We start from the raw sequence: 144,179 nt of genomic DNA on the forward strand, positions 1-144,179 counted from the left end.
TAAATAATATTACTATGTTTGATATATAGGTATATAAACTATTAATATAATTGTAGTATATGTAATAAGTATATTTTAGGTACAAAATATTTATATGAAAAAAAAAATGATAGTTTGGATAATAATGATTTACTAATAATAATAACTTCCTTGACAATGATAATAATAATAATAATAATAATAATAATAATAATAATAATATTTTTAAAAATGGTACTTATGTTTATAATAATAATAATAATAATAATAATAATAATAATAATAATAATAATAATAATAATAATAATAATAATAATAATAATAATTACGACAATGATATTAATACTAATATTAGTGAAAATAATAACATCTTGTATTATTTTTATAATAAAATTAATAATAATAATCCTAATCATAATCATAATAATAATAATAATAATAATAATAATAATAATAGTGTTAGAATGATAAATTAGTACTCATAATAATAATAATATTATTCATAATTGTAACTATAATCATAATACTAATAATAAATGATAATCTTAATAATAATAATAATAATTTTAATACTTCATGATAATAATAATAATAATAACAATAATGATAAGTGTAATAATAACAATAATAATAATAATCATAATAACAATACTAATAATAATAATAATAATAATAATAATAATGATAATAATAATAATAATAAAAATAATAACAATAATAACAATAATTAAAGAAAATATGCTACCTTATCAAAGGAGGTTTTAAAAAATTAAACGACCCAGCCCGGGCTCGAACCCGCGATCTCCCGCTCACCCGTAAACCTCCTTAACCACAGCACTGCCCTCGATATTTCTGTTTTAATCCCATTCGTAAATTATATAACCCGTATACTATTTTGATCCTATATCTCCTTCTTCCTCGAACTTCAATTCGACAGAGATTTTAATTAACAATAATCATGAATTACTTGTTGTGTTTGGGTCCTTAAATAAGAACAGATACTACCTGATTAAGTGTTGTTTGGAAAAAAAAAGATTATCAAAACAGTCGTTGTACAAAAACGAAGAACATAAATTCAAACTTTGAGATTTAGATGTTTTTGTATCACGATTTATACATGAATTAGTTTCTAAATCATTCATGTAAACTTTACAAATCCTCAATTTGACTTGAAACATAACAGAAATTTCGAATTCGATTGAAGAACAACTGTTGACTTTTTTTCTTAAAAACTTTGACTCAAAAATTCGAATTCGTTTTGATGAATTGGAATTTGACACTTTACAGAAAGATTACATGAAAGATTTCTAACACTTCTACATTTATACATTTTGAAAATTTATTCGAATCTGAGGTTTTCAAAAAAAATGAACACGAACAGAGAATGAGTTGTGTTCTTCATTTCTTTTTTTTCTTTTTGTTTTTCCTCATCGAATTGCAGTGTGGATATTATATATAACATGATTGAATACTTGTTGTGACGGTTAAGATTGGCTCTAATCGATTCCTGAAACAGACTGGTAATAATATTAAGACAGAAGACAAAAAATTAAAGTTTGATTGTGATTTAATTAGAATTTAATTTGTACTGCAAAGAGATTCGATGAATCAATTAACAGACAAGTTGAATAGATCAGATAACGAGTTGTAACCAATTTTGTAGTTATCTGATTTTAATTTTGTACTTAATAAATATTAATAATAAATATATTAATATAAATAAAAATAATATTAATAATAATAACTATATTCATAAAAAAATGATAATAATATTTCATAATAATAATAATAATAATAATAATAATAATAATAATAATAATAATAATAATAATAATAATAATAATAATAATAATAATAATAATTAATGATAATGATAATAATAATATCTAATAATAGTACTAATATTAATAAAAAAATTATAATTTTATTACTAATTATAATAATAATATTAGCTATAATATTAATAATAACATGACCATTCAAATGTGTCACGACCCTACTTTTTCCGTTATCTTTTTCGGTTAATTATTTAACGACCGTTAACTGTTAGTGTGCCACGTCATTTCTATGACCAATATTATTATTTTTGTAATAATATATATATATTAATTATTATGTGTTATGTGAATATTTGTATTCATATTTTAAATTTATACGTTTCTACGTCTCGCGGATTTCCATCCGGCGAATCTTTTTGGTTTTCAAACCAACGGTCAAGTTTTTGGGACATTTAAATCCTAAATATTTTAAATATGATATTTTAAGATCATATTATTATATTGTGTATTTATATTTATTTTTCGTCGCGCGTTTGTTATCTTTCCGGATTTTTAATCGCGTAAGCGCGTTTTCGCGTTTCGGGACTCGTTCGGGCTTTCGGGCCATTAGGAAATTACATTTGAGTGAGATGGACCAAGTGGGGCCCACCCCAGTAATATTTTTGGCCGAACCAAAGGGGTAAACCCCTTTCCACTTTGCATTTTGTTTCGCATTTTTCCATTTACAATTTTTGTTTCATTTTATCAAAACCTAAAGATTTATTTTGTGATCTCCCTTCTCCCTTCCCCTTGTGCCTTCGCCAACCATCACCTTCATCACCACCATTTCACAAAATTTAAAGCTTGGATCAAGGATTGATTAGTATAAACGCGTTCCTCGTTCCGTTCTCTACGCGATAACATTAATCGTTTCTCGATTAGGGTATAAACCCTAACCCTAGAACTTTCAATTTTTCATTTATTTTCTGTATTTTGATGATTATTTAGTAGTATGATATTTGTGGATTATTGTAATGGTGTTTGTATGCATAGATGTACTCAAAATCACATGTTTTCGGTTTGTAAAATTCTGGACAGCAGCTAATTCGTGTATTCTGAGTTTGTGACTGAAATAAATGTTAAAATAAACTATTTATATGAGTTCCTCTCATCAAGACATTAATTTTAGACTCCGGATTCATGTCGTTTCGATTCCCGGAGCCCTTGTTATGATCGAATTAGTATTTTGTTAAAATTGAAATGTGGATTGACATGAAACCAGGTTTGGTCCGACTTTTTGATCTTCCTTGGAGTCTTTAGGGTGTGTTAGTGTGTTAGGACTGATGGTGGGACGAACTTTCATGTTCGGGTCACCCAAATCCGAGCCACGGTTCACCCGGTATGACTAAAACACGGTTTTGAGTAAATTGAAGGTCCAAGTGGAGTCATGGCTGATTACCACGATTTGTGGACTGTTCTTGGTGTGTTCTTGAGTGCACCATTGTGTCGGGTGGTTTTAATAGGCGGAGATGCATATAAGGCTCGCCAGAAATCGACACCCGGGGCTCAAGATACGACCCGATGAACTTTTGAATTAAAACTTATGATTAATTCTAAAACTTATGATAAAAATAATGAATTTCATTATTAATTAATTACTTATGATAAAAGAAGTAATTATTATTATTTAAGACTTATGATATAAATATTTATTATATCATTTAATTATTATTTATGATTTAATTAACATTTTAATTTAACTTACGATTAATAATACTTTTATTATTATTGGAAAATACTTATGATAAGTATTAAATTTATTTTATGAGAATATTATTATAAGACTTATAATAAAGATTAAATAATTATTTAATTATTATAAGACTTAATTATTATTTAATTACGATTTAATTATTAAATACTTATGATTTAATAATTATAATTAGAAACTTATGATATGGTTAATAATTCATTATTAATTAATAATACTTATGATATGATTTAAAAATTTATTATTAATTAATAATACTTATATTATGATTAATATTTAATTAATTAATTAAATACTTATGATATATTAATTATATCACTTCAACTTATATTAACTTTAGTAATTCATTTTATTTAATTAAACTTATGTTATGACTTAATTATACACTTTTAACTTTAATAAACATTATAACTTATGTTATTATTATAATTTACACTTTTCAAATTAATGTTGACTATGTTTGACCAAGGTTGACTTTTGAGTTGACTTTCAGTTGACTTTGACTTTCAGTTGACTTTTGTTGACTTTCTAAATAAAGAAACTTTCCTAACTTAAAAACTTTCCAAAAATAGAAACTTTCCAAAATTAGAAACTTTCCAAAAATAGAAACTTTCCAAAAATAGAAACTTTCCAAAAATGGAAACCTGCTAAAAATAGAAACTTTCTAAAAATAGAAAGTATGTGTCCGTACGCTGTTCCAGTCAAACCGATGCTTACCGAGTATTGTTCTATGTCTACTTGCAACATGTACAATAGCTATCATACTAAGACTTGACCTAAGTTAGTTATTTATGTCGACCTGCTTTATTTATAGGTCGGCGTTGTGATCATTCCTGATCACTTTACTCTATTTGCTGTTCGCTTGTTTGTGTGGTTTCTTCAGTTGCTTTTAAGGTGAGTTATAGTCCCGTTTTTACATACTTTTCAAAGTATATTTTTGGGATGTAATTACATGCATTTTTATTTACGTTTAGACACAAGTAACAGTTAAATTTAATTATTCATTGTGAGTTGGACAAAAATATTCCCTAGTCTGGTAACTGTAATCATTGGTTTCTACCGGTGAACGCGAATCCTATGGATAGATCTATCGGGTTTGACAACCCCATTTTGAGCTAGTCGCGCTAGCAATTTATAATCGGAATGTTTAGTACTTCGTAATTTGTTGTAGATACACTGTCCAAGTGTATATTTTTATTGTGTTTGGCAAGGGTAAATAAAGGGTTAAGTGGTTACCAGGTGGCTCATTGATAATGGAATAATGTTTAAAGTTTTCTAACATTTTTAAATCTTGTGGTCTAAAGTTTACTTATTTATTTAAACCTATAATTCACTCAACCTTTGTGTTGACAGTTTACTTGCATGTTTTCACAGGTACTTGAGTTGTGTGATGCTTTCGCTGTGTTTAGAAGAGTCTGCATGCATTTGGGCAGATTTTATGAAACAATTTATGAAACTTAAGCTTGCATTCTATTTTTGGATAATTTAAACTTGTGGGTTTATTGGCAAGGTTTTGTGTCAACTTTTGGTTTATTACTATGGTTGGTTGTTTAAAACTACATATTTTGGCTTGTTTCCTTTTTGGAAAACTTTTGGGATAAAAGAATGCAACTTTGTTTATTTAATTCATTTAAGTCCGATCAAGCTGTGGGACCAACTGACGGATCCGTTAAGTGTTTTAACGGGGTCATCACATGTGGTATCAGAGCGTTGGTTGTAGGGAACTAGGCGGTCTTAATGTGGTCAACCCGTGGTTATTAGGGTGCATTAGAGTCTAGTCTACAGCCCGACCTTTTTGCTATAGCATTATTATGCATTTTATTTCGTATAAGTTATATTATTAGCTTTCATATCTTTTTGGTATGTGGTTTATGGTTTTGCTGTTTGCAGATGTCGAATTCGAGCGATAACTCTGTTGCTGCTCCTGCTCCACCGTCTCCTGCTAGACATCGTGTTAATCAACCAGAGATCGATGATCCTGTTCATTACTATTTTTCTACCATTACTCATATGAACCGGGCTTATAATGAGGTGACACGTATTAACGCCCTTAGTGATTGTTTGCGCACTTTGCCACATAATGAAGTTATGGACGAGATCTGTGCCGACATGGGTAACTTTATCACTTTCAAGCATAGGGTTGAGGATGCGAACCGTAAGCGTGATCGAGAAGTTAATGCTAAGTTCGAGGCTCTCGAGAGCACTGTTCGTGTGTTGAAGGAAGAGTTGGATGTTGTGAAAGGGAAGTTGCGTAAGTATGAGGATCCTGCTGAGACTCATGCTGGACCAGCTTATCACACCCGCTCTAATCGAATGTGATGTGATTATTCATATTGATTATCTATTTCATAAGACTTAATGTCCTTTTTATACATACATTTTGGGTTATGTACGGCGTTTTGCCGAGGATTTTATTAAGATTTTGTTATGGGATATTTTTCATTATGTATGGATGGTTATTTTTATGACATCTATTATCATTATCATGTTTTATTTCTGATGTTGTGGCTCTTGGCATGTTATATTATGCGTAATATATGTTCATGTATGTTAGGTGCTATGTATGTTGTATGATGTTATCATAAGATATGTATGCATGTGATGGTTATTTCTATAACAATCATAACTGTCATGTTATTACTCATAGTGTTAGTTGACTAATATCTTAATGGTTAGTCTTTTCGTGTTTTGATCTATTCCTTTATGACACTAGTATTATTCTTGGTACTAACGGATGTGTTATTCTATTTTGAAGATCATGCCTCCAAGAGAGTCCACTGAAGCGCGTATGCAACGCCTGATCAATGAAGGAATTGCTGCTGCTATGGCAGCAAATGCTAATGTTAACGCCAATGTGAACAACAACCAGGTGGGATGCTCCCACAAGACTTTTATGGCTGGTCGACCCAAAGAATTCAGTGGTACGGAAGGACCAATAGGGCTTACTCGTTGGTTCGAGAAGATCGAATCTATTTTCAGGGTCAGTCGGGTCCGTGAAGAGGACAAAGTTAGTTTCGCTAGTTGCACTCTCAAGGATAGTGCCTTGACATGGTGGAACAATCTGGTTAGTAGTTTGGGAAGCGATGTAGCTTATGGTTTGGCCTGGAATGATTTTAAGGAAAGATTGATCACCCGCTATAGACCTCGGGGTGAGCTTAAGAAGCTAGAGGTTGAGCTCAAGAATTTGAAAATGCATGGCACCGAGTTAGATGCCTATGAACGAAGGTTTTTCGAGTTAACTTTGCTGTATCCTAGGGTTTATGCGGATGAGGACCGCAAAATTGAGGCTTACATTGATGGTTTGTCCGAGAAGATTGAACACGGGGTTGAGTCTAGTGAACCCCAGACTATTGACGCGGCTATGTCTATGGCCCACAAACTTAATGACAAGGTGTTGAGAAGAAGCAAGACTACAGTTACTGAAACTAGTGAGGAGGTTGTCAAGAAGGCTGATAATGGGAAACGAAAGTGGGATAACAACCGCAATCAAAACCAAAATCAGCAGAAGAAACAGGATACCTCAGGTGCTAACAACAGAAATCAGCGTGTGTGTCCTCGTTGTTATAAAGCTCATGATGGTTACTGCACAGTTACTTGTAAGAGGTGCTCCAAGCAAGGGCACATTGCTAAAGATTGTACAGTACTTTTGCCGGGTTCTGCTACTCCCGCGGCTGGTGGTAGTAATAATAATGTTGGTAATAGAGGTGGTAACGGTAGTGGTAATGGGAAATCGAATAATGGAGGTAATCAAAGGGTTTGTTATGAGTGTGGGAAGCCGGGGCATTTCCGAGATGCTTGTCCCAACAAGAAGACTGCTGAAACTGCACGCGGCCGAGCGTTCAACATTAATGCTAAGGATGCGGAGGAAGATCCTAAGCTTGTTACTGGTACGTTCTCAGTCAATGATTTATCAGTTTATGTACTATTTGATTCAGGGGCTGATTTAAGTTTCGTGTCGAGTAAATTAAGTCCGAGAATCAAAACGCCGTTAACTCCCTTAGACAATACTTATGTTGTTGAAGTAGCTAATGGTAAAGAACTTACTGCTAAGACTGTACATCGTAAATGTAACAATAATCTGGGTGGTAGGGATTTTGAGATAGACTTGATACCGATTGAACTTGGTAGTTTTGATATTGTTATTGGTATGGATTGGTTATCTGCGAACCGTACTGAGATCGTGTGTTATGATAAGGCTATTCGTATTACTGATGTGATTGGAGAGCCACTGATGGTCTTTGGAGATAAGAAATGCACACAGTTAAATCTTATTAGCTGTATGAAAGTTCGTAAACATCTCCGCAAAGGCTGTCATGCTATTCTTGCTCATGTTGTTGATCCTAGTAAGGAAGTGAAGAACGTTGATGACGTTCACATTGTTAGGGATTTTCCCGAGGTGTTTCCCGATGACTTACATGGCCTTCTGCCGCAACGCGTGGTAGAATTTCAAATTGATCTTGTTCCCGGCGCTGCTCCTGTAGCACGTGCTCCTTATCGTCTTGCGCCTTATGAACTTCAAGAATTGTCGAGTCAACTTCGTGAGTTGTTAGACAAAGGTTTTATTCGTCCTAGTTCGTCCCCTTGGGGAACTCCCGTTCTGTTTGTTAAGAAGAAAGATGGTTCTTTTCGTTTATGCATTGATTATCGTGAACTGAATAAGCTCACTGTTAAAAATCGTTATCCTCTACCGAGAATTGATGATCTGTTTGATCAGCTTCAGGGTTCTTCTGTTTATTCAAAAATTGATCTTCGTTCTGGCTATCATCAGTTGCGTGTTAAAGAATCTGATGTTTCAAAAACTGCTTTTCGCACCCGTTACAGTCACTTTGAATTTCTTGTTATGCCGTTCGGATTGACAAATGCACCTGCTGTGTTCATGGACCTCATGAACCGTGTGTGTAGACCCTATCTGGACAAGTTCGTTATTGTTTTCATCGACGACATCCTTATCTATTCTAAGAGTGATGAAGAGCACGAAGAACACTTGAGGTTAGTGCTTGATTTGTTAAAGAAAGAAGAGTTGTACGCTAAGTTCTCTAAGTGTGCTTTTTGGTTAAGAGAAGTTCGATTCCTTGGTCATATTGTTAATAAATAGGGAATACAAGTTGATCCTGCTAAAATTGAGGCGATTGAAAAGTGGAAAACCCCGAAAACTCCTACTCAGATTCGTCAGTTCTTAGGGTTGGCAGGTTACTATCGAAGGTTCATTCAGGATTTCTCTCGTATTGCGAAACCTATGACTGCTTTAACGCATAAGGGGAAGAAGTATGAGTGGAAGGATGAACAAGAGAATGCTTTTCAGAGTTTGAAGAAGAAGTTGACTACCGCTCCGATTTTGTCACTACCGGAGGGTAATGACGATTTTGTTGTTTATTGTGATGCATCGCAACAAGGCTATGGTTGCGTTTTGATGCAACGAAAGAAGGTTATTGCGTATGCGTCACGACAGTTGAAGATTCACGAACAGAACTATACAACTCATGATTTAGAGTTGGGGGCTGTTGTTTTTGCGCTTAAAATATGGAGACACTATCTTTATGGTGTTAAGAGTACTGTATACACCGATCACAAGAGTCTTCAACATATCCTCGATCAGAAACAGTTGAACATGAGACAACGAAGATGGATTGAGACGTTGAATGATTATAATTGTGACCTTTTGTATCACCCGGGTAAGTCCAATGTTGTGGCTGATGCATTGAGTCGTAAAGAAAGGACTGAACCTCACAGGGTTAGGGCCTTGAATATGACAGTTAGATCAAACCTCGTTAGGCAGATTCTTGAGGCACAACAAGAAGCCTTAAAGGAGGAGAATTTCGTGAAGGAGAATGTAGAAAATGTAGCTAAGAAGTTTGAAGTACGAGCTGATGGTACTAGGTATTTTGCGGGACGTCTTTGGGTTCCGAAATTTGGAGGTCTTCGACAACTTGTTTTGGATGAGGCTCATAAGTCTAGATACTCTATTCATCCTGGTTCAGGAAAGATGTATCAGGATCTTAAGGAGCTGTATTGGTGGCATAATTTGAAAGGTGATGTAGCTAAGTATGTGACTAAGTGTTTGACCTGTGCTAAGGTCAAAGCTGAACATCAAAAACCTTCTGGACTTTTGGTGCAACCAGAGATTCCCGAGTGGAAGTGGGAAGGTATCACTATGGATTTTATTACTAAGTTACCAAGAGTTTCGGGTGGCTATGATGCGATTTGGGTGATTGTAGATCGACTCACTAAGTCGGCTCACTTTTTGCTGATTAGGGAAACCGACTCGATGGAGAAACTCACTCGTTTGTTTTTGAAAGAGATTGTTTCTAGGCATGGTGTCCCCGTGTCCATTATTTCCGACCGAGACAGTCGATTTGTGTCGAGGTTTTGGCGATCTTTACAGGAAGCCTTGGGTACTAGGTTGGATATGAGCACCGCTTATCATCCTCAAACGGATGGTCAAAGTGAAAGGACCATTCAGACATTAGAAGATATGTTGCGAGCGTGCGTCATTCATTTTGGAAATGGGTGGGATAAATATTTGCCGCTAACTGAGTTTTCTTATAACAACAGTTACCACACAAGTATTAAAGTCGCACCGTTTGAAGCTTTGTACGGTAGGAAATGTACGTCTCCTATTTGTTGGAATGAGGTTGGGGATGCTCAACTTACAGGTCCAGAGATTATTCACGAGACTACTGAGAAGATTGTACAAATTAAATAAAGGGTGAGAACTGCAAGAAGTCGGCAAAAGAGTTATGCCGATAAGGGAAAGAAAGATGTTGAATTTTAAGTTGGTGATCGTGTTATGTTAAAGGTTTAACCTTGGAAGGGCGTAATTGAAATGTCCCGTTCTTATTGATTAAAAACGTTCCATATTAATTGATTTCGTTGCGAGGTTTTGACCTCTATATGAGACGTTTTTCAAAGACTGCATTCATTTTTAAACAAACCATAACCTTTATTTCATCAATAAAGGTTTAAAAAGCTTTACGTAGATTATCAAATAATGATAATCTAAAATATCCTGTTTACACACGACCATTACATAATGGTTTACAATACAAATATGTTACAACAAAATAAGTTTCTTGAATGCAGTTTTTACACAATATCATACAAGCATGGACTCCAAATCTTGTCCTTATTTAAGTATGCGACAGCGGAAGCTCTTAATAATCACCTGAGAATAAACATGCTTAAAACGTCAACAAAAATGTTGGTGAGTTATAGGTTTAACCTATATATATCAAATCGTAACAATAGACCACAAGATTTCATATTTCAATACACATCCCATACATAGAGATAAAAATCATTCATATGGTGAACACCTGGTAACCGACAATAACAAGATGCATATATAAGAATATCCCCATCATTCCGGGACACCCTTCGGATATGATATAAATTTCGAAGTACTAAAGCATCCGGTACTTTGGATGGGGTTTGTTAGGCCCAATAGATCTATCTTTAGGATTCGCGTCAATTAGGGTGTCTGTTCCCTAATTCTTAGATTACCAGACTTAATAAAAAGGGGCATATTCGATTTCGATAATTCAACCATAGAATGTAGTTTCACGTACTTGTGTCTATTTTGTAAATCATTTATAAAACCTGCATGTATTCTCATCCCAAAAATATTAGATTTTAAAAGTGGGACTATAACTCACTTTCACAGATTTTTACTTCGTCGGGAAGTAAGACTTGGCCACTGGTTGATTCACGAACCTATAACAATATATACATATATATCAAAGTATGTTCAAAATATATTTACAACACTTTTAATATATTTTGATGTTTTAAGTTTATTAAGTCAGCTGTCCTCGTTAGTAACCTACAACTAGTTGTCCACAGTTAGATGTACAGAAATAAATCGATAAATATTATCTTGAATCAATCCACGACCCAATGTATACGTATCTCAGTATTGATCACAACTCAAACTATATATATTTTGGAATCAACCTCAACCCTGTATAGCTAACTCCAACATTCACATATAGAGTGTCTATGGTTGTTCCGAAATATATATAGATGTGTCGACATGATAGGTCGAAACATTGTATACGTGTCTATGGTATCTCAAGATTACATAATATATAATACAAGTTGATTAAGTTATGGTTGGAATAGATTTGTTACCAATTTTCACGTAGCTAAAATGAGAAAAATTATCCAATCTTGTTTTACCCATAACTTCTTCATTTTAAATCCGTTTTGAGTGAATCAAATTGCTATGGTTTCATATTGAACTCTATTTTACGAATCTAAACAAAAAAAGTATAGGTTTCTAGTCGGAAAAATAAGTTACAAGTCGTTTTTGTAAAGGTAGTCATTTCAGTCGAAAGAACGACGTCTAGATGACCATTTTAGAAAACATACTTCCACTTTGAGTTTAACCATAATTTTTGGATATAGTTTCATGTTCATAATAAAAATCATTTTCTCAGAATAACAACTTTTAAATCAAAGTTTATCATAGTTTTTAATTAACTAACCCAAAACAGCCCGCGGTGTTACTACGACGGCGTAAATCCGGTTTTACGGTGTTTTTCGTGTTTCCAGGTTTTAAATAATTAAGTTAGCATATCATATAGATATAGAACATGTGTTTAGTTGATTTTAAAAGTCAAGTTAGAAGGATTAACTTTTCTTTGCGAACAAGTTTAGAATTAACTAAACTATGTTCTAGTGATTACAAGTTTAAACCTTCGAATAAGATAGCTTTATATGTATGAATCGAATGATGTTATGAACATCATTACTACCTTAAGTTCCTTGGATGAACCTACTGTAAAAGAGAGAAATGGATCTAGCTTCAATGGATCCTTGGATGGCTCAAAGTTCTTGAAGCAAAATCATGACACGAAAACAAGTTCAAGTAAGATCATCACTTGAAATAAGATTGTTATAGTTATAGAAATTGAACCAAAGTTTGAATATGATTATTACCTTGTATTAGAATGATAACCTACTGTAAGAAACAAAGATTTCTTGAGGTTGGATGATCACCTTACAAGATTGGAAGTGAGCTAGCAAACTTGAAAGTATTCTTGATTTTATGAAACTAGAACTTTTGGAATTTATGAAGAACACTTAGAACTTGAAGATAGAACTTGAGAGAGTTCAATTAGATGAAGAAAATTGAAGAATGAAAGTGTTTGTAGGTGTTTTTGGTCGTTGGTGTATGGATTAGATATAAAGGATATGTAATTTTGTTTTCATGTAAATAAGTCATGAATGATTACTCATATTTTTGTAATCTTATGAGATATTTCATGCTAGTTGCCAAATGATGGTTCCCACATGTGTTAGGTGACTCACATGGGCTGCTAAGAGCTGATCATTGGAGTGTATATACCAATAGTACATACATCTAAAAGCTGTGTATTGTACGAGTACGAATACGGGTGCATACGAGTAGAATTGTTGATGAAACTGAACGAGAATGTAATTGTAAGCATTTTTGTTAAGTAGAAGTATTTTGATAAGTGTATTGAAGTATTTCAAAAGTGTATAAATACATATTAAAACACTACATGTATATACATTTTAACTGAGTCGTTAAGTCATCGTTAGTCGTTACATGTAAGTGTTGTTTTGAAACCTTTAGGTTAACGATCTTGTTAAATGTTGTTAACCCAATGTTTATAATATCAAAAGAGATTTTAAATTATTATATTATCATGATATTATGATGTACGAATATCTCTTAATATGATATATATACATTAAATGTCGTTACAACGATAAACGTTACATATATGTCTCGTTTCAAAATCATTAAGTTAGTAGTCTTGTTTTTACATATGTAGTTCATTGTTAATATAATTAATGATATGTTTACTTATCATAATATCATGTTAACTATATATATAACCATATATATGTCATCATATAGTTTTTTTTACAAGTTTTAACGTTCGTGAATCACCGGTCAACTTGGGTAGTCAATTGTCTATATGAAACCTATTTCAATTAATCAAGTCTTAACAAGTTTGATTGCTTAATATGTTGGAAACATTTAATCATGTAAATATCAATCTCAATTAATATATATAAACATGGAAAAGTTCGGGTCACTACAGTACCTACCCGTTAAATAAATTTCGTCCCGAAATTTTAAGCTGTTGAAGGTGTTGACGAATCTTCTAGAAATAGATGCGGGTATTTCTTCTTCATCTGATCTTCACGCTCCCAGGTGAACTCGGGTCCTCTACGAGCATTCCATCGAACCTTAACAATTGGTATCTTGTTTTGCTTAAGTCTTTTAACCTCACGATCCATTATTTCGACGGGTTCTTCGATGAATTGAAGTTTTTCGTTGATTTGGATTTCATCTAACGGAATAGTGAGATCTTCTTTAGCAAAACATTTCTTCAAATTCGAGACGTGGAAAGTGTTATGTACAGCCGCGAGTTGTTGAGGTAACTCAAGTCGGTAAGCTACTGGTCCGACACGATCAATAATCTTGAATGGTCCAATATACCTTGGATTTAATTTCCCTCGTTTACCAAATCGAACAACGCCTTTCCAAGGTGCAACTTTAAGCATGACCATCTCTCCAATTTCAAATTCTATATCTTTTCTTTTAATGTCAGCGTAGCTCTTTTGTCGACTTTGGGCGGTTTTCAACCGTTGTTGAATTTGGATGATCTTCTCGGTAGTTTCTTGTATAATCTCCGGACCCGTAATCTGTCTATCCCCCACTTCACTCCAACAAATTGGAGACCTGCACTTTCTACCATAAAGTGCTTCAAACGGCGCCATCTCAATGCTTGAATGGTAGCTGTTGTTGTAGGAAAATTCTGCTAATGGTAGATGTCGATCCCAACTGTTTCCGAAATCAATAACACATGCTCGTAGCATGTCTTCAAGTGTTTGTATCGTCCTTTCGCTCTGCCCATCAGTTTGTGGATGATAGGCAGTACTCATGTCTAGACGAGTTCCTAATGCTTGCTGTAATGTCTGCCAGAATCTTGAAATAAATCTGCCATCCCTATCAGAGATAATAGAGATTGGTATTCCATGTCTGGAGATGACTTCCTTCAAATACAGTCGTGCTAACTTCTCTATCTTGTCATCTTCTCTTATTGGCAAGAAGTGTGCTGATTTGGTGAGACGATCAACTATTACCCAAATAGTATCAAAACCACTTGCAGTCCTTGGCAATTTAGTGATGAAATCCATGGTAATGTTTTCCCATTTCCATTCCGGGATTTCAGGTTGTTGAAGTAGACCTGATGGTTTCTGATGCTCAGCTTTGACCTTAGAACACGTCAAACATTCTCCTACGTATTTAGCAACATCGGCTTTCATACCCGGCCACCAAAAATGTTTCTTGAGATCCTTGTACATCTTCCCCGTTCCAGGATGTATTGAGTATCTGGTTTTATGAGCTTCTCTAAGTACCATTTCTCTCATATCTCCAAATTTTGGTACCCAAATCCTTTCAGCCCTATACCGGGTTCTGTCTTCCCGAATATTAAGATGCTTCTCCGATCCTTTGGGTATTTCATCCTTTAAATTTCCCTCTTTTAAAACTCCTTGTTGCGCCTCCTTTATTTGAGTAGTAATATTATTATGAATCATTATATTCATAGATTTTACTCGAATGGGTTCTCTATCCTTCCTGCTCAAGGCATCGGCTACCACATTTGCCTTCCCCGGGTGGTAACGAATCTCAAAATCGTAATCATTCAATAATTCAATCCACCTACGCTGCCTCATATTCAGTTGTTTCTGATTAAATATGTGTTGAAGACTTTTGTGGTCGGTATATATAATACTTTTGACCCCATATAAGTAGTGCCTCCAAGTCTTTAATGCAAAAACAACCGCGCCTAATTCCAAATCATGCGTCGTATAATTTTGTTCGTGAATCTTCAATTGTCTAGACGCATAAGCAATCACCTTCGTTCGTTGCATTAATACACAACCGAGACCTTGCTTTGATGCATCACAATAAATCACAAAATCATCATTCCCTTCAGGCAATGACAATATAGGTGCCGTAGTTAGTTTTTTCTTCAATAACTGAAACGCTTTCTCTTGTTCATCATTCCATTCTAATTTCTTCCCTTTATGCGTTAATGCAGTCAAGGGTTTTGCTATTCTGGAAAAGTCTTGGATGAACCTTCTGTAGTAACCAGCTAGTCCTAAAAACTGGCGTATGTGTTTCGGAGTTTTCGGGGTTTCCCACTTTTCAACAGTTTCTATCTTTGCCGGATCCACCTTAATACCTTCTTTGTTCACTATGTGACCGAGGAATTAAACTTCTTCCAACCAAAATGCACACTTTGAAAACTTAGCGTACAATTCTTCCTTCCTCAATACTTCTAACACCTTTCTCAAATGTTCACCGTGTTCTTGGTCATTCTTTGAGTAAATAAGTATGTCATCAATGAAAACAATGACAAACTTGTCAAGGTATGGTCCACACACTCGGTTCATAAGGTCCATGAACACAGCTGGTGCATTAGTTAAACCAAACGGCATGACCATAAACTCGTAATGACCGTAACGTGTTCTGAAAGCAGTCTTTGGAATATCATCTTCTTTCACCCGCATTTGATGATACCCGGAATGTAAGTCAATCTTTGAATAAACAGACGAGCCTTGTAGTTGATCAAATAAGTCGTCGATTCTCGGTAGTGGGTAGCGGTTCTTGATGGTAAGTTTGTTCAACTCTCGGTAGTCGATACACAACCTGAATGTACCATCTTTCTTCTTGACAAACAAAACAGGAGCTCCCCACGGTGATGTGCTTGGTCGAATGAAACCACGCTCTAAAAGTTCTTGTAATTGGCTTTGCAGTTCTTTCATCTCGCTGGGTGCGAGTCTGTAAGGAGCACGAGCTATTGGTGCAGCTCCTGGTACAAGATCTATTTGAAATTCAACGGATCGATGTGGGGGTAATCCCGGTAATTCTTTCGGAAATACATCGGGAAATTCTTTTGCAATGGGAACATCATTGATGCTCTTTTCTTCAGTTTGTACTTTCTCGACGTGTGCTAGAACAGCATAGCAACCTTTTCTTATTAGTTTTTGTGCCTTCAAATTACTAATAAGATGTAGCTTCGTGTTGCCCTTTTCTCCGTACACCATTAAGGGTTTTCCTTTTTCTCGTATAATGCGAATTGCATTTTTGTAACAAACGATCTCCGCTTTCACTTCTTTCAACCAGTCCATACCGATTATCACATCAAAACTCCCTAACTCTACTGGTATCAAATCAATCTTAAATGTTTCGCTAACCAGTTTAATTTCTCGATTCCGACATATATTATCTGCTGAAATTAATTTACCATTTGCTAATTCGAGTAAAAATTTACTATCCAAAGGCGTCAATGGACAACTTAGTTTAGCACAAAAATCTCTACTCATATAGCTTCTATCCGCACCCGAATCAAATAAAACGTAAGCAGATTTATTGTCAATAAGAAACGTACCCGTAACAAGCTCCGGGTCTTCCTGTGCCTCTACCGCATTAATATTGAAAACTCTTCCACGGCCTTGTCCATTCGTGTTCTCCTGGTTCGGGCAATTTCTAATAATGTGGCCTGGTTTTCCACATTTATAACAAACTACATTGGCATAACTTGCTCCGACACTACTTGCTCCGCCATTACTCGTTCCGACACCATTTGTTCCTTTCGTTCTATTAACCCCTGGTCCGTAGACCTCACACTTCGCCGCGCTATGACCATTTCTTTTACACTTGTTGCAAAATTTGGTGCAGAACCCCGAGTGATTCTTTTCACACCTTTGGCATAGTTGCTTCTGATTGTTGTTGTTGTTGCGGTTATTATTGTTGTTGGGATGATTGTTGTAGTTGCTGTTGTTGTTGTTGTTGTTGTTGGGCCGTTTGTTGTAGTTGCGATTGATGTTGCGATTGTTGGGATAATTGTTGCGATTATTGTTGTAATTGCTGTTGTTGTTGTATTGGTGATTCTTATCACCGTTTTCCTCCCACTTTCTTTTGACTTGCTTCACATTGGCCTCTTCAGCAGTCTGTTCTTTAATTCTTTCTTCAATCTGGTTCACTAGTTTGTGAGCCATTCTACATGCCTGTTGTATGGAGGCGGGCTCGTGTGAACTTATATCTTCTTGGATTCTTTCCGGTAATCCTTTCACAAACGCGTCGATCTTCTCTTCCTCATCTTCGAATGCTCCCGGACACAATAGGCACAATTCTGTGAATCGTCTTTCGTACGTGGTAATATCAAATCCTTGGGTTCGTAACCCTCTAAGTTCTGTCTTGAGCTTATTGACCTCGGTTCTGGGACGGTACTTCTCGTTCATCAAGTGCTTGAATGCTGACCACGGTAGTGCGTACGCATCATCTTGTCCCACTTGCTCTAGATAGGTATTCCACCATGTTAACGCAGAACCTGTGAAGGTATGCGTAGCGTACTTCACTTTGTCCTCTTCAGTACACTTACTTATGGCAAACACCGATTCAACCTTCTCGGTCCACCGTTTCAATCCGATCGGTCCTTCGGTTCCATCAAATTCCAAAGGTTTGCAGGCAGTGAATTCTTTGTAGGTGCATCCTACACGATTTCCTGTACTGCTAGATCCAAGGTTATTGTTGGTATGTAGCGCAGCCTGTACTGCGGCTATGTTTGAAGCTAGAAAAGTACGGAATTCCTCTTCATTCATATTCACGGTGTGTCGAGTAGTCGGTGCCATTTCCTTCAAAATAGTTAAATGGAACAAGTTAATCATACAGAATATTAAGAGTAGTTAATAGTATTTCGTAGCATAATATGAACTCATTTATAAAAGCTTTTTCTTCATATTAGCGTTTTATAAGTTTAAATTCGGGTAGTACCTACCCGTTAAGTTCATACTTAGTAGCTAATATACAATTCAACTACTACAATTCTATATGAAAAACTGATTATAATAATATTTCGCGTTCAAACTTTTATACAATATTTTACAAACTTACAATACCGCTTATTTTACATAAAGCATGAAATATAGCACACAATAACTTTGATACAAGATAGTTGTGAAGACAATTCTAGCTAGTACACAAGTCGTTCAGCAAAGGCAATAAAGACACGTAATTCATACGACCAGAAACAAGTCATGCATTCTGGTTTTACTAGGACTACTTCCCATCCTTGGTCTTGTGCAACATAACCGTTATGGCCGTTGATAAGACAGCGTGTTGTAACGTCATCAAAGGGACGAGGGTTACGTAATGTCCAACAGTCCCGTAATAATCTAAAAACCTCATTTCTTACCCCAATTACCGACTCCGTCACTTGTGGAAACGTTTTGTTTAATAGTTGTAGCCCGATGTTCTTGTTCTCACTTTGGTGAGAAGCGAACATTACTAATCCGTAAGCATAACATGCTTCTTTATGTTGCATGTTAGCCGCTTTTTCTAAATCACGAAGTCCAATATTCGGATATATTGAGTCAAAATAATTTCTTAACCCGTTGCGTAAAATAGCATTTGGGTTCCCCGCAATATATGCGTCAAAGTAAACACATCGTAACTTATGGGTTTCCCAATGTGATATCCCCCATCTTTCAAACGAAAGTCTCTTATAAACCAAGACATTCTTGGAACGTTCTTCGAATGTCTTACAAACTGATCTCGCCTTAAATAGTTGTGCCGAAGAATTCTGGCCGACTCTAGACAAGATTTCATCAATCATGTCTCCGGGTAGGTCTCTTAAAATATTGGGTTGTCTATCCATTTTGTGTTTTTAAACTGTAAAATAGACAAGAGTTAGATTCATAAAAAAAAATACTTATTAATACAAGCAATTTTTACATATATCATAAAGCATAAGAACACTATATTCCATATATTACACCACACGAATACAACTATCTTATTCCGACTCGCTCGTTTCTTCTTCTTCGGTTTTGGTTCGTTTTGCCAAGTTTCTAGGGATATATGATGTTCCCCTAATACGAGCCGTCGTTGTCCACATTGGTTTAGAAAAACCTGGTGGTTTAGAGGTTCCTGGGTCATTGTTACAACTTAAGGACTTCGGGGGTTGACGATACATATAAAGTTCATCGGGGTTGGAATTAGATTTCTCTATTTTTATGCCCTTTCCCTTATTATTTTCTTTTGCCTTTTTAAATTCAGTTGGGGTAATTTCTATAACATCATCGGAATTCTCGTCGGAATCCGATTCATCGGAGAATTGGTAATCCTCCCAATATTTTGCTTCCTTGGCGGAAACACCATTGACCATAATTAACTTTGGTCGGTTGGTTGAGGATTTTCTTTTACTTAACCGTTTTATTATTTCCCCCACCGGTTCTATTTCTTCATCCGGTTCCGATTCTTCTTCCGGTTCCGATTCTTCTTCCGGTTCCGACTCTTCTTCCGGTTCCTCTTCGGGAACTTGTGAATCAGTCCACAAATCATTCCAATTTACATTTGACTCTTCATTATTATTAGGTGAGTCAATGGGACTTGTTCTAGAGGTAGACATCTATCACATAATATCAAACACGTTAAGAGATTAATATATCACATAATATTCATATGTTAAAAATATATAGTTTCCAACAAAAATGTTAAGCAATCATTTTTAAAGAAAACACGGTCGAAGTCCAGACTCACTAATGCATCCTAACAAACTCGATAAGACACACTAATGCAAATTTTCTGGTTCTCTAAGACCAACGCTCGGATACCAACTGAAATGTCCCGTTCTTATTGATTAAAAACGTTCCATATTAATTGATTTCGTTGCGAGGTTTTGACCTCTATATGAGACGTTTTTCAAAGACTACATTCATTTTTAAACAAACCATAACCTTTATTTCATCAATAAAGGTTTAAAAAGCTTTACGTAGATTATCAAATAATGATAATCTAAAATATCCTGTTTACACACGACCATTACATAATGGTTTACAATACAAATATGTTACAACAAAATAAGTTTCTTGAATGCAGTTTTTACACAATATCATACAAGCATGGACTCCAAATCTTGTCCTTATTTAAGTATGCGACAGCGGAAGCTCTTAATAATCACCTGAGAATAAACATGCTTAAAACGTCAACAAAAATGTTGGTGAGTTATAGGTTTAACCTATATATATCAAATCGTAACAATAGACCACAAGATTTCATATTTCAATACACATCCCATACATAGAGATAAAAATCATTCATATGGTGAACACCTGGTAACCGACAATAACAAGATGCATATATAAGAATATCCCCATCATTCCGGGACACCCTTCGGATATGATATAAATTTCGAAGTACTAAAGCATCCGGTACTTTGGATGGGGTTTGTTAGGCCCAATAGATCTATCTTTAGGATTCGCGTCAATTAGGGTGTCTGTTCCCTAATTCTTAGATTACCAGACTTAATAAAAAGGGGCATATTCGATTTCGATAATTCAACCATAGAATGTAGTTTCACGTACTTGTGTCTATTTTGTAAATCATTTATAAAACCTGCATGTATTCTCATCCCAAAAATATTAGATTTTAAAAGTGGGACTATAACTCACTTTCACAGATTTTTACTTCGTCGGGAAGTAAGACTTGGCCACTGGTTGATTCACGAACCTATAACAATATATACATATATATCAAAGTATGTTCAAAATATATTTACAACACTTTTAATATATTTTGATGTTTTAAGTTTATTAAGTCAGCTGTCCTCGTTAGTAACCTACAACTAGTTGTCCACAGTTAGATGTACAGAAATAAATCGATAAATATTATCTTGAATCAATTCACGACCCAATGTATACGTATCTCAGTATTGATCACAACTCAAACTATATATATTTTGGAATCAACCTCAACCCTGTATAGCTAACTCCAACATTCACATATAGAGTGTCTATGGTTGTTCCGAAATATATATAGATGTGTCGACATGATAGGTCGAAACATTGTATACGTGTCTATGGTATCTCAAGATTACATAATATATAATACAAGTTGATTAAGTTATGGTTGGAATAGATTTGTTACCAATTTTCACGTAGCTAAAATGAGAAAAATTATCCAATCTTGTTTTACCCATAACTTCTTCATTTTAAATCCGTTTTGAGTGAATCAAATTGCTATGGTTTCATATTGAACTCTATTTTACGAATCTAAACAAAAAAAGTATAGGTTTCTAGTCGGAAAAATAAGTTACAAGTCGTTTTTGTAAAGGTAGTCATTTCAGTCGAAAGAACGACGTCTAGATGACCATTTTAGAAAACATACTTCCACTTTGAGTTTAACCATAATTTTTGGATATAGTTTCATGTTCATAATAAAAATCATTTTCTCAGAATAACAACTTTTAAATCAAAGTTTATCATAGTTTTTAATTAACTAACCCAAAACAGCCCGCGGTGTTACTACGACGGCGTAAATCCGGTTTTACGGTGTTTTTCGTGTTTCCAGGTTTTAAATAATTAAGTTAGCATATCATATAGATATAGAACATGTGTTTAGTTGATTTTAAAAGTCAAGTTAGAAGGATTAACTTTTCTTTGCGAACAAGTTTAGAATTAACTAAACTATGTTCTAGTGATTACAAGTTTAAACCTTCGAATAAGATAGCTTTATATGTATGAATCGAATGATGTTATGAACATCATTACTACCTTAAGTTCCTTGGATGAACCTACTGTAAAAGAGAGAAATGGATTGTAACGACCCGCACTTTTTCGATCATTCTATACTTATAAGATTAATATTTACATAAATTAAACCTTGCCAACATGATAAGCAATCCAAATTGTCGAGACTGATATTTCCGAAAAGAGTTTTACACAACGTTTGACCGTCTAGTTTGACCGATGATATCACGAACCATACAATATATGATAATTATACGTTTGTGTATATATATGTATATATACATATTTAACATGATTAAGGAATGTTTTAATACCTCATTTTATATTAATAACAACAAGTTATATGTGTATTTTGAAACTACTAACTTAAGTTTTCAAAACGATAACTATACGTAACGTTATTTGACATAAATACTTAAGACATATAATGTTTATACATATATTGTATAAGTAATGTATTTAATCACTTTTAAGAACTTAAATACATAAAATCATATAAGTGTATTCACAAAAGATAGCTATATTTGAATCCTCATTTCATTTTTCACAAAATTTCTATACGTATACCTAGAGTATTTGTACTCGTATCATACCTAGCTCCTATACGTATTTACTAATAGTAAATACACATCAAAATCACCACCTAACCAGCCATTATTCATGCCCTTAGAGCTAGGTAATTACTTTTGGATGATTACTTGACTAATTACAAAAATACAAACTAAAATTTTGTCATGTTATCCTTAAAGATCACATTTTTAGGAGTATATATGTATCATCATTTTTGATTCATTTTTACTTCAATCTCTTAACTAAAAACACACACTCTTTCTTACTCTCTAAACTCCATAACAATCCAGCAAAGTTCCATAAAGATCTAGCTTCAAAAACCATACTAAAACACCATAAGAAAACCATACAAAAACACTTCAAGAAAACCCTCCAAGAACACCAACTTACTTCCAATCTTTCATCCACTTCTATCACCCTTTTGATTCTAGCTTCTTACTCCTCTTTTACAGCAAACTTATCCAAGGAACTTGAGGTAGAATCTATGTTCATAACCTTATTCGATTCATATATATATAGCTATCTTATTTTGTGGTACAAAAGTTTAACAACAAGAACATAGTTTGAATGTTTTCAAACTTGTTTGCAAACTAAATAGATCCTTCTAACTTAACTTTTAAAATACTTCAAGACCTGTAATATAACTTATGTATATGCTAATTTAACAAGGTAAAACTTGGTTTTTCAAAGTATAAGTATTTTTAGAAAAATGGTCATTAAATGATTTTGTTGTAACAAAAATGTTTAACTTCATATGTTTCACTAATGTTTCACTTATGCCGTATGATTTTGAATACAAACCAAGGTATTTACAGTTCATAGTCTTAAAGAAGAACTCGATCCAAGAAGATGGCAATTTGAATCAACGAAAACGGATTTGTAACGAAGAAACTATGACCGAAACAAAATTGGTTATCCTAGATCATTTCAACTACGGGATCAATTGGAAAAAAATGATATAAATCACATATTTCTAAGATAACATGATATTTTATATATATGTACTTATAATTCAATTTTATATGGTTCAGGATCACCCGTAAACAACACGAGAAGATTAATCATAAGATCCCATGATTGTATGCAACACGTCATTTGACAACACCGGTACTTTATGTACGCAACACGTCATTTGACAACACCGGTACCATGGGTCAAGATTAATCTCGACCAATACATATACGATGGGGTTTTATTTATTTCGTTGGGGGTTTTGTTTATTGCGGGTATATTAAACATCTAAAAATGAACCATTAAAAATTGAATTACTAACATCGGAATGCTAACTACGGACTAAGGAAATATCCAAAATATTAAAAGTATAACAAGTATATATATATATAACGTTTGTTTTAAAATGAAAACATATTGATATATTATATATGGATAGGTTCGTGATATCAACCGGAGACCAAGTCAAATTATATATATCTTCAAGACAACAGTGAGTATATAGTCCCACTTTTAAACTCTAAATATTTCGGGATGAGAATACATGTATTTTATGTTTTACGATATGGACACAAGTAACTGAAAAATATATTCTACGTTGAGTTGTACCACTGGCATACTTCCCTGTAGCTTGGTAACTGTTATTTACAGCGGTATTGTAAACGCGAATCCTGTTGATAGATCTATCGGGCCTGACAACCCCAACCGGACTGGACGACCAGTATTCAACGGTTGCACAGTACTTCGTTTCGTGACTACACTTGGTACGGTGTAGTAAGATTTCATAATAAAGGGAATATGCGACGTGATTAAATGTTAAGTATGGTTACCAAGTGCTCAACCACTTAGAATATTTTTATTAAAATGTTTATATATGAAATCTTGTGGTCTATATTTATATCGCTGCCGGCATTAAACCTATATCTCACCAACTTTATGTTGACGTTTTAAACATGTCTATTCTCAGGTGATAATTAGAAGCTTCCGCTGCATCATGTTGAATCTAAGCAGGATCTTGCGTACGCATATTTGTGTCAAAAATAAGACTGCATATCCAAGAACTTGTGTTGTAAAATATGCTAGAAATCGGGTTGTTATTATCATTTGTAAAGTTTGTAAGTCGAAGATTATCGCTAAACGATAATCATCTTTATTTTGTCCAAAGCTTGTATCAAAAATAAGGATCATGGTTTGTAATGTATAATATATGCAGTTTTTCTTTAAAAAAATGTCGCATATAGAGGTCAATACCTCGCAATGAAATCATACGTTATCTAACACGTTCTTATGGTTAAGGACGGGTTATGACATGTGGTATCAGAGCGTTGGTCTTAGCGAACCAGGTCTGCATTAGTGTGTCTAACCGAGAAGCCGTTAGGATACATTAGTAAGTCTGGACTTTGACCGGGTTTGATTTAAAAACCATTGCTTATCATTGTTGGTTAAAATTTATATGTAAATATTATGTAGTACTAATGGGTTAGTTGTTGTGTGATAGATGTCGGGCTCAAAACTTATCATCACGTTCAGCGACTCCGAACCAGAATCTTCAGATGGTGTTCCAGTCATTAACCTATCCGATGACGAAAATAATATCTTTGGGGAAGACTCACAAATTCCGGATGAACCGACTATAGAGAACCCGGAAAGTGAACCCGAGGAGGAAAGTGAACCCGAGGAGGAAAGTGAACCCGAGGAAGAAATACAGGAAATTACAAAAGACGAGTTCGAACTAGGAAAGAAACGAAAGGCTAATGAATTAGAAAATTCAAATCCCGAGTTTAGTAAGGATGATGTGGAACCAACTCCACTAGACACTACCACCCCTATTCCCGCTATTCCTATTCGTTCTATCCCGGCATCCAGGTCTTTAGTCCCACAGCCAAAATATAGGCAGACAGCCAGGATAAGCGTTAAGCGATTCTTTGAACCTAAACGTCCTAGAAAATAGACCAAACGATGCGCTACCGTATTAAACCATGGGATCATATAATGTTTTGTATAATATTATTAGTGTGGTTTGCTTAATGTTCGATGTAAGATAAGCATATGTAAAATAGTGAAGTGTGAAATGCAATAATTTTCCATGGTTAAGTATTATTTAGATGGTAGTAATTGATTCTGTACTAAGCTATTAAGTATGGACATTAACGGGTAGGTACTACCCTAGATATAATTATAAAACGCTAATAAGAAGAAAAGGCTTTTATAATAATACCTGGTTCATATTATTAATAAGCTATAATGTACTGTAAATATACACTACATCTATAATATTCCATGTGAATAATTATTTTCTTTTCATTCTTATAGAAGAATATGGCGCGATTGAACCGAATGACGGAACAAGAAATCCAGGAACTCATCAATCAACGAGTGAACGACAGAATGTTATGGGTCGAGGCTGCAAGAGGTGCTGCAGTTAACCCAAATTCTCGTGTGGGGTGCACTTACAAAACTTTTCAAGCTTGCAAGCCCTCATCATTCAGTGGAATAGAAGGACCGATCGGTTTAACCCGGTGGATAGAAAAGATGGAGACTGTGTTTAAAATCAGTGGTTGTGTTGAAAAGGACATGACCAAGTATGCATCGTGCACTTTACAAGATAGTGCACTCACGTGGTGGAAAAATTATGTGAAGGCTGTAGGAGGAGATGTAGCTTATGATACTCCGTGGGAAGAATTTAAAACAATGTTAATCAACGAATATTGTCCAAGGAACGAGGTTAGGAAGTTGGAAGATGAGTTACGAAGTCTGAAGGTTATTGGTACTGAAATCACCAACTACAATCAGCGATTCATGGAATTAGTTTTGCTATGTCCTGAATTGGTTCCAACCGAAGAACGGAAGATTGAAATGTACAAAGATGGTTTGCCCAAAAAGGTCAAGGCAAATGTTACAGCATCGAAACCTAAGAAAATTCATGAAGCTATAACCATGGCAAACGAGCTAATGGATCAGGTCATCATGGATAAGAAAGTATCCAATACTGATGTGAAGGTATCAGGTAACAAAAGAAAGTGGAATGGAAATTATGATCGAGGTAACCAACAACAATCTTTTAAGAAACAAGAAAACACGCAAGGTGCGGGTAGTGGTTTAAGCTTTGGTTATAAAGGACAAAATCCTTTATGCAACCGATGCCACAAACATCACTCTGGTTACTGTAATGTGGTATGCAACAAATGTAATCGAAAGGGTCATCTTGCTGAAGATTGTAGGGCTCTCGTTACAAATACAAATGGTACCAAGACTCCTGCCACCAATGCAAATAGAACTGCTTTGGCTACCATTACTTGTTTTGGGTGTGGAAAACAAGGTCACTATAAGAGCCAGTGCCCGAATCCAGAGAAGAATATCGGACCTGCACGTGGGAGAGCGTTTGTTATTAATGCTAGAGAGGCACGTGAAGACCCGGAGCTTGTTACGGGTACGTTTACCATCAATAACTTATCAGCATCTATTTTATTTGATACTGGCGCCGATAGAAGTTACGTGTGTATAAATTTTTACACTAAATTGAATTGTTCATCATTACCTCTAGATGCTAAGTACTTGATTGAGTTAGCTAATGGTAAACTAATCAAAGCCGATAAAATTTGTCGTGATTGTGAAATAAATCTAGCCGGAGAAACGTTTAAAATCGACTTAATACCCGTAGAATTAGGAAGTTTTGATGTAATAGTCGGCATGGACTGGATGTCCAAAGTAGGAGCGGAAGTTGCTTGTGCCAAGAAGGCAATTCGTATTCCTGGTAAGGATAAAATACCGGTGATGATTTATGGAGAGAAGGGTAATTCAAAGCTAAAACTCATTAGCTGTTTGAAAGCCAAGAAGTGTTTAGAAAAGGGATGTTACGCTATTTTAGCACATGTTAATAAAGTCGAAAAGAAAGAAAAGTGCATCAACGACGTGCCTGTGGCAAGAGATTTTCCTGAAGTTTTTCCGGAAGAATTGCCGGGATTACCTCCATTTAGATCGGTAGAATTTCAAATAGATCTTGTACCAAGAGCTGCACCGGTTGCCCGTGCTCCATATAGACTTGCACCGTCCGAGTTAAAAGAACTTCAGAGTCAGTTAAAAGAATTACTGGATCGTGGATTCATACGACCAAGTACTTCACCGTGGGGAGCTCCAATTTTATTCGTCAAGAAGAAAGACGGATCTTTCCGAATGTGTATAGATTATCGTGAATTAAATAAGTTAACTATCAAGAATCGGTATCCACTACCGAGAATTGACGACTTATTTGATCAACTCCAAGGATCATGTGTGTACTCGAAAATTGACCTAAGATCGGGCTATCATCAATTACGTGTCAAAGAAGAAGATATACCGAAAACTGCTTTTCGGACACGCTACGGTCATTACGAATTTTTGGTCATGCCGTTTGGATTGACGAATGCGCCAGCTGTATTCATGGACCTCATGAATCGAGTTTGTAGTCCATATTTAGATAAGTTTGTTATCGTTTTCATTGATGATATTCTTATCTATTCCAAGAGTGAGCAAGAGCATGAGCAGCATTTAAGGTTGATATTAGAGTTGTTGAGAAAAGAACAGCTATATGCTAAATTTTCTAAATGTGCTTTCTGGTTGAAAGAAGTGCAATTTCTTGGCCACGTTGTTAGTAGCAAAGGAATTCAGGTTGATCCAGCAAAAATTGAAGCCATTGAAAAATGGGAGACTCCTAAGACACCAATGCAGATACGCCAATTTTTGGGTTTAGCCGGTTATTATAGAAGGTTTATTCAAGATTTTTCCCGAATAGCTAAGCCGTTGACAGCATTAACGCAAAAAGGGAAGAAATATGAATGGACCTCGGAGCAGGAGAACGCATTTCAAATACTGAAGAAGAAGTTAACTACGGCGCCTATTTTATCGTTACCAGAAGGGAACGATGATTTTGAAATATATTGTGACGCTTCGCGACAAGGTTTTGGTTGTGTTCTTATGCAACGGAAGAAAGTTATTGCATTCGCATCCCGACAATTGAAGATTCACGAGCGAAATTATACGACGCATGATCTAGAATTGGGAGCAGTCGTGTTTGCATTGAAGATGTGGAGACACTACTTGTATGGGGTTAAATTCACTGTGTTTACTGATCATAAAAGCCTTCAACATATTTTTGATCAGAAACAATTGAACATGAGGCAACGTAGGTGGGTCGAGTTAATAAACGACTATGATTGTGAAATTCGTTATCATCCCGGGAAGGCAAACGTGGTGGCTGATGCTTTAAGCAGAAAAGAACGAGAACCAATTCGAGTTCGAGCAATGAATATAAAAATTCGCATGAACCTCAACTCACAAATCAAAGAAGTTCAACGAGAAGCACTTACTAAAGAAAACATAAGAAATGAAATAATGAAGAAGTATGAGAAGCAACTCGTTATACGGGAAGACGGAATTCGATATTTTGCAAACCGTATTTGGGTACCGAAGTTGGGTGGATTAAGGAAGTTGATATTGAATGAGGCACATAAGACAAGATACTCGATACATCCTGGAGTTGGAAAGATGTATCAAGATCTTAAGACGCATTATTGGTGGCCTAATTTAAAGACAGACGTTGCAACATATGTTGGGGAGTGTTTAACTTGTTCCAAAGTCAAAGCAGAACACCAAAAGCCGTCAGGATTACTTCAACAACCAGAAATCCCAGAATGGAAATGGGACGGTATTACCATGGATTTCATCACGAAGTTACCAAAGACTGCCTGGGGATACGACACTATTTGGGTAATTGTTGATCGTCTTACCAAATCTACACATTTCTTGCCTATAAAGGAAACGGATAGAATGGAGAAATTATTACGATTATATATAAAGGAAATAGTTTCAAGGCATGGAATACCTATTTCCATTATATCTGATCGTGATAGTAGATTTACCTCAAAGTTCTGGCAATCACTACAGGAGGCACTAGGAACTCGTTTGGATATGAGTACCGCAAACCGACGGGCAGAGTGAAAGAACAATTCAGACTCTTGAAGACATGCTCAGGGCATGTGTGATCGATTTTGGAAACGGATGGGATAAATATCTACCGTTAGCAGAATTCTCGTATAATAATAGTTATCATGCGAGCATTGGAGCTGCGCCATTCGAAGCATTGTATGGAAGGAAGTGTAGATCTCCTATCTGTTGGAATGAAGTAGGATATCGACAATTAACGGGTCCCGAGATCATACACGAAACGACTGAGAAGATTGTACAAATCAAGGAGAGATTGAAAACAGCCTGTAGTCGCCAAAAGAGCTACGCCGATGTTCGAAGGAAACCATTAGAGTTTCAGATCGGTGACATGGTTATGTTAAAAGTGTCACCATGGAAAGGTGTAATACGTTTCGGCAAAAGGGGTAAACTAAACCCAAGATATGTAGGCCCGTTTAAGATCATCGAACGCATTGGACCGGTAGCTTATCGACTCGAGTTACCGCAACAACTCGCCGGAGTACATAATACCTTTCACGTCTCAAACCTTAAGAAGTGTCTTGCAAAGGAAGATCTCACTATTCCTCTTGAAGAAATCCATGTCGACGAGAAACTACAATTCGTCGAAGAACCAATTGAAATCATGGACCGTGAAGTTAAACAGCTCAAACAGAGCAATATACCGATTGTTAAGGTTCGTTGGAATGCTAGAAGAGGTCCCGAGTTTACTTGGGAACGAGAGGATCAGATGAAACGAAAGTATCCGCATTTGTTTCTCGATGACGCAAAATAGGTACAATTTTAAAATTTCGGGACGAAATTTATTTAACGGGGAGGTAATGTAACGACCCGCACTTTTTCGATCATTCTATACTTATAAGATTAATATTTACATAAATTAAACCTTGCCAACATGATAAGCAATCCAAATTGTCGAGACTGATATTTCCGAAAAGAGTTTTACACAACGTTTGACCGTCTAGTTTGACCGATGATATCACGAACCATACAATATATGATAATTATACGTTTGTGTATATATATGTATATATACATATTTAACATGATTAAGGAATGTTTTAATACCTCATTTTATATTAATAACAACAAGTTATATGTGTATTTTGAAACTACTAACTTAAGTTTTCAAAACGATAACTATACGTAACGTTATTTGACATAAATACTTAAGACATATAATGTTTATACATATATTGTATAAGTAATGTATTTAATCACTTTTAAGAACTTAAATACATAAAATCATATAAGTGTATTCACAAAAGATAGCTATATTTGAATCCTCATTTCATTTTTCACAAAATTTCTATACGTATACCTAGAGTATTTGTACTCGTATCATACCTAGCTCCTATACGTATTTACTAATAGTAAATACACATCAAAATCACCACCTAACCAGCCATTATTCATGCCCTTAGAGCTAGGTAATTACTTTTGGATGATTACTTGACTAATTACAAAAATACAAACTAAAATTTTGTCATGTTATCCTTAAAGATCACATTTTTAGGAGTATATATGTATCATCATTTTTGATTCATTTTTACTTCAATCTCTTAACTAAAAACACACACTCTTTCTTACTCTCTAAACTCCATAACAATCCAGCAAAGTTCCATAAAGATCTAGCTTCAAAAACCATACTAAAACACCATAAGAAAACCATACAAAAACACTTCAAGAAAACCCTCCAAGAACACCAACTTACTTCCAATCTTTCATCCACTTCTATCACCCTTTTGATTCTAGCTTCTTACTCCTCTTTTACAGCAAACTTATCCAAGGAACTTGAGGTAGAATCTATGTTCATAACCTTATTCGATTCATATATATATAGCTATCTTATTTTGTGGTACAAAAGTTTAACAACAAGAACATAGTTTGAATGTTTTCAAACTTGTTTGCAAACTAAATAGATCCTTCTAACTTAACTTTTAAAATACTTCAAGACCTGTAATATAACTTATGTATATGCTAATTTAACAAGGTAAAACTTGGTTTTTCAAAGTATAAGTATTTTTAGAAAAATGGTCATTAAATGATTTTGTTGTAACAAAAATGTTTAACTTCATATGTTTCACTAATGTTTCACTTATGCCGTATGATTTTGAATACAAACCAAGGTATTTACAGTTCATAGTCTTAAAGAAGAACTCGATCCAAGAAGATGGCAATTTGAATCAACGAAAACGGATTTGTAACGAAGAAACTATGACCGAAACAAAATTGGTTATCCTAGATCATTTCAACTACGGGATCAATTGGAAAAAAATGATATAAATCACATATTTCTAAGATAACATGATATTTTATATATATGTACTTATAATTCAATTTTATATGGTTCAGGATCACCCGTAAACAACACGAGAAGATTAATCATAAGATCCCATGATTGTACGCAACACGTCATTTGACAACACCGGTACTTTATGTACGCAACACGTCATTTGACAACACCGGTACCATGGGTCAAGATTAATCTCGACCAATACATATACGATGGGGTTTTATTTATTTCGTTGGGGGTTTTGTTTATTGCGGGTATATTAAACATCTAAAAATGAACCATTAAAAATTGAATTACTAACATCGGAATGCTAACTACGGACTAAGGAAATATCCAAAATATTAAAAGTATAACAAGTATATATATATATAACGTTTGTTTTAAAATGAAAACATATTGATATATTATATATGGATAGGTTCGTGATATCAACCGGAGACCAAGTCAAATTATATATATCTTCAAGACAACAGTGAGTATATAGTCCCACTTTTAAACTCTAAATATTTCGGGATGAGAATACATGTATTTTATGTTTTACGATATGGACACAAGTAACTGAAAAATATATTCTACGTTGAGTTGTACCACTGGCATACTTCCCTGTAGCTTGGTAACTGTTATTTACAGCGGTATTGTAAACGCGAATCCTGTTGATAGATCTATCGGGCCTGACAACCCCAACCGGACTGGACGACCAGTATTCAACGGTTGCACAGTACTTCGTTTCGTGACTACACTTGGTACGGTGTAGTAAGATTTCATAATAAAGGGAATATGCGACGTGATTAAATGTTAAGTATGGTTACCAAGTGCTCAACCACTTAGAATATTTTTATTAAAATGTTTATATATGAAATCTTGTGGTCTATATTTATATCGCTGCCGGCATTAAACCTATATCTCACCAACTTTATGTTGACGTTTTAAACATGTCTATTCTCAGGTGATAATTAGAAGCTTCCGCTGCATCATGTTGAATCTAAGCAGGATCTTGCGTACGCATATTTGTGTCAAAAATAAGACTGCATATCCAAGAACTTGTGTTGTAAAATATGCTAGAAATCGGGTTGTTATTATCATTTGTAAAGTTTGTAAGTCGAAGATTATCGCTAAATGATAATCATCTTTATTTTGTCCAAAGCTTGTATCAAAAATAAGGATCATGGTTTGTAATGTATAATATATGCAGTTTTTCTTTAAAAAAATGTCGCATATAGAGGTCAATACCTCGCAATGAAATCATACGTTATCTAACACGTTCTTATGGTTAAGGACGGGTTATGACATGGATCTAGCTTCAATGGATCCTTGGATGGCTCAAAGTTCTTGAAGCAAAATCATGACACGAAAACAAGTTCAAGTAAGATCATCACTTGAAATAAGATTGTTATAGTTATAGAAATTGAACCAAAGTTTGAATATGATTATTACCTTGTATTAGAATGATAACCTACTGTAAGAAACAAAGATTTCTTGAGGTTGGATGATCACCTTACAAGATTGGAAGTGAGCTAGCAAACTTGAAAGTATTCTTGATTTTATGAAACTAGAACTTTTGGAATTTATGAAGAACACTTAGAACTTGAAGATAGAACTTGAGAGAGTTCAATTAGATGAAGAAAATTGAAGAATGAAAGTGTTTGTAGGTGTTTTTGGTCGTTGGTGTATGGATTAGATATAAAGGATATGTAATTTTGTTTTCATGTAAATAAGTCATGAATGATTACTCATATTTTTGTAATCTTATGAGATATTTCATGCTAGTTGCCAAATGATGGTTCCCACATGTGTTAGGTGACTCACATGGGCTGCTAAGAGCTGATCATTGGAGTGTATATACCAATAGTACATACATCTAAAAGCTGTGTATTGTACGAGTACGAATACGGGTGCATACGAGTAGAATTGTTGATGAAACTGAACGAGAATGTAATTGTAAGCATTTTTGTTAAGTAGAAGTATTTTGATAAGTGTATTGAAGTATTTCAAAAGTGTATAAATACATATTAAAACACTACATGTATATACATTTTAACTGAGTCGTTAAGTCATCGTTAGTCGTTACATGTAAGTGTTGTTTTGAAACCTTTAGGTTAACGATCTTGTTAAATGTTGTTAACCCAATGTTTATAATATCAAAAGAGATTTTAAATTATTATATTATCATGATATTATGATGTACGAATATCTCTTAATATGATATATATACATTAAATGTCGTTACAACGATAAACGTTACATATATGTCTCGTTTCAAAATCATTAAGTTAGTAGTCTTGTTTTTACATATGTAGTTCATTGTTAATATAATTAATGATATGTTTACTTATCATAATATCATGTTAACTATATATATAACCATATATATGTCATCATATAGTTTTTTTTACAAGTTTTAACGTTCGTGAATCACCGGTCAACTTGGGTAGTCAATTGTCTATATGAAACCTATTTCAATTAATCAAGTCTTAACAAGTTTGATTGCTTAATATGTTGGAAACATTTAATCATGTAAATATCAATCTCAATTAATATATATAAACATGGAAAAGTTCGGGTCACTACAGTAATCCGTTTTGGTAAAAGGGGAAAGTTAAGTCCTCGTTTCGTGGGACATTTTGAGATCATTGAAAGAGTTGGACCAGTGGCTTATCGTTTGAAATTGCCACAAGAACTCAGTGCTGTTCACGATGTTTTCCATATTTCGAATTTAAAGAAGTGCTTGGCTGAATTTGATCAGACTATTCCTTTGGAGGAACTTCAAGTTGATAAGCAATTGCATTTTATTGAGGAGCCTGTTGAAATCATGGACCGAGAGGTTAAGACTCTTAAACAGAGCAGAATTCCTATTGTTCGGGTCAGATGGAACGCTAGACGCGGTCCCGAGTTCACTTGGGAGCGTGAAGACCAGATGAAGCAGAAATACCCGCATTCGTTCTCAGATGCCGAGTCAACCCCTGCGCCTGCTTAAATTTCGGGACGAAATTTCCGTAACGGGAAGGTACTGTCACGACCCTACTTTTTCCGTTATCTTTTTCGGTTAATTATTTAACGGCCGTTAACTGTTAGTGTGCCATGTCATTTCTATGACCTATATTATTATTTTTGTAATAATATATATATATTAATTATTATGTGTTATGTGAATATTTGTATTCATATTTTAAATTTATACGTTTCTACGTCTCGCGGATTTCTATCCGGCGAATCTTTTTGGTTTTCAAACCAACGGTCGAGTTTTTGGGACATTTAAATCCTAAATATTTTAAATATGATATTTTAAGATCATATTATTATATAGTGTATTTATATTTATTTTTCGTCGCGCGTTTGTTATCTTTCCGGATTTTTAATCGCGTAAGTGCGTTTTCGCGTTTCGGGACTCGTTCGGGCTTTCGGGCCATCAGGAAATTACATTTGAGTGAGATGGACCAAGTGGGCCCACCCCACTAATGTTTTCGACCGAACCAAAGGGGTAAACCCCTTTCCACTTTGCATTTTGTTTCCCATTTTTCCATTTACAATTTTTGTTTCATTTTATCAAAACCTAAAGATTTATTGTGTGATCTCCCTTCTCCCTTCCCCTTGTGCTGTCGCCAACCATCACCTTCATCACCACCATTTCACAAAATTTAAAGCTTGGATCAAGGATTGATTAGTATAAACGCGTTCCTCGTTCCGTTCTCTACGCGATAACATTAATCGTTTCTCGATTAGGGTATAAACCCTAACCCTAGAACTTTCAATTTTTCATTTATTTTCTGTATTTTGATGATTATTTAGTAGTATGATATTTGTGGATTATTGTAATGGTGTTTGTATGCATAGATGTACTCAAAATCACATGTTTTCGGTTTGTAAAATTCTGGACAGCAGCTAATTCGTGTATTCTGAGTTTGTGACTGATATAAATGTTAAAATAAACTATTTAGATGAGTTCCTCTCATCAAGACATTAATTTTAGACTCCGGATTCATGTCGTTTCGATTCCCGGAGCCCTTGTTATGATCGAATTAGTATTTTGTTAAAATTGAAATGTGGATTGACATGAAACCAGGTTTGGTCCGACTTTGTGACCTTCCTTGGAGTCTTTAGGGTGTGTTAGTGTGTTAGGACTGATTGTGAGACAAACTTTCATGTTCGGGTCACCTAAATCCGAGCCACGGTTCACCCGGTATGACTAAAACACGGTTTTGAGTAAATTGAAGGTCCAAGTGGTGTCATGGCTGATTACCACGATTTGTGGACTGTTCTTGGTGTGTTCTTGAGTGCAACATTGTGTCGGGTGGTTTAAATAGGCGGATATGCATATAAGGATCGCCAGAAATCGACACCCGGGGCTCAAGATACGACCCGATGAACTTTTGAATTAAAACTTATGATTAATTCTAAAACTTATGATAAAAATAATGAATTTCATTATTAATTAATTACTTATGATAAAGGAAGTAATTATTATTATTTAAGACTTATGATATAAATATTTATTATATCATTTAATTATTATTTATGATTTAATTAACATTTTAATTTAACTTACGATTAATAATACTTTTATTATTATTGGAAAATACTTATGATAAGTATTAAATTTATTTTATGAGAATATTATTATAAGACTTATAATAAAGATTAAATAATTATTTAATTATTATAAGACTTCATTATTATTTAATTACGATTTAATTATTAAATACTTATGATTTAATAATTATAATTAGAAACTTATGATATGGTTAATAATTCATTATTAATTAATAATACTTATGATATGATTTAAAAATTTATTATTAATTAATAAACTTATATTATGATTAATATTTAATTAATTAATTAAATACTTATGATATATTAATTATATCACTTCAACTTATATTAACTTTAATAATTCATTTTATTTAATTAAACTTATGTTATGACTTAATTATACACTTTTAACTTTAATAAACATTATAACTTATGTTATTATTATAATTTACACTTTTCAAATTAATGTTGACTATGTTTGACCAAGGTTGACTTTTGAGTTGACTTTCAGTTGACTTTGACTTTCAGTTGACTTTTGTTGACTTTCTAAATAAGGAAACTTTCCTAACTTAAAAACTTTCCAAAAATAAAAACTTTTCAAAAATAGAAACTTTCCAAAAATAGAAACTTTCCAAAAATGGAAACCTGCTAAAAATAGAAACTTTCTAAAAATAGAAAGTATGTGTCCGTACGCTGTTCCAGTCAAACCGATGCTTGCCGAGTATTGTTCTATGTCTACTTGCAACATGTACAATAGCTATCATACTAAGACTTGACCTAAGTTAGTTATTTATATCGACCTGCTTTATTTATAGGTCGGCGTTGTGATCATTCCTGATCACTTTACTCTATTTGCTGTTCGCTTGTTTGTGTGGTTTCTTCAGTTGCTTTTAAGGTGAGTTATAGTCCCGTTTTTACATACTTTTCAAAGTATATTTTTGGGATGTGATTACATGCATTTTTATTTACGTTTAGACACAAGTAACAGTTAAATTTAATTATTCATTGTGAGTTGGACAAAAATATTCCCTAGTCTGGTAACTGTAATCATTGGTTTCTACCGGTGAACGCGAATCCTATGGATAGATCTATCGGGTTTGACAACCCCATTTCGAGCTAGTCGCGCTAGCAATTTATAATCGGAATGTTTAGTACTTCGTAATTTGTTGTAGATACACTGTCCAAGTGTATATTTTTATTGTGTTTGGCAAGGGTAAATAAAGGGTTAAGTGGTTACCATGTGGCTCATTGATAATGGAATAATGTTTAATGTTTTCTAACATTTTTAAATCTTGTGGTCTAAAGTTTACTTATTTATTTAAACCTATAATTCACTCAACCTTTGTGTTGACAGTTTACTTGCATGTTTTCACAGATACTTGAGTTGTGTGATGCTTTCGCTGTGTTTAGAAGAGTCTACATGCATTTGGACAGATTTTATGAAATAATTTATGAAACTTAAGCTTGCATTCTATTTTTGGATAATTTAAACTTGTGGGTTTGTTGGCAAGATTTTGTGTCAACTTTTGGTTTATTACTATGGTTGGTTGTTTAAAACTACATATTTTGGTTTGTTTTCTTTTTGGGAAACTTTTGGGATAAAAGAATGCAATTTTGTTTATTTAATTCATTTAAGTCCGATCAAGCTGTGGGACCAACTGACGGATCCGTTAAGTGTTTTGACGGGGTCGTCACAAAATGTATCAAATTTCATAAAAAATTAATAATATTAATAGTACTGATATTAATATTAATAGTAGTATTATAATTAAATTTGTAATTACATTTTATATATTAATATTACGATTTATTAATTTTGTAATATCTAATAATCATATTATATATTATATGAATACCTATGTTGAATATTTAATATTTTTATATTTTATAAATGTTACAATATAATAGAATTCGTTAATACATATATATATATATATATATATGTATATATATGTATATATATATATATATATATATATATATATATATATATATATATATATATATATATATATATATATATATATATTCATTTTAATAATAACTTAATTACTTTGTATATTTCTTTTCATTTTCAATTCAAATGATTAAATTGTATTTTATTAATTCACATTATCATATACACTTTTATTTATATTTATATATATATACACATAATTATTAACAACAATTTGTTCATGAATCGTCGGTAATGGTCGAAGGTTAAAATAAATACATGGATAAAGTTCAAAATTTTAAGATTCAACTATACAGACTATGCTTATCGTGACGAAATCATGTAAGAATTTAGTTTAAATTTGGTCGGAAATTTTCGGTCGTTACAGTACCTACCCGTTAAAGAAATTTTATCCTGAAATTTGATTGGAATCGTCATGGCTGACAATACATGTGTTTTCATGACTCATACGAGTTGGAAATTAGAGTTTTATCGTCATTGAGTAATATGGATCAAACAATTAGATTATGTGAAGAGTACTAGTGAAGTTATCGCAAAAGAGTGAAATGAGTAAATGTAGATTCGTCATATCTTTTGACGTACACGGGATTGATTTCCAGAGTTCAAGGAATTTGGAGAAAATCTTTGTAATAAGATTTGATTCTCCGGTAATTAAGAAATTAGGATCCTCTTCGGTTAAATGCGATGATCTGTCTCAATTGATCTGTCTGATATCTTACTATAAAACTACCCTCTTCGTTTCCTTACAACTCACACCTTCTATTCTTTCTCCCTTAATTCATACCTTATAGCATTCGTCAATATGCTCAATCCGGTTCTAATCCTTGATATACTCCTAACTCTTTTATCCGTCATTCTTCTTTTTCATCTGCCGCCGGAAGAATCTATTTACTTCTACTATACTTTTGGTTTTATAGCGTTTTTAGTTCTCCCGTGTCTTTATATTGCTATATGCATCGATATATACGGTCTGTAATTTCTGAGTTGTTATTGGGCTTTATATCTTCCTTTATATTTCAGAGTCCCTACTTCTGTCTTCTATAATCATTGTCATCCATAGTTAATGTTCTCTCCTATTTGCTGCGATTTATACCCCCATTTCTATTTCGGAGCTACATGCTTTTGTTCTCTCTTCGCAAGTAATGGTCAGAATTCGTAGGTATGGAGTTTCGAATGAATATCATGTTCTAAACAAGAAAGAACGTATTAGCACTATTTGATTTGTCAAATTACCAGAATCACTGAGAATATAACTATCAATAATATCCTTTCTTGATATGTTCAGAAGTTAAGCAGAATGAAAGAGTTATGTAACATGGCATGTGATGACATTATAGTCTGTGAATCATCACGTCCCATTAGAAACTCAGCATGACTTACTGTAATATAATCACGTTGATCAAGTGTCATTATATTATACTAACTCATGCTTCAGTTCCCAACACTACTTTAATAACATTCATATTTTAGATTCGAATTTTTTCAGAATTTAGAAACTAAAACAATTTTCTTTCTGATGTATTACTGATATCGCGAAGAGATAAATGATTTCAGATAAGAATAGTTATGAAAATATCTTCAGAAATATTGAGGATATTTATAATGAAAGATACGATGATATCTTAGAATTTCTAAGATCGAAGGATGATGGAGAAGATTTGTTCGTAAAAGTGTATGGTCAGGAGCAAGGTATTCATTAATGACTTCAGCAGATACTGAATCATTTGGATTCTTTGAAAACAGGTTTAGTCTTTGTGATTTGTCCACAGTCTCCTTCATAGTTTCGCATAATCCACTATTCGGTACTAAATTTTCTATTGAGCGTTTCCAACAATCCATTCTTTATCATCAAACTTTTGACTGTTAAAGTCATCTATAGTTTTTGCTGCTTTATCAGTTCTTTTGATACTCAGAGAATTGATTCGCAGACTGGTTGTTTTTCATAAATTCAGAATTGAAGGTCATAATTCTAAGAGATAAATGTTATACATATTCATATAACTGTTGATGTAGCAATGCTGTGAGATTCAAAATACTGATTACTGATTCTCGGTAATTGATATGGAAATTCTCGTTACAAGATGCTGATGAGTATATGATAGGGTTTTAATGAATGAATATAATGGTTCTTCGGAGTGACTTATGTTAATGAGTAATGAAGTTGCAGGTAAGTTTACTGCTAATGTGGAGGGATATGAACGGTTCCCTGATAATGATGACGAAAGGCAAACTAATATATCGAGGTTATAATAAGGCTAATTCGAATGAAAAGTCGAAGTTGACTTGCTGGAGCTGTGACAAAATTGGCTACTTTGGAAAAGAGTTGAAATGTTATTTTCGGTAATAACAATGACAAAGGAGCTAGTACAGACACGTGTTAAACGTTTACACAGGTTCTGAGTGTTTTCAGGTGCATAACTATATGCATCAATCTCTTCTTTCGTAGATGAAGTGCGGTTGGTTCATCCTATCGATTGAAATGTTTTCAAGAATTATGAAAGGTTTAAATCGCAGATTGCAATCGTCAAGATACAAATGAGGTTTAAGATGAAATCAAGTGGCAAACTTGAAGAATTTGTTTAGTTTCATATGTTATAATCAATATTTTAATTCATTTTAATTGTCCAATGTTGGCAGTCCACAGTTAGCAGTCCACAATTAGTAATCCAATAATTCATATATAGTTTAATATATAATATTCGAATTAATTAATACGTATTCGTGACCCATTATATACATGTCTTAGACTCGATCACAATTCAAAGTATATATATTATTGTAGAATTAACCTCAACCCTGTATAGCTAACTCGAACATTACTGCATATATAGTGTCTATGGTTATTCCAAATAATATATATAGATGCGTCGATATGATATGTCAAAAACTTGTATACGTGTCCCGATATTTAAAGTGCGTAAAATAAATAACAGAAATTAAATGATAATAAATAAAATTGCGAGAATTTAAATTGCGATAAATAAATTGCGATAATTAAATTACGATAAATAAATGTAATAAGGAATTAACAGTTAGCTAGGAACAGTTAGCTAGGATTTTGTCAGCGTGGATTCTTAACAAAATTTCTCATAGTTAATTTGCTTGTTTATAACAAATTTTATTTTGTTCAATGTTTTCTTCATTATGCCACTTGTTGGATTTTGATAAGTCAAAATCCAAATATGAAATTGAACGAAACTGGTTATTTCGTGGTGAACGGATTCGTATATCTGTGGATGTAAGTAGGATAATAAATGACCGTTGAATCAGATTCGAAGAATGCACAGTGTAAATTATTAATGTGAAATCTAAATATTCCTCGGGTATTACCTACCCGTTAAAATATTTTCACCATTAACAGTTTGTACGAAAGAATTTTTAATTACAATCTCTATGAAAACATATATACATATATATTTTTTTCAGATGTAATCATGGATTCAAATGAGTTAATATGATATTAATCTCATTTGATTTATCGTTAGATCTAGAATACATAATTTCTAAAACATTAGGGATTACATAATCGCCATGAAGAACGAATGTATTTGATGTAGAACGATACGTAGAACGATGATTATACTCGAGGTACAGAATGAAATGTTGAGGTGTGTGATGTTGAAACTTGGGTTGTTGGTGGTACTTGTATTGATGTTGGTGGTACTGTTGGTGCCGGTGATGTTGATGAAGCTGGTACGTTTTGCACCATATTTTCCAAGGCTACAACTCGGGCGCGAAGCTCGTTGACTTATTAATAAAAAAAAATTATAATTTTATTAATAATAATAATAATAATATTAGCTATAATATTAATAATAACATGACCATTCAAATGTATCAAATTTCATAAAAAAATTTAATAATATTAATAGTACTGATATTAATATTAATAGTAGTATTATAATTAAATTTGTAATTACATTTTATATATTAATATTACAAATTATTAATTTTGTAATATCTAATAATCATATTATATATTATATGAATACATATATTGAATATTGAATATTTTTATATTTTATAAATGTTACAATATAATAGAATTCGTTAATACATATATATATATCCATATAGATTCATATTTATATATATTCATTTTAATTATAACTTAATTACTTTGTATATTTCTTTTCATTTCCAATTCAAATGATTAAATTGTATTTTATTAATTCACATTATCATATACACTTTTATTTATATTTATATATATATACACATATTTATTAACAACATTTTGTTCGTGAATCGTCGGTAATGGTCGAAGGTTAAAATAAATACATGGACAAAGTTCAAAATTTTAAGATTCAACTATACAGACTATGCTTATCGTGTCGAAATCATGTAAGAATTTAGTTTAAATTTGGTCAGAAATTTTCGGGTCGTCACAATGTGCTCACTCATTGGAGGTTTCCTCGCTAATAAAAAAACAATGTTTATAAGAGCTCATTTTATATCTTTGAACGAAAACTTATAAATTAATATAACAGCCCATTTTTGTATCTTTAACAAAAACTTATAAACTAATAAAACTACATTGAAATCAATTAATATTTATTTATATATATACTAATATACAAAACACTGTTTCACTATTCATCAATAGTAACCAGGGGTATTTTCGTCATCTCACCTTCTTCTTTTTTTGGTCCCCAACGATAAAATAAGCTACTTTCGTAAAAGAACAAACCCTTCAATGTTACCAAAAGATGTCGAAAAAAATTCTTTTTTACAAAAAAATCAACTAACTAACTTTTTTTTTCTCTCTCTTTTCTTCCTCAACGATAAAACATGCAACTTTCATAAAATGAAAAACCCTTTAATGATACCAAAACATATCGAAAAACATTCTTTTTTACAAAATAGATCAACTAATAAAAGAAGCAACTTTCACAAAAGGAACAACCCTTCAATGTTAGATGTCGAAATTTTTTTTTTACAAAATAGATCAAGACTTTTTTTTTAACTCGCATTCGAAACGGAGCTCCCGGCGCGAAGCGAGGACTCCACAACTAGTTAATACTAATATTAATATTAATATTAATATTAATAATATTAATATTAATATTAATATTTAATGTAATAATATAAATAAATAAAGACAACACGTTATCTTGGTGTATATTGAATTTATTGGCGGAAAATGGGACCGCCAATCTATCCATCTACGATCTATCCATCCATTACCCATCACGACCGCATGTGACTTCATCCTCATTATTAAAATTATTATAATTATAATTTATAATTAATTAATAATTGATGAAAAATGTAGAGTAATTATATAATTATATTCTTTAAATAATAATAATTGAAAAAAATAATTCGATCATTTAATTAGGTTTCCTGAAATAGATTATGATGTGAGAAAGAGGAAAAACTCAATATAACTTAAAACTGAACATTGAATATTATCACAAAAAATTGAAATTGGTTTTTCTTAATAAATGTTATTCACAAATTAAATTTTATCTTAGCAAATGTTAATTATAACTACAATATCTAAGAACGCGTGTTTCACTATTCACCAATAGTAATCAGGGGTATTTTATTCATTTCACCTTTTTTAGTCCCAACGATAAACTAAGCTACTTTTGTAAAAGAACCAACTCTTCAATTTACCAAAAGATGTCAAAAAAAATTCTTTTTTACAAAAAAATCAACTAACTAACTTCTTTTTTTCTCTCTTTTATTCCTCAACGATAAAACAGGCAACTTTCATAAAATGAACAACCCTTTAATGCTACCAAAAGATGTCGAAAAACATTCTTTTTTTACAAAATAGATCAACTAATAAAAGAATCAACTTTCACAAAAGGAACAACTCTTCAATGTTAGATGTCGAAAAAAAAATTTTTTTTTACAAAATAGATCAAGACTTTTTTTTAACTCGCATTCAAAACGGAGTTCCCGGCGCGAAGCGAGAGCTCCACAACTAGTTAATACTAATATTAATATTAATATTAATATTAATATTTAATGTAATAATATAAATAACTAAAGACAACACGTTATCTTGGTGTATCGAATTTATTGGCGGAAAATGGGACCGCCCATACCTATCCATCTACGATCTAGCCATCCATTACCCATCACGACCGTATGTGACTCCATCCTCATTATTAAAATTATTATAATTTATAATTAATAATTGATTGATGAAAAATGTAGAGTAATTATATAATTATATTCTTTAAATAATAATAATTGGAAAAAATAATTCGATCAGTTAATTAGGTTTCCTGAAATAGATTATGATGTGAGAAAGAGGAAAAACTCAATATAAATTAAACTGAACATTGAAAATTATCACAAAAAATTGAAATTGGTTTTTTTTAATATACGTTATTCACAAATTAAATTTTATCTTTTAGCAAATGTTAATTATAACTACAATATCTAAGAACGTGTAAAATTACGGGGTTTAATGAAATTTTTAACTTACAATTGTTATTAAAACAACATTTGCCTCTTTTATAAATGCAGTTTATCGTTTATATATGTAAATTGAAAAAGAAACACAAGTTTGAAAATTATTAAATTGTCTATTTAACGAGAAAAATTAGACAAATAGCCTATAGAAAAGAACAATAAGATTATGACAAGTAATAATAGCATAAAGTGGTCTCAAGTGACACACTGGGGTCATGGGTCATGATAGAGCTCTCATAATGTAACCAGCGATAGATTAGTAAAGTTCTTCTGTTCATGAACCTTTTTCTTTAGTCTATGATTCTATAGAAAATAAAGCGGTTGGGTGAGAACAAGATGGGGTCGTCGTCCGTCTTATTCTATTATGAGAGAAAAAGTGTTAATGTAATACTGATATTACGATCTCTACAATCCCTAGAGAAAATGATATCATTGTTGAAAGTTGTCGTAATTGACGTCTTAAATGCATACTATAATAAATTTAAAAAAAAAGAGTTATTCAATTCCATTAAATTGGATTAAAAAATATTATATTACTATTACTCTAAATTATATTATCTATATATATAATAGACAAAACTCTGTAGCACTATTCATCAATAGTAACCAGGAGTATTTTCGTCGGTTCACCTTTTTTTTGTCCAACGATAAAAGGAGCAACTTTCGTAAAAGAACCAACCCTTCAATGTTAACAAAAGATGTCAAAAAAAAATTATTTTTTACAAAAAACAACTAACTTTTTTTTCCTCAACGATAAAAGAGGCAACTTTCATAAAGGGAACAACCCTTCAATGCTACCAAAAGATGTCGAAAAACATTCTTTTTTACAAAATAGATCAAAACCCCTGTAGCACTATTCATCAATAGTAATCAGGGGTATTTTCGTCATTTCACCTTTTTATTGTCTCCAACGATAAAAGGAGCAACTTTCGTAAAAGAACCAACCCTTCAATGTTACTAAAAGATGTCGAAAAAAAAAAATTTTACAAAAAAATTAACTATGTTATAATTCAGTAGGCTTATAACTACCTTTAGTGGTTCTTGACTGTAGAAGGTATATAGAGATAGAGATACTGTAAAACGGAGAAAACAAAGGTTGAACAAAAAGTATGAGTAATTGGTTTTTTATTTATAGAAAAATGTACAATGAGAGTTTGGTGGCATTTGGAATCTAGAGAGAGAGAGTGTTTTTGTTAACCAAAAAATACATACAATAAACTCTAACTCAACACACCTATTTATACTCAAAAAAATATACTATGCAATATCTATAATAATAATAAAATTATCATCCAATTATTACTTTTATAACACTCCCCCTTGGATGATAATTTTATTAGTGAATAACTAGTACTGCCTCGTTAAAAACCTTGCTAAAGAAAACCCTTTGGGATAAAACTTTAGCTAAGGGAAAAAGAGTGCAGCATAGAGTTGACTCCCCCTCAAGTAGGCAACGCCTGAGTTGTTACATCTTCTGAACATGCCTCATGCCAATATTATGAACGTGTGTTCTGAAAATAGCAGTTGGAAGTGCTTTGTTGAAAAGGTCAGCAGAGTTTTTGCTGGACTGAACATATCTCATTTCAATCTGGTTGTCCTTAATGAGATTTTGAGTGTATGAGAAGAATCTAGGGGGTAGGTGTTTTGTTCGGTCACTTTTGATATACCCTTCTTTCATCTGTGTTATGCAAGTTACATTATCTTCATAGATAGTTGTTGAACTTTTATTGCGTTCTAGTTCACAAGAATCAGTAATGAGTTGTGTCATTGATCTCAACCAAAAACATTCCCGACTGGCTTCATGTAATGCAATTACTTCGGCATGATTTGATGATGTTGCAACAAGTGTTTGTTTTTGAGAACGCCATGATATTGCGGTACCTCCATTTAGGAATACATATACATTTTGAGATTTAGCTTTATGTGGATCAGATAAATAACCTGCATCTGCATAACCAACCAAATCTTGTTTTGATTCGTTAGAATAAAATAATTATAAATCAGTAGTTCCCCGAAGGTATCAAACTATTTGTTTGATCTCATTCCAATGTCTTTTGGTAGGGGCTGAGCTGAACCTTGTCAACAAATTAACTGCAAAAGAAATGTCAGATCTTGTATAATTTGTAAGATATATAAGAGCCCCAATTGCACTAAAATATGGAACTTCTGAACCAAGAAGATCTTCATGATCTTCTAGAGGATGAAATGGATTAGTATCAATATTAAGATCTAACAACCATATGAGTACTTAATGGTTTTTGTCTTGTCCATATTAAAATATTTTAAAATCTTTTCGGTATAAGTTGTTTGATGTATAAGTAAGTCATTAGTTATATGCTCAATATGTAAATCAACGTAATACTTGATTTTTTTTTATTTTAAAATTTTTCTTTAGAAGTTGAATGGCTTCATAGATTTCTTTATTTAAGATAATTGATATAAACAGCTATGATCACATATCCGAACATTGTTTTTATAAAACACACATGCAAATAAGTTTATATGTATACCCTTTTCTTATCAAGTAGTAATTTAATCGATTATACCACATACGTCCCGATTGTATAAACCCATTTAGAAATCTTTGTGATTTAATGGAATATATTCCCTTGGGTTTTGCATTAGATGCTTATGATACCTTAACCCTTCAGGTATATTCATATATATATATCACTATTAAGTGATCCATACAGATAAGCAGTAACAACATCCATGAGATGCATTTAAATAACTACCAGGTTGATTAAGTATCTAATAAGTAATTATATTCATTATAGGAGGATAAGTTTTTCTCCTAATTCATTTCTGGTCTTTGTGGGAAATCTTGAGTTACAAGTCTAGTTTTGCCTTGTAACTTCATTTGCACATTTCTTTTCGGATAAAAATTCATTTGTATCCCATTGATTCACATCTTTAATAATAATAACGGTGATCCATGAAAGAATAAAATTAAAGATATTAGTAGACGCTCTTATAAGAATTCCGTAGATTCTTATTAATGATCTGGTAACGTGGATCATCAGTCTAGTATTTCTTGAATACATGAACATCTTGTTTAGCTCTACAAATAAGTCCCAAAAGAAAAGAAAACGAGAGTGAATCTGTTGACAAATCTTGATTAAATTAACCCTGAGCTACCTTGAGACTTGAATGGTTTGAATTTTCTAAGATGCCTAGTTTTTTTTATGTATCACTCATAAATAAATGGTTTTAGACCATAACGCATATGTTTTATTAAGTGTTATCTTTTATGTACTTCAGATTATAACTTGTTTGCATGTAATATAATTTGATTATCTTGCTGAAATATAACTCATTATTTGCTTATCTTATTTGAAGTTTTAGTATGAATCCTGCAGAAATACAACATCAATTAAATGGTAAAGTCATATGTATTGCAGATAGTAGTAACATACACACTATGATCAAATCTAAGAAATATTTCATTGATTTAAATCAAATGAGGGAATTATAAATACTATATCATCTCTTGCAAACTTGATATAAGAAACGAAAAAGGCAAAATTTCATATTACCAAATGGTACGAATTTTTTGGTAAACAATGTCTTGTTTTCTCCCAAATCAAAGAGAAATTTGTTAAGTTTCTCTGATATATATCATAATGGATATGATTATCAGTCAATGATAATCGAAAATGAGAAATATCTATGTAACACCGAAAAGCGCATAGGATTAAAAGCGCATATGATAAAAAGCGCATATGATGAAAAGCGCAGCGCATATGATAAAAAGCGCATATGATGAAAAGCGCATCGCATATGATTAAAAGCGCATATGATAAAAAGCGCATATGATGAAAAGCGCATCGCATATAATTAAAAGCGCATATAATGAAAAGTGCATATGACGAAAAGCGCAGCACATATGATTAAAAGCACATATGGTGAAAATGATATATGATGAAAAGCACATATGGTGATTAATGAAAATCACATATGGTGATTAATGAAAAGCACATATAGTGATTAATGAAAAGCACATATAGTGATTAACGAAAAACACATATGGTGATTAATGAAAATCACATATGGCGATTAATGAAAAGCACATTGAGAAATAATCACCAATGTTTCTTGAAAGAATTCAAGGGTATATATATGGACCAATTCATCCATCATGTGGACCATTTTTCTAATAGACGCATCTAACGCATGGTCTCATGTTTGTGTGTTATCAAGCCATAATATGGCATTTGCAAAGTTTCTTGCACAAATTATTAAATTAAGAACACATTATTCTGATTACACCATTAAAAGGATGAGACTTGATAATGCTGGTGAGTTAACATCTCAAGCTTTTAATGATTATTATATGTCTACAAGGATTGTTGTTGAACATCCAGTTGCTCATGTGTATTTTTTTTTTTTTTTTGAGTAATTAATATCGTATCTATCTTTGAGTATTTTCCATAATACACTTGGATTTTCGATCATATAATATGTAGATTCTAAGGACTCGTCAATATGTTTGCTAAGAAAAATACTTACTATTGCTTTCTCTTGTTCGGAATAATTGTTATTTTCATTCAGGGTTTCTAAAATACCGTTTGATTCGAGATGTTTTTCTACATTCATAACCCATGTTAAGTAGTTGTTCCCACTTGTTCTAAATGAGCAAATTTAAGCCTTTTCAAATTCGACATTTTCTATTATCAAAAAGATGAATAACATAAATCATAATCATAATCAACTTCTATTCATAGACAAATAATAAAATGAAATTAGAATCATTTTAAATTCATAAGTAGCAAACAGCAGAATAATGGTATGATTACAAATAATAAAACCACAAGGGCAGGATAGAATATAGGTTCACCCGGTGGTATATTAGCAACAATGATGATAGTTAATATGACCAATACAGTAGGAAAAATCATCCTTGTGTGAATCATTTTTACAAAAAACTTTTTGAGAGTAGTAATCTGAAAAATGAAGATTGATTTGTGAAAATGTGAAAACGGAGATGTTTATTTTATATTTGAAAAATATAGTTGTTGTAACGTCGTCAGTTGACGTTAACAACCGTTATGTATATATGACCGTTGTAACGTCGTTAGTTGACGTTAACGAATAAAGTCACTATATCAAAACGCGTATGAGTAATATAAAGGACAAGATTTTTTTTTCTTATTTTAACTTTTAAGATTTACTTTTAATAAAAATACAAACTACTTTTTCTTATTTTAACTTTTAAGATTTACTTTTAATAAAAATACAAACTACTTTTCTTATTTTAACTTTTAAGATTTACTTTTAATAAAAATACAAAACTACTTTTCTTATTTTAACTTTTAAGATTTACTTTTAATAAAAATACAAACTACTTTTTCTTATTTTAACTTTTAAGATTTACTTTTAAGAATAAACTTTAGTATGCATGAAATAAATAATGATTAATTGCATAAGTAATCATAAATGTTAGATAACATATAAAGACCCCATCGTATTCGTATTGATCGGAATTAATCTCGACCCATGGTACCGTGTTGTCAAATGACGTGTTGCGTACATAAAGTACCGTGTTGTCAAATGACGTGTTGCGTACAATCATGAGGTCTTATTAACATAAATATAAATGTTAGTGAAGTTAATAAGAGTTAGATTACAGAAAATATAATTCAGGTGGTATAACCGATCATATATAACTTAAATAACATAAATATAAATGTTAGTGAACATAACTGTAAATGTTAGTATACATAAATAAATGTTAGATAACATAAATGTAAATGTTAGTATACATAAATAAATGTTAGATAACATAAATGTAAATTAGGCGACAGTGTCGACCATATATCATTTAGGTGGTATAACCGACCATATATTAGTTAGGTGGCAGAGCCAACCATATTTAGTATAAATGTTGAGATAATCGTGCTGATAACGTGTTATAATTCAGTAGGCTTATAACTACCTTCAGTGGTTCTTGACTGTAGAAGGTATATAGAGATAGAGATACTGTAAAACGGAGAAAACAAAGGTTGAACAAAAGGTATGAGTAATTGGTTTTTTATTTATAGAAAAATGTACAATGAGAGTTTGGTGGCATTTGGAATCTAGAGAGAGAGAGTGTTTTTGTTAACCAAAAAATACATACAATAAACTCTAACTCAACACACCTATTTATACTCAAAAAAATATACTATGCAATATCTATAATAATAATAAAATTATCATCCAATTATTACTTTTATAACAAACTAATTTTTTTTTCCCTCAACGATAAAAGAGGCAACTTTCATAAAAGGAACAACCCTTCAATGCTACTAAAAGATGTCGAAAAACATTTTTTTTACATAATAGATCAACTAACTTGAAGCAACTTTCACAAAAGGAACAACCCTTCAATGTTAGATGTCGAATTTTTTTTATTTTTTATTTTTACAAAATAGATTAAGACTTATTTTTTAACTCGCATTCAAAACGAAGCCCCGATGCAACGAGAGCTTCACAACTAGTTAAAACTAAAAAGAAAAAAAAAAATGTTAACCCCCAAACCAACACACCTTCAACGTGTTATATTTATTAATGGCGGTTCAACTTGCTTTCACAGTTCACACTCACCTCATCTTCCAGAACCTTCATTTCATTTTCATTAATTTATACGTAAAAATAGTTAAACAATTAATAATTTTATAGTCAAATTAACCTTTCTCTGTTTCATCACATTGTGTTTATGCCTTGTTTAAATCAGCATTCACATTTATTTAGTATTTCTCTATATCTCTATATCTGTATGTGCATATTACTCCTACATATACGGTATACCTTAAGTAATTCACCAATATATTTCAAACAATCATAATAATACTCCACTTACCCCAATTAATATTGTTGAATTACAACTTGTAACATATCTTGGCCCCCAACAATCAGGTACCTAGCTAGAAACTTATAGAATCATGTCCGGAAAAGGAGACGGACTCGATCACCTTCGAATTCCATTTGACAAGATCAAATTTGGTAAGAAACTCGAGGTTGAAGGCTACGGAAGTGTGTTCCAAGGAGAGTATGATAACCAACATGTGGCATTGAAACAGTTGAACATCACAAATCTTGCTAACATTAAACCAAAATTGTTAGATGAGATTCTAGTAATTTCCAGATTCCGGCAACATCCTAATCTAGTTGCCCTGCTTGGATTTTCAGACGAAAAGAGCAATGAGATCATACTCGTTTATGAGTATGTACCAAGTGGAAATCTAGCTGATAAGATGAGGAAACGTCTGACCACCATCCAGCGTCTAGAGATATGTCTAGACGCTGCACGTGGACTCGATTATTTGCATACCGGAGTTGACAAGTCAACCCCTGGTATAGTTCATGGTAACATCAAAACTTCCAAGATCTTGTTGAAATCAAAGTCAAATTCATCCAGATTGGAAGCAAAGGTTTCAAGTTTTGGTTTGTCCAAAATAATTCCTGGAAAATCACAAAAGAATAATCTAGAATCTATGAAATCAGATGATGATGATGATGAAGCGACCAAGGCATCAGACGTGTATTCGTTTGGTGTAATGCTACTTGAAGTGTTGTGTGGTGTATCAGAGTTAGTAGATACGGATGATTTTTTGGAACGACATGTGACCGAATTGGTACCAAAGAAGATGGAACAAAATAAACTACGCAAAATCATTCACCGTGATATGAGAAAAGATATGACAACCGAATCACTGGAAACGTATGCTAAAATAGCGTGCCAGTGCACGATCGAAAATCCCGAAGAACGTCCTACTATGAGGCGGGTGGTTGAAGAACTTGAAAAAGCATTGAGATTACAGGTAGATTTTAGAATGTACGTTTTGATAGAAGATGGATGTTTTTGGATATATATTAATTATAAGAAGTAGCACTAATATTTTTTGATGCATGCAGGGAGGAGAGGTCTCATATGTTGATATTCCGACTATCATCGGGAAAGATTTGATTACCGACAACAATTTAGAAGTTGCCGGAGAAGATACCACCAGGGACGAGATTAACATCGATGGTACCACTACTTCAGTTTCTACCGACCCCAACGAGTTCGTTGATAATACACCTCAAATTGCTACAATGGTTAGTTGCTTTTGTCTCAACTGTCAAGTAATAATCAAATCAAATACGGAGTATATATAAATATAAATTATTCAATGGAGTAATCACTAGTGTTTCACAAGAGTAGGTAATTAGCTAATTATGGAAGAGGAAAAAAATTAATGCACGATACATGTAGAAAATTCAAGATTTTAGGAAAAATATTTTACATATGTAGTTCAATATTTGCCTCTGTTTCTTGTAAAGATCAGAGATTTATATAATACAGCAATGTAATTAAATCAAATTGTATTTATTTGTTTGTATATTTATATTTATATTTATATTTATATATCTAATAACTTAAAAGATATAAAGTCAAATGTACATGAAGGCAAGCTGTTCATGTCTAATTTTAATTTAGTAATTACTCCGTAATTAATTGGATATATTTATTTATTTGTTAAATCACAAGTTTGTTGACTAGTATAACGACATTGTTTAACTTTTCCCGGTGTATCCTTTTAATACTGTAGATATAAAATTAATCAAAAAATGGATGACTAAAATGTCTATATTACATTAAATTTACATTGTACATACGTGTGTATATATATATAGTCGGAATATATATAAGGTAATTTCGTTTAGTGACGAATTGAAACCATGTGTTTGATTACAGGAAGAGCAAGAGCAGATACATGACGTTCTAACTTTGGCCAGCAGTGATGTTGACAATGTGATGGACAATACACATATCGAGGAGGCTGAAAAAGAAACTGTGATTATAGGCACCAATATTGATCCCCCGGAAACGCCAGGAATAATTATTGCACACAATTCAAACTCCGACAATGAATCAAATATGGATGGGGAAAACAGAGAAACCATGAAACTTGCTACAGCTTCTCAATTTAGCAGTGTTGACACAACGGTTCCTCAGGTATGTTGCTTCCAGTTTAGTGTCGTCATACATACATCTACAAGTGACTTTATTGAAATGGTTTGAATAATACTATGATTTTTTGGTCCAGGGCGGGAATAACGTCTTCAATGTCCAAAGTCTTAGTAGTAGTACTAGTAGTAATGGCGATGGTGTATCTGAAGGTACAATCAATACGGATATTAATCATGTAGGAGATAATAATTGTGAGATGATGAGCTCGGATATGACAGACAAACAATCCGAGGTGAAGATTGTAAGCAGTGAAGAAACTACTGACAAAATTGCTGTGGTAAGTTTGTCTCAACATTATTCTTATTTTAAAAGGACACAAGAAGTACATATTGGTCTTTTAGCTATTGTAGGAAATTGGGGTGTTGGTTTCGTGCAGGAAGAGCAGAGGAGCTATAATGTTCCTCCTATTCCGGACAGTGTCGATGATAGTGAGAGTCTACCAGAAGCAGCAGCAGAAACCAGACTTGAAGAAGAAGAAGAAGAAGAAGATACCCACAACATCATGTTTATGAGCACCAATGATCCACAAGCCACAAAACAAGTAACAGATGATTTAAAATTCAATCCCAACTCAAACAGCAGCAAGGAAAACATAGATGATAACCACAACACCAAACCTGTTGATAACTGCACAAATCCCTCCGATAATTCGACACAACAGGTAAATCCATTATTTCTTGCAGCTGATCCAAGTAACATGTAACGTTTGTTAAAACTAAAGGAGTCAACTGTTTGCATAAACTGCAGAACTCTGGGGTTTTGAAATCAAGCAGCAGCAGCAACTTTGATGATGATGATGATGATGATAATGATGATGATGTACCATACAAAAACCATGATGATGAGGAGATCGAAGATGAACTGGAACAACTTCGAATTCCATATGACAAGATTAAATTTGGTAAGAAAATAGATGCGCGTGGCTATGGAAGCCTATTTGCAGGAGAACTTGATGTTCGCCAAGTCGCGCTAAAACGCTTAAATATCACAAACCTTTCTAACATCAAACCCAAGCTTTTAGCAGAGATTGTAAAGGTTGCTAGGTTCCGGAACCACCCCAATGTTGTGGCTCTTATCGGGTTTTGTGATGAAAAGAAGAACGAAATAATACTCGTTTATGAGTACGTCTCAGATGGAAATCTAGCAGATAAAATGAGTAAGCATCTTACGACAATCCAGCGCCTCGAGATCTGTCTTGGTGCTGCTCGTGGACTCGACTATCTGCATACCGGTGTTGACTCTGCAACGCCTGGTATCGTTCATGGTGACATCAGACTTTCAAAAATATTGATAAATTCAGATTCAAGTTTATCTGTTAGAATTAGTTGTAGTGTTTTGATTTAGTTGAATGTGATTGATTAGTTTTAGTTAGGATTGTTTATTGATTAGTTGAATTGTTGTTGTAAGTGAGGGAATGTTTTGTAGGATATGAAGACTTAGTGTTTTTAAGGGAATGATTTTATTGCTTTTTGTTTTGGTACATCTACTTTGCAATACATGGTGGCTATTTATAGCCATCTTAAGTTGGCTAATGATCAAGCTAGAATCTTCTAGCTAATCTAGTGATTTCTACATATTATCACTTACTAAATATCTATACTTAAATATCTACTATCTATAATTAATCTAGACAATTCTAGAAAAACATTACATTTTAACACTCCTCCTTAATGTTTTTCGATGTTACTCCGAGCATGTTGCGTAGGAACTCGAACTTTGATCTTGGGAGTGCTTTGGTGAATATGTCTGCAATTTGCTCTTCAGTCTTGCAGTATTTTAATTCAATCTCTTTCTTAGCGGTGACTTCTCGTAAGAAGTGATATTTGATATCAATGTGTTTTGTTCTTCCATGAAACACAGGATTCTTTGCCATTGCAATTGCAGACTTGTTGTCGCATAATATTTGAGTAGCTTCATCTTGTTTTTCGCACATGTCTTCAAGTATTCTTCTTAGCCATTTAGCTTGATTAGCTGAGTTAGCGGCTGCGATGTACTCGGCTTCGGCTGACGATTGTGCCACCGTTTCTTGTTTCTTTGATGTCCATGAGAATACACCAGATCCAAGTGTGAATGCGTATCCGGAAGTACTTCTCATGTCATCCACAGATCCGGCCCAATCACTATCTGTGTATCCATGAAGCTTCGAGTCTGTAGTCGGCTTGTACCATATTCCATAGTCCATGGTACCTTGCAAGTATCTTAAAATTCTTTTAGAAGCTCCATAATGTATTTGAGTAGGGTTTTGCATGTACCTGGATAGTAGACTTGTTGCGTACATGATGTCTGGTCTTGTTGCTGTTAGATATAGCAGACTTCCTATGAGACTTCTGAATCTTGAAGCATCCGCTTTCTCCGATCCATCTTCTTGTCTCATCTTCTCATTGGCAACTAGTGGCGTCGCGACGGTTTTACAACCGTATAGTTTAAACTTTTTCAGGAGATTTTCCGTGTATTTCCTTTGGCATATGAAGATGCCTTCCTTTTCTTGACTGATTTCGATGCCAAGAAAATAGCGCATCAAACCAAGGTCGCTCATCTCGAACGTTTTCATCATGTCTTCCTTAAACTCTTGTATCATTTTCTCATTGTTTCCCGTATATATTAGATCATCGACATACAAGGAAATAATGAGAGTGTCAGAGTTACCTTGAGTTTTGATGTAGAGTGTGGGCTCACTTTGACTCCTCCTGAATCCTGAACTTGTGAAGTAGCTGTCAATGCGGCTATACCAAGCACGTGGTGCTTGTTTTAGTCCATATAAGGCTTTCTTTAGCTTTAGGACTTGATCTTCTTTTCCTTTCTTAATAAACCCTTGTGGCTGCTCCACGTAAATTTCTTCTTCTAGAAACCCATTTAGAAAGGCTGATTTTACATCTAGTTGGTGAATTTTCCACCTTCGTTGAGCTGCTAATGCCACAAGTGCTCTTATAGTGTCTAGTCGAGCTACTGGTGCAAAAGTTTCGTTGTAGTCGACTCCTTGTTGTTGTGAGTAGCCTTTAGCTACTAGCCTTGCTTTGTGTTTTTGTATAGAACCGTCAGGGTTGAGCTTTGTTTTGTAAACCCATTTAACACCAATGATTTCTTTATTTTCTGGAGGATCAACTAACTCCCATGTGTTGTTTTTCTCAATCATTCTTATTTCTTCATTCATAGCAGCCACCCACTTTTCATCTTTCGATGCAACTTCATAGCTTTCAGGTTCTATAGTTGTGAAGTTGCAAGTCTCGTACACCTCTGCTAACTTTTTAACTCTTCCCGGTGTTGATTCCGGACTTGATTCTTCTTGCGCTGAAGGTAATGTTGCTAAAGGAGAACTTGGCGTAGCAGGGCTCGTTTCTCCTGTGCTTTCATGACTAGAATGCTCCATTTGTAGTGGTTGTTGAGCTGGAGTTTCTATAGATATCCGTGGCAGATATGTTTGTTTTTCAGCTTTGTCTTTCTCCCAGTTCCAAGAAGCGTCTTCGTCAAACTCCACGTCTCGGCTAATCACTATGTTATTGGTCTTCAGGTTATAGACTCGGTAGCCTTTTGACTTTGTACTGTAGCCCAAGAATATTCCCTTCTCTGATTTTTCTTGGAGCTTGTGACGTTTCTCCTTTGGAATATGGATGTAGCAGATAGATCCAAATACTCGTAAATGTTTTGCCGACGGTTTTCTTCCACTCCATGCCTCTATCGGAGTCTTATTTTCTACGGCTTTCGTGGGACATCGATTTAGTATATATACAGCCGTGTATACAGCTTCGGCCCAGAAACTGTTTGGAAGGCCTTTTTCGTGTATCATTGTTTTGGCCATTTCCATTACAGTTCTGTTTTTGCGTTCAGAGACGCCATTTTGTTCAGGAGCGTAACCAACAGTGAGTTGACGCTTAACTCCTTCATCTTCACAGAATTTATTAAACTGTGTAGAGGTGTATTCTTTTCCTCTATCACTTCTTAGTGTTTTTATATAATGGCCACTAGTCTTTTCTACGTAATTCTTGAACTTCTTGAATATAGTAAATACTTCAGATTTTTCACGCATGAAGTACACCCACGTCATTCTAGAATAGTCATCGATAAAGAGAATAAAGTACCTGTTTTGGTTAAGTGACGGGGTCCTCATTGGTCCACAAACGTCGGTGTGCACCAGCTCCAGTATACCTTTCGCTCTCCAAGCTTTGTCACGAGGGAAAGGTTTTCGATGTTGCTTGCCCATCATACAGCTTTCACACGTGTCAGTGATTTCTTCTATGTTAGGCAAGTCTCTCATCATATTCTTCTGTTGGAGGATTTTTAGTGCGTGAAAGTTAAAGTGGCCAAATCTTCGATGCCATAGCCATGATTCTTCAACTTGAACTTTCATGGCTGTGTCTTGGATATACTGCCAACGAAGCGGAAAGTTGCGGTTCTCCATTGGCACTTCGGCTATTAATTTATAGTTATTTTTCTTGTCACGAATAACGCATGATTTGTCTTCGAAGAGTAAAGAGTATCCGTGCTCCATCATTTGACCAACACTTAACAAGTTACTTGCTAGGCTTGGTACTAGAAGAACGTCATTGATAGATCGAGTGACGTTATTAGTTTGAACAGTAATAGTACCTTTGCCTTTAGTATCCACGAGTTCTCCATTCCCTAACTTGACACGGGACTTTACGGAGGTGTTGATACTCTGAAATAGCTTCTCATCTCCTGTCATGTGATTGCTGCACCCACTGTCGATCAACCAAGTATCGTCCCTCTGTTTATTTGCGACATGACAGGCATAGAATAGCTGATTTTTGTTCTCCGGAATATCTTCACTTTCTTCAGTGAAGTTAGCTCGATGATTTTGTTTTAAACGACAATCTTTTTCTATATGCCCAAATCTTTTGCAATTATTGCATTGTGGCTTCCCTTTGTGGAAACAATCTTTCTCCAAGTGGTTTGTCTTTTTACAGATACCACATGGAGGATAGTTTTTTCTTCTCTGATTAAACCCGGTTCTGGGTTTTTCTCCTCCTCTCGACTTTTCTTCGAGATTTATTTTCCCCTCATTATTAGATTTCCGAGACCTTATTTTGAGTTTAGACTGAAACGCACTTTCAAGTGAGTTTTCACTGCGTCGACTCAGTCTAGCCTCGTATGCTTCTAGAGAGCCAACTAATTCCGTTACTGACAGAGTCTCGATGTCTTTTGACTCTTCAATAGCGGTAATGACATGATCGTATTTTTCGGTCATACTGATAAGTATCTTTTCTACGATCCTTTTGTCAGTTATATTATCTCCATAGGCTCTCATTTGATTTACTATTTCTTTAATTCTAGAATAGTAATCTTTTACGGTCTCGGTGTCTTTCATATTTAAATTTTCAAAATCTCGTCTTAGAGTTAGTAGTTTAACAGATCTCACCTTGACATTTCCTTGAAATTCTTCTTGAAGGATCTTCCACGCCTCTTTGGCTGTCGTAGCTCCCATGATTCGTGGAAAATTAGACGGTGTCAAGGCTTGTTGAATATAGCCTAGAGCAGCAGCATTTCTTACAACATTTTTGTTGTATTTTTCTTGTTCTTCCGCAGGCATAGTTTCGACTTCTTTTGGAGTTGTAAACCCGACTTCGACAATATCCCACAAGCTTTGTGCTTGAAAATATGTCTTCATTCGGATACTCCAAAAATCATAGTTGTCGCCATCAAAGATGGGGACGGGAATATTGTATGCACCAACGGTAGTCATGGTGTACTTGAATGAACGCCCAAATCTGGCTCTTGATACCACTTGTTAGAATTAGTTGTAGTGTTTTGATTTAGTTGAATGTGATTGATTAGTTTTAGTTAGGATTGTTTATTGATTAGTTGAATTGTTGTTGTAAGTGAGGGAATGTTTTGTAGGATATGAAGACTTAGTGTTTTTAAGGGAATGATTTTATTGCTTTTTGTTTTGGTACATCTACTTTGCAATACATGGTGGCTATTTATAGCCATCTTAAGTTGGCTAATGATCAAGCTAGAATCTTCTAGCTAATCTAGTGATTTCTACATATTATCACTTACTAAATATCTATACTTAAATATCTACTATCTATAATTAATCTAGACAATTCTAGAAAAACATTACATTTTAACATTATCATCGAGATTTGAAGCCAAAGTTTCAAGTTTTGGATTACCCAAACTACTACCCGGAGATGTTCAGATTGCTCCTCGGAGATCCATGGATCCTATGTATCAAGTCACCGGGAAATTGACCAAGGAGTCTGACGTGTATACTTTCGGCGTGTTATTGCTTGAAGTTTTATGTGGGGTGCCAGAATTGGTCGATACCGATGATTATCAGGAGCGGCATGTTACCGAATTGGTCCCCAAGAGGCTGGAACAGCAGAATATGTTACGCAAGATTGTGCATTTTGATATTAGAGATGAAATAACAAGTGAATCCTTGGAAACATATTCCAAAATCGCATCTAGATGTGTGTTACAAGACCCTGACAAACGTCCTACCATGGCAGAGGTCGTCATAGAACTCGAAAAAGCATTGAGATTCCAGGTAGTCTAGATAATGTCACATACATAAATGCATGCATATTAGAACTGTCTATCTAGTCTAGTTGAGATATTATTATACATGTAGAATTATCCCACAAAATAATCTGAGTTTTTCAAACAGGGAGGTGAACTGCCCCAAGTACACATTCTTGGTAGCAGCAACGGCAAGGGTCATCTACCTGAAGAAACCGTCGATACATCTGATCAGGAAAAGTCCAAGGTTCTTACAGACACGATTGACAATGTCACTACTGTGTGTTCATATCAATCAACTTATTATATTATAGCATGAAATGAATTTTTTTGTAAGCATTAAGTTGATCTTTGAGTGACAAACAAGAAATTTGAATGTACTATATGCAGCAAGAAGAGAGCTTTCCTGGTCGATTATTAGACAGTGAAGAGAGTGGGATTGTAACAAATGTAACAGGCGTTGAGGCTGCTAAAAAAGAGATTGGTGAGAGCACAGACGATGCTGACAACACAAAAGAAATTCCCATGGATCTAAAGGCAGCTATCGAGGAATATGAGATAAGTGAGGTTGATAAGAAAAGCAAGATAGTTAAGAGTACTACATATTCTAACAATGGTGACAATAATGATACTTTGGCCATGGTGAGTACAATCGTACATCATAAGTAAACATACTACTTTTAATTACGGCCTGATATGAACTTACTTTAACAAAACAAAAACATTCCAAACTGATGCAGCAGCAAGAGCAGAGTCATGTAGATGAAGGAGTCAATGTTGAGAAAGATAACACTGAAGATGCAAATGTTACAGCCATGGAGATCACAATGGCGCAGGAACCATCGATTCTGGATTCAGACAATGTGATTGTGACCACCGGAAAACATACCGCAATACTGAAAGGCCAGAAGACACCTGAGTTTACTGTAAATAATATTACTAGAGATGTAGATGTGAGTGAGTTTGCCACCAATGATGATGATGATGATAAGTTACTATCCAACCAAGATTTTGGAAGCAAGACAAGTAATAATGATAATAGTACATGCTCCGAATCAGAGTCTAACAATGGTGATGAGTTTACTCCTTCAGATTATCTGATCAAGAGTCCCGCCAATGGTAATATGGTAAGAAAGAAAAACTTGTGAAATCGTCTAACAACCACCCCCCGTTTGGTCTCATCCAATTCTGATGTATCAGCTATGTCTGTCCTGTTACCAGAAAAAAACTACTACTTCGTATGGATCCGGAAACTGCTGTTGCTGTTCTTGGTGGTGCTACCTCTTTGACAGGTATGTTCGTGATCAAAGGATTAACCTAACCCCATGACCATGAGTTGTTAAATCTTAATATTATTTTATGCAACCATATTCTTCAATCTTATATATTTGTATATTAAATAATATTATTATTATTATAGTCTTCATCTGTTACAGCGTTGTTTTCTACGGAGGTCAATTTTGGAATGAAGTGGTATGTTGTTTCAATGGGATTAGTTCAAGTAAACGAGATTAAGGTATGTGCATGCAATGGATTGTTAATTGGTCGTTTAATCTTTTTGTGTTATTGTTTGTAGGCTAACTCGCATATTGTGATTAATTAATGTTATTCTAAATTCAGGAAAATAATATTGAGCTCCGGGACGTGTTCAGTACCGGGTTGGTTGCAATGAATTGTTATTAATGAGATGAGATTTTGTAAACATTGTTTATACATGAAGGATTGATATGTACCAAAGGATGTTTTTTCATTTATGAACAATTTTACACATCAAATACATACACTTGGATAAATACACATGAATCCAAAAACACACATTTTTTTTTCTTTTTTTTTTTTTTTTTTTTGTAACCAGGTCTATAACTAGAGATATCTACAGCTAACAAATCTAAGAAAAGAAAAAAGCAAGATGCAAACACAAGTTTGACGCGGCACAGAACAAAGTAGGTAAACATTAGAAACATTCAACTACTATAGTCTATAGGTAGGAGTGTGTTTCAGAAACATTTACCAGCTGATTGGGTAATTCTGTTGTAAAGTTAGGCAGGAGGGCCGGGTTGTGTTTGTTTGTTTTTGTCCTTGAGAACGACTTGTCTTGGCATGACTTCAAGTAAGAATGCACCTCCATTCCATACAGTTGCTGAGACCTTGAGGATTTGGAAAGCAATGTGCAACTCGTACGATAAAAATATTGGGACCGTGAGGGCCATTGTTGCAACTGTGAAAATGGCTTGCAGCAGAATGTACATAAATAAACGATTCTCATCTCCAAGCAAACCACTTAAACGCCACCACACGTTGTTTGCTTTCTGTGCCTTCTTACAAAGTTCCCTGAGACAATCATCAGTGTAGCCAGCCACACACCACATATTACAAACGAGCTTTGCTTTTTACCATTTATTTATATTTATATATAGAATATAACAAAGGGGTAAAAAGTATAATAATGTAATAGATAACCTATATACCTGTAAGAGGTCATGACTTCAGGATCTTTTAACAGCCTCTGTCGACGAAGAACATTGACTATGAAGAAATAAAGTGCCTGCCAGAGGCTGTATGCGATCAACGGGACCGTAAACAGCCACATCCACAAAAATGATTTGTCATCAACAACAACATAATAATAATTATAAGGCCATGAAGCTCTAGCAAGGCTTCCCTCTGGATGCATAGCTTCGAAGAAGGCTGGATCCCACCATCGGATAGTAAAGAATACCACCCCTGTAATTGTAAATAATAATTAACACCACATCAATATAAATCCATTTGCAAACATGATGCTAACATTAATCAACAAGCTTATAGACATTCAAAACAAGCATTCTATAACCACACCATTCCTATACATGTACTTTGGATTTGCACGGCGGCTGCTGCATGTATGCTGCCCAAACGTTATCTAGTTTTCTCCTAAAATAAACATTTACATCTTTAGGTTCAATACTTTAATATTCGACAAAAAATAAACAAACAGCTCCATCAGTGACAAATAATGACACTAGTTCAAGCTTCAGGTGGTAATGTGGTATTGATCCTTTCAACCAACTTACAAAAAAATATGCTTTCTATGTATCAATGTATGTGTCCTATTTATTACGGAGTATTTGCAAAACAGAGAACATACAACTAAATGTAACAGCACTGTTCATTTAAATTGATGAATGTTTACTTTTAGTTTACATAATTTATTTTTATTTTTAATTTTTTTTTTGAAAGGCAAGTTATCGGCATCGAATACTCTCATTTGCCACGCACGCACGCGCTTTCGGGAGAAAATCCGAATCACATTGCAGGAACCCCATCCTTAAACCATCCCGAGGGGCAGACGGACCGGGTTTGAATCCCGAATGGATCCGGGAGAAACCACCCCTAGGGTCAATCTGGAGCTCCATCTTTCAGACAGATTGATTAATAGCATGGGCAGAACGAGGCTCGAACCCATGACCTAAACCCAAGCCCTACACACAAGGTGTGAGGATACCAGTGCAATGGTAGTTCACATAATTTATTTATTTATTTATTTATTTCATATTTACTCAAAGGAAGGATACTTGAGATATTGACAAATAGTCATGAAATACTCAAAACATATGACATAACTCCAGATACTTAAATAAGTCATGATTTAAGAAACTATGAATCAACTCACCTGGTAAAAGATGTATAAGAACGCTTACAAGTTTGTCCACAGAACTAAACACTAAGCTACAGTGCCAAACAATTAACGCCCAAGCTAGCGGCCCCTGCACAAGTACAATACAAATACAAATCATCAAGAAATGATTACCATAATATATAATATATACTTGCCATTAAAAAAAAAGAAGATGCAATCTACTAACCTCTGCAAACGAGAAGCAAACCATGAAAAGTTTTTCGTTATTTGGATAGAACAAAAGCATGATCAAGAAGATGGTGTTGGCATAGTAACAAAAATCCTGCATGACATATATGGTACACTTATTTTGTTTCTAGTCAAAAGGTCACAAGAATGAACCAAGTAAGTTTATTACCGCAATATATGTAAGACTTGGATATTAGTTCTCTTTCAAGTTATTTTTTATTTTTATTTTTTTATTTTTTTAACAAAAGGCTATACTAGTACTAGTACTAGTACTAGTTATGAAAAGAAAAATGAGGTTTTGAAATATAAAGATAGGAGGAGTATTAACTAGTACTCCCTCCGTCCCTAAATTATTGTCCAGTATTCCATTTTGGGATGTCCCAAATTAATTGTCTACTTCCATAAATAGAAAAGAAAGGAGTTATTTCATTGGTGGATCTGGAGAGAGAAGATATTTCATTGGTGGAGAAATAAAGTTAGTGGGATTTCCTAAAACTGTGTGTTTTTTGTCTGGGGACAATTAATCTGGGACGGAGGGAGTATTATTATAGATAGATAGTATCATTGTAATTTTGGTGGTTGGAATTTAATCAGGTCACTCACCAGGAGGTAATAATGCCATTTCTTGTAGCCGTAATAAATCCACCCAAGTGGAACAAACGTGATATATATCAAACAGTAGTACAGTACACATATCGGATGTCTTGGGGCCCTGACATTCATTCATTCATTAATTGACACCAAATAACAACAAGAGATTCACAAAACTTATTATTGCATTCATAACAGTAATAAAGTAATTAAACAAGACATATTCATATCAAAGCACTCACTTGCACCCAATATAAAGCAAAATCCCCCAAATGCAAACACACCCATAAAATGAGGGAGGGAAACACATTCATTTATTTAAGAAAACACATTCATTTATTTAAGAAAATAATATAATACTTATTATATATTGGTCAATATTTGACTTTTTATGTCAACCAAGCATGCTATAATATAAATGAATGCAAATATCAATAGACTGATATAAATCTACAAATTGAACAAATGTTATTCCCTGTTTGTGATACTTGGTAAAACAATCTGACATCAAAATTACATTCATCCATATGTCCAAATTATTATGGATATATATTACCGAAAAGAAACAATATTTTAATAGATAATGGTATAATGAATGTAGTACTTATACAAACCCGAGCATTGATTTGATTTGATTAATGATTAATTAAGTAATACACTAGTAGTAGTAGTAGTAGTAATAGTTATGAATTGAAAATAAAGAAAAGAGTGGAATAATGAATGATAAGAATACCTTGGTGATAAAGCTCTCATGTTGTTGGGCTCGTTTAGCGATTTTAAGAGCTTGTTTTGACAACATTTCTTTGGTTTTCTCTTTCGTGTCTGCTATTTTCTGCGCGCGCACACACACACACTAACTAATTAACTTCCATTCACCGTACTTATACTTACTCACTTAAGAAAAATAAAAAAGAAAAGAGGTAATGAGAGAACACAAGGTTTCTTTTGCTTCTCTGGGCGGGTGTCTTTTTGCAGACTTTTATTAAGGTTTTTATTAATGATTATAATTATAATTAATATTGATTACGTAGTACTAATGATTATTTCTCTTATTGATCAGATTAGATGGACATCAAATCGGTTGGTTTGTGTCCTTGCTTTGTACTTTTTTTTAGGTTTTTTTTTCTTTCACATGAAAGTTTTCTAGGGAGTGTTTATTATAAAAAGTTTGATTTTCGTTGACAAATAATATTATGTGTCAACAAAACGTACTTAATATTCCAAATAGTAACACGGTATATAATAACACGAATATAATACAACTAGATTTAAGAGCCCGTACGTTGCACGGGGACTCCTAATCAAAGTAAATTGAAATGTATAATGTTATATCATTTAACAATATGATAAAGACAGTTTCACAAGTATCGTTGTCCATGTTTACTGAGAAAGAGGTTACCTTTTGACTTGGATGTTAAAAACAATATAGCAGCTTGTTCTTGATACAAGAGAAGAATAGCTGGTATGAGTTGAACACTTTATTCGGTCTCATGAATTTCAGGAATGACATAGTAAAGGTTGGGATGTTTTGATCATTTACCCTATGAAAGAAAAAAAGTATGATCATTTTACGCTAGATACTAAACATGCACCAAATGCATTACATGTACTGATCTGCAACCCAGCTGAACTATACAACGCTTGTATATATGTATTACGATGCGGTCATCAATATTAGTATATGTATCCTAATTGCAAAGAAAAGCTTGTCCTAACACATAACAAACACAATACAATAAGAAGGCTATGAATGAGTTCAACCTATAAACTATAAACTACAAAGAATGAATCTGTTATATTTTCTAACTTCTCCCAATTCAGGAAGTGGAAAACACAACAAAGGATTCATATGACCTTAAGCGCGATTGTTTTGTAAAACATAAATATTAAACTTTATATAAATAGTGACTTCCAAAAGGCTAGTATCTCATTAATCTCCCTTCACATTTTGATGAAAGAGTACAGAACCGAAAGAAGCTACCATTCCGACCAAGTACCCAATGATAGCACCATAAGTTACAGAAATTGGTCATTGCTGTCAAAAAGAATATCTAATAAGAAATTAAGAATAATGATAATGTGCATCTTTGAACCAAATGATTTATTATAAGGATGCATGCTTTGAAAATAGACTCTGAAGGACTTTCAGCCTGTTAGACCCATTTTTATAATAAAAACCGATTCAAGTTGTCAAATGGGTCAGAGTTTCCATCTTTTATATAATCCGACTTACAGGTTCAGTTTTTAAATAACGAAAGGATACCTGCTGTAGTGACCCGAACTTTTCCATGTTTATATATATTAATTGAGATTGATATTTACATGACTAAATGTTTCCAACGTGTTAAGCAATCAAACTTGTTAAGACTTGATTAAATGAAATAAGTTTCATATAGACAATTGATCACCCAAGTTGACCGACGATTCACGAACGTTACAAATTTATAAAAACTACATGTTGTGGTATATATAGACATATATATATGGTTGACATGAGATTATGATGAGTAAGTATCTCACTAAGTATATTAACAATGTGTGATATACATAAGAAATGAGATTACTAAGTTAAGAAACTCGAAATGATATATATAACGATTATCGTTATGATAACGTCTACTAAATACATATGTATCATATTAAGATATTGATACACTTTATATAACATGATAAAATGATATTTAAATATATCATTAAGTGTGTTAACAATGAACTACATATGTAAAAACAAGACTACTAACTTAATAATTTCGAAACGAGACATATATGTAACGATTATCGTTGTAACGACATTTAAATGTATATATATCATATTAAGATATATTAATATATCATAATACCATGATAATATAATAATTTAACATCTCATTAGATATAATAAACATTGGGTTAACAACATTTAACAAGATCGTTAACTTAAAGGTTTCAAATCAACATTTACATGTAACGACTAACGATGACTTAACGACTCAGTTAAAATGTATATACATGTAGTGTTTTAATATGTATTCATACACTTTTGAAAGACTTCAAGACACTTATCAAAATACTTCTACTTAACAAAAATGCTTACAATTACATTCTCGTTCAGTTTCATCAACAATTCTACTCGTATGCACCTGTATTCGTACTTGTACAATAAACAGCTTTTAGATGTATGTACTATTGGTATATACACTCCAATTATCAGCTCTTAGTAGCCCATGTGAGTCACCTAACACATGTGGGAACCATCATTTGGCAACTAGCATGAAATATCTCATAAAATTACAAAAATATGAGTAATCATTCATGACTTATTTACATGAAAACAAAATTACACATCCTTTATATCTAATCCATATACCAACGACCAAAAACACCTACAAACACTTTCATTCTTCAATTTTCTTCATCTAAGTGATCTCTCTCAAGTTCTATCTTCAAGTTCTAAGTATTCTTCATAAATTCTATAAGTTCTAGTTTCATAAAATCAAGAATACTTCCAAGTTTGCTAGCTTACTTCCAATCTTGTAAAGTGATCATCCAACTTCAAGAAATCTTTCTTATTTATAGTAAGATATCTTTCTAATACAAGGTAATACTCATATTCAAACTTTGATTCAATTTCTATAACTATAACAATCTTATTTCGAGTGGAAATCTTACTTGAACTTGTTTTCGTGTCATGATTCTGCTTCAAGAACTTTCAAGCCATCCAAGAATCCTTTGAAGCTAGATCCATTTTTCTCATTTCCAGTAGTTTTATCCAGAAAACTTGAGGTAGTAATGATGTTCATAACATCATTCAATTCATACATATAAAGCTATCTTATTCGAAAGTTTAAACTTGAAATCACTAGAACATAGTTTAGTTAATTCTAAACTTGTTCGCAAACAAAAGTTAATCCTTCTAACTTGACTTTTAAAATCAACTAAACACATGTTCTATATCTATATTATATGCTAACTTAATGATTTAACACCGTAAAACCGGATATACGCCGTTGTAGTAACACCGCGGGCTGTTTTAGGTTAGTTAATTAAAAACTATGATAAATTTTGATTTAAAAGTTGTTCTTCTGGGAAAATTATTTTTCTTATGAACATGAAACTATATCCAAAAATCATGGTTAAACTCAAAGTGGAAGTATGTTTTCCAAAATGGTCATCTAGACGTCGTTCTTTCGACTGAAATGACTACCTTTACAAAAACGACTTGTAACATATAATTCTGACTATAAACTTATACTTTTTCAGTATAGATTCATAAACTTAAGTTCAATATTAAACCATAGCAATTGGATTCACTCAAAACGGATTTAAAACGAAGAAGTTATAGGTAAAACAAGATTGGATATTTTTGATCTTTTTAGCTACGGGAAATGTTTAATAAATCTATACAAATCATATCCTAGCTAACTTATATTGTATTATACATGTATTCTAATATATTATGTAATCTTGGGATACCATAGACACGTATGCAAATGTTTTGACATATCATATCGACCCATGTATATATATTATTTGGAACAACCATAGACACTCTATATGCAGTAATGTTGGAGTTAGCTATACAGGGTTGAGGTTGATTCCAAAAATATATATACTTTGAGTTGTGATCTAGCCTGAGACTTGTATACAATGGGTCGTGGATTGATTCAAGATAATATATATCGATTTATTTCTGTACATCTAATTATGGACAACTAGTTGTAGGTTACTAACAAGGACATCTGACTTAATAAACTTAAAACAGTAAAACGTATTAAAAATGTTGTAAATATATTTTGAACATACTTTGATATATATGTACATATTTGTTATAGGTTCGTGAATCGACCAGTGGCCAAGTCTTACTTCCCGACGAAGTAAAAATCTGTGAAAGTGAGTTATAGTCCCACTTTTAAAATCTAATATTTTTGGGAAGAGAATACATGCAGGTATTATAAATGATTTACAAAATAGACACAAGTACGTGAAACTACATTCTATGGTTGAATTACCGAAATCGAATATGCCCCTTTTTATTAAGTCTGGTAATCTAAGAATTAGGGAACATACACCCTAATTGACGCGAATCCTAAAGATAGATCTATTGGGCCTAACAAACCCCATCCAAAGTACCGGATGCTTTAGTACTTCGAAATTTATATCATATCCGAAGGGTGTCCCGGAATGATGGGGATATTCTTATATATGCATCTTGTTAATGTCAGTTACCAGGTGTTCACCATATGAATGATTTTTATCTCTATGTATGGGATGTATATTGAAATATGAAATCTTGTGGTCTATTGTTACGATTTGATATATGTAGGTTAAACCTATAACTCACCAACATTTTTGTTGACGTTTAAAGCATGTTTATTCTAGGGTGAATACTAAGAGCTTCCGCTGTTGCATACTAAAATAAGGACAAGATTTGGAGTCCATGTTTGTATGATATTGTGTAAAAACTGCATTCAAGAAACATATGTCGATGTAATATATTTCTATTGTAAACCATTATGTAATGGTCGTGTGTAAACAGTATATTTTAGATTATCATTATTTAATAATCTACGTAATGCTTTTGAAACCTTTATTGATAAAATAAAGGTTATGGTTGTTTTAAAAATGAATGCAGTCTTTGAAAAACGTCTCATATAGAGGTCAAAACCTCACAACGAAATCAATTAATATGGAACGTTTATAATCAATATTAACAGGACATTTCAGTTGGTATCCGAGCGTTGGTCTTAGAGAACCAGAAAATTTGCATTAGTGTGTCTTATCGAGTTTGTTAAGATGCATTAGTGAGTCTGGACTACGACCGTGTTTTCTTTAAAAATGATTGCTTAACATTTTTGTTGAAAACTATATATTATTAACATATAAATATTATGTGATATATTAATATCTTAACATGTTTAATATTGTGTGATAGATGTATACCTCTAACACAAATCCCATTGACTCACCTAATAATAACGAAGAGTCGAATATATATTAGCAAGATTCACAAGTTCCCGAAGAACCGGAAGAAGAGGAACCGGAAGAAGAGAAACTAGAAGAAGAGGAACCCGAAGAAGAAGAAGAGGTTCCGGAGGGGGAATAGTAGGAACCACAGAAAACCGGTCAAATAAAAGAAAATCCTCAACCAATGGACCAAAGTTAATAATGGTCAATGGTGTTTCCGCTAAGGAAGCAAAAATATTGGGAAAATTACCAATTTTTCAATGAATCGGATCCTGATGAGGATTCCGATGATGTTATAGAAATTACCCCGACCCAATTTAATGAGCCAAAAGAAAATAATAAGGGAAAAGGCATCAAAATAGAGAAATCTGATTCTGACCCCGATGAACTTTATATGTACCGTCAACACCCGTATTTTCAATATCGTGACAATAACCCGGGAACCTCTAAACCACCAGGTTTTTCTAAACCAATGTGGAAAACGACGACTCGTATTAGAGGAACATCATATATCCCTAGAAGATTAGGAAAAAGAACTAAGTTCGAAGAAGAAGAAACCAGTGATTCAGATTAGAGGGGTGTGAGCATGTTGTGTAATAAATGTATTGTAGTGTGCTTGTACTTTTATGTTCTATGTAAAAATTGCTTGTATTATTTGTTTTTACGAATCTAATCCTTGTCTATTTTACAGTATAAAAACAAAATGGACGTTAAGGGTAGACAACCGAATATTTTAGAAGACCTACCAGAGGATATGATTGAGGAAATCTTGTCTAGAGTCGGGCAGAATTCATCAGCACATTTAGTTATGGCGAAATTAACTTGTTAAACATTTGAAAGACTTTCCAGAAATGCCTTAGTTTATAAAAGGCTTTCCTTTGATAGGTGGGGTATATCACATTGGGGAGACAGTAAGTTACGCCGTGTTTTCTTTAAAGCGTTAAATGCGGGGAACCCAAATGCAATTTTACGCTACGGGTTAAGAACCTATTTTGACTCAACATATCCCAACATAGGATTTCGTGAATTAGAAAGAGCTTCTAACATGCAACATAAAGAAGCATGTTATGCTTACGGGTTAGTGATGTTCGCTTCTTACCAAGGTGAGAAAAAGAACATCGGATTACAGCTTTTAAATAAAACTTTCCCACAAGTGACGGATTCAGTAGTTGGGGTGAGAAACAATGTTTTTAGATTATTACGGGGCTGTTAGACATTACGAAACCCTCGTCCTTTTGACGACATTACAACATGCTGTCTAGCCAATGGTCATAACGGTTATTTTCCACAAGACCAAGGATGGGAAGTCGTCTTAGTAAAACCAGAATGCATGACTTGTTTCTGGACTTATGAATTACGTGTCTTTAATTCCTTTGCTGAACAACTTGCGTATTAACTAGATTTATCTTCAAAACTGTCCTGTATTATAGTGTACTATATTTCATGTTATGGTTGTTTTAAAAATGAATGCAGTCTTTGAAAAACGTCTCATATAGAGGTCAAAACCTCACAACGAAATCAATTAATATGGAACGTTTATAATCAATATTAACGGGACATTTCAGTTGGTATCCGAGCGTTGGTCTTAGAGAACCAGAAAATTTGCATTAGTGTGTCTTATCGAGTTTGTTAAGATGCATTAGTGAGTCTGGACTTCGACCGTGTTTTCTTTAAAAATGATTGCTTAACATTTTTGTTGAAAACTATATATTATTAACATATAAATATTATGTGATATATTAATATCTTAACATGTTTAATATTGTGTGATAGATGTATACCTCTAACACAAATCCCATTGACTCACCTAATAATAACGAAGAGTCGAATATATATTAGCAAGATTCACAAGTTCCCGAAGAACCGGAAGAAGAGAAAACGGAATCGGAAGAAGAGGAACCGGAAGAAGAGAAACTAGAAGAAGAGGAACCCGAAGAAGAAGAAGAGGTTCCGGAGGGGGGAATAGTAGGAACCACAGAAAACCGGTCAAATAAAAGAAAATCCTCAACCAATGGACCAAAGTTAATAATGGTCAATGGTGTTTCCGCTAAGGAAGCAAAAATATTGGGAAAATTACCAATTTTTCAATGAATCGGATCCTGATGAGGATTCCGATGATGTTATAGAAATTACCCCGACCCAATTTAATGAGCCAAAAGAAAATAATAAGGGAAAAGGCATCAAAATAGAGAAATCTGATTCTGACCCCGATGAACTTTATATGTACCGTCAACACCCGTATTTTCAATATCGTGACAATAACCAGGGAACCTCTAAACCACCAGGTTTTTCTAAACCAATGTGGAAAACGACGACTCGTATTAGAGGAACATCATATATCCCTAGAAGATTAGGAAAAAGAACTAAGTTCGAAGAAGAAGAAACCAGTGATTCAGATTAGAGGGGTGTGAGCATGTTGTGTAATAAATGTATTGTAGTGTGCTTGTACTTTTATGTTCTATGTAAAAATTGCTTGTATTGTTTGTTTTTACGAATCTAATCCTTGTCTATTTTACAGTATAAAAACAAAATGGACGTTAAGGGTAGACAACCGAATATTTTAGAAGACCTACCAGAGGATATGATTGAGGAAATCTTGTCTAGAGTCGGGCAGAATTCATCAGCACATTTAGTTATGGCGAAATTAACTTGTCAAACATTTGAAAGACTTTCCAGAAATGCCTTAGTTTATAAAAGGCTTTCCTTTGATAGGTGGGGTATATCACATTGGGGAGACAGTAAGTTACGCCGTGTTTTCTTTAAAGCGTTAAATGCGGGGAACCCAAATGCAATTTTACGCTACGGGTTAAGAACCTATTTTGACTCAACATATCCCAACATAGGATTTCGTGAATTAGAAAGAGCTTCTAACATGCAACATAAAGAAGCATGTTATGCTTACGGGTTAGTGATGTTCGCTTCTTACCAAGGTGAGAAAAAGAACATCGGATTGCAGCTTTTAAATAAAACTTTCCCACAAGTGACGGATTCAGTAGTTGGGGTGAGAAACAATGTTTTTAGATTATTACGGGGCTGTTAGACATTACGAAACCCTCGTCCTTTTGACGACATTACAACATGCTGTCTAGCCAATGGTCATAACGGTTATTTTCCACAAGACCAAGGATGGGAAGTCGTCTTAGTAAAACCAGAATGCATGACTTGTTTCTGGACTTATGAATTACGTGTCTTTAATTCCTTTGCTGAACAACTTGCGTATTAACTAGATTTATCTTCAAAACTGTCCTGTATTATAGTGTACTATATTTCATGTTATATGTAATATAGCGAAGTTGTAAGTTTGAAGAATATTTGTATGTGATATATTATTATAATCAAGTTTTTCATATGGAATTGTAGTAGTTGAATTGTATATTAGCTACTAAGTATGAACTTAACGGGTAGGTAGTACCCGAATTTAAACTTATAAAACGCTAATATGAAGAAAAAGCTTTTATAAATGAGTTCATATTATGCTACGAGATACTATTGACTACTCTTAATATTCTGTATGATTAACTTGTTTCATTTGACTATTTTGAAGGAAATGGCACCGACTACTCGACACACCTTGAATATGAGTGAAGAGGAATTTCGTGCCTTTCTTGCTTCAAACATAGCCGCAGTACAGGCCGCGCTACATGAAATGTCCCGTTCTTATTGATTAAAAACGTTCCATATTAATTGATTTCGTTGCGAGGTTTTGACCTCTATATGAGACGTTTTTCAAAGACTGGATTCATTTTAAAACAAACCATAACCTTTATTTCATCAATAAAGGTTTAAAAAGCTTTACGTAGATTATCAAATAATGATAATCTAAAATATCCTGTTTACACACGACTATTACATAATGGTTTACAATACAAATATGTTACAACGAAATAAGTTTCTTGAATGCAGTTTTTACACAATATCATACAAGCATGGACTCCAAATCTTGTCCTTATTTAAGTATGCGACAGCGGAAGCTCTTAATAATCACCTGAGAATAAACATGCTTAAAACGTCAACAAAAATGTTGGTGAGTTATAGGTTTAACCTATATATATCAAATCGTAACAATAGACCACAAGATTTCATATTTCAATATACATCCCATACATAGAGATAAAAATCATTCATATAGTGAACACCTGGTAACCGACATTAACAAGATGCATATATTAGAATATCCCCATCATTCCAGGACACCCTTCGGATATGATATAAATTTCAAAGTACTAAAGCATCTGGTACTTTGGATGGGGTTTGTTAGGCCCAATAGATCTATCTTTAGGATTCGCGTCAATTAGGGTGTCTGTTCCCTAATTCTTAGATTACCAGACTTAATAAAAAGGGGCATATTCGATTTCGATAATTCAACCATAGAATGTAGTTTCATGTACTTGTGTCTATTTTGTAAATCATTTATAAAACCTGCATGTATTCTCATCCCAAAAATATTAGATTTTAAAAGTGGGACTATAACTCACTTTCACAGATTTTTACTTCGTCGGGAAGTAAGACTTGGCAACTGGTCGATTCACGAACCTATAACAAATATGTACATATATATCAAAGTATGTTCAAAATATATTTACAACATTTTTAATACCTTTTAATGTTTTAAGTTTATTAAGTCAGCTGTCCTCGTTAGTAACCTACAACTAGTTGTCCATAATTAGATGTACATAAATAAATCGATATATATTATCTTGAATCAATCCACGGCCCAGTGTATACACGTCTCAGGCTAGATCACAACTCAAACTATATATATTTTTGGAATCAACCTCAACCCTGTATAGCTAACCCCGACATTACTGCATATAGAGTGTCTATGGTTGTTCCAAATAATATATATAGATGGGTCGATATGATATGTCAAAACATTTGCATACATGTCTATGGTATTCCAAGATTACATAATATATTAGAATACATGTATAATAAAATATAAGTTAGCTAGGATATGATTTGTATAGAATTGTTAATATTTCTCGTAGCTACTGAAATCAAAAAATATCCAATCTTGTTTTACCCATAACTTCTTCATTTTAAATCCGTTTTGAGTGAATCAAATTGCTATGGTTTCATATTGAACTCTATTTTATGAATCTAAACATAAAAAGTATAGGTTTATAGTCAGAAATATAAGTTACAAGTCGTTTTTGTAAGAGGTAGTCATTTCAGTCGAAAGAACGACGTCTTGATGACTATTTTGAAAAACATACTTTCACTTTGAGTTTAACCATGATTTTTGGATATAGTTTCATGTTCATAAGAAAAATCATTTTCCCAGAAGAACAACTTTTAAATCAAAGTTTATCATATTTTTTAATTATCAAACCCAAAACAGCCCGCGGTGTTACTACAACGGCGTATATCCGGTTTTACGGTATTTTTCGTGTTTTCCGGTTTTAAATCATTAAGTTAGTATATCATATAGATATAGAACATGTGTTTAGTTGATTTTAAAAGTCAAGTTAGAAGGATTAACTTTTGTTTGCGAACAAGTTTAGAATTAACTAAACTATATTCTAGTGATTTCAAGTTTAAACCTTCGAATAAGATAGCTTTATATGTATGAATCGAATGATGTTATGAACATCATTACTACCTCAAGTTTTCTGGATAAAACTATTGGAAATGAGAAAAATGGATCTAGCTTCAAAGGATCCTTGGATGGCTTGAAAGTTCTTGTATTAGAAAGATATCTTACTGTAAATAAGAAAGATTTCTTGAGGTCGGATGATCACTCTACAAGATTAGAAGTAAGCTAGCAAACTTGGAAGTATTCTTGATTTTATGAAACTAGAACTTGTAGAATTTATGAAGAACACTTAGAACTTGAAGATAGAACTTGAGAGAGATCAATTAGATGAAGAAAATTAAAGAATGAAAGTGTTTGTAGGTTTTTTTGGTCGTTGGTGTATGGATTAGATATAAAGGATATGTAATTTTGTTTTCATGTAAATAAGTCATGAATGATTACTCATATTTTTGTAATTTTATGAGATATTTCATGCTAGTTGCCAAATGATGGTTCCCACATGTGTTAGGTAACTCACATGGGCTGCTAAGAGCTGATCATTGGAGTGTATATACCAATAGTACATACATCTAAAAGCTGTGTATTGTACGAGTACGAATACGAGTGCATACGAGTAGAATTGTTGATGAAACTGAACGAGGATGTAATTGTAAGCATTTTTCTTAAGTAGAAGTATTTTGATAAGTGTCTTGAAGTCTTTCAAAAGTGTATGAATATATATTAGAACACTACATGTATATACATTTTAACTGAGTCGTTAAGTCATCGTTAGTCGTTACATGTAAGTGTTGTTTTGAAACCTTTAGGTTAACGATCTTGTTAAATGTTGTTAACCCAATGTTTATAATATCAAATGAGATTTTAAATTATTATATTATCATGATATTATGATGTACGAATATCTCTTAATATGATATATATACATTAAATGTCGTTACAACGATAATCGTTACATATATGTCTCGTTTCAAAATCATTAAGTTAGTAGTCTTGTTTTTACATATGTAGTTCATTGTTAATATACTTAATGATATGTTTACTTATCATAATATCATGTTAACTATATATATATAACCATATATATGTCATCATATAGTTTTTACAAGTTTTAACGTTCGTGAATCACCGGTCAACTTGGGTGGTCAATTGTCTATATGAAACCTATTTCAATTAATCAAGTCTTAACAAGTTTGATTGCTTAACATGTTGGAAACATTTAATCATAACAATTTCATTTAATATATATATAAACATGGAAAAGTTCGGGTCACTACAGTACCTACCCGTTAAATAAATTTCGTCCCGAAATTTTAAGCAGTTGGAGGTGTTGACGTATCTTCTGGAAATAAATGCGAGTATTTCTTCTTCATCTTATCTTCTCATTCCCAGGTGAACTCGGGTCCTCTACGAGCATTCCATCGAACCTTAACAATTGGTATCTTGTTTTGCTTAAGTCTTTTAACCTCACGATCCATTATTTCGACGGGTTCTTCGATGAATTGAAGTTTTTCGTTGATTTGGATTTTATCTAACGGAATAGTGAGATCTTCTTTAGCAAAACATTTCTTCAAATTCGAGACGTGGAAAGTGTTATGTACAGCAGCGAGTTGTTGAGGTAACTCAAGTCGGTAAGCTACTGGTCCGACACGATCAATAATCTCGAATGGTCCAATATACCTTGGATTTAATTTCCCTCGTTTACCAAATCGAACAACGCCTTTGCAAGGTGCAACTTTAAGCATGACCATCTTTCCAATTTTAAATTCTATATCTTTTCTTTTAATGTCAGCGTAGCTCTTTTGTCGACTTTGGGCGGTTTTCAACCGTTGTTGAATTTGGATGATCTTCTCGGTAGTTTCTTGTATTATCTCCGGACCCGTAATCTGTCTATCCCCCACTTCACTCCAACAAATCGGAGACCTGCACTTTCTACCATAAAGTGCTTCAAACGGCGCCATCTCAATGCTTGAATGGTAGCTGTTGTTGTAGGAAAATTCTGCTAACGGTAGATGTCGATCCCAACTGTTTCCGAAATCAATAACACATGCCCGTAGCATGTCTTCAAGCGTTTGTATCGTTTTTTTGCTCTGCCCATCAGTTTGTAGATGATAAGCAGTACTCATGTCTAGACGAGTTCCTAATGCTTGCTGTAATGTCTGCCAGAATCTTGAAATAAATCTGCCATTCCTTCAAATACAGTCGTGCTAACTTCTCCATCTTGTCATCTTCTCTTACTGGCAGGAAGTGTGCTGATTTGGTGAGACGATCAACTATTACCCAAATAGTATCAAAACCACTTGCAGTCCTTGGCAATTTAGTGATGAAATCCATGGTAATGTTTTCCCATTTCCATTCCGGGATTTCGGATTGTTGAAGTAGACCTGATGGTTTCTGATGCTCAGCTTTGACCTTAGAACACGTCAAACATTCTCCTACGTATTTAGCAACATCGGCTTTCATACCCGGCCACCAAAAATGTTTCTTGAGATCCTTGTACATCTTCCCCGTTCCAGGATGTATTGAGTATCTGGTTTTATGAGCTTCTCTAAGTACCATTTCTCTCATATCTCCAAATTTTGGTACCCAAATCCTTTCAGCCCTATACCGGGTTTCGTCTTCCTGAATATTAAGATGCTTCTCCGATCCTTTGGGTATTTCATCCTTTAAATTTCCCTCTTTTAAAACTCCTTGTTGTGCCTCCTTTATTTGAGTAGTAAGGTTATTGTGAATCATTATATTCATAGATTTTACTCGAATGGGTTCTCTGTCCTTCCTGCTCAAGGCGTCGGCTACCACATTTGCCTTCCCCGGGTGGTAACGAATCTCAAAGTCGTAATCATTCAACAATTCAATCCACCTACGCTGCCTCATATTCAGTTGTTTCTGATTAAGTGTTGAAGACTTTTGTGGTCGGTATATATAATACTTTTGACTCCATATAAGTAGTGCCTCCAAGTCTTTAATGCAAAAACAACCGCGCCTAATTCCAAATCATGCGTCATATAATTTTGTTCGTGAATCTTCAATTCTCTAGACGCATAAGCAATTACTTTCATTTGTTGCATTAATACACAACCGAGACCTTGCTTTGATGCGTCACAATAAATCACAAAATCATCATTCCCTTCAGGCAATGACAATATAGGTACCGTAGTTAGCTTTTTCTTCAATAACTGAAACGATTTCTCTTGTTCATCCTTCCATTCAAATTTATTCCCTTTATGCGTTAATGCAGTCAAGGGTTTTGCTATTCTGGAAAAGTCTTGGATGAACCTTCTGTAGTAACCAGCTAGTCCTAAAAACTAGCGTATGTGTTTCAGAGTTTTCGGGGTTTCCCACTTTTCAACAGTTTCTATCTTTGTCGGATCCACCTTAATACCTTCTTTGTTCACTATGTGACCGAGGAATTGAACTTCTTCCAACCAAAATGCACATTTTGAAAACTTAGCGTACAATTCTTCCTTTCTCAATACTTCTAACACCTTTCTCAAATGTTCACCGTGTTCTTGGTCATTCTTTGAGTAAATAAGTATGTCATCAATGAAAACAATGACAAACTTGTCAAGGTATGGTCCACACACTCAGTTCATAAGGTCCCAATTTTCTTCATCTAATTGATCTCTCTCAAGTTCTATCTTCAAGTTCTAAGTGTTCTTCATAAATTCCAAAAGTTCTAGTTTCATAAAATCAAGAATACTTTCAAGTTTGCTAGCATGAACACAGCTGGTGCATTAGTTAAACCAAACGGCATGACCATAAACTCGTAATGGCCGTAACGTGTTCTGAAAGCAGTCTTTGGAATATCATCTTCTTTCACCCGCATTTGATGATACCTGGAACGTAAGTCAATCTTTGAATAAACAGACGAGCCTTGTAGTTGATCAAATAAGTCATCGATTCTCGGTAGTGGGTAGCGGTTCTTGATGGTAAGTTTGTTCAACTCTCGGTAGTCGATACACCACCTGAATGTACCATCTTTCTTCTTGACAAACAAAACAGGAGCTCCCCACGGTGATGTGCTTGGTCGAATGAAACCACGCTCTAAAAGTTCTTGTAATTGGCTTTGTAGTTCTTTCATCTCGCTGGGTGCAAGCCTGTAAGGAGCACGAGCTATTGGTGCAGCTCCTGGTACATGATCTATTTGAAATTCAACGGATCGATGTGGGGGTAATCCCGGTAATTCTTTCGGAAATACATCGGGAAGTTCTTTTGCGACGGGAACATCATTGATGCTCTTTTCTTCAGTTTTTACTTTCTCGACGTGTGCTAGAACAGCATAGCAACCTTTTCTTATTAGTTTTTGTGCCTTCAAATTACTAATAAGATGTAGCTTCGTGTTGCCCTTTTCTCCGTACACCATTAAGGGTTTTTCTTTTTCTCGTATAATGCGAATTGCATTTTTGTAACAAACGATCTCTGCTTTTACTTCTTTCAACCAATCCATACCGATTATCACATCAAAACTCCCTAACTCTACTGGTATCAAGTCAATCTTAAATGTTTCGCTAACCAGTTTAATTTCTCGATTCCGACATATATTATCTGCTGAAATTAATTTACCATTTGCTAATTCGAGTAAAAATTTACTATCCAAAGGCGTCAATGGACAACTTAATTTAGCACAAAAATCTCTACTCATATAGCTTCTATCCGCACCCGAATCAAATAAAACGTAAGCAGATTTATTGTCAATAAGAAACATACCCGTAACAAGCTCCGGGTCTTCCTGTGCCTCTGCCGCATTAATATTGAAAACTCTTCCGCGGCCTTGTCCATTCATATTCTCCTAGTTCGGGCAATTTCTAATAATGTGGCCCGGTTTTCCACATTTATAACAAACTACATTGGCATAACTTGCTCCGACACTACTTGCTCCGCCATTACTCGTTCCGACACCATTTGTTCCTTTCGTTCTATTAACCCCTGGTCCATAGACCTCACACTTCGCCGCGCTATGACCATTTCTTTTACACTTGTTGCAAAATTTGGTGCAGAACCCTGAGTGATACTTTTCACACCTTTGGCATAGCTGCTTCTGATTGTTGTTGTTGCTGCGGTTGTTATTGTTATTGGGATAATTGTTGTAGTTGTTGTTGTTGTTGTTGTTGTTTTGCCGTTTGTTGTAGTTGCGATTGATGTTGTGATTGTTGGGATAGTTGTTGTTGTTTTGGTGACTCTTATCACTGTTTTCCTCCCACTTTCTTTTGACTAGCTTCACGTTGGCCTCTTCGGCCGCCTGTTCTTTAATTCTTCCCTCAATCTGGTTCACTAGTTTGTGAGCCATTCTACATGCCTTTTGTATGGAGGCAGGCTCATGTGAACTTATATCTTCTTGGATTCTCTCCGGTAACCCTTTCACAAACACGTCGATCTTCTCTTCCTCATCTTCGAACGCTCTCGGACACAATAGGCACAATTCTGTGAATCGTCTTTCGTACGAAGTAATATCGAATACCTGTGTTCGTAACCCTCTAAGTTCTGACTTGAGCTTATTGACCTCGGTTCTGGGATGGTACTTCTCGTTCATCAAGTGCTTGAATGCTGACCATGGTAGCGCGTAAGCAACATCTTGTCCCACTTGCTCTAGATATGTATTCCACCATGTTAACGCACTACCTGTGAAGGTATTCGTAGCGTACTTCACTTTGTCTCCTTCAGCACACTTACTTATGGCAAACACCGATTTAACTTTCTCGGTCCACCGTTTCAATCCGATTGGTCCTTCGGTCCCATCAAATTCTGAAGGTTTGCAGGTAGTGAATTTATTGTAGGAGCATCCTACACGATTTCTTGCGCCGTTAGCTGTATTGCTAGATTCAGAGTTATTGTTGGTATGTAGCGCGGCCTGTACTGCGGCTATGTTTGAAGCAAGAAAGGTACGAAATTCCTCTTCGCTCATATTCAAGGTGTGTCGAGTAGTCGGTGTCATTTCCTTCAAAATAGTCAAATGAAACAATTTAATCATACAGAATATTAAGAGTAGTCGATAGTATCTCGTAGCATAATATGAACTCATTTATAAAAGCTTTTTCTTCATATTAGCGTTTTATAAGTTTAAATTCGGGTACTACCTACCCGTTAAGTTCATACTTAGTAGCTAATATACAATTCAACTACTACAATTCCATATGAAAAACTGATTATAATAATATATCACACACAAATATTCTTCAAACTTACAACTTCGCTATATTACATATAACATGAAATATAGTACACTATGATACAGGACAGTTTTGAAGATAAATCTAGTTAATACGCAAGTTGTTCAGCAAAGGAAATAAAGACACGTAATTCATAAGTCCAGAAACAAGTCATGCATTCTGGTTTTACTAAGACGACTTCCCATCCTTGGTCTTGTGGAAAATAACCGTTATGACCATTAGCTAGGTAGCATGTTGTAATGTCGTCAAAAGGACGAGGGTTTCATAATGACCAACAGTCTCGTAATAACCTAAAAACCTCATTTCTTACCCCAATTACCGACTCCGTCACTTGTGGGAACGTTTTGTTTAATAGTTGTAGCCCGATGTTCTTGTTCTCACTTTGGTGAGAAGCGAACATTACTAACCCGTAAGCATAACATGCTTTTTTATGTTGCATGTTAGCCACTTTTTCTAAATCACGAAGTCCTATATTCGGATATATTGAGTCAAAATAATTTCTTAACCCATTGCGTAAAATAGCATTTGGGTTCCCCGCAATATATGCGTCAAAGTAAACACATCGTAACTTATGGATTTCCCAATGTGATATCCCCCATCTTTCGAACGAAAGCCTTTTATAAACCAAGGCATTCTTGGAACGTTCTTCGAATGTCTTACAAACTGATCTCGCCTCAAATAGTTGTGCCGAGGAATTTTGACCGACTCTAGACAAGATTTCATCAATCATTTCTCTGGGTAGGTCTCTTAAAATATTGGGTTGTCTATCCATTTTGTGTTTTTATACTGTAAAATAGACAAGAGTTAGATTCATAAAAAAATACTTATTAATACAAGCAATTTTTATATATATCATAAAGCATAATGTGATGACCCAGAAATTTCGACTAAATTTAAACTTAATCTTTGTATGATTAACATTTCCGACACGATAAGCAAAGTCTGTAAAACTGAATCTCAAAATTTTTGAATTACTTTTATATATTTAAATACCTTCGGTTGTTTTCGACGATTCGCGAACAATTATATGTAAAAAGATACATATATACTATAACATGAAAAGGTAACAATGTATTAATTGTTTGATACCGTACATTAAACTTATTGGTTTAAATATCTATTTGAATGTATATGATAAGTTGAAATATTTATTATTAAAATTTATTTATAAATAACGTCCAATGTGTATTTAAAAACTGATTTATGTATATTAAAAAGATATATACATATATATAATAAACGATAGTAACATTCGTTTATTGATTCAATTGATATTTAGATAAGTTAACTAAAGCGTTTAAGATGAACCAGTTAAACACTAATTTGCTACAGTGTTTTCAAATTGCCACATTACTCAAAATGCTACAGTGTTTTCGAAAATCACTATTTGCTACAGTGAAATTGACTTTGCTACAGTAAATTGCTACAGTAAAACACTATTTTAAAAATGTATTTTAGCAAATAGCGAGACGATGATTTATAGAAGTAAATGACCAAAATACTCGAAAGTTTAAGATATACTTTGAGTGGTATAGTTTAGGAATAATTTAAGGCTATATTTTAACAAAGGTACGAGTCACAAAATGTAAAATGCAAGTTTTCTCAGCGTACGAAAGGACATTCGAGAAACCGGAACCGGGACCCGAGTCAAGAAGAAACGCCCGACGCAACGGACCAAAAATATCTAGTCTACTATGCACAAGAATAAAATATAATATATAAATAATTATATTAATTATTTATATATTTATATTTATTTTATATTATGTCGACAAGCTAGGAGCCAAAACAATGTGAGCTGTCCCTGGTCCTCATGCGAGTCGCATGGCCAGAAGGCCATTTCCATGCGAGTCGCATGACTCCAAATTTCAGGCCAAGTGCTATAAATTCTCGAGTTTTGGCCAGATAAATCACACACACATATATATTATTTTTACTCCGTATTTATTTATTTTATTATTATTATTATTATTATTAATAATAAGATTATTATTAATCTTATTATTTTTATTATTAGTGTTATTATTTTTGCGATACAAAAATAATAATGTACATAAAATATTACGACGGAGTGCTGTCCAAGTAATTTTCAAAACGAGTTTCCGAGAAAGCTAGAGCTAAGGAAAATATGGGTTATTGCCAAGGAGGTTATGGGTAATATTCGGGGGTATTTTTGTGAATCAAACCTCGTACTTATTATCTCCAATGCGTCTACGTGCTTTCCTACAATATTGTATATCAATATTTAACTGTGAGTTTCATGAGATCCCTTTTACTCTCTACATTTTTGGGCTGAGAATACATGCAAATGCTTTATTAACCGATATACAATATTTATATGCGTGAGTTTCATTTGCTCCCTTTTTAATTGCTTTTGCAATCTATATTTTTGGGCTGAGAATACATGCACTTTATTTTAAACGCAATGGATACAAGTACATACTAAATTCTACACTGAGTTTGAACCGAAAATCCCTTAGCTTTGGTAACTAGTAACTGCCAGTTATAAGAACTGGTGGGCGCGAGTAGTAGTATATGGATCCATAGGGCTTGATATCCCCGTCCGAGCTAGAGCGCTAGCCTTTTAACGGACGTATGCTATTTGAGAAGCGTACACGTTGGTTTGCGTGTATTATTAAGATGATTATACAAAGGGTACAAATAATATAAGCATTAAAGTTTAGTTACCAGGGTGCTCAATTTTGTAGAACCGATTGATAAACGTTTCGGATGAAACAACTGAAATCTTGTGATCCACCTTTTATGTAAAACCTATTGATAAACTTTTTGAATAAAACAACTGAACTTTTGTAATCCACATTGATATACGGATTATGTGTAATATTAAAACTATGAACTCACCAACCTTTGTGTTGACACTTGAAGCATGTTTATTCTCAGGATTCTAGAAGTCTTCCGCTGTTTGCTTATACGTGATACAAGATATGTGCTTGGAGTCATACATGCTATATACAAGAAACTTGCATTCACCAAACCATTACCATGTATCTTATTTTGACTGTATTGTCAACAGATGTATTATTGTAAACCATTTAAATGGTGATTGTCTATACGTAGAAATCATCAGATGTTAAAAACCTGGAATTTATATATTCATTTATGAAATACCTTTTCAAACGAATACAATGTTACAAAATGTATCACATAGAGGTCAAATACCTCGCAATGGGACCAGATGTTGACGTGTTCGTCCATATGGATTTGGAGCGATCGTCACACATAAGCACACTATATTACATATATTACACCACACGAATACAACTATCTTATTCCGACTCGCTCGTTTCTTTTTCTTCGGTTTTGGTTTGTTTTGCCAAGTTTCTAGGGATATATGATGTTCCCCTAATACGAGCCGTCGTTTTCCACATTGGTTTAGAAAAACCTGGTGGTTTAGAGGTTCCCGGGTTTTTGTCACAACTTAAGAAATACGGGTGTTGACGATACATATAAAGTTCATCGGGTTTGGAAACAAATTTCTCTATTTTTATGCCCTTTCCCTTATTGTTCTCTTTTGCCTTATTAAATTGTGTTGGGGTAATTTCTATAACATCATCGGAATCCTTGTCGGGATCCGATTCATCGGAGAATTTGTAATCCTCCCAATACTTTGCTTCCTTGGCGAAAACACCATTGACCATAATTAACTTTGGTCGGTTGGTTGAGGATTTTCTTCTACTTAACCGTTTTATTATTTCCCCCACTGGTTCTTTTTCTTCTTCCGGTTCCGATTCTTCTTCCGGTTCCGATTCTTCTTCCGATTCCTCTTCGGGAACTTGTGAATCAGTCCACGAATCATTCCAACTTACATTTGACTCTTCATTATTATTAGGTGAGTCAATGGGACTTGTTCTAGAGGTAGACATCTATCACATAATATCAAACACGTTAAGAGATTAATATATCACATAATATTTACATGTTAATAATATATAGTTTCCAACAAAAATGTTAAGCAATCATTTTTAAAGAAAATACGGTCGAAGTCCAGACTCACTAATGCATCCTAACAAACTCGATAAGACACACTAATGCAAATTTTCTGGTTCTCTAAGACCAACGCTCGGATACCAACTGAAATGTCCCGTTCTTATTGATTAAAAACGTTCCATATTAATTGATTTCGTTGCGAGGTTTTGACCTCTATATGAGACGTTTTTCAAAGACTGCATTCATTTTAAAACAAACCATAACCTTTATTTCATCAATAAAGGTTTAAAAAGCTTTACGTAGATTATCAAATAATGATAATCTAAAATATCCTGTTTACACACGACTATTACATAATGGTTTACAATACAAATATGTTACAACGAAATAAGTTTCTTGAATGCAGTTTTTACACAATATCATACAAGCATGGACTCCAAATCTTGTTCTTATTTAAGTATGCGACAGCGGAAGCTCTTAATAATCACCTGAGAATAAACATGCTTAAAACATCAACAAAAATGTTGGTGAGTTATAGGTTTAACCTATATATATATATATCAAATCGTAACAATAGACCACAAGATTTCATATTTCAATATACATCCCATACAAAGAGATAAAAATCATTCATATAGTGAACACCTGGTAACCGACATTAACAAGATGCATATATTAGAATATCCCCATCATTCCGGGATACCCTTCGGATATGATATAAATTTCGAAGTACTAAAGCATCCGGTACTTTGGATGGGGTTTGTTAGGCCCAATAGATCTATCTTTAGGATTCGCGACAATTAGGGTGTCTGTTCCCTAATTCTTAGATTACCAGACTTAATAAAAAGGGGCATATTCGATTTCGATAATTCAACAATAGAATGTAGTTTCACGTACTTGTGTCTATTTTGTAAATCATTTATAAAACCTGCATGTATTCTCATCCCAAAAATATTAGATTTTAAAAGTGGGACTATAACTCACTTTCACAAATTTTTACTTCGTCAGGAAGTAAGATTTGGCCACTGGTCGATTCACGAACCTATAACAAATATGTACATATATATCAAAGTATGTTCAAAATATATTTACTGCTATATTTCAGTAGGCTTATAACTACCTTTAGTGGCCTGGTTCAATATATTCAAATTGAAAGAACCAACAAAAGAGAGATGTGTTGTAGAAGATATAGGAGAGAAAGAGGTTGAAGAGAGGTGTGATGTATTTAATGTATATGTGTGTTTTTGTTACTTACATTATGCACATATATATAGTACAAATTTTACTATCCATATTTGACTAATTACCATCCATATTTAACTACTAAATTTACAACACTCCCCCTTTGATGGTAATTTTTTTAAAGAGCAATTAATACTACCTCGTTAAAAACCTTGCTAAGGAAAACCCAGTGGGATAAAACTTTAGCTAAGGAAAAAAGAGGGCAGCATAGAGTTGACTCCCCCTCAAGTAGACAACGCTGAGTCGTCACATCTTTTGAACTTGCCTCATGCCAATATTGTGAACGTATGTTTTGAAAACAGCGATTGACAGTGCTTTGGTATAAAGATCAGCAGAGTTGTTGATTGAACGTATCTCATTTTAATCTGGTTGTCTTTTACGAGATCTTGAGTATATGAGAAGAATCTGAGGTTTTCATCTGAAACTGTATCATCTAAATCTTTTATGTACAAGTTTGACCCATGTGATTTGTCTACAGTCTCCTTCATGGTTTGCTCAAACTGTTGTTTCAATTCCTATTCCCTTTCAGTCTTTTTCTGAGCCTTACCAATATACCATTCTTTTCTATCAAACTTATGACCGTTAAGACTGTTTATAGCTTTAGCGCCTCGTCAGCATTTATGTTTTGTTCTGTCATTTTTGATACTCTTCTTTCATTTGTACTATGTAAGCTGTATTATCTTCATAGATAGTTGTTAGGCTTTTATAGCGTTCTAGTCCACAAGAATCAATAATGATTTGTATCATTTATCTTAACTAAAATCATTCCCGAGTAGCTTCATGTAATGCAATCACTTCGGCATGATTTGATGATGTTGCAACAAGTGTTTGTTTTGAGAACGTCATGATATTGCGGCGCCTCCATTTAGGAATACATATCCAGTTTGAGATTTAGCTTTATGTAGATCAGATAAATAATCTGCATCTGTATAACCAAACAAATCTTGTTTCGAGTTGTTAGAATAAAATAATTATAAATCAGTAGTTCCCCGAAGGTATCAAACTATTTGTTTGATTCGATTCCAATGTCTTTTGGTAGGGGCTGAGTTGAACCTTGTCAACAAATTAACTGCAAAAGAAATGTCAGATCTTGTATAATTTGTAAGATACATAAGAGCCCCTATTGCACTAAAATATAAGAAGATCTTCATGATCTTCTAGAGGATGAAATGGATTAGTATCAATATTAAGATCTAACAACCATATGAGTACTTAATGGTTTTTGTCTTGTCCATATTAAAATATTTTAAAATCTTTTTGGTATAAGTTGTTTGATGTATAAGTAAGTCATTAGTTATATGCTCAATATGTAAATCAACGTAATACTTGATTTTTTTTTAATCTTTCTTTAGAAGTTGAATGGCTTCATAGATTTCTTTATTTAAGATAATTGATATAAACAGCTATGATCACATATCCGAACATTGTTTTTATAAAACACACGTGCAAATAAGTTTATATGTATACCCTTTTCTTATCAAGTAGTAATTTAATCGATTATACCACATACGTCCCGATTGTATAAACCCATTTAGAAATCTTTGTGATTTAATGGAATATATTCCCTTGGGTTTTGCATTAGATGCTTATGATACCTTAACCCTTCAGGTATATTCATATATATATATATCACTATTAAGTGATCCATACAGATAAGTAGTAACAACATCCATGAGATGCATTTAAATAACTACCAGGTTGATTAAGTATCTAATAAGTAATTGTATTCATTATAGGAGGATAAGTTTTTCTCCTAATTCATTTCTGGTCTTTGTGGGAAATCTTGAGTTACAAGTCTAGTTTTGCCTTGTAACTTCATTTGCACATTTCTTTTCGGATAAAAATTCATTTGTATCCCATTGTTTCACATCTTTAAAAGTGATAACGATTGATCCAAAAACTTTTCTTTTATTGAGCGATTCTAATTCAGCTCGTATTGCTCCTTTCCGTTGAGTTCAATCACGTCTATTTTGATATTCAATGACAGATTTTGATTCCAGATCATCATCTTTATTCATGATGTCATTGTAACATTATATGAAAATATCTCATCAAGATTTTTCATTTCATTTCAGTTTCATAATATTGCATAATTTATTGCAATTTATGTATTTACATTTATCAATATCCTCTGCAGAAGGATTATTGATTTGTGGTTCTTCTTGAACACTTTCTTTTACCTCATTATCAGCTGATTTTCTTTTTCGGGGATTTTTATCTTTGGAACCAATTGGTCTCCCACGTTTCTGCCGTAGCAAAGACTCATGAGTGATATTATTGCCAGCTTTTGTAATTTCAATTCTAGCTGAAGCATTTACTGCTGGTATATATGATTTAGTCACTTATTTTTTGTATCTTTAAATGCATAAAGTAATTAATTTGCAAGTTCTTGCATATGCATTATATTTGAACTTTCTTTTCGCATTCTTTTGTGCGATGATCAATATTCCTTAATTGATGTTCACACCATGAAACATCATTTTATTTATATTTCATTTCTCCCCCTAATATAGGGAACAATATTTCATTAAAGTGACAATCGACAAAACTTGCTGTAAAAACATCACCCGTCATGGGTTCAATATATCTTATGATTGAAGATGTTTCATATCTAACATATATTTCAATCCTTCTTTGAGGAACCATTTGTTGTGATTGTTCAATTAAAAATACACTGCACAACCAAATGTTCTAAGATGGAAAATATTTGGTCTCCACCAAAATTAAGTTGGTAATGGAGAATATTATAACTTGCACTTGATTTAATGCGAATTAATGTCACATCATGTAAATTTACATGTCCCCATATAAATATTGAGAGTTTTGTACTCATTTCTAATTGTCTAGTTATTAGCTGTAAGCGTTTATCTATTGATTCAGCTAAACCAATTTTGTGTATGCACATGAGCAACTGGATGTTCAACAACAATCCTTGTAGACATATAATAATCATTAAAAGCTTGAGATGTTAACTCACCAGCATTATCAAGTCTCATCCTTTTAATGGTGTAATCAGAATAATGTGTTCTTAATTTAATAATTTGTGCAAGAAACTTTGCAAATGCCATATTACGGCTTGATAACACACAAACATGAGACCATGCGTTAGATGCGTCTATTAGAAAAATGGTCCACATGATGGATGAATTGGTCCATATATATACCCTTGAATTCTTTCAAGAAACATTGGTGATTATTTCTCAATGTGCTTTTCATTAATCGCCATATGTGCTTTTCATTAATCACCATATGTGTTTTTCGTTAATCACTATATGTGCTTTTCATTAATCACTATATGTGCTTTTCATTAATCACCATATGTGATTTTCATTAATCACCATATGTGCTTTTCATCATATATCATTTTCACCATATGCGCTTTTAATTATATGTGCTGCGCTTTTCGTCATATGCACTTTTCATTATATGCGCTTTTAATTATATGCGCTGCGCTTTTCATCATATGCGCTTTTTATCATATGCGCTTTTAATCATATGCGCTGCGCTTTTCATCATATGCGCTTTTTATCATATGCGCTTTTAATCCTATGCGCTGCGCTTTTCATCATATGCGCTTTTTATCATATGCGCTTTTAATCATATGCGCTGCGCTTTTCATCATATGCGCTTTTTATCATATGCGCTTTTAATCCTATACGCTGCGCTTTTCATCATATGCGCTTTTTATCATATGCGCTTTTTATCATATGCGCTTTTCGGTGCTACATAGATATTTCTCATTTTCGATTATCATTTACTGATAATCATATCTATTATGATATATATCAGAGAAACTTAACAAATTTCTCTTTGATTTGGGAGAAAACAAGACATTGTTTACCAAAAAATTCGTACCATTTGGTAATATGAAATTTTTCCTTTTTCGTTCCTTATATCAAGTTTGCAAGAGCTGATATAGTATTTATAATTCCTTCATTTGATTTAAATCAATGAAATATTTCTTAGATTTGATCATAGTGTGTATGTTACTACTATCTGCAATACATAGGTCTTTACCATTTAATTGATGTTATATTTCAGCAGGATTCATACTAAAACTTCAAATAAGATAAGCAAATAATGAGTTATATTTCAGCAAGATAATCAAATTATATTACCTGCAAACAAGTTATAATCTGAAGTACATAAAAGATAACATTTAATAAAACATATGCGTTATGGTCTAAAACCATTTATTTATGAGTGATACATAAAAAAAACTAGGCATCTTAGAAAATTCAAACCATTCAAGTCTCAAGGTAGCTCAGGGTTAATTTAATCAAGATTTGTCAACAGATTCACTCTCGTTTTCTTTTCTTTTTGGGACTTATTTGTAGAGCTAAACAAGATGTTCATGTATTCAAGAAATACTAGACTGATGATCCACGTTACCAGATCATTAATAAGAATCTCCGAAATTCTTATAAGAGCGTCTACTAATATCTTTAATTTTATTCTTTCATGGATCACCGTTATTTTTTTTTTTTTTTTGATAATTAATATCGTATCTATCTTTGAGTATTTTCCATAATACACTTGGATTTTCGATCATATAATATGTAGATTCTAAGGACTCGTCAATATGTTTGCTAAGAAAAATACTTACTATTGCTTTCTCTTGTTCGGAATAATTGTTATTTTCATTCAGGGTTTCTAAAATACCGTTTGATTCGAGATGTTTTTCTACATTCATAACCTATGTTAAGTAGTTGTTCACACTTGTTCTAAATGAGCAAATTTAAGCCTTTTCAAATTCGACATTTTCTATTATCAAAAAGATGAATAACATAAATCATAATCATAATCAACTTCTATTCATAGACAAATAATAAAATGAAATTAGAATCATTTTAAATTCATAAGTAGCAAATAACAGAATAATGGTATGATTACAAATAATAAAACCACAAGGGCAGGATAGAATATAGGTTCACCCGGTGGTATATTAGCAACAATGATGATAGTTAATATGACCAATACAATAGGAAAAATCATCCTTGTGTGAATCATTTTTACAAAAAACTTTTTGAGAGTAGTAATCTGAAAAATGAAGATTGATTTGTGAAAATGTGAAAACGGAGATGTTTATTTTATATTTGAAAAATATAGTTGTTGTAACGTCGTCAGTTGACGTTAACAACCGTTATGTATATATGACCGTTGTAACGTCGTTAGTTGACGTTAACGAATAAAGTCACTATATCAAAACGCGTATGAGTAATATAAAGGACAAGATTTTTTTTCTTCTTATTTTAACTTTTAAGATTTACTTTTAATAAAAATACAAACTACTTTTTCTTATTTTAACTTTTAAGATTTACTTTTAATAAAAATACAAACTATTTTTTCTTATTTTAACTTTTAAGATTTACTTTTAAGAATAAACATTAGTATGCATGAAATAAATAATGATTAATTGCATAAGTAATCATAAATGTTAGATAACATATAAAGACCCCATCGTATTCGTATTGATCAGAATTAATCTCGACCCATGGTACCGTGTTGTCAAATGACGTGTTGCGTACATAAAGTACCGTGTTGTCAAATGACGTGTTGCGTACAATCATGAGGTCTTATTAACATAAATATAAATGTTAGTGAAGTTAATAAGAGTTAGATTACAGAAAATATAATTCAGGCGGTATAACCGACCATATATAACTTAAATAACATAAATATAAATGTTAGTGAAGTTAATAAAAGTTAGATTACAGAAATATAATTCAGGCGGTATAACCGACCATATATAACTTAAATAACATAAATATAAATGTTAGTGAAGTTAATAAAAGTTAGATAATTTCTTACCTTGATTAGTGACGTGTGCTTGCTTAGATAAACCTTGATTATACGGAGCACTTCGTGCTGATAACGTGTTATATTTCAGTAGGCTTATAACTACCTTTAGTGGTCTGGTTCAATATATTCAAATTGAAAGAACCAACAAAAGAGAGATGTGTTGTAGAAGATATAGGAGAGAAAGAGGTTGAAGAGAGGTGTGATGTATTTAATGTATATGTGTGTTTTTGTAACTTACATTATGCACATATATATAGTACAAATTTTACTATCCATATTTGACTAAATACCATCCATATTTAACTACTAAATTTACAACATTTACAACATTTTTAATACGTTTTAATGTTTTAAGTTTATTAAGTCAGCTGTCCTCGTTAGTAACCTATAACTAGTTGTCCACAATTAGATGTACATAAATAAATCGATATATATTATCTTGAATCAATCCACGACCCAGTGTATACACGTCTCAGGCTAGATCACAACTCAAACTATATATATTTTTGGAATCAACCTCAACCCTGTATAGCTAACTCCGACTTTACTGCATATAGAGTGTCTATGGTTGTTCCAAATAATATATATAGATGGGTCGATATGATATGTCAAAACATTTGCATACGTGTCTATGGTATCCCAAGATTACATAATATATTAGAATACATGTATAATACAATATAAGTTAGCTAGGATATGATTTGTATAGAATTGTTAATATTTCCCGTAGCTACTAAAATAAAAAAATATCCAATCTTGTTTTACCCATAACTTCTTCATTTTAAATCCGTTTTGAGTGAATCAAATTGCTATGGTTTCATATTGAACTCTATTTTATGAATCTAAACATAAAAAGTATAGGTTTATAGTCGGAAATATAAGTTACAAGTCGTTTTTGTAAGAAGTAGTCATTTCAGTCGAAAGAACGACGTCTTGATGACCATTTTGAAAAACATACTTCCACTTTGAGTTTAACCATGATTTTTGGATATAGTTTCATGTTCATAAGAAAAATCATTTTCCCAGAAGAACAACTTTTAAATCAAAGTTTATCATATTTTTTAATTATCAAACCCAAAACAGCCCGCGGTGTTACTACAACGGCGTATATCCGGTTTTACGGTGTTTTTCGTGTTTTCCGGTTTTAAATCATTAAGTTAGTATATCATATAGATATAGAACATGTGTTTAGTTGATTTTAAAAGTCAAGTTAGAAGGATTAACTTTTGTTTGCGAACAAGTTTAGAATTAACTAAACTATGTTCTAGTGATTTCAAGTTTAAACCTTCGAATAAGATAGCTTTATATGTATGAATCGAATGATGTTATGAACATCATTACTACCTCAAGTTTTCTGGATAAAACTATTGTAAATGAGAAAAATGGATCTAGCTTCAAAGGATCCTTGGATGGCTTGAAAGTTCTTGTATTAGAAAGATATCTTACTGTAAATAAGAAAGATTTCTTGAGGTTGGATGATCACTCTACAAGATTAGAAGTAAGCTAGCAAACTTGGAAGTATTCTTGATTTTATGAAACTAGAACTTGTAGAATTTATGAAGAACACTTAGAACTTAAAGATAGAACTTGAGAGAGATCAATTAGATGAAGAAAATTAAAGAATGAAAGTGTTTGTAGGTGTTTTTGGTCGTTGGTGTATGGATTAGATATAAAGGATATGTAATTTTGTTTTCATGTAAATAAGTCATGAATGATTACTCATATTTTTGTAATTTTATGAGATATTTCATGCTAGTTGCCAAATGATGGTTCCCACATGTGTTAGGTGACTCACATGGGCTGCTAAGAGCTGATCATTGGAGTGTATATACCAATAGTACATACATCTAAAAGCTGTGTATTGTACGAGTACGAATACGGGTGCATACGAGTAGAATTGTTGATGAAACTGAACGAGGATGTAATTGTAAGCATTTTTCTTAAGTAGAAGTATTTTGATAAGTGTCTTGAAGTCTTTCAAAAGTGTATGAATACATATTAAAACACTACATGTATATACATTTTAACTGAGTCGTTAAGTCATCGTTAGTCGTTACATGTAAGTGTTGTTTTGAAACCTTTAGGTTAACGATCTTGTTAAATGTTGTTAACCCAATGTTTATAATATCAAATGAGATTTTAAATTATTATATTATCATGATATTATGATGTACGAATATCTCTTAATATGATATATATACATTAAATGTCGTTACAACGATAATCGTTACATATATGTCTCGTTTCAAAATCATTAAGTTAGTAGTCTTGTTTTTACATATGTAGTTCATTATTAATATACTTAATGATATGTTTACTTATCATAATATCATGTTAACTATATATATAACCATATATATGTCATCATATAGTTTTTACAAGTTTTAACGTTCGTGAATCACCGGTCAACTTGGGTGGTCAATTGTCTATATGAAACCTATTTCAATTAATCAAGTCTTAACAAGTTTGATTGCTTAACATGTTGGAAACACTTAATCATAACAATTTCATTTAATATATATATAAACATGGAAAAGTTCGGGTCACTACACTACATACCAACAATAACTCTGAATCTAGCAATACAGCTAACGGCGCAAGAAATCGTGTAGGATGCTCCTACAAGGAATTCACTGCCTGCAAACCTTCAGAATTTGATGGGACCGAAGGACCAATCGGATTGAAACGGTGGACCGAGAAATTTGAATCGGTCTTTGCCATAAGTAAGTGTGATGAAGGAGACAAAGTGAAGTATGCTACGCATACATTCACAGGTATTGCGTTAACATGGTGGAATACCTATCTAGAGCAAGTGGGACAAGATGCTGCTTACGCGCTACCGTGGTCAGCATTCAAGCACTTGATGAACGAGAAGTACCGTCCTAGAACCGAGGTCAATAAGCTCAAGTCAGAACTTAGAGGGTTATGAACACAGGGATTCGATATTACTTCGTACGAAAGACGATTCACAGAATTGTGCCTATTGTGTCCGAGAGCGTTCGAAGATGAGGAAGAGAAGATTGATGCGTTTGTGAAAGGGTTACCGGAGAGAATCCAAGAAGATATAAGTTCACACGAGCCTGCCTCCATACAAAAGGCATGTAGAATGGCTCACAAACTAGTGAACCAGATTGAGGGAAGAATTAAAGAACAGGAGGCCGAAGAGGCCAGCGTGAAGCTAGTCAAAAGAAAGTGGGAGGAAAACGGTGATAAGAGTCACCAAAACAACAACAACTATCCCAACAATCGCAACATCAATTGCAACTACAACAAACGGTAAAACAACAACAACAACTACAACAATCATCCCAATAACAATAACAACCGCAACAACAACAACAATCAGAAGCAACTATGCCAAAGGTGTGAAAAGTATCACTCGGGGTTCTGCACCAAATTTTGCAACAAGTGTAAAAGAAATGGTCATAGCGTGGCGAAGTGTGAGGTATACGGACCAGGGGTTAACAGAACGAAAGGAACAAATGGTGTCGGAACGAGTAATGGCGGAGCAAGTAGTGTCGGAGCAAGTTATGCCAATGTAGTTTGTTATAAATGTGGAAAACCGGGCCACATTATTAGAAATTGCCCGAATCAGGAGAACACGAATGGACAAGGCCGCGGAAGAGTTTTCAATATTAATGCGGCAGAGACACAGGAAGACCCGAAGCTTGTTACGGGTACGTTTCTTATTGACAATAAATCTGCTTACGTTTTATTTGATTCGGGTGCGGATAGAAGCTATATGAGTAGAGATTTTTGTGCTAAATTAAGTTGTCCATTGACGCCGTTGGATAGTAAATTTTTACTCGAATTAGCAAACGGTAAATTAATTTCAGCAGATTATATATGCCGGAATCGAGAAATTAAACTGGGTAGCGAAATATTTAAGATTGATTTGATACCAGTAGAGTTAGGGAGTTTTGTTGTAATAGTTGGCATGGACTGGCTGAAGGAGATAAAAGCAGAGATCGTATGTTACAAAAATGCAATTCGCATTGTACGAGAAGAAGAAGAACCCTTAATGGTGTACGGAGAAAAGGGCAACACGAAGCTACATCTTATTAGTAATTTGAAGGCACAAAAACTAATAAGAAAAGGTTGCTATGCTGTTCTAGCACACGTCGAGAAAGTACAAACTGAAGAAAAGAGCATCAATGATGTTCCCGTCGCAAAAGAATTTCCCGATGTATTTCCGAAAGAATTATCGGGATTACCCCCACATCGATCCGTTGAATTTCAAATAGATCTTGTACCAGGAGCTGCACCAATAGCTCGTGCTCCTTATAGACTCGCACCCAGCGAGATGAAAGAACTGCAAAGCCAACTGCAAGAACTATTAGAACGTGGTTTCATTCGACCAAGCACATCACCATGGGGAGCTCCTATTTTGTTTGTCAAGAAGAAGGATGGTACATTTAGGTTGTGTATTGACTACAGAGAGTTGAATAAACTTACCATCAAAAACCGTTATCCACTACCGAGAATTGACGACTTATTTGATCAACTACAAGGCTCGTCGGTTTATTCGAAAATCGATTTACGTTCTGGATATCATCAAATGCGAGTAAAGGAGGATGATATTCCAAAAACTGCTTTTAGGACGCGTTATGGTCATTACGAGTTTATGGTTATGCCGTTTGGATTGACTAACGCACCAGCTGTGTTCATGGACCTTATGAACCGAGTGTGTGAGCCATATCTTGACAAGTTTGTCATTGTTTTCATCGATGACATACTTATTTACTCAAAGAATGATCAAGAGCACAAAGAACATTTGAGAAAAGTGCTAGAAGTATTGAGGAAAGAAAAACTGTACGCTAAGTTTTCAAAGTGTGCAATTTGGTTGGAAGAAGTTCAATTTCTCGGTCATATAGTGAACAAAGAAGGTATCCAGGTGGACCCGGCAAAGATCGAAACCGTTGAAAAGTGGGAAACCCCAAAAACTCCGAAGCATATATGTCAATTTTTAGGATTGGCTGGTTACTACAGAAGATTCATCCAAGATTTCTCCAAAATAGCAAAACCCTTGACTGCATTAACGCATAAAGGGAAGAAATTTGAATGGAAGGATGAACAAGAGAAGGCGTTTCAGTTATTGAAGAAAAAGCTAACTACGGCACCTATATTGTCATTGCCTGAAGGGAATGATGATTTTGTGATTTATTGTGACGCATCAAAGAAAGTTCTCGGTTGTGTATTAATGCAACGAACGAAGGTGATTGCTTATGCGTCTAGACAATTGAAGATTCACGAGCAAAATTATACAACTCACGATTTGGAATTGGGTGCTGTTGTTTTTGCATTAAAGACTTGGAGGCATTATTTATATGGAGTCAAAAGTATTATATATACCGACCACAAAAGTCTCCAACATATATTTAATCAGAAGCAACTGAATATGAGACAACGCAGGTGGATTGAACTGTTGAATGATTATGATTTTGAGATTCGATACCACACGGGGAAGGCGAATGTGGTAGCTTTCGCTTTGAGTAGAAAGGACAGAGAACCTATACGAGTAAAAGCTATGAATATAATTATTTGTACTAACCTTACTACTCAAATAAAGGAGGCGCAACAGGGGGTTGTAAAAGAAGGAAAGTTGAAGAATGAGATACCCAAAGGATCAGAGAAACATATTAATATTCGGGAAGACGGAACCCGATATAGGGCTGATAGAATTTGGGTACCAAGGTTTGGAGATGTGAGAGAAATGGTACTTAAAGAAGCACATAAAACCAGATATTCAATACATCCCGGAGCGGGGAAGATGTATAAAGATCTCAAGAGACACTTTTGGTGGCCGGGTATGAAAGCCGATATTGCTAAATATGTAGGAGAATGTTTGACGTGTTCTAAGGTCAAAGCTGAACATCAGAAACCATCAGGTCTACTACAACAACATGAAATCCCGGAATGGAAATGGAAAAACATTACCATGGATTTCATTACTAAATTGCTAAGGACTGCAAGTGGTTATGATACTATTTGGGTAATAGTTGTTCGTCTCACCAAGTTAACACACTTCCTGCCAATGAGAGAAGATGACAAAATGGAGAAGTTGGCGCGATTGTATTTGAAGGAGGTTGTCTCCAGACATGGAATACCCATCTCTATTATCTCTGATAGGGATGGTAGATTTGTTTCAAGGTTCTGGCAGACGTTACAACAAGCATTGGGGACTCGTCTAGACATGAGTACTACCTATCATCCACAAACTGATGGGCAGAGTGAAAGGACGATACAAACGCTTGAAGACATGCTACGAGCATGTGTTATTGATTTCGGAAACAGTTGGGATCGACACCTACCGTTAGCAGAATTTTCCTACAACAACAGTTATCATTCTAGTATTGAGATGGCGCCGTTTGAGGCACTTTATGGTAGAAAGTGCAGGTCTCTGATTTGTTGGAATGAAGTGGGGGATAGACAGATTACGGGTCCGGAGATAATACAAGAAACTACCGAGAAAATCATCCAAATTCAACAACGATTGAAAACCGCCCAGAGTCGACAAAAGAGCTACGCGTACAGTAAAAGAAAAGATATAGAGTTTGAAATTGGAGAAATGGTCATGCTTAAGGTTTCACCTTGGAAAGGCGTTGTTCGATTTGGTAAAACGGGGGAAACTAAATCCAAGGTACATTGGACCATTCAAGATTATAGATCGTGTCGGACCAGTAGCTTACCAACTGGAGCTACCTCAACAACTCGCGGCGGTACATAACACTTTCCACATCTCGAATTTGAAGAAATGTTTTGCTAAAGAAGATCTCACTATTTCGTTGGATGAAATCCAAATCAATGAAAAACTTCAATTCATTGAAGAACCCGTCGAAATAATGGATCGTGAGGTTAAAAGACTTAAGCAAAACAAGATACCGATTGTTAAGGTTCGATGGACCCAAGTTCACCTGGGAGCGTGAAGATCAGATGAAGAAGAAATACCCGCATCTATTTCTAGAAGATTCGTCAACACCTTCAACAGCTTAAAATTTCGAGACAAAATTTATTTAACGGGTAGGTACTGTAGTGACCCGAACTTTTCCATGTTTATATATATTAATTGAGATTGATATTTACATGACTAAATGTTTCCAACGTTTTAAGCAATCAAACTTGTTAAGACTTGATTAAATGAAATAAGTTTCATATAGACAATTGATCACCCAAGTTGACCGGCGATTCACGAACGTTACAAATTTGTAAAAACTACATGTTGTGGTATATATAGACATATATATATGGTTGACATGAGATTATGATGAGTAATTATCTCACTAAGTATATTAACAATGTGTGATATACATAAGAAATGAGATTACTAAGTTAAGAAACTCGAAATGATATATATAACGATTATCGTTATGATAACGTCTACTAAATACATATGTATCATATTAAGATATTGATACACTTTATATAACATGATAAAATGATATTTAAATATATCATTAAGTGTGTTAACAATGAACTACATATGTAAAAACAAGACTACTAACTTAATGATTTCGAAACGAGACATATATGTAACGATTATCGTTGTAACGATATTTAAATGTATATATATCATATTAAGATATATTAATATATCATAATATCATGATAATATAATAATTTAACATCTCATTAGATATAATAAACATTGGGTTAACAACATTTAACAAGATCGTTAACTTAAAGGTTTCAAATCAACATTTACATGTAACGACTAACGATGACTTAACGACTCAGTTAAAATGTATATACATGTAGTGTTTTAATATGTATTCATACACTTTTGAAAGACTTCAAGACACTTATCAAAATACTTCTACTTAACAAAAATGCTTACAATTACATCCTCGTTCAGTTTCATCAACAATTCTACTCGTATGCACCTGTATTCGTACTCGTACAATAAACAGCTTTTAGATGTATGTACTATTGGTATATACACTCCAATTATCAGCTCTTAGCAGCCCATGTGAGTCACCTAACACATGTGGGAACCATCATTTGGCAACTAGCATGAAATATCTCATAAAATTACAAAAATATGAGTAATCATTCATGACTTATTTACATGAAAACAAAATTACACATCCTTTATATCTAATCCATATACCAACGACCAAAAACACCTACAAACACTTTCATTCTTCAATTTTCTTCATCTAAGTGATCTCTCTCAAGTTCTATCTTCAAGTTCTAAGTGTTCTTCATAAATTCTATAAGTTCTAGTTTCATAAAATCAAGAATACTTCCAAGTTTGCTAGCTTACTTCCAATCTTGTAAAGTGATCATCCAACTTCAAGAAATCTTTCTTATTTATAGTAAGATATCTTTCTAATACAAGGTAATACTCATATTCAAACTTTGATTCAATTTCTATAACTATAACAATCTTATTTCGAGTGGAAATCTTACTTGAACTTGTTTTCGTGTCATGATTCTGCTTCAAGAACTTTCAAGCCATCCAAGGATCCTTTGAAGCTAGATCCATTTTTCTCATTTCCAATAGTTTTATCCAGAAAACTTGAGGTAGTAATGATGTTCATAACATCATTCGATTCATACATATAAAGCTATCTTATTCGAAAGTTTAAACTTGAAATCACTAGAACATAGTTTAGTTAATTCTAAACTTGTTCGCAAATAAAAGTTAATCCTTCTAACTTGACTTTTAAAATCAACTAAACACATGTTCTATATCAATATGATATGCTAACTTAATGATTTAAAACCGGAAAACACGAAAAACACCGTAAAACCGGATATACGCCGTTGTAGTAACACCGCGGGCTGTTTTGGGTTAGTTAATTAAAAACTATGATAAATTTTGATTTAAAAGTTGTTCTTCTGGGAAAATGATTTTTCTTATGAACATGAAACTATATCCAAAAATCATGGTTAAACTCAAAGTGGATAGTATGTTTTCCAAAATGGTCATCTAGACGTCGTTCTTTCGACTGAAATGACTACCTTTACAAAAACGACTTGTAACCTATAATTCTGACTATAAACTTATACTTTTTCTGTGTAGATTAATAAACTTAAGTTCAATATGAAACCATAGCAATTGGATTCACTCAAAACGGATTTAAAACGAAGAAGTTATGGGTAAAACAAGATTGGATATTTTTGATCTTTTTAGCTACGGGAAATGTTTAATAAATCTATGCAAATCATATCCTAGCTAACTTATATTGTATTATACATATATTCTAATATATTATGTAATCTTGGGATACCATAGACACGTATGCAAATGTTTTGACATATCATATCGACCCATGTATATATATTATTTGGAACAACCATAGACACTCTATATTCAGTAATGTTGGAGTTAGCTATACAGGGTTGAGGTTGATTCCAAAAATATATATACTTTGAGTTGTGATCTAGCCTGAGATGTGTATACACTGGGTCGTGGATTGATTCAAGATAATATATATCGATTTATTTCTGTACATCTAATTATGGACAACTAGTTGTAGGTTACTAACAAGGACAGCTGACTTAATAAACTTAAAACAGTAAAACGTATTAAAAATGTTGTAAATATATTTTGAACATACTTTGATATATATGTACATATTTGTTATAGGTTCGTGAATCGACCAGTGGCCAAGTCTTACTTCCCGACGAAGTAAAAATCGGTGAAAGTGAGTTATAGTCCCACTTTTAAAATCTAATATTTTTGGGATGAGAATACATGCAGGTATTATAAATGATTTACAAAATAGACACAAGTACGTGAAACTACATTCTATGGTTGAATTATTGAAATCGAATATGCCCCTTTTTATTAAGTCTGGTAATCTAAGAATTAGGGAACAGACACCCTAATTGACGCGAATCCTAAAGATAGATCTATTGGGCCTAACAAACCCCATCCAAAGTACCGGATGCTTTAGTACTTCGAAATTTATATCATATCCGAAGGGTGTCCCGGAATGATGGGGATATTCTTATATATGCATCTTATTAATGTCGGTTACCAGGTGTTCACCATATGAATGATTTTTATCTCTATGTATGGGATGTATATTGAAATATGAAATCTTGTGGTCTATTGTTACGATTTGATATATGTAGGTTAAACCTATAACTCACCAACATTTTTGTTGACATTTAAAGCATGTTTATTCTCAGGTGAATACTAAAAGCTTCCGCTGTTGCATACTAAAATAAGGACAAGATTTGGAGTCCATGTTTATATGATATTGTGTAAAAACTGCATTCAAGAAACATATGTCGATGTAATATATTTCTATTGTAAACCATTATGTAATGGTCGTGTGTAAACAGTATATTTTAGATTATTATCATTATTTGATAATCTACGTAATGCTTTTGAAACCTTTATTGATAAAATAAAGGTTATGGTTGTTTTAAAAATGAATACAGTCTTTGAAAAACGTCTCATATAGAGGTCAAAACCTCGCAACGAAATCAATTAATATGGAACGTTTATAATCAATATTAACGGGACATTTCACCTGCCACACCCTTTTACAGTCAAGTAGCATGGTCAAGGCCCCAAACCAAGCTCCAACTACTGCACCATGTGTAGGCAAACAGATCATATAATCAATCGATTTGATTGGCCTGCAGTTGAAAAGATACACATGTAACCATACCACATAAAAAAAATTAATATCAAACCGAAGTATTAAATAACTCTACTATCTGATTGTATTCATAATATGTACTGTACTTGTTCATTTGTTTTGATAGATGGATTTTGATACTGATCCCATGTTACTTATATCTATGTCATGCAGAAATCATGTGGATGATTCATATAATCAGGAAGATACTTTGTATGTGCAAATATACGATGCCAATCAACCAAAGATGAACCATATACGAAGCTGTAGGGACAAACCTGCAATCAAAATATGAGCAATTAGAAGGAATACTTGGATACCATAAATCACCAACACGAACATAGGCTATTGTAAAGAGTGGTAACTTCAAACTGTTCAACTTAAAACACCTTAATTCAGGTTAAATCATAATAATGCTAACTTAATAGAATAGGATACAGGTTAGTGTGTTAAGAGTAGACGTTGCCATAACCAAGTGTTTGTAACCTCCTAATTAGTTTTTTCTAATAAATTTTATCAATATTATAATAATTACTTTTTTTGATCATATCTTCGTATCTAATATATGTAACGTTTATACAATCAAAAAAGTGGACAAAATATATTAGCTATTCCCTCAGCCTGTCATGACCCATTAGACACCCTGTCCTGCATACCCTCCTTCGTCATAAACTACAAAGTACAAACAGAATAAAGAGACAACAGTAAGTCTTACGGTATTTTGCAGGTTGAGTATTAAATACCACTTGGCCAAAGATTCAAAATTAAACCATATAAGGATGCATCATTATATTTCTAAACAAAAGAGTAAATTCGTAAACTTTACACTCACGGTAAATGTGGACATCAGAAGCGACCAGTTGAAAGTTCTTTGAAAGTTATTTCTCGTTTCTCATTGTGACACCACTTAACACACATCCTATGAGAAAATTGTAAAATTACAACATTTTAGTATCACGCATGAGCCTGGCTTCCTCTTCGTCAGTCATGATAAAACACGAACGAAAGTCATGCCACAATTTTTATAATTTTCGAGATACAATAAACAACCAATGCAGGGTAATCTTATAGCTAGTACCATGCTACAACACATTCGCTACTATAACAACAATACATAATATATAAGCAAATGCATATCAAACGAACCCCCTTGATATAAACGTAAGTATTGCCATGAGGCCGCCATTGCAAGCACAAGGAACTTCAAGAGTCTAGATGGTATTTTCCTCGTGACACATTGACAGAATCATCGGCTCTTACATCATATTCTTCGGTTTCTTTGGTATCCGTAGTTGAAGCAGCAACACGACTGTTATGATAGTTTCAGAAAAATTGAAGGACTTCTAAACTTTTTGCAATCTGATAAAGACTTTTGGAAGAAAAGATTCTTTAATAACATGAATATATGTGATCTGAGTCTGAAAAAAATAAATAAAATGAAATCTAATTAGCTTAATTTTCACAATCACTCTAATTAACTTAAACCATTTCATCATCAAAAGATAAAAAAAAAAAAAAAAAAAAAAATCATATGTACAAAAAATTTCATAAAAATAAAAACTTTTAATTGTTTATGTAGTCTCAAAAGATTAAAAAAATGTTCATAAAAATCAAAAAATTTAATCGTTTATGCAATCACGTATTAATTTTATAAAACGGAACGATTAACATTAACATCAACAGTACATCTTAGCCTTAGTTTTGAGTCTCTTGTCATCACCACCCCACCACTCTCAAACTCATAACAACCGCCACTATCGCCATAGTTGTATGGCCCATCCATAATAGTATAAGTATCACTACACCACCACCCACCAAAAACTACTACTTGATTATGCTTTTTATTTCAAAAAAAAAATAATAATAATAATAAATAAAAAAAAATCAACTTTCCTCGCTATCAACTTTATTTATTTATTGAGCATATTTTAGCATACTTGTGTTTTTGTACGTCCAAAACTACATGCTTTGTTTAAGAGGTAGATACATATTTGAGTGATAGAAATCATAGAAGTGCTAAACTGCAAAGTCTATTGTCTAAGGAGCATAAGCATTTGATTTTGTACCTGTTGTCGTCTTGCATCCCTTGATCGAGGCAGCGCCTTCACTGAATATCTCGAGTCTCTTTTTGCAAGTGTGGCAAGCGTTATAACACCATGCTCTTCAGTCATCCACTTCGTCAACAGTTCATTGGAAAGTAAAGAAATCTTTCTGCAAAATCGCATTCTATTTTTTGGTTAATGAATGTAGTTGTTTAATGTTTTGTTGATTTACTTTGTAAAGCTGAGGTTTTTGAGCCAGCAAGTATGACAGTGTCTCACTGTTCCTTTTCTTTTCTTGATCGGCATTTTTGTATTGGGTTCTTTTTAGGCGAAGCGTTGGATTTGCGTTGTATTATTCAGTATACCACTATAGTTAATAAGTTTTTCATTAATGAAGTTGTTAGCTAGCTCTAAATATCACATCCTAAATGTGTTTATAACTTCAAATTTCCAGAAGTTAGCAAATGGATCAAAATAGACACTTATCGCCAAAATGGGTAAAAACTTACACGTTAACCAAAATAGGCTTAAAAAATCATTTTAAAACGCGATAACTTGCCAATTCGTTTAAGAAATCATAATGGGCGTATTCAAATCAACAAATGCTAAATTTGACACTAAATAATCTAAATGGGTCAAAGGGTTAAAATGGACGAACAAACCCCTTTAAAGTATATAACTTTCAAAATCATTATTTTAACCCGACTTCTTATTATTTATAACCAAACGCAAACCACTAATACCAATATATTGTCAACAAAAATGTAAGGTTTTCAGTCAAGCGAAAAGAAGAAAATTTATTTATTATTTAATAGCGGAAGTGAACAAAGTTGATAAGAACCTGATTTGCAGCAACAAGTTTTAAAAACTCATACTGCATTTTATGACCATGAAGCTTCACTCTGAATGAACGCATTTGCCTTAACACGATCAGTTTCCTACACAGTTAGTAGACACACATAGAATAATTGTAGGTTCTATGGATGTATCAGAAAATAATTTACACTATAAAATAACACAGGTGGTCAGTTCAACCATTTTTCTCGAATGAGTCGATATGGGTTGTGTTGAATAGACATTAACGTCTTTCGTTAGATAAATATATAAATGCCCATGCGAATTTTTCCACTTTTAATCAATTCTTTAGATGAAGTGTAATATAATGAACTAAACCTTGCAAATTAATTCACTCATGTCATTTTCAGTTGTATGTAACCCAAGTCAAACATACGATCAACACCATTCTCTTCCAGGTCAGACATGGCGCATATGAAAGAGTAAACATTAACTAAATACAAAATCAAAGACCTGACAAAAACGAAATATGATAAACTCAATTATTATATGACATAAACGAAATAAACATGGTACCTGAAATATGAACTTACATAATCAATTCAAACATCAAAGATTAGTTGTAACAACAATTATTCACCATTATCTACAAATTATTAGTAAACAAAAATTCAAACACTTACATTCAAAAGTTTAAAGGCATTTTATCAAACACTTTGTGGGCATAACCCAAAGCCAAAACATAATCAATTCAAACCTGTAAATTAAAAGAAACAAAAACCCTAACCGCTGACCCTTATCTATCGTCTCAAACAGCAATAGTCGAAAGGTGTAGCAAACGTACCTGATCTGTGAGTATTGAAGGAGTTGGCGAATTGAATAACAACTTAAGACCGATATCTGCATAGATGTTAGGGGAACGTATTAACGACGTCTTCTTCATCGACATTCCAGTCACCGGAGATGTTTCCGGCGGTCTCAAAAAATTTGTCGTTAATAGAAAAAATGTGTACGGTATTGTCAAGAAAAACATGAAAGATTCATTGGTGGTAGTTGTGTCGCCTAATACGGCGAGATGAACACACAATCGAAGGTGAACAGGATGTGGTAGTTTTCTTTTTTGAAGAGAGAGAGAGTAACAGAAAAAGGGGATGATTTGATAAGAAAAGTCATGAGCGACCCCTAATAAAACTGATTCACAAGGGACTTAGAAAGACACGTGTAATTTTTTTTATTATTTTCAGATTTAATCTACTTTTAATCTCGTAATTAGAAGGCCTAATTAGGCCCTAAGCTACTGACACGTCAGACTTAAATTACCGATTTATGTATGTAGATGATGATGATAGATGATAGATAGATGATGATAATTCATTAATATGTAGAAACGGATCACCACCATACTGTTAAACCAAATGCTCATTGGTTAGTTTAAAAGTTTTATTTGCGTACAACATTATTTTATAAACAAAAAAAAAGTCTTAATTCTTTTCTGTATATATTTTTGAAAATTGGGTAATTTTATTTTAAGGATATTCTAAGAAGATTCTGTTTTTCAAATAATCAAATGATGGAACCTCCAAAAGATACTCTACATTGATCCTTTGTTCTTTTTACATATCCTAAATCCTATTTTCATGTCGTTATTGCACATTTTGTATTCTCTATAAGATGATAAAAGTTTTCAGCTATTTAATTTAGTTTAGGTTATTCATCCAGAAAAGAATGCAAAGGAAAATTATAAAATATTTGAAATCCTTGAAAACCTATCCGCCTATCGCATTATATATTAACCTGGATGGTGGCTGCGCATTTATGATTGTATGATTTGTTAAGGTGTATTACCTGAATCTGTCAACTAAGGTGTATTATCTGCATAATCAGGTGTATTATCTGCATAATCGTTTAAGATGTAGTATTTCTCATCACCTAGTATTATCGTAAATCAGATTCTGGTCATGTTTTTCACTAAAGATCTACGTTCTAAGATTTTGAGGTGCCTTATCGTTTATCCTTTTCAAACTTATAAGTGTTGAGTGAATATATTTAAACAAAAAGAAGAAACATGCAACAACACCACCCTCTTAGGGGTTGTCTCGGGGCGCGAGGCTAGAAAACCAGCAGGCGAGCATCGATGTTGAAACGCGAGAATAGTGTTCGAGGAGTTGGTATGAAGCAGATCGCGAATGGCAAGGTCTGGTCGCGAAACGCGATCTTTTGCGTGGGCAAGAAGCTGAAGTTTTATGTGTCCTTTAAGTGTTTACTCTGTACATAGTTGTAGATTGAGATTTGTTAGATAGGCAAACCATAGTGGTTGTTCAACTATCTCCGACCAAGAACTTACTTATAACATTGTGGGTGAAAACACAACGGCAGGATTGATTGTGGCTTTATCTAACATGTACGAAAAGACATATGCTTTGAATAAGGTTTTCTTGATACGACAGTTTGTGAACACTAAGATGATGGAAGGCTCCTCAGCAGCGAATCATGTTAACGAGTTTAACTACATTTTAACCTGGTTAAAACCGGTTAGGGTTGGATTCAAGGATGAGCTGGAGGCGTTGTTTCAGTTATCTTCACCCGAGAGTTAGTCTGGCACGGTGACGGCGCTTAGTGGTTTATCCGGAACTACTAAGTTTACTTTTAAGGAAATCCGGGATTGTATTCTCAATATAGGAATCAGAAGGAAAGATTCGGGTGAGAGTTCGGGTTCCGTTTTAAGTGTCGGTTGGGGGATAATTAGATCAAAGAGTCCATTAAGAAGTAGAATTGTAGAGTGTTGGAATTGTCAGCAGGTTGGTCTCTACAAGTCAAAGTGCCCGAGTCTAAAGTCGTGTGGAAGCGCAACGACTGTAGTGATAGAGGATGCGTTGATGTGCTGCTGTGAGGGAGTTCTTGTCGGGTAGAGTTCATGTAGCCGATGGTTGGATTCTTGATGTTGCGGGCATTGGAGACTTAGCTATTAAACACTTTGGTGTTGAGTAGATATTTTGATGTTTCGGGCATTGGAGACTTAGCTATTAAACACTTTGGTGTTGAGTAGATATTAAAGGGTGTAAGGTTCATTCCCAACCTCGGGAGAAGTTTGATCTTAGTTGGGCAGTTGGATAATGAACGACTTTATGTCGTGTTTGGTGATCAGCAATAGCAGTGGAAGGTTATTGAAGGCGGTCAGGTTATTGCTCGTGAGTATAAGATGGGAACCATGTATACGGTTGATATTCATTCCGAGGAATGGCTAGGTAGAAGAATAAGTATTGAAAATCCTAGTGGGCTGGAGCTTACTGGTATTTTTGAGGGATCTTGTTCAAGTGGGAGCTCGAGAAGGATCAAAACAGGTGGGAGTTCTGGTAGAATTGATTACACACTAGTCTTCGGTACTCCATGTTGATCATTTCCAATGGAAACTTTGTTGTGAGTGACCTGGGAAGATGAAAAAGAGGTTTTTCTAGGAGTCACTGTTAAGAACACATTCGTACAGTGGGAGTTGACTCGGGGTGGAAAATCTAGTTCGCCGAAATTCGTGCGCATGTATGTGGTCGGTGTTCCCACGGTAAAAGCAAAAGCGGTGAAATGGAAAATTAAGGATGTAGTCGCATTCACGTACAAGGTCTTGATCCGTAGTCTCCACGCGTTTGTTCTGCCATCGGGTTCATTCTTTGTTGGAGAGATGAATCGGGAAGATGGTTTTGTATACGGATGGATTGTATGGGCCATAGGGTCACTAGAGTGGGGTCGGACTCCGAGCCGTTGTCTCCTAAATTAAGGAGATATGTGTTGTATCCGACCCGTTATCTCCTAAAAAAATTATGTCTACACCTACCAACCATCATGCCAACGAGGCACTCGCCTCCTTGCCCAAGAGAGAAGCGAGACTATCAAGAACTGAGCTACAGAGAGAAACATAAACTTCGGCGAGGCTGAAAAAACACCGAGTTATTAGTTCATTTAAGTGTTAAGGTATTGATACAGTGGTTGAAAGCTTAATTTAGTTATTAATAAATTATAGTTAAATATGTAAAAAATAGAAATATGTGAGATTTGGATATATATTATAAAAACACAAGGATTTGGAAATTATATTCGTAAAACACATTTTTTTCAAAAAATAAAAAATACGTAATAACATTAAACGGATCCAAAAGTCAACAAGTACAACTTAGATACAAGAAATTCCTAACCTAGCCAAGAACAAATGGTCGTGAATACTAACCTAAATCAACACATGCGTTTGTTTAAGAACTGCATATGCACTTGCGAATGTGGTCTTTATCCATCCATGTTAATAAGATGTCATAAAAAAGAATTATTCAAGTTTAAAAAAAAAAAAAAACTAAAAATAAAGAAAAAAATTCTAAACCTCTCATGATGATGTCATTAAAATTATTAATTATATTTGATAAAAATATTAACATTTCATTGTATAATATATGAAGCATTATGTACAATCTTATTATAAACACACACATGACCATATATACAATATTTGAAGCATTATGTACAACCTTATGGTAAAATACCTCCATGACCATATGTATAATATTTGAAGCATTATGTACAAACTTATGATAAAACATCCCCAATGACCATATGTACAAACTTTAAAATAAATTGTACAATCTTTTACAAAGCATCTCATGAACACATGTACAAACTTTGAAACATATTGTAAAACATTTATATAATAATTGTATTTTAAATTTAAAAAAAATTAAAGAGGCATTTGTTAAACTAATAATAATTATTAAAAATATATCAATACTCAATTTTAGACCAAACTTTATTATTATTATATTATTATTAATAAAGGTTATTTTCACGGGATTAATTACGTTACATATGTATAAGAAATACATGTCTAAATAAAATGTTGTAATGTAGGCTTTTATGACAAGGAAAATAGTAATTGTGATAAAACTGAAAGAAGGTCGTGAGTGAATAAATGTAGTTCATTTATTCTGACCAAGTTAAGTATATCAATATGTTTGTAAAAATAACAACTTTCTTAGTCGAAATCTGTGATTCCACGGGTTATTAAATTAAATGACTTTAGCATTTACGTTCACCTAATACCTAAAACATATTTTCATTTAAACAAATCTGTGATTTCACGGGTCATTTCACTATGAATAAAGCGGGTAAATTATATTGCTGATATTGTTAATTATTGATTTATTAATCGTTAATTATAATAATATAATATAATAATAACAATAATAATAATAATAATAATAATAATTTGGTTATCAAGTTATCTGTCCTGTTACTAAATAAATACGGAGTATATGGAGATTAGTCATGGACAAAAGTGAAGCTTGACCTACGCAAGGTATCATCTTTTAGTCGTCCTTCACTTCTCTTTTGACCTTTGCTTGATTCAGAGGTAAATTTTAAACCGTTTTCTTATATAATTTAAAAAATTACCTTCCGTCTTTTTGTTTTACATAATAATTAATTCATGTGGTTATAGAAATGGGGATTACACGTTACTTAATTTCCCAAAAGTTAAAGTAAACAGTAAAAATAGAACCATGTTATATATATATATACTTGCATGATAGTAACAATTAACACACACCACCGACCGGCCACTAGCTAAAATGCTTCCACCACCACAAGCAAAACCAGCATCATCATTAAAACAGACACCCTTAACTGCCGTTGTATCATTCTTTCGATGGATGTGGGACTACTGTGTTAAAGAAGTTGATGATTCCATAGCCGAAAGAAAGGCGGATGCTCTCCTTGTGGCAGCGTCAGTTATTGCCGCCATGAACTACCAGGCGGCCCTTAGCCCCCCAGGCGGAGCATACCAAGATACAAGTTACGTAAATGGGATGATCGAGTACCAAGCTGGACAATCAATCGCTGCATATGTTTCTGCATATGAATACAAACGTTTCTCTATAGCCAATACTCTTTCATTCACTTTTTCCATGACAACTATGTTTTTGTTTCTTTCTGGTCTTTCCTTAAAACGAAGGATCTTTTCATTCCTTCTGACAGGTACTATGTTTGTGACTATTACTGCTACCACCTATAGTTATAAGCTGGCAATAGAAGCCACCACACCAGATCATGATAAACACAAGAACGAATGGATTTTTGTAAGCCGGTTGGTTACCGGGGCCATGATTACGTGGTCTGTCATTGCTGGTTTCACTTTTCTTGTTTTTCTAGTGTTGCAACTAAAACTTCCCTTGACTACCGTATATCGTCATGTTACCAAGAATTAAAACATAACTATAACTATAATAATTATAATTATATTATAATTATATATATGGTGTAACTATTGTACGTACGTGTGCGTTTAATTAATTTCCTGTTGTATACGTACGCATTTCTAGGGCTAAACGGATCAACTTATTTCTTTTGAGTGGTTTTTTTTTTTTTTTTGTTATATAGTAATAAATGTGTTTGAAACATTGAGTGATTCGACTGCTCTATCTTTATTAAAAGAGGTTACGTAACGTAGCATCATATCGATGATAACAGAGCAGTATATTACATAGTAAACGAAAATGTACTATAATCTATTTAATTTATAATTTAGCAAGTAACAAATATTCGAGCAGTTGGTGATAGACAGTGCTTCCTTAAGTTAAACCCAAAATTAGATTAGATTAGATTCCTAAAGTTTTACTTGCCATAGCTGATGGAGAGGTCAAATACAAACCCAAAATCTAACTGTTTCAATAATATACTATTCTATTCTACTCTTATTCTCTAAAAACGAACGAAACTATCAAGAAAGCAGCACAGCTGACTAACCCAAAAATGTCACTTAAATCACACAGACACACAAAACATAACTTAACACAAGGAGAAAAAGGAATTTAATGTTTTTTTGCGAACTACCAGAAGTAAAAGTCGTACACTCTCAACAAGTCTAGACTAAATAGATACTGTAGATCATACTAATACTTTCAAGTACACCAATAATTACCAAAAACTAGAGAAAGACATGGTGGTTAATTAAATTTAAAAACAGATAGTTGTTGCATTACGTACTAGCCAGGCAGACAAGGCAACAGATCTAGTAGTTAGTCGGTTGGGAAGTGCTTACTAGATTGATTTGGCTGGCTCAAAGATCATTTGTTACGTACTCAATCTCATATCTTGTTGTTGGTGCAACAGGATGAACACTTGTAGTGTTTGAGTAGTTCAGCTCTTGCGGGAGTAACCTTCACACACTTTCCATGGAACCACCTCTTACAGCAGATCAAAAATTCATCAGACGCATATATACTTCTCTTTACAAGCTCCAAACAATGTATCACCGTGCTCATCTTCATCTCCATCCTCATCCTCATTGTCTTTTACTTGCAACAAATTTCATATTTTAACTCCAACTCATATCCTCTCTGACAACCAAATACACATCTATATCAGAAATGCACTCCATAAACAAATTACATTACATTCATAAAAATCAACCACCCATCAAAGCATATAAGGACTCTTATCTACACCCTCCGAATTGAATTGCAACATTTGATTAGGATGTATACTTCCGGGGATGCGAAACTATCTATCTCCAACCGTATGAATAAATCAACCCTTTTCAAATAAGCCTAGCCTATGGAATATCATGAAATAATAAACATTATATATACATATGTATGTCAACTGCAAATCTTTATAAACTAGAGAATATTACTGTAGTTTTTAGTGATCAATTCGAAGTTGAAATTGGATATTAACACCATTATCTCAAAGATTGCATTCAGAATGTCCACGCAAACAAATACCGAGTGGAGATTCCCCTGCAAAGAGCCGGATGAGGGGAGACCCTCACGTCCAGTTCGGAAAGCGGGGATATCCCAACCCTACTATCATTATGCCTTTGCAATGTTACTTGGTTCAACTCTATTTGTGATCTTCTTGGGTAGATAATCGGTCGTCTTTCACTTAGATAGTGAGGTGTTTTTATAATAAGTCAAGTCAAGAATCAATATCGAGTTTAGGGTTGATTTTCCTACCCAAAAGTAAATGAATGATTTTTATGTCTTACTCCTCATATTTGACATACACAAGATTCAATAGTGTTGTGTTGGGTTTCTATGTAAATGAAATAGATAGATGCTATTGGCGTTGAGGAGGAAACTATGTACTGCTAGAGTATTCGATAAACATTTTTTCTCAGAGTTTTATTTTAACAGAGACTAAAAACTTGAATTTATGTTTGTGCAGAGGACAAAGAGTATAATCATTAACCATGTATTATAAAAACAACAAAAATAAAATCAACATAGAGTGCAGACCAAACATTTCCTAGTAGACAATAGTATTACAAAAAATGTACGATAAAAAGTAGAGTAGTTTTCTTTTACCCATTTTGTGTTTGACTGACTAGATATCGAGGACTGCTCCATTTTCTTGCAAAATCCAACCACAGCCTCAAAGACTGTTGGGAGATCATTTATCATATTAAAGAGGCGTTTCCTGCTTTTAATTAAATATTGAAACAGCACTGTGATAAAACTTATTTGTCAAACACTAAAACATAAACTATTCAACGTGAAAGAAATTTAGAAGAAGGTATACCTCTCTGCTTTGTCAAAAGCAAATCTGACATAAAAAATATGCAACACAAAGTAACCATTCATCACTATGGACAGCAACAAGAGACAACCAATCATTTTTTGGTATTCCATCTCAGGCGAAGTTAATACCTAATGCAAGTTCAGGTAGCTCGGGACGCACCTCCTCTGCAGGTCAGTTGACTTCCCATTTTTCCTCAAGGAATCCATATAGGTAAAGGTTTTCTTTATCTGAAAAAATATATAGATAAAAACTAGTATTAAAAAAACATAACATTTAAAGTAAGGGCGTAAACAAGCCTATCCACTCGAGCTCAACTTGTTAAAAACTCGATCACGCAATATCAAGCTCGAATAAGCTCAATGGCCTAAATGAGCTATCAGTATCTACAAATAATAATAAATATTACAATAGTTTATATAACTACTATAACCATAATAACCATGAGTCTTAAAAAGGAAAATAATTCTCTATATGTAATTCAATAAATATTATAACGCATAACTATAAGTACTTAATACTTGAAATCAAAAGGTAATTACGTCAACAAAAAACAAATATAATATGTATATGCAATAAAAATGAGTGAATCCTAAACCGAGCCGGAGCTTGTAAAAAATCTCATGTTCTGAGCTCAAGGATTACACGTATGGCTCAATACTACCCAAGCCCAAGTTACAACCCTAATTAGAAATATACTCGTAATAGAGTATAGACCAACATAGAATCTAAGTATTTGTACAAGTACGTAAAATTGCAGACGAAACAGCTAAGGTTGAGTAAAAATGATTAAATAAAAAACTAATTGTGACGCCCTTTTTCGAAATTGATAATTGTAGGTTGTGTAATCAGATTAAATGTATTAGACAAATCTCCAATTTAGAGACGTATGTTATATATAGTGTAATAATTAGTAATCCGGGATAAAATAAGCACAGAATAAAAACCCTAACACGAACCTGAATCGCAGTGCCGATAGAATTGTTCCTACTTCTGCACAAAAAAGACATCAAGCAAAACGTAAAACATATCGTACGAACAATTTTCAGATGTATTAGTACACCGTTATAAAGAAACCCTAATTTAAATAAATAAAGAAAAAAAAGAGAGAAAGATGTTGGATGTGGATATCAAAACAAAGGATTTGGACGAACAGAGGAGCCGCGCTGCGGCCTTGGAAGACGCGACGCAGCTAGCGTATGATCAGAGCATCAGTTTTTTGGAAAATGACTGTCCGGAGAAAAGCCTTTGAGCCGCGGCGCGGCTCAAGGTGGCGCGGTGCGGCTTCGTCTGGCGAGAAGTTTCCAAATTTATGTTTTTTCTTGTTCTCCAAGGTGTTTTGGCCTATACAAAGCATCCTAATGTAACCCTCAGTTGTATCTACGAATTATATCAATAAAATCTCTCTAGTTTGTCCGTGGATTAAAGTAATCGACATTCGATTACATATAACCACGTTAAATCTCGTGTTCTTTAATTTTCTTGTTTTATCGTCTATCGTTTGTCGTAGTGGGTGATTAATCTCAGTGATTAATCTTATTGTTTGGGTCCTATAATCCTTACAATTGGTATCTAGAGCTCAAGGTTCGAGTTGGGAACGATGGCGGAAGACGGTAAATTAAAGATCGAGCGGTTTGATGGTAAAGACTTCGCCTTTTGGAAGATGCAAATAGAAGACTACTTGTATCAAAAGATACTTCACCAACCTTTGTTGGAGACCAAACCCGAAGGCATGAACGATGCCGATTGGATGCTCTTGGATCGTCAAGCTTTGGGTGCGGTTCGTCTTGCACTAGCCAAGAACGTTGTTGGTAATATTATGAACGAAAAGACAGCGTTTAATTGTTTGAAGGCGCTCTCCAACATGTATGAGAAACCTACGGCTGCGAATAAGGTTTTTCTCATGCGGTAATTGTTCAACACGAAGATGAAGGAAGGTATGAGTGCAACGGATCATATCAACGAATTCAACAATCTTGTTTCAAGATTAGAGTCGGTTGAAATCAAGTTTGATGACGAACTAAAAGCACTAATCTTACTTTCATCATTACCGAAAAGTTGGTCGGGTACGGTTACCGCGGTTAGTAGCTCTACCGGTACTACTAAGCTTGAGTATGAAGGAATTAGGGATTTAATTCTCGGTGAAGACACTCGTAGGAGAAGTTCGGGGGAATTGTTATCCGGTTCTTTGTTAAGTACCGACAACCGTGGTAGGAAAGTTGATCGCGGTGTGAAGAAGAGTAAAGGGAAGTTCAAGAAGAGGTATCCATCGAAAGACCTAAGTGACGTTATTTGTTGGAGTTGCAATCAAAAGGGGCATTATCAAAGATATTGTAAGAATGCTCCGGTTAAAGATGTTAACTTGACCGCGGAAGATACGGAGGATGCACTACTATGTAGTATTGAAAGTTCGGTGGAGACTTGGGTCTTGGATTCGGGAGCTTCGTTTCACGCTACACCCAATAAGAGCGTGATGAGGAATTTTCGGGCGTATCAAGGTAAAGTTAGATTGGCAATCAACAAAAGTCTCGAGATTAGAGGTATAGGAGATGTTGTATTGAAGACTACTCTTGGTTCTAATTGGACTTTGATGAACGTGAGGTTTATTCCTAAGTTAAAGAGGAAGTTAATCTTGGTTGGTCAATTAGATGAAGAAGGTAATGGGGTTACTTTCAAGAATCGCCAATGGGAGGTGATTAAGGGTAGTAATGTCGTAGCTCGTGGACATAAAAGGGGAACTCTTTATATGGTTGAGGTGTTTGAAGAAGACACGATGATTGCTACGGTTGACGTTGGGGCTAGTCCTACTCTTTGGCACCGAAGACTCGGGCATATGGGTGAAGGGTATGAAGGTTCTTAGTTCGAGTGGGAGGATTCCGGATTTGAAAAAGATAGAGTTAGGGTTTTGCGAACCATGTACTTATGGGAAGCAAAAGAAGGTAACTTTTGTTAAATCGGGGATTTCACCAAAGTTGAAGAAATTGGAGCTAGTTCATACGGACGTTTTTGGGCCAACGAATGTAAAATCACATGGAGGTTCTCGTTATTATGTCACCTTCATTGACGACGCCACTCGAAAGGTATGGGTTTATTTTCTTAAAGCTAAATCCGAAGTTTTTGGTACTTTTGTGAAGTGGAAAGCTATGGTTGAGAATGAGACCAATTTAAAGGTCAGGTGCTTAAGGTCGGACAATGGAGGAGAATATGGTAGTCTTGAGTTTAAAGACCATTGTGCAAAGTTCGGTATTAGAATGATGAAAACGGTACCAGAAACACCGCAACACAATGGGGTAGCCGAACGTATGAATCGTACGTTGAATGAAAAGGCTAGGAGTATGAGACTACATGCCGGTTTGCCTAAGATGTTTTGGGAGGACGTGGTTAATACGGCGGCTTATTTGATTAATAGGGGACCCTCAACACCATTGGGTTTTCGAATTCCCGAAGAATAATGGCTAGGTAAAAAGGTTAGTTAGGATCATTGATAGTGCTCCAAATGAACATATATTTAGTCGCAATATCATCCCAATATGTAAAGTTTTTAGTTGCAATTGTTCTATTTTTATGTAATATTCGTTTAAATAAATAAGTGTGAAGACAAAAGAAGAAAACGACGATTTGAAGACGCAAATGACCAAAAAGCTCAAATGTACAAGATACGATCCAAGTGATTCCATTTATTGATGAGAAACGTCTAAAAATTACAAGAGTACAAGTCGCGAAACGCAAAGTACAAGATACCTACACGTACGAAAAGACGTTCGAAAATCCGGAACCGAGACATAAACCGAGCATCAACGCACGAGTCAACGGTCCTAAAATTATGAGTCAACTAGGCACAAGAATATAATATAATATATATATATATAATTATATAAAATTATATATATTATATTATATATTAAATAAACTCGGCAGCCCACGTTTGAATTGCAAAATATCTGAGTACAGGCTGGCCATGCGATCGCATGGCCAGGAAGCACTAAAGTCATGCGATCGCATGAGGAGCTGTAGCTGGCCAAGTCCTATAAATTGCAACGTTTTCGGTCGAATTGTACACACCTTTTTCAATCTTTCTTTCTCTCTATGTAATATATATTTATAATTATAATTTTAATTATAATTAAGATTAATAATAAATTATGGTTTAGTTGGGTTATTATAAGAAATGTTTTACGGGTTTTAAGTCGAAACTCTGTCCGGGTAACGCTACGCGATAAATAATCACTGTAAGCTATGTTCTTCCTTTTTAAATTAATGTCTCGTAACTAAATTATTATTATGCTCATTTGAGCCGAAGTAATTGTGATGTTGGGCTAAATATTAATATGGGGTTATTGGATTTTGTACCATAATTCGGGTTTGGACAAAAGACCGACACTTGTGGACATTGGACTATGGACTATTAATAGAAGGGGGGTATTGTCTAATCAAATGACAACTCATTGGAATCTGTCGAACCTATCTTCAAATTAGTTAATCAAATAATTATTAAATGATTATGCATGTGTGACAACCCGAAAATTTCCGACAAAATTTAAACTTGACCTTTATATATTTCCGACACGATAAGCAAAGTCTGTAATGTTGAAATCTCAAAAACTTTGAACTGTGTTCATGTATTCATTTACCCATCGACTGCTCTTGACGATTCACGAACAATTATGTGTAAAACGACCCGGATTTTTCTGACTACTTGATTATACTATTTACATGATTTAATAATTTCGACTTGATAAACAATGAATTTTAATAAGTCTTGAACCTCCGAAAAGAGTTTTACACAAGCTTTTGGTCACCCTTTTATTTCGACGATTCACGTACGTCATAACTTGATTTAATTGTTTAATTATTGTGTATATATATGGATTTATATATATTTAACTTGAAAATATGATAATTAAATATCTCATTAAGTATATTAACAAAGTATTATATATATATATTTTCATACTACTAATTTAAAGAGTTTTTGAACAATATATATGTTACCTTTTAAGCGACGTAATTAACTTATGTTAAAATGTATTTACATATAAAGTATTACGAGTGTAAATACATCCTTACAAGTATTAAATACACTTTATAATATACCAATACATATAAAGGATAACTATACTCGTATTTTCGTTCATTTTCCTCAAGAATTCTACTCGCATTCATACGGTATTTTTACCCGTATTATACACAGCTTCTAGAAGTATTTACTATTGGTATATACCAATAGAAATCTGCAATTATTTGTGTAATATGTCATCCATGACCTAATCAATTTAATATGTCATCCATGACTTAATACATTTTAACTTATCTTAGATATTTTCACTAAAAGCCAAATTTTCAAGCCTATAAATAAGCACCATTTCTAACTCATTTTTACACATTCATTTTCTAAATTTTACTTCCAATTTTCACACACACTTGCAAGAACTCTCTCAAGTTTTGTTCTACTACTTCTTTTCAGCAACTTTACATTCTAAACTTGAGGTAAAAACTCTACTTCAACTCTTGTTCAATTCATATGTTTATAGCTATCTATATAAGAGTTTATAAACTAGAACATAGTTTAGTTGATTCTAAACTTGTTTGAAGAACTAATATAATCTTTCTAACTTAACTCTAATAACACTTATTTATATGTATTATGATGTTATATTAAGTTAATATAAGAACTTATAACTTGTACATATGAAGAACACCTTGAAACTTAACATATATCGTTTAATCTCCATTCGGTAAAAAGCGGGCTGTTTTGGATTGGGAATTAAAAACCTATCTTAGACTTTGAGTTCGAGGCTAAGACTTTGGAAATATGTTAATATATGTAAATAAGACTTCCAGTATTTTTTTTCATGATTTTAGACAAAGTGGAAGTATTTTATCAAAAATCATATATTGGGTGGGTGCCGGGATTCTTCCAAATCTGTCCACCGGGACAAAAAGAGGATAAAACTCTGAATATTAATACATGAGATGAACTTTTCGAATTTTTTTTGAAAAATTAACTTCTTAAGGAATCCATAGCAATTTGATTCACTTTAAACGGAGTTGTAATGAATATTTGGCGAGCAAAACAAAATCTGCTAAAATTAACGTAGTATGGAAGAAATTTAAATTGTAAAAACTATATTAACCATATCCTTGCTAACTTTTCCTATATCCTATATATATTTGTACATGTTATCATTAGTATAACAAAATATATTAATCTTAGTTAATTCCGAGATTGTATATATATATAATAATCTTGGTACATTCCATGACAATAAGTATATAATAGGTTTTGATAAATCCTAAGACAATAAGTATACAATACGTTTTGATAAATTCTAAGACAATACGTATACAATACATCTCTGGGTTGATGCAAAGACAATACGTATACAATACGTTGTGGGGGTAATTCTAAGATTATATATATACCGATTATTGGACTGTTGGACATTTCGGACTATTTTGGACTACTAACAAAGGATTACTAACATAAAAATGTTAAAAATTAATATATAAGTATTCTATGAATTTGTTTTATTTTATTCACATGTCGTATTATTATCTGAATCATTATTATTGTTATAGGTTCGTGAATCCAAGGACGACGACCATATTTTTAATAAGCTGAAAACTTATTATTAATATACTTTTACTACCGTGAGTATGTAGTCCCATTTTTAAACTCTAAAAATATTTTGGGATGAGAATACATGCATTTTATGTTTTACGCCATGGACACAAGTACTTAAAATATATTCTACGTTGAGTTGTACCACCTTGCATATCTTCCCTAATAGCTTGGTAACTAATATTTACATGTTTTAAGAACATGTAAGCGCGGATCCTATTGATAGATCTATCGGGTTTGACAACCCCAACCGGGCTAGTCGCTCTAGTATCGTAAACGGTTGTATAGTACTTCGTTTTTACTACACTTGGTACAGTGTAGGGAGATTTCATAATAAAGGAAATATGCTACACTAATGGTTAAGTATGGTTACCGAAGCGCTCAACAACTTATAGAATACTTTTATACACTTGCGAGTGTACATATATTTATAACTATGAAATCTTATGGTCTATATTTATATCGATGCTAAACCTGTATATCTCACCAACCTTTGTGTTGACTATTTAAGTATGTTTATTCTCAGGTCCTTAAGAAAGTCTTCCGCTGTTGCATTATCTGAGCAAGCTGTGCATGGAGTCTCATGCTTTTGTTTAAATGAAGTGTTGCATTCAATAAAACCTTTGTCATGTATTATATTCGACAGTTATGTCATGTGTGTAGTATTTGGTAATCGATGTATCATGGAGATTATTTCTTAAATAATCGCCCACTTGTTTAAAACATGCATTATGTATAATAATGGTGTACTTTTTATGAAACGAATGCAATATTTTTCTAACACGTATCATATAGAGGTCAAATACCTCGCTATGGGACCAATGAATAACGTACTGCGTTTATAGTAATATGGACGGGTCATTTCAGCATGTCCTATTTAGTGACGTTTATACGACATCTTTTTCGATCATTTAATTAATTATTCGGGTTGGGTAATTGATTATTCAAACTGATCAAGTGGGTAAATTAATGTTCATATCTTATTAAAACAGGGGTGGATTACATACAAGGGTACTTGGTGTAATTGTTAACAGAGTATTAAAACCTTGGATTACACGCAGTCGATAACCTGGTGTAATTATTAACAAAGTATTAAAACCTTGTTACAGTTTAAAACACTAATTAGTTGGAATATTTGACTTCGGGAATAAGGTTAATTTAACGAGCATTTTATAATTATGACCGATGGACTATTATGGACAAAAACCAGATAGGTATCAAATAAACCAGGACAACGGACAATTAACCCAGAGAAATAAATTAAAATCAAAACGTCAAACATCATGATTACGGAAGTTTAAATAAGCATAATTCTTTTATTGTATTTCTCATCGTACTTTTAATTATTGTCATTTAATTTATCGCAATTTTATTTTACGCATTTTAATTATCGTCATTTATCTTTACGCTTAAAATTAAAAATCGACAAACCGGTCGTTAAACGGTAAAACCCCCCCTTTTATAATATTACTACTTATATATAATTATATATATTTTGTATAAATATAGTTGTTAAAAATATAGTACGTAATCAACTAGCTCCCTGTGGAACGAATCGGACTTACTAAAAACTACACTACTCTACGATTAGGTACACTGCCTATAGTGTTGTAGCAAGGTTTAGGTATAGTCCATCCGTAAATTAATAAAACTTGTGTAATATTTCGTCGTATTTCGTAGTAAACAATAATAGTATTTCGTACACCTCCGCTGCACACATCAAGTTTTTGGCGCCGCTGCCGGGGATCCGGCGAAACGCTATATTTTTACGCTATATTTCTTATATCTAATTTTGTAAAAATATTTTTATTTATATAAAAACATATAAAAAATAAAAAAATAAAAAATACTATATATATATATATATATATATATATATATATATATATATATATATATATATATAAGTGTTTAAATATATATATATATATATATTTTTAAGGTATATAAAATTAAAAAGTATTTTTATTTTTAGATTTTAAAATATAAGTTTATTTTAATAAATATTTTCTTATATATATTTTGTAAATTAAACTCAGAAAAAAAAATAGAAACTGGGTCGAGCCGAAATTAAAGCCCAAACTGATCTGGACTTCCTTCCCATGCGATCGCATGATCCATCAGCCTAATTCTCATGCGATCGCATGAGGATTGCTGACAGACAAACCTAGTACGCCATTAATTACTGGATTAGGATTTTTAATTTTAATATTAATATTACTTAGGGTTTAATTAAAATATTATTTAGTTTTAATTTTAATTTATAATTTAAGTTTTAATTAGTTTTATTAAGTATATAAATTAATATTTTTATAAAATAATAATATAAAAATAATATTTTTATAAAATTTGTATTTTTATCATTTTAGTTATAACTTGCATTTTAATCGTAATTTGTATTTTTATCGTTCGTAATTAGTTTTAAGATTAGTTTTGCCGTAGTTAATTTTAGATTCCTAGATTTTTAAGCTTTGCCGTAAAATTCCTTAAGTGTTTTTTCTTTAGATTAAGATTTAGGCGCTTTAGAATTTTGCGACGCAATTTATAAATTTTAGTGTTTTTTAAGTTATTTCCTTTTTGGATATAGAATTCCTTTAAGCTTTAATACCTTTAGACGCAAGTTTTAATTTTTAGTTTTTAGACTTTTAAGTTTCGACGTGTTTCTTACTTATTTTTATTTTTCGACGTTTTTCGACGCACTCTTTTCTTTTTCATTTCTACGCTCTAGTTTTTAGGACATAGATTTTTATCTTCTTCAAAATTTCGACGAAAAATTATTTTAAGCGGTTAAATTGATAGACATTCAAAATTTTCTAGTTCGTAGTAATAGTTGAATTTGTTAGTGGCGAGTTGTGGGCTTCCGATTTAAAGGGTCCTGGCTACCTGCTGCATCTATTGGCTATTCGAAACGTGGGCAAAATCAGAAAAGTCTATTAATTTGATAACTTATATAATTTTTATTTTTATAACTAATAGGATATTTAGTGAATGCACCGATCAAAACGTTCACCACCTTTCATACGTTCACCACCTGTAACCCGATCAAGACATCTAGCCAATATTGTAGCCGTTGATTTTTCTTTAGAATCATCGTCAAGTCGAACAAGTACTCCAATTCAAATTTCCGATAATCCATTTTTTGAACCCGACTTCACAATTGAGAACCCGGAGGATATTCAAGGACAATTCCAAGATCCTGAAACACTAATCATTCCTCCTGAACCACAAACCATTAAATCAGAATCTTCTAGTAATTCGGATTCAACAATTTCAAATATGGAAATAACGGAACCTCTAAGTATGGAAGATCGAATGAGAGCTACACGCACTGGCCAAGGACATGCCATTACTGAAATGTCCCGTTCTTATTGATTAAAAACGTTCCATATTAATTGATTTCGTTGCGAGGTTTTGACCTCTATATGAGACGTTTTTCAAAGACTGCATTCATTTTTAAACAAACCATAACCTTTATTTCATCAATAAAGGTTTAAAAAGCTTTACGTAGATTATCAAATAATGATAATCTAAAATATCCTGTTTACACACGACCATTACATAATGGTTTACAATACAAATATGTTACAACAAAATAAGTTTCTTGAATGCAGTTTTTACACAATATCATACAAGCATGGACTCCAAATCTTGTCCTTATTTAAGTATGCGACAGCGGAAGCTCTTAATAATCACCTGAGAATAAACATGCTTAAAACGTCAACAAAAATGTTGGTGAGTTATAGGTTTAACCTATATATATCAAATCGTAACAATAGACCACAAGATTTCATATTTCAATACACATCCCATACATAGAGATAAAAATCATTCATATGGTGAACACCTGGTAACCGACATTAACAAGATGCATATATATAATAATATCCCCATCATTCCGGGACACCCTTCGGATATGATATAAATTTCGAAGTACTAAAGCATCCGGTACTTTGGATGGGGTTTGTTAGGCCCAATAGATCTATCTTTAGGATTCGCGTCAATTAGGGTGTCTGTTCCCTAATTCTTAGATTACCAGACTTAATAAAAAGGGGCATATTCGATTTCGATAATTCAACCATAGAATGTAGTTTCACGTACTTGTGTCTATTTTGTAAATCATTTATAAAACCTGCATGTATTCTCATCCCAAAAATATTAGATTTTAAAAGTGGGACTATAACTCACTTTCACAGATTTTTACTTCGTCGGGAAGTAAGACTTGGCCACTAGTTGATTCACGAACCTATAACAATATATACATATATATCAAAGTATGTTCAAAATATATTTACAACACTTTTAATATATTTTGATGTTTTAAGTTTATTAAGTCAGCTGTCCTCGTTAGTAACCTATAACTAGTTGTCCACAGTTAGATATACAGAAATAAATCGATAAATATTATCTTGAATCAATCCACGACCCAGTGTATACGTATCTCAGTATTGATCACAACTCAAACTATACATATTTTGGAATCAACCTCAACCCTGTATAGCTAACTCCAACATTCACATATAGAGTGTCTATGGTTGTTCCGAAATATATATAGATGTGTCGACATGATAGGTCGAAACATTGTATACGTGTCTATGGTATCTCAAGATTACATAATATACAATACAAGTTGATTAAGTTATGGTTGGAATATATTTGTTACCAATTTTCACGTAGCTAAAATGAGAAAAATTATCCAATCTTGTTTTACCCATAACTTCTTCATTTTAAATCCGTTTTGAGTGAATCAAATTGCTATGGTTTCATATTGAACTCTATTTTATGAATCTAAATAGAAAAAGTATAGGTTTATAGTCGGAAAAATAAGTTACAAGTCATTTTTGTAAAGGTAGTCATTTCAGTCGAAAGAACGACGTCTAGATGACCATTTTAGAAAACATACTTCCACTTTGAGTTTAACCATAATTTTTGGATATAGTTTCATGTTCATAATAAAAATCATTTTCTCAGAATAACAACTTTTAAATCAAAGTTTATCATAGTTTTTAATTAACTAACCCAAAACAGCCCGCGGTGTTACTACGACGGCGTAAATCCGGTTTTACGGTGTTTTTCGTGTTTCCAGGTTTTAAATCATTAAGGTAGCATATCATATAGATATAGAACATGTGTTTAGTTTATTTTAAAAGTCAAGTTAGAAGGATTAACTTTTGTTTGCGAACAAGTTTAGAATTAACTAAACTATGTTCTAGTGATTACAAGTTTAAATCTTCGAATAAGATAGCTTTATATGTATGAATCGAATGATGTTATGAACATCATTACTACCTTAAGTTCCTTGGATAAACCTACTGGAAAAGAGAAAAATGGATCTAGCTTCAATGGATTCTTGGATGGCTCGAAGTTCTTGAAGCAGAATCATGACACGAAAACAAGTTCAAGTAAGATCATCACTTAAAATAAGATTGTTATAGTTATAGAAATTGAACCAAAGTTTGAATATTATTATTACCTTGTATTAGAATGATAACCTACTGTAAGAAACAAATATTTCTTGAGGTTGGATGATCACCTTACAAGATTGGAAGTGAGCTAGCAAACTTGAAAGTATTCTTGATTTTATGAAACTAGAACTTTTGGAATTTATGAAGAACACTTAGAACTTGAAGATAGAACTTGAGAGAGATCAATTAGATGAAGAAAATTGAAGAATGAAAGTGTTTGTAGGTGTTTTTGGTCGTTGGTGTATGGATTAGATATAAAGGATATGTTATTTTGTTTTCATGTAAATAAGTCATGAATGATTACTCATATTTTTGTAATTTTATGAGATATTTCATGCTAGTTGCCAAATGATGGTTCCCACATGTGTTAGGTGACTCACATGGGCTGCTAAGAGCTGATCATTGGAGTGTATATACCAATAGTACATACATCTAAAAGCTGTGTATTGTACGAGTACGAATACGGGTGCATACGAGTAGAATTGTTGATGAAACTGAACGAGGATGTAATTGTAAGCATTTTTGTTAAGTAGAAGTATTTTGATAAATGTATTGAAGTCTTTCAAAAGTGTATAAATACATATTAAAACACTACATGTATATACATTTTAACTGAGTCGTTAAGTCATCGTTAGTCGTTACATGTTAGTGTTGTTTTGAAACTTTTAGGTTAACGATCTTGTTAAATGTTGTTAACCCAATGTTTATAATATCAAATGAGATTTTAAATTATTATATTATCATGATATTATCATGTATGAATATCTCTTAATATGATATATATACATTAAATGTCTTTACAACGATAATCGTTACATATATGTCTCGTTTAAAAATCATTAAGTTAGTAGTCTTGTTTTTACATATGTAGTTCATTGTTAATATACTTAATGATATGTTTACTTATCATAGTATCATGTTAACTATATATATATCCATATATATGTCATCATATAGTTTTTACAAGTTTTAACGTTCGTGAATCACCGGTCAACTTGGGTGGTCAATTGTCTATATGAAACATATTTCAATTAATCAAGTCTTAACAAGTTTGATTGCTTAACATGTTGGAAACATTTAATCATGTAAATATCAATCTCAATTAATATATATAAACATGGAAAAGTTCGGGTCACTACAATTACGCGACCAGACATTAATGCGCCAGATTATGAAATCAAAGGACAAATCCTACACATGGTAACTAATCAATGCCAATATAGTGGTACGCCCAAAGAAGATCTAAACGAACATCTTCGAACCTTTAATAGGATCTGTACTCTATTTAAAATCAGAGAAGTTGAGGATGAACAGATCTATCTCATGTTGTTTCCCTGGACTTTAAACGGAGAAGCCAAAGATTGGTTAGAATCTTTACCTGAAGGAGCGATTTACACATGGGATGTCTTAGTTGAAAATTTTCTTAAAAGATTCTTTCCGACATCTAAAGCCTGAGACTTCAAGGAGAAATTGTTACGTTCGCGCAAAAGCCAAATGAAACATTATATGAGGCGTGGACAAGATTCGGAAAGTTATTGAGAGGATGTCCTTAGCACGGTTTAGACACTTATCAAATAGTACAAATATTCTACCAAGGTGTCGACGTTGCTACACGAAAAGACATCGACACAGCAGCTGGTGGTTCCATTATGAAGAAAACCGCTACCGAAGATCACAAGATTATTGATAATACAGACTCCCACTCGCATGAGTGGCACCAGGAAAAAGATATTTTTCGTTCATCTAAAGCGGCTAGAGATGATTCTAGCCATGAATTTGATTCCGTTTCCGCAAAAATAGATGCTTTTGAGAGACGAATGGAAAAGATGACTAAAGATATTCACGCAATACGAATCAGTTGTGAGCAATGCGGTGGACCACACTTAACGAAAGATTGTCACATCGAGCAAATGATGGAACAACGTGAGAATGTTTCCTACATGAACCAAAGGCCGGGAATTAATTATCAAAATAATTATCAACCGCCAAGGCCAAATTTCAATCGAAATCAAAACATTCTTTACAATCCAAATGGATCCAACAATAACTCGTACAACCAACAAGGTCCGAATAACCAACCAACTCAAAACAACACTTTCAATTAACAAAGACCTGGCTTGTATAAACCACCACAACAAACCGAAGAGAAAAAGGCAAATCTGGAAGAAATGATGGCAAAGCTAATGGAATCTCAAACACAATTTATTACATCTCAAACCCAAACAAATGAGAGGTTTGATCAGTCATTAAGAACTCAACAAGCTTCCATTCTGAATCTATAAAAACACGTAGGTACTCTTGCTAGCATGATAAGTGGGAGGGAATAAGGAAAGCTACCGAGTAATACTGAAGTAAATCCTCGGAATGAGAATGTTAATATGGTTTCAACAAATTCTAAAAAACCAGCACCAGAAGATGGGAAGGTTTTAGATGTGAGTAACAATGAAGAAGTTACAACACCACCACCACCACCCGAGTATGTAAAGCCAGTGGTGGCACCATACAGACCACCCATACCGTTTCCAAGAAAAGGAGTTGAGTATGAGCAAGTAATAGGTAATAAAGTTTGTGATACCTCTGGAAAGAAGAAGAAGAATAAGAAAGTGAAAGAAACAAAAACTGTAGAAGTAAACCCGGTGAAGACAGTTCCATCAAAACTTCCACCAAGGTTGGGTGATCCGGGTGAATTTACTGTTCCTTGTCTACTTAGTGATTGTGTCATGTATGATGCACTAGCAGATTTAGGTGCGAGTGTAAGTGTTATGCCTCTTTAATTATATAAGAGATTAGGAGTATGTGAGTTAAGTCCAACGAAAATGAGTGTTCGACTCTTTGATCAAACCATTAAGCACCCAGTTGGAATTGCTGACAACCTACCCATTCAAGTGGGAAATTTAACCTTTCTAGTCGAATTTATTGTCATTGACATAGAAGAGGACTCAAACATTCCTCTAATTTTAGGTTGACCATTCTTAGCATCCATCAGGGCGTTATTTGATGTAAGAGAGGGTAGAATGACACTTAGTGATGGTGAAAAATCGGTCACCTTTGTGAGTCGAAAGTCTAAATCTCCAACAACCAAAATCGTTGAACCAATAAAGACGACTGGTAAGAACCATGTTGTTTTCCCAACTCCAGCGGTAGTGCTTAACAATAATAAAACGCCTAAGTGTAGGAAAGATGAAATAACACCTAATGATGACCTGATAACAAAGAACCCCGTTTTTGATACGAAATTAAATGACTCCGTTATTAACAGTTCAATGAAGAAACTTATTAAACGGATTCGCGATGCTAGAACCAAGGGGAACTTTAAGTTATGTAACCCGTTAGTATCCAATCTATCGCCTAAAGTGTGAAGACCCGTCCAAATCTATTTGGACGAATACATCATTCATCGATTTCATAGTGAGGTTTTGAAATACAATATATATAAATACTTTTTCTATACACGTTGCAAGTTATTTATATATCAAATACAGTCAAAAAGGAAAGATTTCTTAAATCAAGGTGGACCTCTCAATAAAGACTTATCACAATACTTACGGGATTTATAATTGTTGAAATATCTGCTAATCTAATCGTTGGTATTATCTTCTAATTCTGTAGATGAATATATTAAGCATATATTAAGACAATTACGTTTAATCTAAAATATTATACATTTAATACTTTGTTAACGTTTTCAAGTTATAATATATATATACATATATATATATATATATATATATATATATATATATATATATTCATACCAATTTATATATTCGTTCGTGAATCGTCAAGCATAGTCAAAAGGGTAATTGAATGTATGAACATAGTTCCAAAATTTTCGAGACTCAACATTACAAACTTTGCTTATCATGTCGGAATCATATAAAGATTAAGTTTAAATTTGGTCGAAAATTTTCGGGTTGTCACAGTACCTACCCGTTAAATAAATTTCATCCCGAAATTTGATTGGGAAGGTCATGGCTGACAATAAGTATGTTTTCATGACGCATACGAGCTAAAAATTAGAGTTTTATCATCATCAAGTAATATAGAATAAACAATTTGATTACGCGAAGAGTATAAGTGAAGCTATCACAAAAGAGTGAAATGAATAAATGTAGATTCGTCATATCTTTTGACGTAGATAGGATTGATTTCCGGATTTCAAGGGATTTAGAGAAAATTTTCGTAATAAGATTTGATTCTTCGATAATTAAGGAAATTAGGATCTTCTTTGATTAAATGCGATAACCTGTTTTGATTGCTCTGTCAGATATGTCACTATAAATCCATTCTCTTTGTTTTCTTATTTCCACAACTCACACCCTCTATTCTTTCTCCTTTAATTCATACTTTGAATCATTCGTCAATATGCTACATCCAGTTCTGATCTTTGATATACTCCTAAATTTCTTATCTGTCATTCTTCTCTTTCATCTACCACCGGAGGATTTTATTTATTTTTATTATTACTTTGGGGTTATAGTAATTTTAATTCTCTCGTGCCTTTACATGGCAATACGTATTGATATGCACGGTTTGTAATTTATGTATTGTTGTCGAGCTTTATACTTTCTTTTATATCCAAGAGTTCCATACCTTTGTCTCCTCTTCCCGACTTCAAGTCAAGCGAATAATGGTCCAGAATTCGTAGGTATGGATTTTGAAATAAACATAGTTAATGTTCTAAGAAGGAAATTGTAATGGCACGATTTTGATTTGTCAAATTACCAGAATATCCGGAAAAGACCGAATCATGAAGAAAATATTTTCTTGATATTCTTTGAGGTTAAATAGAATACCAGAGTCGTGTAACATGGCACATGATGACGGTATGGTCTGTGAATCGTCATGTCCCATTTAGAAACTCAGCATGATTTACTGTTATATAATCACGTTGATCAAGTGTCATTATATTATACTAACTCATGCTTCAGTTCCCAACACTACTTCAAAAATATTCATATTTTAAACATGAAGATTTAAGAATTTAGAAACTAAAATAGTTTCTTTTATGATATAATACAGATGGTGCGAAGAGATAAATGATTTCAGATAAGAATAATTATGGAAATATCTTCAGAAATATGGAGGATATTTATAATGAAAGATACGATGATATCTTAAAATTTCTAATATCAGAGGATGATGAAGAATATTGTCCGCAAGGGTTTAGAGTCAGGAGCAAGGTATTCATTAATGACTTTAGCAGATACTGAATCATTTGGATTCTTTGAAGGCAGGTTTAGTCTTTGTGATTTGTCCACAGCTTCCTTCATACTTTGCTCAATTCGTTTTCCAGTTCCAAACCTTCTCTTTTTCTGAGCTTTGCCAACACACTATTCTTTATCATCAAACTTTTTACTGTTAAGGTTGTTTACAGTTTTTGCTGCTTCATCAGTATCTTTCAAAATTTCGAGAACTAGTTCGCAGTTTAGGGTGTTTTTCAAAAACTTCACATTCAAAGTACGTAAGTATAGGTGATAGATGTTATGTAAGATCCTGTTTTCTCAGCTAGGTTGGACGCCGTCCAAAATGGTGGGACGCTGTCCCGTTTTGAAGGGCTGGACACCGTCCAGAAATCTGGACGCCGTCCAGATGGCCTGACGAGCCAGCTTTGGTATTTTGATATTTAAAAAGGGGTAACTTGGTAATTTCACATTGTGGACGACTTTAAGACCCTAGATCAGTTTTGGTGAGCCTCATTACTCCATTTCCATCTACTTTATCTCCCTCCACTAAATTCTAGAGAGAAAGAAAGTTCTAGAGTGAGAGAGCTCCATTAAAGGAAGAAAGAGGTTGAATCAGGTCTTAGTGCGAGTTCTAAAGTTGTTCATCTAGTCGCTAGCTACGTGGTGATTGTGTTGGTAAGTTATAAAACCTAATTTCTTTACTTAAATTGTGTTAAGGGTTAGGGTTTGGGTTAGTGTTGCACTTAAAACCCATTTGTTAGTGATTTGGGGGTTTTGGGTAAGTTTGGGTCATGAAGACCCAAAAGATGACTAACCTAGGGTTTTGAAAAGTTAAAGTGTGTAAATGAGTCTTAAAGGCTTAGTAAATCACTAGCACATTTGTATTTAATGTTAGTGGGTGTCATTTAGGTTGTGGGTGACCCAAATGAGCATGTTGACCTCGAAATGGGTCAAATGGGTCTTGGGCGACCTAGGTTGTTAAATGTGCATGAGAACACACTAAACTTGTGATTATAAAGTGTTTAAGACCATATTTGGCTAGTGTTAGGATTTTGTTGGTGTTGACCCAAATATTAGGGTTAAGGGTGCAAATGGGTCGGAATTGCACCTTGGGTCAAAATGGCACTAGAATGGGGAGTAAGTTGGTTGACTAACTTGAGGTGTGAATGATTATGTGCTAAATGTAATAGGTACGTTACATTGAAGTTGCAAGCTCGGTTATCTTTCACAAAAGACTCTAAGGTGAGTGGAATAATTATATGCGTAGGTATATAATGTATCTATTTGTTGTAGCGTGAGATGTGAAGTGTCGAGGTGCTAATACATCACGTTTCACGTGACGAGTGAAGTGTCGAGGTGCTAAGACGCCACTCGGAGTGAAGCATCGAGGTGTTAAGATGCCACTCTAAGTAACTGACGGGTGAAGCATCGAGGTGTTAAGATGCCACCTAGGAGTGAAGTGTCGAGGTGTTAAGACACCACTCCGTAAAATAAAGAGTGAAGCATCGAGGTGTTAAGATGCCACTCGGGGTGAAGTACCGAGGTGTTAAGGTGCCACCCTAGGGTTTAGTGATACGAGGTGTTAAGTACACTAACAGATGTTATGAACACCGATGGCATTTTCACGAGCACCATTCCCTTGTACGATTGGTTAACCATGGTTATTGTGTTGAGTCGTAAGCATACTATATGGTTCGAGTTATATACATATATATGCCTTTGTTATGCTAGCTTGTGATATAGGAGGTTAATAGCTTTGTACTCGAGATGTTAAGCCCTTTTGTGTTGCTAGCATTTATGCGGTATTTGTGTAAGTGTGCAAGTAGGTATTTTATATATGTACGTGTATAACTATTGCATTCACTAAGCGTTAGCTTACCCTCTCGTTGTTTACCTTTTTAGGCTCCGGCGTGGACAAAGGCAAAGATATTCGGTTGGATTAGTGGTCTCCCGCTTATTTTGATAGGGGATGCTTTTGGGTTAGCTTTTGGAAGTTCGGCCAAGATTTGGGTAGTTTACCCGAAACACCATGCTCTAGTGTCGTTTAGAAATTAAACTTGTATTGGTCGAAACTTGTATTTTGAACGAAACGCGTAAGACGGGTCGATGTGGGCCCGATGTTGTAAAACTTGTTTTGATGATGGAAACCTCTTAGTTTATTATATTGTGAGATGTTGTAAAAAGGTTTTCGTTTAAAAGTGTCTGGAAGCAGGATTTCCGCTCACGTGAGTTGGACCCGGGGACAGCAGCTGCCAGGCAATCTGGACACCGTCCAGATATGCTGGACGCCATCCCGGTCTTAAGTGCTGGACGCCGTCCAGTTGTACAGGTCCAGAATTTTTTTTTTGGGTCGTGTTTTTGTATAACGAGGGTTGGGTCGTTACAAGTGGTATCAGAGCATGATCTAAGGGATTTAGGTGACTTGAGATAGGTGTCTAGACTTAGATTTATTTGTGTAAGCACTTTATGCGGGACTTGTAGGAGACGGGTCGGACCGGGAGTTGATTAGTGCTTAGGTTTATGTGAACTAACCTTGCGCTAATTGTTTTGTGTTGTGTTAGCAATCATCAAGCGAAATAGACGTTGTACTAGCAAGTTAATGCAATGTGCTCGCGTAACAATGATTAGCTACCATTGTTACAGGTTCAAATCGTGTCAAACAAGCGATGTACGACGAATGTTAAGCAAGATGGGGTAGTGTGGTGTATATGTATATACATATGTGTTAAGTCCTTTCGTTTCGTTGTTTAATCTTTTTCGTTTTATAGAATGAAGATGAGAAATGGACACGACACCAATGACGGAAGTACGAGTGAGGACGTTGAGTTAACGGCCAAAGTTGAGGCCATCTTTAAACTTCAAAAGGCGGAGTTCCTCGAGGATGTTAAGAAAATGTTTCTAGATACGATTGACGAACAACTAGTTAATGTAGTAAAGGAGCAAGTTAAGGCCGTTCTTCACGAAGATAATGTGAGAAGACGGGACTTTCTCTATAAGAACTTCAAGGATTCTCAACCTCCCACCTTTGAAGGTGAACGAGACCCTCTAAAGAGTGCCCGTTGGATCTCCGACATGGAGGGGGCCTTCCGTACTTGTGAATGTCCTCCCGATAAGAAGACAAGATATGGGTGTGGTATGTTGAGGGGCGATGCTAAGTTGTGGTGGGACACAAAGCTCCAAGTTTATGGTGAAGAGCAATGCATGGAATTCACTTGGGATGAATTCAAGTCCGAATTTTTCAAAGAATACCGAACTTCGGCCGATCTTACTAGGTTTAATGATGAGTTACGTTCCTTGAGGCAAGGGTCGATGGATTTGAACACTCTCAAATCCGTGTTTTTGTCCAAGACCCAATTTTTCTCGGAGTACGTCGGCAATGATAAAATGTTGAAGGAAGACTTCTATCGAATTTTAAATGACAACTATCAAGAGAAGATTAGTGTAACGGTGGTAAAGACTTTTGATGAGTTGTTTGATATGGCCAAAGGCTTCGAGGCGCTCGTGTTAAGGAAGAGTGGCTTTACTTTTGGCAAGAGAAAGAATGAAGGTTTGAGCCATCCGAACTTTTCAAACAAAAAGAACAAGAAGGGTTCCGGTAATGTTAGTAGTGGGAAGAAGGGTGCTTCTGGGGATTTTCCTTATTCGTGCTACAATTGTGGACAAAAGGGTCACATGGCTCGTGAATGTCCAAGTCTATCCTCCGCAAACAAGCTCACTTGTTTTAATTGGGGTAAAAAAGGGCATAAGAAGCCGGAGTGTCCCGATTTGCGAAACGATAATGTTAAGCGTCTAGAGAAGGCGGCGGGTACGGCTAGGGGTCGCAACTATTTGATGACGAATGATGAAGCCAAGCAATCCAACGAAGTTGTCTCAGGTACTTTTATGGTTAACTCTAATCCGACAAGGATCCTATTTGATAGCGGTGAAAATTTGTCGTTTGTGTCTCCAAATTTGTGCCTAGACTTAATAGGCCGTTAGCTAAGTTAAGTCGTCCGGTAGAAGTCGAAATGGCGGACGGTAAGACGGTGCTAGTGGTTGATGTGTGTAAAAATTGTGATGTCATTTTTGGTGCCGAAGACTTTAAGATAGATCTTATCCCGATGACTTTGGGTGATTTTGATATCGTTGTTGGTATGGATTGGCTCGATCATAATAGGGCCGATATTGCATGCCATGAAAAATTTATTCGTGTGAAGACCCCAAGTGGGGGAGAGTTAGTTATTCACGGTGATAAGCGTAGAAGACTTGTGCCGATATGCACTTTTGCACGGGCACATCGTTTCCTTGTTAGTGGTGGCATGGCTTTTCTTGCCCATGTTGTTGATACTCGTGATGAGCCACCACCCATTCGTGAAATTTCGGTGGTAAATGAGTTTGAAGACGTTTTTCCGGATGAGTTACCGGGTGTTCCGGCGGAAAGACAAGTTGAATTTCGCATTGAGTTGGTTCCGGGAGCTACTCCCATTGCTAAAACTCCTTATCGTTTATCGCTGACGGAAATGCAAGAGTTGTTAAATCAAACCCAAGAGCTACTTGAAAAAGGTTTTATCCGACCGAGTGCTTCGCCATGGGGTGCGCCGGTTTTATTTGTGAAGAAGAAGGATGGTAGTATGTGGATGTGCATCCATTATCGGGAGTTGAACAAAGTGACGATCAAGAATCGTTATCCATTGCCTAGGAATGACGATTTGTTTGACCAACTCCAAGGTGCAACGTATTTCTTTAAAATCGACCTACGGTCCGGCTATCACCAAATGCGGGTCCGCGAGGAAGATATTGAGAAAACGGCTTTACAACTCATTACGCGCATTTTGAATTCGTAGTAATGCCTTTTGGTCTTACGAATGCACCGGCGGCATTCATGGATCTTATGAACCGAGTGTGCCAACCTATGTTGGACAAGTCGGTAATTGTGTTCATTGACGACATACTTGTCTATTCGAAGAGTATGAAAGAGCATGAACTTCATTTGCGGTGTGTGTTAAAGACGTTGCGGAAGGAGAAGTTGTATGCTAAATTCTCCAAATGTGAATTTTAGCTAAGGGAAGTTCAATTTCTTGGCCATATTGTGAACGAAAATGGTATTCAAGTAGATCCGGGGAAGATTGAGACGGTAAAGAGTTGGGGACGACCGACTACGCCTACGAAAATCTGAAGTTTTCTCGGATTGGCCGGTTATTATCGTTGGTTTATCCAAGACTTTTCCAAGATTGCTTCTCCATTGACGAATTTGACGAGAAAGAACGCAAGATTTAATTGGGAGAACGAGCAATAAATTGCCTTTCAATTATTAAAAGAGAAGTTATGTCAAGCTCCGGTGTTAGTTGAAAGGACCCGTCCTAATCCATCCGGACGAAGTCCATATCGATTATAAACGATTCACAACAGTAGATTACATCGCGAGGTACTTGACCTCTATATGATACATTTTACAAACATTGCATTCGTTTTTGAAAGACAAACATCTAAAGTAGACAGACATGCATCACGTTTCATAATATATCAGACTATCAACGACTTAATAATAATCTTGATGAACTCAACGACTCGAATGCAACGTCTTTTGAAATATGCTATGAATGACTCCAAGTAATATTTTAAAATGAGCAAATATACAGCGGAAGATTTCTTTCGTACCTGAGAATAAACATGCTTTCAAGTGTCAACCAAAAGGTTGGTGAGTTCATTAGTTTATCATAAATAATCATTTCATAATTTTAATAGACCACAAGATTTCATATTTCCATTTCTCATAAACATACGTCCCATGCATAGAGACAAAAATATCATTCATATGGATTGAACACCTGGTAACCGACATTAACAATATGCATATAAGAATATCCCCATCATTCCGGGATCCTCCTTCGGACATGATATAAATTTCGAAGTACTAAAGCATCCGGTACTTTGGATGGGGTTTGTTAGGCCTGATAGATCTATCTTTAGAGTTCGCGTCAATTAGGGTGTCTGTTCCCTAATTCTTAGATTACCAGACTAAAAAGGGGCATATTCGGTTTAATAATCCAACCATAGAATGTAGTTTCGATCACTTGTGTCTATTTCGTAAAGCATTTATAAAAGCAGCGCATGTATTCTCAGTCCCAAAAATATAGATTTCAAAAGCATTTAAAAAGGGAGTAATGAAACTCACACATATAAATATTGTAAAACAGTTAATAAAGTATTTGCATGTATTCTCAGCCCAAAAACGTAAAGAGTAAAAAGGGCAAATGAAACTCACTCTACAATATTTTGTAGTAAAAATATTCATACGACGATACTGAACAATGCAGAGTTGGTTTCGGATTCACGAACCTATATCATTTGTATATATATTAATACACATAATCGTAATCGAATAAGTTCATATTTATAATTTTAATTATATCATTTTTATGTTAATATTATATATATATATATATATATATATATATATATATATATATATATATATATATATATATATATATATATATATATATATATATATGTCTCATATATTCTTTTTGTATATAAAAATATTAAATTTGGTTATGTTATATGTATTACATATAATTTTATGTATCTAATAATTATTTTAATAATAATGATACTAATAATAATAAAAATGATAATACTAATCATTATTAATGGTAGTGTTAATATTAATAATATTGATGGTAATGATATTACTAATTAGTAATTCACTTAAATCCTAATTTTATCTATAGTCTATAAATCCATAGATTTATATATCACTTATAAGCCTAATGATAATATTTTTAAAACAAAAACTTTTATTTTCATAATCATACTACTTTTAATAATAATGATATTGATATTACTAATAGTAATAATACTAATAATATTTAGTGATATTTCATAATAATAACTAAAATGATAATAATAATAATAATAATAATCTTACTAATAATGGTAATAATATTATTAAGAATAAATCTTATATTAATAATAATAATAAATACAAATGATACTTTTAATAAAATGATAATTTGTTTAATCATGACTTAATTACATTTATATTTATAACCATATCTTATATTGTCGTAAACCTAATCATACCTATAATTATATTTCTCAGTCATACATATATATACATACCTAAATTATATCCATTATCGTAACCATAATCATATTCATTTTATTCTTCCATAAATTAAGCATCTTTTATATCATAAACAAAATCACAATATTATTATTATTAATAAAAATAATAATAATAATAATAATAATAATAATAATAATAATAATAATAATAATAATAATAATAATAATAATAATAATAATAATAATAAAGAAAAATATAAAAATGAGTAAACTACCTCAAAGTAAAGGCTTTAAAAAAAATAATGCTTCGGTTGGGGCTCGAACTCGAGACCACCTGATTAACCAAAACAGCCCATAACCATCCCTCCTGCCTTGTTTTTCTGATTTATATCAGATTCTAATTCTATATAAACTGTATCTCTTTTGTTTTCCTTAAAACCTACTTAACAATCAAGACCCACAACGAATTCAGCATCCCATTTAGCAGTCCAATAACATAACGTGTAAATTGGCCCTCGGCCCAATATATAAAAGGAAAACTATGGCGGCCTGGAAAGCAGACGTCGACTTCTCTTTTTTTTCTTTTTATAAATAGCAGCCTACAGCTGTAAAAGTACATACACAGACCATCTGTTTCTTTTTATTTTATGTAAACCGACAGCCACTTTATCATCATTGTTTCGTTAAGCTTTTGAGTTGGGATTCAATTTAAAACAGAAAATAAAATGTAGCAGCACCGTAATAGTTAACAAAGATGATGATGATGATTGTCGTAATATGGTGGGTGTCCTTGGTTACAAAATCAGGAATAAAAATGCTGTAGCAGCAGTTTAATTGGGTTGTTTGGTGACGCATTACAACACAGAAGGAAGAGGTAGATGAGAGAGAAAGGAAGGTTCATGGGGGATGTTGGGTGAGCTTGTTCGAATCAGAAGAGGAAGAAACAGATAATGGTTGTTCGAATCGTTCATTAAAATAGAAGATAGGTTGTAGTTGCAGCATGGGGACTTTATGGTGATGGTTTAATGAGTCGGTGGTGTTGGTTCGAACTAAAACGAGAGTGTAGCAGTAGGGTTTGGTGGGTTCCCGATTGTAAGCAAAATAGAATGAAAACGTAGGTTTGCAGGAATGCTTGGTGTGGTTTTTCTTAGCGGTTTATGAATGAAACAAGATGAATGATATGAGTTATCGAGGTAAAGGCTATTGTAATTATAATTATGGTTTGATGATGCACATATGTATATATATTTATATATCGAAGTGGGTTGTCTTGAGGTATTTCTTTGAGCAAAAATGGAGAGAAGTGTTAATTTGATGAGGTTGTTGTGTTGAAAACATTATAGGGTATACATACACGTATTAGATATTAGATTGATAGTTAGAGATATATGTAAAGATAGAAATTGATAGATTGAGATGGGTAACAGATTACAGACATAAACAAAGTTGTATAAAAGTTTGATTGGGATGTGAAACAAATTTTTGGATGCATTCGCATGTGAAAGTTCATAACTTTTGATTCCATATATATTTATCACCATATATAATCTGTATATATTTATCTGGATTTATGTTTATCTATATAATAATCAGTTTTCATATATCTGTTTTACTTTTACATTTATATTTATATTTATAGATTACTTTTAACTTTATTAATAATTATAATTATAATAATATTACTTTTAATAATAGTAATACAATTTATAATAATATAATAATAATAATATTACTATTATTACTAATGATAATTATAATAATTACTATAAAATGTATAACAATGATATTATTAATAATAATTATACTAATAACAACATATCAATTTATATATATATAGATCAACTTTTCTATCTATATATTATATATTGATAATAATAATATTAACTATAAGAATATAACAACTTTATATTATATAACAATTAAAAATCATAAATTACATGATAACCTTTATTGAATAATTATTATTTATAAATTTTATATATATTACTATATTCATATAATCATGATTTTACATAGATATTATACCTATTTATATATAGATTCATTTTTAATTTACGCTTAATTATTTTGTATTCTATTTTACATTTTTAATTCTAATGTTTAAACTATATTTTATAATTTTGAATTATTATATACACTTACAGTTGTATATATATATATATATATATATATATATATATATATATATATATATATATATATATATATATATATATATATACATATTAGTATAATTATTATTAATAATATCATTGTTATACATTGTTATATATATATATATATACATATTTATTTACAAATAATTGTTCGTGAATCGTTGGGCACAGTCAAAGGGTAAACGATTATATGAACAAAGTTCAAAGTTTTTGAAATTTCAACAATACAGACTTTGCTTATCGTGTCGGAATTATATAAAGATTAAAGTTTAAATTTGATCGGAAAATCCCGGGTCACTACAGTACCTACCCGTTAAAGAATTTTCGTCCCGAAATTTGAGTGAGGTCGTCATGGCTAACTATAAAAATGTTTTCATGACGAATATGAGTTGATAAATAGAGTTTTATCATCATTGAGTAATATGGATAAAGCAATTTGATTATTCTAAACGCACGAGTGAGGCTATCCACCAGAGAATGAAATGAGAAACAAATATTTGTTTTTAACTTTTGACGTAGACAGGTTTGAATTTAGAAAAATAAGGCGCGTTTTAACTTTCGACATTGCCTTGGTTGAATTCCGGAATTCAAGGGATTTAAAGAAAATCTTGAAGATCTATAATATCTGATTCTTCGGGATTTATGGAAATTAAGATCTCTTTAATTAAATACGGTAATCTGCCCCGATTTCTCTGTCTGGTATTTCCACTATAAATGAACTTCTTCCATTCCATTATTTTCACCATTCTAATACTTTCTTTCTTAGTTCGTACATCCAAAGGATTGTGAATATGCCTAATCCAGTTCTAATCCTTGTTATTTCCTAATTATCATTTCTGTCATCCTTCTTTTCAATCTTCCACCAGAAGAATCTGTTTACTCCTTTTATTACCTTGGGGTAATATTATTCTTAATTATATCATGTCTTTATATTGTTATTCATATTAATATCCACGGTTTGTAACCTCCGTGTTGTTATTGGGCTTTATATTTTCTCTTATATTTTGGAGCTTTGTCTCTTCGTTTCTTCCTCTTGCGATTAAACACCGATTGTAATGGTTCAGAATTCGTAGATATAAACTCTGGAATGAACATTGTTAATGTTCTAAGAAGGAAATCGTAATGGCACGATTTGATTTGTCAAATTACCAGAATCACTGAGAATAGAACTATCAAGAATATATTTCCTTGATATGTTCGGAGGTGAAGTAGAATGAACAAGTCGTGTAACATGGTACATGATGACGTCATGATCTGGGAATCATCACATTCCATTAGAAACTCAGCATGACTTACTGTAATATAATCATGTTGATCAAGTGTCATTATATTATACTAACACATGCTTCAGTTACCAACATTACCCCAATAACATTCATATTTTAAGCTCGAAAGTTTACAGAATATAGAAACTAACAGTTTCTATATGATGTAACACTGATAGCACGAAAAGATTAATGATTTCGGATAAAAATAGTTATAAATATCTCCAGTAATATGGAGGATATTTATAATGAAAGATACGATGATATCTTGGAATTTCTAATATCGATAGATGATGAAGAAGATTTATCCGTAAGGGTTTAGATTCGGAAGCAAGGTATTCGCTAAAGATTTCATCAGAAACAGAATCATTTGGATTCTTTGAAGTCAAACTTATTCTTTGTGATTTGTCCACGGCGTTCTTCATAGTTTCGCATAATCTGATTTTCGGTACTAAATTTTCTATTGAATGTTTCCAATATAATGATACACAGGAAGCACGAAGAGATATATAATTTCGGACAAGAATATTTATGAAAATATCCTCAGAAATATCGAAGATATTGATGATGATATTTTGGAATTTCTAAGTTCAATGGTTGATGGAGAAAGATTTTCCGCAAGATTTTAACATGACTTCGGAGCAAGATATTCTCTAAAGATTTCAACGGATCTAGATTTATCCGGGTTCTATGAATTTAGGGTATGTTACTTGTATTTCTCCTTGGTTTCCTTTATGGTTAGCTCAATCCCCTTTCCAGTTCCAACTTTTCTGAGCTTTTCCAACATACTAATCTTTATCATCAACTTTCGATGATTATGGTCGTTTACGGTTATCTACAGTTTCTGCTGCTTCATTCAGCTTTTTCAACATTCAGAGTATTGATTTGTGACTGAGTGCTTTTCAGAATTTCAGAATGAGAGATCATAATTTTAAGAGATAAATGTCATACATATAACTGTTGATGTAGATATGCTGTGAGTTTTCAAAGTACTGATTGCTGATTCCCGGTAATTGTTATGGCAGTTCTCGTTATAAGATGCGGATGAGTATATGATAGGGTTTCAATGAATAAATATAATGATTTATCAGAGAGATTTAAGCCAAAAAGCAACGAGGTTGCTGGTAC

General features: G+C 33.5%; 3 protein-coding genes, 1 long non-coding RNA gene and 1 pseudogene across 8 annotated transcripts; 2 read left to right on the forward strand and 3 right to left on the reverse strand.

Annotated features, from left to right (window-relative positions):
- Positions 1-51,575: 51,575 nt before the first annotated feature.
- On the forward strand, positions 51,576-55,116 carry LOC139843187 (uncharacterized). The gene is made up of 6 exons (XM_071833253.1): positions 51,576-52,579; positions 52,674-52,856; positions 53,497-53,757; positions 53,849-54,049; positions 54,149-54,433; positions 54,520-55,116. The coding sequence occupies exons 1-6, from the start codon at positions 51,701-51,703 to the stop codon at positions 55,114-55,116; spliced, it is 2,406 nt and encodes an 801-aa protein (XP_071689354.1). The 5' UTR covers positions 51,576-51,700.
- A 4,743-nt stretch (positions 55,117-59,859) lies between these two features.
- Positions 59,860-62,049, forward strand: LOC139904370 (uncharacterized). 3 transcript variants are annotated; one of them, XM_071886307.1, is made up of 7 exons: positions 59,860-60,280; positions 60,401-60,499; positions 60,643-60,894; positions 60,993-61,379; positions 61,474-61,544; positions 61,673-61,768; positions 61,873-62,049. In XM_071886307.1, the coding sequence occupies exons 1-6, from the start codon at positions 59,948-59,950 to the stop codon at positions 61,719-61,721; spliced, it is 1,191 nt and encodes a 396-aa protein (XP_071742408.1). In that variant the 5' UTR covers positions 59,860-59,947; the 3' UTR covers positions 61,722-61,768; positions 61,873-62,049. The 3 variants fall into 3 exon arrangements, with proteins under 3 accessions (XP_071742408.1, XP_071742406.1, XP_071742407.1); XM_071886305.1 differs by having other exon boundaries at positions 61,689-61,768; XM_071886306.1 differs by having other exon boundaries at positions 60,996-61,379; positions 61,689-61,768.
- Positions 62,050-62,291: 242 nt separating this feature from the next.
- On the reverse strand, positions 62,292-104,912 carry LOC139843188 (glycerophosphocholine acyltransferase 1-like). Its single transcript, XM_071833254.1, is given in 11 exon segments — positions 62,292-62,583; positions 62,721-62,976; positions 63,905-63,998; positions 64,098-64,193; positions 64,703-64,789; positions 64,792-64,811; positions 64,933-64,986; positions 65,420-65,522; positions 103,813-103,921; positions 104,134-104,187; positions 104,866-104,912. Coding segments are annotated over 11 exon segments (1,212 nt in total).
- On the reverse strand, positions 104,912-107,888 carry LOC139904371 (uncharacterized). Of its 3 annotated transcripts, XR_011778761.1 has the most exons (4): positions 107,605-107,888; positions 106,807-107,517; positions 105,990-106,134; positions 104,912-105,341 (listed from the first exon to the last, which is right to left on the reverse strand). It is a non-coding gene; the product is annotated as an uncharacterized lncRNA (long non-coding RNA). The 3 variants fall into 3 exon arrangements; XR_011778760.1 differs by having other exon boundaries at positions 106,807-107,888; XR_011778762.1 differs by having other exon boundaries at positions 105,990-106,149; positions 106,807-107,888.
- A 5,665-nt stretch (positions 107,889-113,553) lies between these two features.
- LOC139843189 (PHD finger protein ALFIN-LIKE 3-like) lies at positions 113,554-118,987 on the reverse strand (annotated as a pseudogene).
- Positions 118,988-144,179: the final 25,192 nt, after the last annotated feature.

The sequence above is a fragment of the Rutidosis leptorrhynchoides genome, chromosome 4 (assembly GCF_046630445.1).
Source record: "Rutidosis leptorrhynchoides isolate AG116_Rl617_1_P2 chromosome 4, CSIRO_AGI_Rlap_v1, whole genome shotgun sequence".
Taxonomy (NCBI): Eukaryota; Viridiplantae; Streptophyta; class Magnoliopsida; order Asterales; family Asteraceae; genus Rutidosis; species Rutidosis leptorrhynchoides.

What these genes read in the sequence shown, in the direction of transcription:
- LOC139843187 (XM_071833253.1), top strand. Translation starts at nt 51,701, where the DNA reads ATGTCCGGAAAAGGAGACGGACTCGATCACCTTCGAATTCCATTTGAC. An exon ending in AAAAAGCATTGAGATTACAG is followed by an intron (nt 52,580 to 52,673) that starts GTAGATTTTAGA and finishes TGATGCATGCAG; the next exon opens with GGAGGAGAGGTCTCATATGT. An exon ending in CTACTGACAAAATTGCTGTG is followed by an intron (nt 54,050 to 54,148) that starts GTAAGTTTGTCT and finishes GGTTTCGTGCAG; the next exon opens with GAAGAGCAGAGGAGCTATAA.
- LOC139904370 (XM_071886305.1), top strand. Translation starts at nt 59,948, where the DNA reads ATGGATCCTATGTATCAAGTCACCGGGAAATTGACCAAGGAGTCTGAC. An exon ending in CTGATCAGGAAAAGTCCAAG is followed by an intron (nt 60,500 to 60,642) that starts GTTCTTACAGAC and finishes TACTATATGCAG; the next exon opens with CAAGAAGAGAGCTTTCCTGG. An exon ending in ATAATGATACTTTGGCCATG is followed by an intron (nt 60,895 to 60,992) that starts GTGAGTACAATC and finishes AAACTGATGCAG; the next exon opens with CAGCAAGAGCAGAGTCATGT.